At 46.6% G+C, this 121,896-nt stretch overlaps 3 protein-coding genes across 3 annotated transcripts; 2 read left to right on the top strand and 1 right to left on the bottom strand.

The window, feature by feature from the left end:
- Positions 1-4,858: 4,858 nt before the first annotated feature.
- On the top strand, positions 4,859-34,324 carry RBP5 (retinol binding protein 5). The gene is made up of 4 exons (XM_075352205.1): positions 4,859-5,088; positions 16,763-16,941; positions 30,795-30,896; positions 33,187-34,324. Exons 1-4 carry the CDS (start codon positions 5,016-5,018, stop codon positions 33,235-33,237), a joined length of 405 nt encoding a protein of 134 aa, XP_075208320.1. The 5' UTR covers positions 4,859-5,015; the 3' UTR covers positions 33,238-34,324.
- A 735-nt stretch (positions 34,325-35,059) lies between these two features.
- Positions 35,060-64,630, top strand: LOC142310692 (complement C1r subcomponent-like). The gene is made up of 11 exons (XM_075348278.1): positions 35,060-35,137; positions 35,869-36,085; positions 43,558-43,744; positions 45,531-45,674; positions 45,853-46,049; positions 47,690-47,837; positions 47,910-48,031; positions 49,272-49,353; positions 49,438-49,575; positions 54,470-54,544; positions 63,684-64,630. Coding segments are annotated over exons 1-11 (2,079 nt in total). The 5' UTR covers positions 35,060-35,135; the 3' UTR covers positions 64,451-64,630.
- Positions 64,631-98,005: 33,375 nt separating this feature from the next.
- On the bottom strand, positions 98,006-119,750 carry LOC142313222 (complement C1s subcomponent-like). Its single transcript, XM_075352204.1, has 11 exons — positions 119,367-119,750; positions 116,075-116,282; positions 112,690-112,861; positions 112,342-112,461; positions 107,732-107,931; positions 106,102-106,249; positions 105,576-105,697; positions 104,399-104,471; positions 104,167-104,286; positions 100,504-100,578; positions 98,006-98,922 (listed from the first exon to the last, which is right to left on the bottom strand). The coding sequence occupies exons 1-11, from the start codon at positions 119,396-119,398 to the stop codon at positions 98,117-98,119; spliced, it is 2,076 nt and encodes a 691-aa protein (XP_075208319.1). The 5' UTR covers positions 119,399-119,750; the 3' UTR covers positions 98,006-98,116.
- Between the last annotated feature and the right edge of the window lie 2,146 nt (positions 119,751-121,896).

Raw genomic sequence — 121,896 nt, 5'->3', positions numbered from 1 at the left:
TAGGACTTGACTGCGCTTGTTTCCTGCCTCAGGCCAGCTAACTCCTGGGTGGGCGTCTCCATCTCCTGACTCCACCCACCTGGTGTGTCAGTCTGAGCCCGAGGAAAGGAATCAAGTTTCACTGGGGATGTCTGCTGTGAAACTGCTGGGGGTGGGGGTGTGTGTGTTGTTACCTGTAGCCCCTGGCTTGTCCAGGGCGCCACATTAACGTCTCTGGTAAACCAAATGGCTGGATGGACGGGGCCCGCAGCCGGCTGCGGTGCTCTCACTCTTCCCGGACGGGTTGATGGTGGCTGTCGTTTTCCTGCACCTGTGAATGTGTATTTGACTCCTATGGCTTCCCACGGGTAGTCCGCTCCCCGGCGTGTAAATGTCGGGAGAGCCCGTTTTGCCCGCAGGCGCTGGCCCTTGGATCTCTGGCCCTTGGCGGTGGCTCTTATCCGGTCAGGTTGGGCTGTTGCCTTCTGACGGGACTTGTTTGGGAATGAACCCCTGAGGTCCAGACCGCAATCAGAGAATTTGACCTTTTCGGCGGCTCCTAGCCTAGTTGGGGTCTGAGTATCCTGCCTTGGTGCTTGGCTTCAATCTGCTGCCCGGTTCGGTACCGGCGGGCCACCGCCCGACCCCGGTCCTACGGATCCGCTGACCTCCAGCAACTCCTGCAGACAGCCACCACCGTCTGCCGACCTTGCTGATTGTGCCTGGCCTCCAACCCAGACACACAAAGTCTTTGCTCCTCTCACTTCCACCTCTCAACTTCAACTCCAACTTCAATCAACTCACTTTTCCCGCCTCCAGGCCTGTGAACTCCTCGGTGGGCGGGGTCAACCGCCTGGCTCCGCCCCACCTGGTGTGGACATCAAGCCTGGAGGGAGGCAACAAGGATTTTGTTTGACTGATGTACCTAGCCAGGGGAGGGTGTGTGTGTGTGTTGCTACTGTACTGTGACCCCTGGGGTCTAGGGCGTCACACTCACAATGACTGCTGAAACCGAGCGCAGCTCCTTGTAGGGGACATAACTGTAATAAAAAGCCGTTTTTAGGTCCTAATCCTCTGCTAATATATTATTTGGTATTTATTTATATTTAATATATATTTATATTTATTTGGTGTTTGGTATATCTTGGGCGTGGCAATGCACTTCAGTGTACCTTCCTACCGTGTTCCCCTGAAAATAAGACCTAGCATGATTTTAGAGGATTTTCGGTATACTTGAAATGCAAGCCCTACTCCAAAATAAGCCCTAGTTACAGTCAGGGCCGGCATTAGAGGGAGTCAAGCTGCACAAAATCTCAGGTCCCCCCCTCTCTTAGTGACCCCAACAGTTGTATTCCTAGGTTAAGATTGTTTAAGGACCCTTGATGACTTCACAGTCATTTGACCAAAGGTCTCTTAATTGCAGGAGTCTAAAGTTGAAGAGCAGACAGGCTGGCATTAGAGATAAGGGAGCGCAAACTGGGCAATTTCAAAGCGACCCCCCCCCCCCACTCTCCTAGGGACCCCAGTATTTATATGCTGATGACAAGACTGCTTAAGGACCTTTGTGACTTCATGTCATGTGACCAAAGGTCTCTTAATTGCATGAGTCTAAAGTTGAAGAGCAGACAGGCTGGCATTTGCGATAAGGGAGAGCAAACTGGGCAATTCCAAGCCCCCCCCCCACACTCTCCTAGGGACCCCAGTATTTATATGCTGATGACAAGACTGCTTAAGGACCTTTGTGACTTCATGTCATGTGGCCAAAGGTCTCTTAATTGCACGAGTCTAAAGTTGAAGAGCAGACAGGCTGGCATTTGCGATAAGGGAGAGCAAACTGGGCAATTTCAAAGGGACCTCCCCCCCACTCTCCTAGGGGCCCCAGTATTTATATGCTGATGACAAGACTGCTTAAGGACCTTTGTGACATCACGTCATGTGACCAAAGGTCTTTTAATTGCAAGAGTCTAAAGCTGAAGAGGAGACAATATGGTGTGTATGTGAAGTGTGTGTGTGTGTGTGAGATAGATAGAGGGATAGATGGATGGATGGATGGATAGAGGGATAGATGGATGGATGGATGGATAGAATGAGAGTATGTTTTGGGGGTTTTGCAAGGCGACTCTCCACTTTCCCCTATATCTTACACCTGTAAAGAACAGCTCACAGATGCAAATTCACTATAACCTGAGACATCAAAGCAATGGCAAATATGCCATCTCGCGTTCTCTAGGTTTCAGGCACTTCTTGTAGGAACACTGGGCTCTGACCCACTCAATTGCCCTCTGCAGCCAACCCTGAAAGCAGGAAGCCAGGGCCCTCAAATTATGTGTGTGACCCACCCAGCTTTACTTCAGTAAAGAGATATTCCCATCTTTATAGATAGATATGGTTGGATAGTACTTGTAGAAACAAGCACTTTTGCAATTTACTGCTTATTAAAACGATCAGCCGTTCTTGAGATATTAACACTTTTCTTTTGAGTACAGCTCGTCGCCTAGGAAACCGACCACCGCTGCGGTCTAGCTTATAAGCACTGTGCTGAAGCTGGCTGGGATTGGGAAGTAACAGCGCACTTCAAAGATCCCACCCAGCTTCAAAACAACACTTACAAGCTATATAGAAAAGAGCTTGTAAGCACTGCAATGAACCTGGCCGCAATTGGGAAGTAACATCGTGCTCCAAAGATCCCTCCCAGCTTCAAAACAACACTTACAAGCTATATAGAAAAGAGCTTGTAAGCACTGCAATGAACCTGGCTGCAATTGGGAAGTAACAGCGTGCTCCAAAGATCCCACCCAGCATCAAAACAACACTTACAAGCTCTATAGAAAAGAGCTTGTAAGCGCTGCGATGAACCTGCCCGCGATTGGGAAGTAATAGCATGCTCCAAAGATACCACCCAGCTTCAAAACAACACTTACAAGCTCTATAGAAAAGAGCTTGTAAGCACTGCACAGAACCTGGCCAGGATTGGGAAGTAACAGCGTCCTCCAAAGATGCCACCCAGTTTCAAAACACTCTTACAAGCTCTATAGAAAAGAGTTTGTAAGCACTGTGCATGCTCTGCAGTCTGGCAGTGATGGGGTCACGCTAGGTGTGCGGAAGTACCACACATATGGCGACAAGGAAGAAAAACCCTAAGTCTACGGAAAAGTGAGATAGTGACCCCCTGACCAAATCTTCCGCTGGTCCCTGTCTCCCCTGACCACCCTAGATAGGTTCAACACCTATGCGCCGATCAGGATACCTGGCCCTGGCTGACCTTGAACTGGGCCTTAGGTAAGGAACGGATGGGATGAGCGCTTAGTCAACCCCACTAAGCTCTAAAGAAGACACAGGGAGCCCAAACAGAGGGAAGGGGATGAACAACTTATCTCCAAGAAGACTCAGAGAGAGGAGCAGCAACAATAATGTTTCTTCAGATGGATACAAGCCGACTGCTTGCATCCAAGACCTATATAGGAATATAACTCTATCACCAGCAAATACCAAGGGGAAATGTGAGTATCTGAAGACACAAGGGGAAGTGCTGATGATTAACAGCAGAAAGGTGAGGATATCCGCAGGGTTCTAAAAGGGAAAGGATAAACCCCAAGCAGAGAAGATACATAGGATACCATATACACCACAGCAGGAAGAATACAATGTCAGGGAGCAGTTTGTGCAGCCAAATGCTGCGACCTAATACAGCCAGACACCACAGGACTGTCTATCAACCATGATACAACTGTGACAGATGGTCTTTCTCCAAAGCAATAAGCTGTCAACAAAAGAAAAGCGTTAATATCTCAAGAACGGATGAAAATTTTAACAGGCCGTAAATTGCAAAATTGCTATTATTTACAAGCACTACCCAAAAATATCTGTTTTCAAAGATGGGAATAACCCCTTTAAATACTGAACAAATAGCCTTTTTCATTGTTAGTGTTTTCCCAAGCCGTATTCTTTCTGTCAGAACCACAAAATAAACAGCTTCACACAATGCAAAGTGCAGAGGAGCAAGTTATAACACGAATACATGTAACAATCAGCCGCTCTGCCCAACAAATCAAACAGGAGCAGCGCAAGTCACATAGATGTCATGGGGATACATGGTGGCCCTTAAAGGGGCAGTCTCTATCAGTGCGGGTTTATTTCCTGACAGACCAAGGCCTTGGCAAAATTAGAAATATTGCCCATATTGCATTTTATTTGTATTCTAACCTTCATATAACCTAAAAAATTGGGATTTTACTGTAAGACGTCACTGTGGTCCCTCCTCTTAAGACGTCACTTTTCTTTTTTTGTCTTGTATTTGTTGATATTTTTTGCATCCAATTCTTCAAATTGTCATGCGCAATTCATGAATATTAATCAAATACAATTTTTTTAACACAAAAATCTGCAAAAATCGCATCTGTAGATAAAATCACTGCAGTTCAGGACCGTAGTATTTGTAGCATTTCTGTCCAAAAATTTTGTGATTTTAAAAAAAAAAAATAACAATTGATGAGTCGGTCGAAAACATCTTGAAATCCCAAAACCCACTGAACCTAGGAGCATAAAAACAGGGGAAAGTCTACAAAACAGATGTACAAAAGGGCGCAAGTTAAAAGAATGATAAGGCACAAATTAAAAATAGGCGAAAAAAAACAAATAAAAATAAGACAATAAAGGTGTAAATACAATAATGAATTGGGCCCTTTGGGTTTTATTCCGCCACATTCTACCACCCGTGTAATCCCTACATTTGATCTGGTGCGCCCCCTCCCCGAAATATACCAGCACCGAAGTGCCATCATCTTCAGTCTCCGCATTGATACGAGCGCTGCTCCTGGCAGACTGGAGGTTAATGCTGTTGCTGCTGTTGGTGTAATCTAGGATTATATTTCTGTGTGGGCCTGGCTGCGATATAATGGGGATTATCCAAAACATTAAAGGCAGACACATCGGGGAGAAGCAGCGAAGACAGAATAGACGAGGACGAGGACTGACCCGTAACATGAGTTAGAAAGTATCTCCAGGCAGGAGCAATAATCACAGCATCACACACCAGCATGGCCGCTGCGCTCAATGGGAAGTTCGAGCTCGTGTCACAGGAAAACCTGGAGAATTATCTGAAAGCTTTAAGTAAGAAATCCACACCATGTAATGGGTGATGATAATACTGAGGGTAATGTGATGGGTGATGATAATACTGAGGGTAATGTGATGGGTGATGATAATACTGGAGATAATGTGATGGGTGATGATAATACTGGGGATAATGTGATGGGTGATGATAATACTGGGGATAATGTGATGGGTGATGATAATACTGGGGATAATGTGATGGGTGATGATAATACTGAGGGTAATGTGATGGGTGATGATAATACTGACGGTAATGTGATGGGAGATGATGATACTGGAGATAATGTGATGGGTGATGATAATACTGGGGATAATGTGTTGGGTGATGATAATACTGACGGTAATGTGATGGGAGATGATGATACTGGAGATAATGTGATGGGTGATGATAATACTGGGATAATGTGATGGGTGATGATAATACTGGGGATAATGTGATGGGTGATGATAATACTGAGGGTAATGTGATGGGTGATGATAATACTGAGGGTAATGTGATGGGTGATGATAATACTGGGATAATGTGATGGGTGATGATAATACTGGGGATAATGTGTTGGGTGATGATAATACTGACGGTAATGTGATGGGAGATGATGATACTGGAGATAATGTGATGGGTGATGATAATACTGGGATAATGTGATGGGTGATGATAATACTGGGGATAATGTGATGGGTGATGATAATACTGGGATAATGTGATGGGTGATGATAATACTGGGATAATGTGATGGGTGATGATAATACTGGGGATAATGTGATGGGTGATGATAATACTGAGGGTAATGTGATGGGTGATGATAATACTGGGATAATGTGATGGGTGATGATAATACTGGGATAATGTGATGGGTGATGATAATACTGGGGATAATGTGATGGGTGATGATAATACTGGGGATAATGTGATGGGTGATGATAATACTGGGGATAATGTGATGGGTGATGATAATACTGGGGATAATGTGATGGGTGATGATAATACTGGGGATAATGTGATGGGTGATGATAATACTGGGGATAATGTGATGGGTGATGAGAATACTGAGGATAATGTGATGGGTGATGATAATACTGGGGATAATCTGATGGGTGATGATAATACTGGGGATAATGTGATGGGTGATGATAATACTGAGGGTAATGTGATGAGTGATGATAATACTGAGGATAATGTGATGGGTGATGATAATACTGGGGGTAATGTGATGAGTGATGATAATACTGAGGATAATGTGATGGGTGATGATAATACTGGGGATAATGTGTTGGGTGATGATAATACTGAGGGTAATGTGATGGGTGATGATAATACTGAGGGTAATGTGATGGGTGATGATGATACTGGGGATAATGTGATGGGTGATGATAACACTGGGGATAATGTGATGGGTGATGATAATACTGGGATAATGTGATGGGTGATGATAATACTGGGATAATGTGATGGGTGATGATAATATTGGGGATAATGTGATGGGTGATGATGATACTGGAGATAATGTGATGGGTGATGATAATACTGGGATAATGTGATGGGTGATGATAATACTGGGGATAATGTGATGGGTGATGATAATACTGAGGGTAATGTGATGGGTGATGATAATACTGGGGATAATCTGATGGGTGATGATAATACTGAGGGTAATGTGATGGGAGATGATGATACTGGGGATAATGTGATGGGTGATGATAATACTGGGATAATGTGATGGGAGATGATGATACTGGGGATAATGTGATGGGAGATGATAATACTGGAGATAATGTGATGGGTGATGATAATACTGGGGATAATGTGATGGGTGATGATAATACTGGGATAATGTGATGGGTGATGATAATACTGGGGATAATGTGATGGGTGATGATAATACTGGGATAATGTGATGGGTGATGATAATACTGGGGATAATGTGATGGGTGATGATAATACTGGGATAATGTGATGGGTGATGATAATACTGGGGATAATGTGATGGGTGATGATAATACTGGGGATAATGTGATGGGTGATGATAAAACTGAGGGTAATGTGATGGGAGATGATGATACTGGGGATAATGTGATGGGTGATGATAATACTGGGGATAATGTGATGGGAGATGATAATACTGGGGATAATGTGATGGGTGATGATAATACTGGGATAATGTGATGGGAGATGATAATACTGGAGATAATGTGATGGGTGATGATAATACTGAGGATAATGTGATGGGTGATGATAATACTGGGGATAATGTTATGGGTGATGATAATACTGAGGATAATGTGATGGGTGATGATAATACTGGGGATAATGTGATGGGTGATGATAATACTGGGGATAATGTGATGGGTGATGATAATACTGGGATAATGTGATGGGTGATGATAATACTGGGGATAATGTGATGGGTGATGATAATACTGGGGATACTGTGATGGGTGATGATAATACTGGGGATAATGTGATGGGTGATGATAATACTGGGGATAATGTGATGGGAGATGATAATACTGGGGATAATGTGATGGGTGATGATAATACTGGGATAATGTGATGGGTGATGATAATACTGGAGATAATGTGATGGGTGATGAGAATACTGGGGATAATGTGATGGGTGATGAGAATACTGGGGATAATGTGATGGGTGATGAGAATACTGGGGATAATGTGATGGGTGATGATAATACTGGGGATAATGTGATGGGTGATGATAATACTGGGGATAATGTGATGGGTGATGATAATACTGGGGATAATGTGATGGGTGATGATGATATTGGGGATAATGTGATGGGTGATGATAATACTGGGATAATGTGATGGGTGATGATAATACTGGGGATAATGTGATGGGTGATGATAATACTGGGGATAATGTGGTGGGTGATGATAATACTGGGGATAATGTGATGGGTGATGATAATACTGGGGATAATGTGATGGGTGATGATAATACTGGGGATAATGTGATGGGTGATGATAACACTGGGGATAATGTGATGGGTGATGAGAATACTGGGGATAATGGGATGGGTGATGAGAATACTGGGGATAATGTGGTGGGTGATGATAATACTGAGGATAATGTGATGGGTGATGATAATACTGGGGATAATGTGATGGGTGATGATAATACTGGGGATAATGTGATGGGTGATGATAATACTGGGGATAATGTGGTGGGTGATGATAATACTGAGGATAATGTGATGGGTGATGATAATACTGGGGATAATGTGATGGGTAATGATAATACTGGGGATAATGTGATGGGTGATGATAATACTGGGGATAATCTGATGGGTGATGATAATACTGGAGATAATGTGATGGGTGATGATGATATTGGGGATAATGTGGTGGGTGATGATAATACTGGGGATAATGTGATGGGTGATGATGATACTGGGGATAATGTGATGGGTGATGATGATACTGGGGATAATGTGATGGGTGATGATAATACTGGGGATATTGTGATGGGTGATGAGAATACTGAGGATAATGTGATGGGTGATGATATTGGGGATAATGTGATGGGTGATGATAATACTGGGGTTAATGTGATGGGTGATGATAATACTGGGGATAATGTGATGGGTAATGATAATACTGGGGTTAATGTGATGGGTGATGATGATACTGGGGATAATGTGATGGGTGATGATAATACTGGGGATAATGTGATGGGTGATGATAATACTGGGGATAATGTGATGGGTGATGATAATACTGGGGATAATGTGATGGGTGATGATAATACTGGGGATAATGTGATGGGAGATGATAATACTGGGGATAATGTGATGGGTGATGATAATACTGGGGATAATGTGATGGGTGATGATAATACTGGGGATAATGTGATGGGTGATGATAATACTGGGGATAATGTGATGGGTGATGATAATACTGGAGATAATGTGATGGGTGATGAGAATACTGGGGATAATGTGATGGGTGATGAGAATACTGGGGATAATGTGACGGGTGATGAGAATACTGGGTATAATGTGATGGGTGATGAGAATACTGGGGATAATGTGATGGGTGATGATAATACTGGGGATAATGTGATGGGTGATGATGATATTGGGGATAATGTGATGGGTGATGATAATACTGGGGATAATGTGATTGGTGATGATAATACTGGGGATAATGTGATTGGTGATGATAATACTGGGGATAATGTGATGGGTGATGAGAATACTGGGGATAATGTGATGGGTGATGATAATACTGGAGATAATGTGATGGGTGATGAGAATACTGGGGATAATGTGATGGGTGATGAGAATACTGGGGATAATGTGATGGGTGATGATAATACTGGGGATAATGTGATGGGTGATGATAATACTGGGGATAATGTGATGGGTGATGATGATATTGGGGATAATGTGATGGGTGATGATAATACTGGGATAATGTGATGGGTGATGATAATACTGGGGATAATGTGATGGGTGATGATAATACTGGGGATAATGTGGTGGGTGATGATAATACTGGGGATAATGTGATGGGTGATGATAATACTGGAGATAATGTGATGGGTGATGATAATACTGCGGATAATGTGATGGGTGATGATAACACTGGGGATAATGTGATGGGTGATGAGAATACTGGGGATAATGTGATGGGTGATGAGAATACTGGGGATAATGTGGTGGGTGATGATAATACTGAGGATAATGTGATGGGTGATGATAATACTGGGGATAATGTGATGGGTGATGATAATACTGGGGATAATGTGATGGGTGATGATAATACTGGGGATAATGTGGTGGATGATGATAATACTGAGGATAATGTGATGGGTGATGATAATACTGGGGATAATGTGATGGGTGATGATAATACTGGGGATAATGTGGTGGGTGATGATAATACTGAGGATAATGTGATGGGTGATGATAATACTGGGGATAATGTGATGGGTGATGATAATACTGGGGATAATCTGATGGGTGATGATAATACTGGAGATAATGTGATGGGTGATGATGATATTGGGGATAATGTGATGGGTGATGATAATACTGGGGATAATGTGATGGGTGATGATGATACTGGGGATAATGTGATGGGTGATGATGATACTGGGGATAATGTGATGGGTGATGATAATACTGGGGATAATGTGATGGGTGATGAGAATACTGAGGATAATGTGATGGGTGATGATGATATTGGGGATAATGTGATGGGTGATGATAATACTGGGGTTAATGTGATGGGTGATGATAATACTGGGGATAATGTGATGGGTGATGATAATACTGGGGTTAATGTGATGGGTGATGATGATACTGGGGATAATGTGATGGGTGATGATGATACTGGGGATAATGTGATGGGTGATGATAATACTGGGGATAATGTGATGGGTGATGATAATACTGGGGATAATGTGATGGGTGATGATAATACTGGGGATAATGTGATGGGTGATGATAATACTGGGGATAATGTGATGGGAGATGATAATACTGGGGATAATGTGATGGGTGATGATAATACTGGGATAATGTGATGGGTGATGATAATACTGGAGATAATGTGATGGGTGATGAGAATACTGGGGATAATGTGATGGGTGATGAGAATACTGGAGATAATGTGATGGGTGATGATAATACTGGGGATAATGTGATGGGTGATGATAATACTGGGGATAATGTGATGGGTGATGATGATATTGGGGATAATGTGATGGGTGATGATAATACTGGGGATAATGTGATTGGTGATGATAATACTGGGGATAATGTGATGGGTGATGATAATACTGGGGATAATGTGATTGGTGATGATAATACTGGGGATAATGTGATGGGTGATGAGAATACTGGGGATAATGTGATGGGTGATGATAATACTGGAGATAATGTGATGGGTGATGAGAATACTGGGGATAATGTGATGGGTGATGAGAATACTGGGGATAATGTGATGGGTGATGATAATACTGGGGATTATGTCATGGGTGATGATAGTACTGGGGATAATGTGATGGGTGATGATAATACTGGAGATAATGTGATGGGTGATGATGATATTGGGGATAATGTGATGGGTGATGAGAATACTGGGGATAATGTGATGGGTGATGATAATACTGGGGATAATGTGATGGGTGATGATAATACTGGGGATAATGTGGTGGGTGATGATAATACTGAGGATAATGTGATGGGTGATGATAATACTGGGGATAATGTGATGGGTGATGATAATACTGGGGATAATCTGATGGGTGATGATAATACTGGAGATAATGTGATGGGTGATGATGATATTGGGGATAATGTGATGGGTGATGATAATACTGGGGATAATGTGATGGGTGATGATGATACTGGGGATAATGTGATGGGTGATGATGATACTGGGGATAATGTGATGGGTGATGATAATACTGGGGATAATGTGATGGGTGATGAGAATACTGAGGATAATGTGATGGGTGATGATGATATTGGGGATAATGTGATGGGTGATGATAATACTGGGGTTAATGTGATGGGTGATGATAATACTGGGGATAATGTGATGGGTGATGATAATACTGGGGTTAATGTGATGGGTGATGATGATACTGGGGATAATGTGATGGGTGATGATGATACTGGGGATAATGTGATGGGTGATGATAATACTGGGGATAATGTGATGGGTGATGATAATACTGGGGATAATGTGATGGGTGATGATAATACTGGGGATAATGTGATGGGTGATGATAATACTGGGGATAATGTGATGGGAGATGATAATACTGGGGATAATGTGATGGGTGATGATAATACTGGGATAATGTGATGGGTGATGATAATACTGGAGATAATGTGATGGGTGATGAGAATACTGGGGATAATGTGATGGGTGATGAGAATACTGGGGATAATGTGATGGGTGATGAGAATACTGGGGATAATGTGATGGGTGATGATAATACTGGAGATAATGTGATGGGTGATGAGAATACTGGGGATAATGTGATGGGTGATGATAATACTGGAGATAATGTGATGGGTGATGAGAATACTGGGGATAATGTGATGGGTGATGATAATACTGGGGATAATGTGATGGGTGATGATAATACTGGGGATAATGTGATGGGTGATGATAATACTGGAGATAATGTGATGGGTGATGATAATACTGGGGATAATGTGATGGGTGATGATAATACTGGGGATAATGTGATGGGTGATGATGATATTGGGGATAATGTGATGGGTGATGATAATACTGGGGATAATGTGATTGGTGATGATAATACTGGGGATAATGTGATGGGTGATGAGAATACTGGGGATAATGTGATGGGTGATGATAATACTGGAGATAATGTGATGGGTGATGAGAATACTGGGGATAATGTGATGGGTGATGAGAATACTGGGGATAATGTGATGGGTGATGATAATACTGGGGATAATGTGATGGGTGATGATAATACTGGGGATAATGTGATGGATGATGATGATATTGGGGATAATGTGATGGGTGATGATAATACTGGGATAATGTGATGGGTGATGATAATACTGGGGATAATGTGATGGGTGATGATAATACTGGGGATAATGTGGTGGGTGATGATAATACTGGGGATAATGTGATGGGTGATGATAATACTGGGGATAATGTGATGGGTGATGATAACACTGGGGATAATGTGATGGGTGATGAGAATACTGGGGATAATGTGATGGGTGATGAGAATACTGGGGATAATGTGGTGGGTGATGATAATACTGAGGATAATGTGATGGGTGATGATAATACTGGGGATAATGTGATGGGTGATGATAATACTGGGGATAATGTGATGGGTGATGATAATACTGGGGATAATGTGGTGGGTGATGATAATACTGAGGATAATGTGATGGGTGATGATAATACTGGGGATAATGTGATGGGTGATGATAATACTGGGGATAATGTGATGGGTGATGATAATACTGGGGATAATGTGATGGGTGATGATAATACTGGGGATAATCTGATGGGTGATGATAATACTGAGGATAATGTGATGGGTGATGATAATACTGGGGATAATGTGATGGGTGATGATAATACTGGGGATAATCTGATGGGTGATGATAATACTGGAGATAATGTGATGGGTGATGATGATATTGGGGATAATGTGATGGGTGATGATAATACTGGGGATAATGTGATGGGTGATGATGATACTGGGGATAATGTGATGGGTGATGATGATACTGGGGATAATGTGATGGGTGATGATAATACTGGGGATAATGTGATGGGTGATGAGAATACTGAGGATAATGTGATGGGTGATGATGATATTGGGGATAATGTGATGGGTGATGATAATACTGGGATAATGTGATGAGTGATGATAATACTGGGATAATGTGATGGGTGATGATAATACTGGGGATAATGTGATGAGTGATGATAATACTGGGGATAATGTGATGGGTGATGATAATACTGGGGATAATGTGATGGGTGATGATAATACTGGGGATAATGTGATGGGTGATGATAATACTGGGGATTATTATTATTATTATTTATTATTATAGCGCCATTTATTCCATGGCGCTTTACAAGTGAAAGAGGGTATACGTACAACAATCATTAACAGTACAAGACAGACTGATATAGGAGGAGAGAGGACCCTGCCCGCGAGGACTCACAGTCTACAGGAGGAGAGAGGACCCTGCCCGCGAGGGCTCACAGTCTACAGGGAATGGGTGATGGTACAATAGGTGAGGAGAGAGCTGGTTGCACAGTTGTCTACTGGGCTGAGGGCTATTGTAGGTTGTAGGCTTGTTGGAAGAGGTGGGTCTTGAGGTTCCTCTTGAAGCTTTCCACGGTAGGGGAGAGTCTGATGTGCTGAGGTAGAGCGTTCCAGAGTATGGGGGATGCACGGGAGAAATCTTGTACACGATTGTGGGAAGAGGAGATAAGAGAGGAGCAGAGAAGGAGATCTTGTGAGGATCTAAGGTTGCGTGCAGGTAGGTACCGGGAGACTAGGTCACAGATGTAGGGAGGAGACAGGTTGTGCATGGCTTTGTATGTCATGGTTAATGTTTTGAACTGGAGTCGTTGGGCGATGGGAAGCCAGTGAAGGGATTGGCAGAGTGGCGAGGCTGGGGAGTAGCGAGGGGAGAGGTGGATTAAGCGGGCTGCAGAGTTTAGGATAGATTGGAGGGGTGCAAGAGTGTTGGAAGGGAGGCCAGAGAGCAGGAGGTTGCAGTAGTCGAGGCGGGAGATGATGAGGGCATGCACTAATGTTTTTGCAGATTCTTGGTTAAGAAAAGCACGGATCCGGGAGATATTTTTGAGTTGTAGTCTGCATGAGGTGAAGAGGGCTTGGATGTGTGGCTTGAAGGATAGAGCAGAGTCGAGGGTCACTCCAAGGCAACGAGCTTGTGAGACTGGGGTGAGTGAGCAACCATAATGTGATGGGTGATGATAATACTGGGGATAATGTGATGGGTGATGAGAATACTGGGGATAATGTGATGGGTGATGATAATACTGGGGATAATGTGGTGGGTGATGATAATACTGGGGATAATGTGGTGGGTGATGAGAATACTGGGGATAATGTGATGGGTGATGATAATACTGGGGATAATGTGGTGGATGATGAGAATACTGGGGATAATGTGATGGGTGATGATAATACTGGGGATAATGTGATGGGTGATGATAACACTGGGGATAATGTGATGGGTGATGATAATACTGGGGATTATGTGATGGGTGATGATAATACTGGGGATAATGTGATGGGTGATGATAATACTGGGGATAATGTGATGGGTGATGATAATACTGGGGATAATGTGATGGGTGATGATAATACTGGGGATAATGTGATGGGTGATGATAATACTGGGGACAATGTGATGGGTGATGATAATACTGGGATAATGTGATGGGTGATGATAATACTGGGGATAATGTGATGGGTGATGATAATACTGGGATAATGTGATGGGTGATGAGAATACTGGGGATAATGTGATGGGTGATGATAATACTGGGGACAATGTGATGGGTGATGATAACACTGGGGATAATGTGATGGGTGATGATAACACTGGGGATAATGTGATGGGTGAAGATAATACTGGGGATAATGTGATGGGTGATGATAATACTGAGGGTAATGTGATGGGTGATGATAACACTGGGGATAATGTGATGGGTGATGATAATACTGAGGGTAATGTGATGGGTGATGATAATACTGAGGGTAATGTGATGGGTGATGATAACACTGGGGATAATGTGATGGGTGAAGATAATACTGGGGATAATGTGATGGGTGATGAGAATACTGGGGATAATGTGATGGGTGATGATAATACTGGGGATAATGTGATGGGTGATGATAACACTGGGGATAATGTGATGGGTGATGATAATACTGAGGGTAATGTGATGGGTGATGATAACACTGGGGATAATGTGATGGGTGAAGATAATACTGGGATAATGTGATGGGTGATGATAATACTGGGATAATGTGATGGGTGATGATAATACTGGGGATAATGTGATGGGTGATGATAATACTGGGGATAATGTGATGGGTGATGAGAATACTGGGGATAATGTGATGGGTGATGATAATACTGGGGATAATGTGATGGGTGATGATAATACTGGGGATAATGTGATGGGTGATGATAATACTGGGGATAATGTGATGGGTGATGAGAATACTGGGGATAATGTGATGGGTGATGATAATACTGGGGATAATGTGATGGGTGATGATAATACTGGGGATAATGTGATGGGTGATGATAACACTGGGGATAATGTGATGGGTGATGATAATACTGAGGGTAATGTGATGGGTGATGATAATACTGGGGATAATGTGATGGGTGATGATAATACTGAGGGTAATGTGATGGGTGATGATAATACTGGGGATAATGTGATGGGTGATGATAATACTGGGGATAATGTGATGGGTGATGATAACACTGGGGATAATGTGATGGGTGATGATAATACTGAGGGTAATGTGATGGGTGATGATAATACTGGGGATAATGTGATGGGTGATGATAATACTGAGGGTAATGTGATGGGTGATGATAATACTGGGGATAATGTGATGGGTGATGATAATACTGGGGATAATGTGATGGGTGATGATAATACTGGGGATAATGTGATGGGTGATGATAATACTGGGGATAATGTGATGGGTGATGATAATACTGGGGATAATGTGATGGGTGATGATGATACTGGGGATAATGTGATGGGTGATGATAATACTGGGGATAATGTGATGGGTGATGAGAATACTGGGGATAATGTGATGGGTGATGATAATACTGGGGATAATGTGATGGGTGATGATGATACTGGGGATAATGTGATGGGTGATGATAATACTGGGGATAATGTGATGGGTGATGATAATACTGGGGATAATGTGATGGGTGATGATAATACTGGAGATAATGTGATGGGTGATGATAATACTGGGGATAATGTGATGGGTGATGATAATACTGGGGATAATGTGATGGGTGATGATAATACTGGGGATAATGTGATGGGTGATGATAACACTGGGGATAATGTGATGGGTGATGATAATATTTGGTGACATCGTGTCTTCAGATCTTAATGTGGCTTTGCGGAAGATCGTTCTCCTTCTTCGTCCGGAGAAGGAATTCATCGTGGACGGGAACCACATGATCATCCGGACACTCAGCACCTTCCGGAATTACATCATGGATTTCACCCTGGGGGAAGAATTTGAAGAAGACTTGGGAGTCATAGACGGGCGAATCTGCAAGGTACAAGTGTGCGGAGAATGAGTGACCCCGGGGTATAGGAGTCTGAACACTGAGTACAGTGATGGCGGAGGGGAGGTGGGGAAAACCAAGGAGGTTCCTGAGGACAAAATCTCATCAGCAAGTCCACTTCATTATCTCTGGATGTTACCACTGAAAACTTTAGCCCCCCTAGACCACCAGGGATGTTACCACTGAAAGCACTAATTACACCCTAGACTCACAGGAATATTACCACTGAAAGCCTCAACACTCTAAACCCCCAGGGATGTTACCACTAAAGGCTTCAACACTATAGACCACCAAAGATGTTACCACTGAGAGCACTCAAACCCTAGACCAATATTGAAGGCTTCAAGACTCTAGACTACCAGGGATATTACCACTTATATATTCCACACTCTAGATCATCACGGATGTTACCACTAATAGTTCCAGCATCCTGGACCAAAAGTATGTTACCACTAACCGTGTCAGTACTCTAGAGCATCATGGATGTTACCACTGACGTCATCCACACATTAAACCAGTAGATGTGTGACCACTGATAGCCCAAACATTCCAGATCTCTTAGGATATTACCACTGACAGATTAAACATTCTGGACCACTAAGGCTGTTATCACTGAAAACGGCAACACTGTAGACCACCAGGGACATTACCACTGAAAGCTTCAACACTGTAGACCACCAGAGACATTACCACTGAAAGCTTTAACACTCTAGACCACCAGAGATATTACCCCGATAGCTCCAACAACCTAGAATACCAAGGATGTTACCACTTTAAACGACCAGGTATGTTACCTCTGACATCTCTAACACCAGAGACCATCAGAGATGTTACCACTGACAGCGCCTACAACCTACACCACCAGGAAAGCTTTTACTGACATAGTCAACACCAGAGGCCACCTGGGATACTTCAAATGACAGCTCCAACAATCTGGTCTGATGGTAACCATTAACTCGCCTTCCTAACACTTCTTTGTTCGGATAACCCCTGACTTGAAGTACCGTGGGGTCTATCCAGGGAGTCGCTACTGCAATTTCTCCCCTATGTTCGGCCCGTTTGCCGGCAGCGTGGACCAGGTGAGATGGCTTCAAGCTATGTCTCCTTATGGGTCCCTGCGTTACTGCTGAGGCTAGGACCTGTGAGGTTGGTGAGGTACTTGTAGTTCCCCTCACCGGCAGGTTTAGCAGGTAGTTAAACTTGAGCCTGCTCTAGGAACCTGTATCCCGTATGTGCCTAGTCACCCGGAGTCCCCGTACTCGACTCTCTCTCTGTCTTTCTGACTGACTGGTAACCGTTCTCCCCCGCTCACGGCTACTCCACGCGCAGGTTCTGACTAGTGGCCACGCGCGTCTCCCCTAGCAACTCCTGTGCTCACCACTACCAGACTGGCTCGCTCCACTCCTTTCCTGACAGCCTCTGCCTTTAGCTCCCAGCCCCTCCGCTACACCTCTCGATGAGATTTGAAAGCTATCCCCCCTCTGGAGACTACCCATGGGTCCCCTCTAATGGTGTGGAAGACCTGGTTGCTACGTGTCTGTGCGTACACACCCCATTCCGGCCTTTAGGATTACCTGGAAGTACTGTCCCAGCATGGGTGCAGTACTCAGTGGTGCCTGACCAGGTCAGGGGCGCCACATCAACACCAGAGGCCACTAGTGAATATACCTCTGACATCCTTAACACCAGAGGCCATCAGAAATGTTACCACTGATCCTCCAATGTAACAGGATGCCACACTCCACTAGACTGTTGGGCTCCTTCCCATTAACTAAGCCGGTCACACCCACTAACCTGGAAGGAGCCCATACATTCTAGGCTCAACCCTTCTTCCTCAGGCAGCCATCTTCTTCTCCAGTTCCCTTTTCCTGTCTCAGGAACTTAACTCTCTCAGTCTTCTCCCAGGGGCTAAACCTTTCCTTAAAGGGAACCTGTCACCAGATTTTGGCAGCCTAAACTAAAGCTAGCACCAAAGGTGCACGTTACCCCCCGACAACCCCTGTGGACCCAAAAAATACCTTTAGAAAATCTCCCGCCATGTACAGTATGTAAACTGTCCAGTCAGGTCCGATGGGCGTCCTAATCTGCGCCTCCTGTCCCTCCTCTCGCCATCCTCTTGTGCTGATTGACGTGGATGACACCTCGGACGCTATCCACGTGCCTGTGCAGACATATTCCCGGCTCGCGCAGCTGCACTTTCCTCAGCCCTATTGCGAGCAGAGCCGAAAACATAGGTGTGCCTGCGCTAACTGGCTAGTTCTCTGCGCAGGCATCACCCGCTTCATCCATATCGCCGGGCAAAATCTCGCGCCTGCCAGAGAACTCGCTAGTTCGTGAAGGCCCACTTATGTTTTCGGATCTGCCTTCAACAGGGCAGATCAAATTGCTCCTTTGCGAGCCGGGAATATGGAGATTTTGCCCGTCTACGTGGATGGCATCTGAGGCCTCAGCCACGTCAATTAGCACAGGAGAAGGGCGAAAGGAGGGACAGGAGGCGCAGATTAGGATGCACATTGGACTGGACAATTTACCGTACATACAGGGCATGAGATTTTGTAAAGGTATTATGGGGGTCTATGGCGGGGTCAGGGGTAATGTGCAGTTTCATGGAAAATTTTTAATTTTAGAAAAAGTTTTAATTTAGAAGGCCAAAATCTGGTGACAGGTTCCTTTTAACCCCTGGTGTCCCTGCTGTGGGATGCGGCCGAGGTACCCAGCCCAGCCTCCTACCCAGCAGCTTGTACATTTCTATCTCTTACCCTGTCTAGCATTCTCATATCTCACTTCCTAAATAAACATGACCCATAATATCCACATGTTACTTTACACATATAATAGACTGTATATTAAGGGAGTCCTACCCGGCCTCAGCGCCACCTGGCGGTCGGTGTCTTCAGGGGTGAGTTTCCATACACCGACCACCTTCTTACACCAACAGCCTAGGCCACCAGGGAAGCTATTTGTCATGTAGAGCTGTTGAAGGGACTTCATCCCCCTCTTCTTCACCAGCCACAGGTCGTCATGGCGATTATCTGATTGGCCTGGAAGCTTAAGGTATTTATGACTTTGGGTGATGGTAGAACCAAAGCCAAAAGCTGCAGAGAAAGACAATTCTTTGTAATATTGGCGGGAAAACTCCCAAAGCAGGTTTTGAAGTGCGACTTTAATGCTAGAAAGATGAAAAACACATTGCCAGAATCCCTGCGTCGTGCGGAACCCAGCGCACCGTCTCACCTGACGAGGAGATCGACGGAATCACGACAAATTAGTATTGGCCAGTAAAATTGTGCTAGAGGCGTTGTGTTTGGTATCAATGTAACTGTAAAATCGAGATATTAAATATGACGCTAATATCTTTCACCTGTGTGACCCAGGGGCAAAGATATGAAAAACCCTAGAATTATGGAACTTTGTGACCATCTCAAGCCCAGCCCACAAGTGACTGTAAAATGATGTCACAGGCAAGGGGGGCTAGCAAGAGCATAAGAGACAGTTCCTGTCTTGGGGGCTCAGTCAGCACGAGGAGGGCATCATGAAGGGTGATGCTGGCCGATTCTAACATCTCTTGGAGTTCCCTCCTACTCCCTAAGCAGACGTCACTTCTATGGCACAAGCTTAGTAAGTTTCACGTTTATACCTTTTATTTTATGTAACTGTTATGCCGTAATGTGTATTGTTCCCTTTTGTAAATTCCTGTATATTCTTTAAACACTGCCTATTTTCGGATTAAATATATAAAAATTTAAGAGTTTCTTTCCTTATGCTTTATATACGAATCCAAAACCCCGAAGGGCCTTATGCTATCTGAAACGGGTTCCCAGCTACCTGTAGAAAGTCTGGGTGGTGGCAGCGTAATTGTTATTGCATAGAATTATTGGAGTGCTATCATTAAGGGTACCGAGGTATATAAATATTCCATTAGCAGGAATCGGGGATATATACATTTACCCTTGCTGTGAGACCTCCAATATTTGGCATTATCAGCTCAGCAGCCTCATCTTATGCATTGTCCTGCAGTACCAAAAGTGGCCTGCAGACAAGGGGGGCGCTAGAGAGTAGTCGTGTGTAACAAATCAGTGAACAGCTGCGGATTTCTGAGGGACTTCCCCGGCTGTTCGTGACAAATTGGTGGCAAGCGGTGGGATATATAAAGCATTAGTGATCTGGTTTGAGCAATCATCCCTTTCACTAAAAACTTGCAAAAGTTTTGAGGATTGAACTCAGTGTTTAAATATACCTGGAACAATACTGTACGTGTAGCAGTTACCCCCTCCCCTTCTCTCTTGTTTTCTATCCTATCTTTTATTTGGCAATTATGGATGCTGTGTCAGAAGCCTGGTACAATCAGCAGAAGAAGGAAGTTCTTGCTGCACTCTGCAGATCCAAGTTGATTGATGGCCATGGCAAAACGAGGCAAGACCTCATTAAAGAACTTTTACAATGGGACGCAGAGCACGTTCATTCCCCCAGTGCTGGAGAAGAGGAGGCAAGCCAAGCCCAGGATAGTGCTTCTGCAGAGTCCCCACCATCAACTGCAAGCCAGAGCAGTGACCGGGGCAACATGGACTCTTTCCTGAAGATGGCTCTACAACAATTCGCTGCAGATGACCGGCAGGGACGGCTAAACCTCATTCAGCAATATCGAGAGGCTGAGAGAGCCGAGCGAGAGGCTGAGAGAGCCGAGCGAGAGGCTGAGCGAGCCGAGCGAGAGCGCCAAGCCCAGAGAGACCATGAATTGAATATCCTCAAAGCCCGGCAGCAGACATCTTCCTCACTAAACGGTGAGTCCAATAATGCCAGCAGCTTTAAGCCCCGACCGGAGCACTTTCTTGTGATGGAAAAGGACGGGGATTTGGACACCTTTCTGAGGGGATTTGAAAAGACTTGCTTGCAGTACCAGTTGCCCTCAACACAATGGGCACAATACTTAACCCCAGGGCTGCGAGGCAAGGCCCTGGACGCGTTTGCCAGTCTCCCTCAAGAGCAGAGTGGAGACTATGGGGCCATAAAGCAGGCCCTAGTACGGAAGTATCAGCTGACTCCGGAGGTGTACCGAAAAAAATTCTGGACCCTCCAGCTCGGACCTCATGACAGCTACAGCGATTTGGAGGGTGGGCTCCAGCACACCTTTGACCAGTGGATCCAAGGACTGTCCGTTACAACCTTTGAGGAGTTAAAGGACCTCATGGTGAAGGACCAACTCCTACATGTCTGTCCTGTGGAGGTTCGACAGTTTGTTATGGACCGAGAGCCCAAGGAGGCCTCAAAAGCAGCCCAGATTGCCGACGCCTATGTGGCCAACCGTGCATCGGAGGTGCGGAAGCCGTCCACCACTAGCTGGAAAGGGGGTAAGATGACAACTACAACCACCCCTGCCCCTACCAGCCGACCTCCCGTAGGTCCTGTTTCATCCACCAGTGCCCGGCCCACCTCTGACACTCGCAGGTGTTTTTCCTGCAACCTGCCTGGACACCTCAGCTCTGGTTGCCCAGAGAGGCAGAAGAGGAACCCCACATCCAAGGCCCAAGGGCCCACTGGAACTGTCCTTTTGGCAAGGAAGGCGGGTGGTAGGGCCTGCGAAAACCTACACCCCGTCACCGTAGGCGGAACCCCCACTGTGGGGCTCAAGGACACTGGGGCCGACAGAACACTGGTCCGCCCTGAACTGGTACCCCCTGAAAACTTTATCCCGGGAAAACTCCTGACTGTCGCCTTGGCGGGGGGTGTCCACCACTCCTTCCCAATGGCCCTGATTCCCCTCGACTGGGGTGCTGGGAGAGGGTGGAGGGAAGTGGGGGTGGATGAACATCTACCAACCAATGTTTTATTGGGGACTGATCTGGGGCGATTAGTTGCACAATTTCTCCCTGATGATCCTCCCGAATCCAAAAAGTCATGTGATACAAATGTTGTTGATCAGTCATGTGATGCAAATGTTGTTAAATCATGTGATGCAAATGTTGTTGATAAGTCATGCGACCCGAATGCGGATATCCAGAACGTGATTACAAATGTTGTGCATGGTAATAAAGTGGAGGTTTGTACAGGGGAACTCAGCCATGCCACGCGGCAGGGTGACGTGGCTGAGGACAACCCCAAGGTAGCAAGTGTCTGTGCTGACAGAGATGGAGGCAGACATGAGAACCACGAGGACAGTGGTCGAATGCAGCTGAGCAGTGTCACAGCGGACAGTGACACAGCCAGTAGTACCTGTCAGGCTGATGGGGAAGAGTGGTTATTCCCCGGGGAGACAGCCTTCATCGGTGCTGTCACCCGCAGTCAGAGTGCCCAGAACGCAAATGAAACCTTGCCTGCTGACACCTCTTCACCCAGAGGGATAACGGAACTGGTTACGGACCCAGAGCAGGTCCCAGAGGGTCCTGGTGAGGTTGGAACCTTAACGTCACTTTTGGCTGCTTCTAGCCAAGAGTTTCAGGTGGCTCTACGAACTGATGCCAGTCTAAAGACGTTAAGGGACCTCGCAGAGAAGCCCTCTTCCGAGACCGATAAGGAGAAGGTATTCTGGGACCAGGGAAAGTTGTACCGGGAGACAATTCCCTGTAACCCCCAACAAGAGTGGCTGAAGGAAAAACAGCTGGTGGTGCCTCACCGCTTTAGGAGTGAGTTGCTGCGGATTGCCCATGAGATCCCACTCGCCGGACACTTGGGGGTTAGCAAAACCAAGGCCCGGCTGTCTCACCACTTCTATTGGCCCAAAATGGGGACAGATGTTGCCAACTACTGCCGCTCCTGCATCACATGTCAAAGAGTGGGAAAGTCAGGGCCTGCTCCCAAAGCTCCCCTGATCTCTTTGCCGGTGATAGAGGAGCCTTTCCAGAGGGTCGCTGTGGACATTGTCGGGCCTCTGGCCGTCCCCAGCAGCTCTGGAAAACGGTTCGTCCTTACTGTGGTAGACTATGCTACCCGGTATCCGGAGGCAGTGGCTCTGTCCTCAGTTAGAGCCGATAAGGTGGCAGATGCCCTCTTGACCATATTCTCCCGAGTAGGATTTCCCAGGGAGATGCTTACCGACCAGGGGACTCAGTTCATGTCTCGTCTAATGGAGGCTCTCTGTAAGAAAATGCAGGTGCGGCATCTGATATCAAGCGCTTATCACCCACAGACCAATGGTTTGTGTGAGCGATTTAATGGTACACTTAAGCAGATGCTTAAGATGCTGGTTGAGTCACATGGACGCGACTGGGAGCGGTATCTCTCACACCTGCTGTTTGCCTACAGAGAGGTACCACAGGCCTCAACGGGGTTTTCCCCCTTCGAGCTCCTGTATGGCAGACGAGTCCGGGGGCCTCTTGGTCTGGTAAGGGAATCCTGGGAAGAGGAACTGAATTCCCCAGAAGTGTCCGTTGTGGAGTATGTCATTCGGCTCCGTGACAAGATGCAGTCAATGACGCAGATGGTGCATGAGAATATGGCGCAAGCCCAGGCCAGCCAGAAGCGATGGTACGACCAACACGCTCGAGAGCGGGTGTATGAAGTGGGTCAGAAGGTGTGGGTCCTGGTCCCAATGACCCAGAACAAGCTTCAGGCGGCCTGGTTGGGTCCATACCTGGTGCATCAGCGCCTCAATGACGTAAACTATGTGGTCACCATCGACCATGCCAGGAAGAGGCAAAAGGTCTTCCATGTCAACATGATGAAAGCTCATCATGACAGGGAAGCCTTTGCTCTTCCTGTGTGTAGTCTTCCCGAGGAAGGCGAAAGTGAAGTCTTGGTGGACTTGCTCGCCTCAGCCCGGGATGGAGGGTCTATCGAGGAGGCGGCATTCAACCCACAGCTATCCTTGGACCAAAAGTCCCAGCTGCGGGAGGTATTCCGGCCCTACCTGATGACCTTCACGAATGTCCCAGGGAAGACATCCCTAGCCACCCACCAGGTGGACACAGGGAGTCATTCCCCAGTTCGTCAACCCCCATACCGTGTCTCCCTAGAGGTACAAAAGGACATAAAAAGGGAGATCGATGAAATGCTAGTCCTGGGAGTGATCCAGAGGTCCAAAAGTGCATGGGCCTCGCCTGTAGTCTTGGTTCCCAAAAAGGACCGGACAACCCGGTTTTGTGTGGACTACAGGAGGCTAAATGCAATCACAGCACCCGATGCGTACCCAATGCCACGCATCGACGAGTTACTGGATTGCTTAGCCGGGGCCCAGTACCTGACCATCATGGACCTGAGTCGAGGGTACTGGCAGATTCCTATGTCCAAGGAAGCACAGGAAAGGTCCGCCTTCATCACCCCATTCGGGCTGTATGAATCCCTTGTCATGCCCTTTGGCATGAGAAATGCTCCTGCCACTTTCCAGCGATTGGTCGACCAGCTGCTCGAGGGACTAGGAGGGTTTGCAGTAGCTTACCTGGATGACATTGCCATCTTTAGTCCCACTTGGGAGGAACACCTGGGGCACCTGGAACAGGTGCTCAGGCGGATCCAAAGCGCTGGTCTGACTATAAAGCCAGGGAAGTGTCAGATCGGCATGACTGAGGTACAGTACCTTGGACACAGAGTGGGTGGCGGGACCCTGAAACCACAGCCAGGGAAGGTTGATGCCATCACCTCCTGGCCTACCCCCAAGTCAAAGAAGCAGGTGATGTCCTTCTTGGGTACGGCAGGGTACTATAGGAAGTTCGTTCCTAACTATAGTGCTCTTGCTAAGCCGTTGACGGACCTCACCAAAAAGAAGCTACCGCAAGTAGTCACCTGGACAGATGACTGTGAACGGTCCTTCAGGGCACTAAAAGCTGCCCTCGCCAGTTCCCCAATCCTACAAGCTCCGGACTTCACCCGACGGTTCATAGTTCAGACAGATGCCAGTGCGTTTGGCCTTGGTGCAGTACTCAGCCAGGTAAATGGGAAGGGAGAAGAGCATCCGGTGATGTTTCTCAGCCGCAAGCTCTTATCCCGGGAAGTGGCCTACGCCACTGTGGAGAAGGAGTGCCTCTCTATAGTGTGGGCCCTGCGGAAACTGCAGCCCTACCTATATGGACGCAACTTCACCATAGTGACAGACCACAACCCTCTCAGCTGGCTACATCGGGTGGCCGGCGACAATGGTAAGCTACTGCGGTGGAGCTTGGCACTACAGCAGTATGACTTTACCATTCAACACAGGAAGGGTGTTGAGCATGGCAACGCTGATGGGCTGTCCCGGCAGGGGGATGCCAGCGAGGTAGGCTTAGGAGACGATTGGCAAATCAATCTCCCATGCTACCTCAAAAAGGGGGAGGTGTCATGTAGAGCTGTTGAAGGGACTTCATCCCCCTCTTCTTCACCAGCCACAGGTCGTCATGGCGATTATCTGATTGGCCTGGAAGCTTAAGGTATTTATGACTTTGGGTGATGGTAGAACCAAAGCCAAAAGCTGCAGAGAAAGACAATTCTTTGTAATATTGGCGGGAAAACTCCCAAAGCAGGTTTTGAAGTGCGACTTTAATGCTAGAAAGATGAAAAACACATTGCCAGAATCCCTGCGTCGTGCGGAACCCAGCGCACCGTCTCACCTGACGAGGAGATCGACGGAATCACGACAAATTAGTATTGGCCAGTAAAATTGTGCTAGAGGCGTTGTGTTTGGTATCAATGTAACTGTAAAATCGAGATATTAAATATGACGCTAATATCTTTCACCTGTGTGACCCAGGGGCAAAGATATGAAAAACCCTAGAATTATGGAACTTTGTGACCATCTCAAGCCCAGCCCACAAGTGACTGTAAAATGATGTCACAGGCAAGGGGGGCTAGCAAGAGCATAAGAGACAGTTCCTGTCTTGGGGGCTCAGTCAGCACGAGGAGGGCATCATGAAGGGTGATGCTGGCCGATTCTAACATCTCTTGGAGTTCCCTCCTACTCCCTAAGCAGACGTCACTTCTATGGCACAAGCTTAGTAAGTTTCACGTTTATACCTTTTATTTTATGTAACTGTTATGCCGTAATGTGTATTGTTCCCTTTTGTAAATTCCTGTATATTCTTTAAACACTGCCTATTTTCGGATTAAATATATAAAAATTTAAGAGTTTCTTTCCTTATGCTTTATATACGAATCCAAAACCCCGAAGGGCCTTATGCTATCTGAAACGGGTTCCCAGCTACCTGTAGAAAGTCTGGGTGGTGGCAGCGTAATTGTTATTGCATAGAATTATTGGAGTGCTATCATTAAGGGTACCGAGGTATATAAATATTCCATTAGCAGGAATCGGGGATATATACATTTACCCTTGCTGTGAGACCTCCAATATTTGGCATTATCAGCTCAGCAGCCTCATCTTATGCATTGTCCTGCAGTACCAAAAGTGGCCTGCAGACAAGGGGGGCGCTAGAGAGTAGTCGTGTGTAACAAATCAGTGAACAGCTGCGGATTTCTGAGGGACTTCCCCGGCTGTTCGTGACACTATTACTGACTGGTCAACACCACAGGCCACCAGGGATGTTCCCAATGACAGCTCCAACAATCTAGATCACCTTCATGACACACTAAATCATTGCTCCCCCTAGATCACCAGGAATGTGATCATTAACCTCTAAACAACTGGACATCACCATGAAAATGAAAAAGGCCCTGGAAGCATTTATTTGGCGATATTATGTGGCCGGTGTATAGCGGCACTCTCTGGAAAGTGGAGTACCGTATTATTTGTATAGAATTAATGAACAAATAGCGGACAGACTATACGGTGACGTGGATCCGGCAGTGCATCAACTGCAATGTGATGGGGCTGACAATGTTTCAGACTATTACATATGGACTGATAGTGAGAGACCAAACTTGCAGAAACCCCCAAAACGAGCACAAAATACTACAACACCCGTCACATACACTTTTTTTTTCACGAAATAAGGCTTTTGTCCTACTGCCATCAACATGTTCCCACTCCTCTATGATCAGCTGCTCTCACCTCCCACACTCTTATCTGTGTCTCCTGAAGAAACACAACCTTACTATTCATCTCAGCCTAAAAATCATAGAAAACCCCAAACAATTAATAAAATATAACCTGTAGATAACACAATAATGCGACACTGCGCGCACCGGACTGACACCTAGTGGAGCTGCGGAGTAAAACGCCTCCAAACTGCATCACATTGCCATCAGCAGGACACAAGCAGTTCTGCAGCAGCTGATATAATTTTTCAAAGGCAATGACTACACAGTAACACTATAATATGTAAAAAAAAATATCATACAAAAAATATCTGCTTATATAAAAATTGTATTTTTCAATGGTAACTTTCCATCTACAAGGAAATATTAAGCATTCATGATACTTGTGGTTATCCCAACATTTTACCTTAAAAGGAACCTGTCGTTACATTTGTTCTGCCAAAACCACCAGCTGCATGATATATAGAGGCTGTGCCCTGTGTGGTATAGTATATAGAGGCTGTCTCCTGTATAGTGCAGTATATAGAGGCTCTGTCCTGTGTGGTATAGTATATAGAGGCTGTCTCCTGTATAGTGCAGTATATAGAGGCTGTGTCCTGTGTGGTGTAGTATATAGAGGATGTGTCCTGTGTGGTGTAGTATATAGAGGATGTGTCCTGTATGGTGTAGTATATAGAGGATGTGTCCTGTGTGGTGTAGTATATAGAGTATGTGTCCTGTGTGGTGTAGTATATAGAGGATGTGTGCTGTATGGTGTAGTATATAGAGGATGTGTCCTGTATGGTGTAGTATATAGAGGATGTGTCCTGTGTGGTGTAGTATATAGAGGATGTGTCCTGTGTGGTGTAGTATATAGAGGATGTGTCCTGTGTGGTGTAGTACATAGAGGATGTGCCCTGTGTGGTGTAGTATATAGAGAATGTGTCCTGTGTGGTGTAGTATATAGAGGATGTGTCCTGTGTGGTGTAGTATATAGAGAATGTGTCCTGTGTGGTGTAGTATATAGAGAATGTGTCCTGTATGGTGTAGTATATAGAGGATGTGTCCTGTATGGTGTAGTATATAGAGTATGTGTCCTTTGTGGTGTAGTATATAGAGGATGTGCCCTGTGTGGTGCAGTATATAGAGGCTGTGTCCTGTGTGGTGTAGTATATAGAGTATGTGTCCTGTGTGGTGTAGTATATAGAGGATGTGTCCTGTATGGTGTAGTATATAGAGGATGTGTCCTGTATGGTGTAGTATATAGAGTATGTGTCCTGTGTGGTGTAGTATATAGAGCAGGTGTCCTGTGTGGTGTAGTATATAGAGGATGTGTCCTGTGTGGTGTAGTATATAGAGGATGTGTCCTGTGTGGTGTAGTATATAGAGGATGTGTACTGTGTGGTGTAGTATATAGAGGATGTGTCCTGTGTGGTGTAGTATATAGAGGATGTGTCCTGTGTGGTGTAGTATATAGAGGATGTGTCCTGTGTGGTGTAGTATATAGAGGATGTGTCCTGTATGGTGTAGTATATAGAGTATGTGTCCTGTGTGGTGTAGTATATAGAGTATGTGTCCTGTGTGGTGTAGTATATAGAGGATGTGTCCTGTGTGGTGTAGTATATAGAGAATGTGTCCTGTGTGGTGTAGTATATAGAGAATGTGTCCTGTGTGGTGTAGTATATAGAGGATGTGTCCCGTATGGTGTAGTATATAGAGGATGTGTCCTGTATGGTGTAGTATATAGAGGATGTGTCCTGTATGGTGTAGTATATAGAGGATGTGTCCTGTGTGGTGTAGTATATAGAGGATGTGTCCTGTATGGTGTAGTATATAGAGGATGTGTCCTGTATGGTGTAGTATATAGAGGATGTGTACTGTGTGGTGTAGTATATAGAGGATGTGTCCTGTGTGGTGTAGTATATAGAGGATGTGTCCTGTGTGGTGTAGTATATAGAGGATGTGCCCTGTATGGTGTAGTATATAGAGGATGTGTCCTGTATGGTGCAGTATATAGAGGATGTGTCCCGTATGGTGTAGTATATAGAGGATGTGTCCTGTGTGCGGTGTAGTATATAGAAGATGTGCCCTGTATGGTGTAGTATATAGAAGATGTGTCCTGTGTGGTGTAGTATATAGAGGATGTGTCCTGTGTGGTGTAGTATATAGAGGATGTGTCCTGTATGGTGTAGTATATAGAGGATGTCTCCTGTATGGTGTAGTATATAGAGGATGTGTCCTGTGTGGTGCAGTATATAGAGGCTGTGTCCTGTATGGTGTAGTATATAGAGGATGTGTCCTGTATGGTGTAGTATATAGAGGATGTGTCCTGTATGGTGTAGTATATAGAGGATGTGTCCTGTATGGTGTAGTATATAGAGGATGTGTCCTGTATGGTGTAGTATATAGAGGATGTGTCCTGTGTGGTGCAGTATATAGAGGATGTGTCCTGTATGGTGTAGTATATAGAGGATGTGTCCTGTATGGTGTAGTATATAGAGGATGTGTCCTGTATGGTGTAGTATATAGAGGATGTGTCCTGTATGGTGTAGTATATAGAGGATGTGTCCTGTATGGTGTAGTATATAGAGGCTGTGTCCTGTATGGTGTAGTATATAGAGGATGTGTCCTGTATGGTGTAGTATATAGAGGATGTGTCCTGTGTGGTGTAGTATATAGAGGATGTCTCCTGTATGGTGTAGTATATAGAGTATGTGTCCTGTATGGTGTAGTATATAGAGGATGTGTCCTGTGTGTGGTGTAGTATATAGAGGATGTGTCCTGTGTGGTGTAGTATATAGAGGATGTGTCCTGTGTGGTGTAGTATATAGAGGATGTCTCCTGTATGGTGTAGTATATAGAGGATGTGTCCTGTATGGTGTAGTATATAGAGGATGTGTCCTGTATGGTGTAGTATATCATGGAGATCCTCTTTAATATTTTTCTATGTCTTTATTCTGTTTTTACAGACAACCGTGTCCTGGGAGGGTAATAAGCTGGTGTGTGTGCAGAAGGGCGATGTGCCAAACCGCGGCTGGAAACAGTGGATGGAGGGAGATTTATTGTATGTGGTACGTCAGCACCAAGCACACCACCTCTTGTAACTCCATTGCCCTTTTTTTTAATTCTTAGTCTGCAATGTTTTTTTAAAATAAATACAACATACATGCACTAAGAGACGCAGCCTTGGGTAGGTTTTTAAAAAATTTCTTCCAATAATTCATCCTCTTTGTTTGCTTGTGTGCAAAAAGTGAATGTAGACAAACCCTTAAAGGGGTTGTTCAATATAGGAAAAGTATTTTTGGGTTCCCTATGCAGCCAAATTAAAGCTGCAGATCTGTGACCATCACCTAGTTTACATAGAAAAAGTTATCATGAAAAGTGGTTGGAGGAAATGGAGCAACACAAAACTGCAGGATCAGACCAGAGTATTTGTATTCTGTGATTATGGCCACACAATCGTCAGCATGGGAGATGTATACTGAAAACAGTATTTTACAGACTCTTTGCAGTGTTACCTTATTATTTTTTTTTATTTTTTTTTAATACTCAATAAAAATATAAATACAACACTTTTCTTTTTTCTCCCATTTTTCATGAGATGAATCCAGAGATCTAAGACTTTTTCTATGTCCAAAAAAGGCCTTTTTCTCCCAAATATTATTGACAAAATTGTCTAAATCTGTGTTAGTGATCACTTCTCCTTTGCGGAGATAATCCATCCACCTCACAGGTGCAGTATAGGATTAGGCAGCATGATTATTGCACAGGTGTGCCTTGGGTTGGCCAGCATGATTATTGCACAGGTGTGCCTTAGGCTGGCCAGCATGATTATTGTACAGGTATGCCTTAGGCTGGGCAGCATGATTATTGCACAGGTGTGTCTTAGGCTGGCCAGCATGATTATTGCACAGGTGTGCCTTAGGCTGGCCAGCATGATTATTGTACTGGTGTGCCTTAGGCTGGCCACACTAAAAGATCACTCTAAAATGTGCATTTTTATCACACAGCATAATGCCCAGATGTCGTAGGTTTTGAGGGAGTGTACTGACTGCAGGATTGTCCACCAGAGCTGTTGCCCGTGACTTGAATGTTCATTTCTCCAAAGGCATTTCAGAGAATTTGGCAGAACATCCAACCGGCCTCACAACCGCCAACCATGTGTAACCGCAACAGCCCAGGACCTCCACATGCAGCACCTTCACCTCCAGGAGCAACTGACACCGGCCCCCGGACAGCGGCTGCAACAATCAGTGCAAGACCAAACTATTTCTGCACAAACTGTCAGAACCCGTCTCAGGGAAGCTCATCTGCTGCTCATCATCCTCATCGGGGGTCTCCATCTGACTGCAGTTTGTCTTCGTAACCGACTTCAGTGGGCAAATGGTCACAGGTGATGGCATCAGGCACGTTGGAGAAGTGTCTCTTCACAGATGAATCCCAGTTTTGATTGTATAGCGCAGACTGGCAAATGGTGGTCACACCAGATACTGACTGGTTTTCTGATCCCCCGTGGAAATGCCCAATACTGTAAACTGCACATTTTAGAGTGGTCTTTTATTATGGCCAGCCAGCAATAATCATGCTGGCCAGCCTACAGCACACCTGTGCAATAATCATGCTAGTCTGCCTAATGCACATCTGTGCAATGATCATGCTGGCCAGCCTAAGGCACACGTGTGCAATGATCATGTTGGCCAGCCTACGACACACCTGTCCAATAATCATGCAGGCCAGCCTAAGGCACACCTGTGCAATAATCATGCTGCCCAGCCTAGGGCACATCTGTGGAATAATCATTCTTGCCAGCCTAGGGCACACCTGTGCAATAATCATTCTTGCCAGCCTAAGGCACACCTGTGCAATAATCATGCTGCCCAGCCTAGGGCACATCTGTGGAATAATCATTCTTGCCAGCCTAGGGCACACCTGTGCAATACTCATTCTTGCCAGCCTAGGGCACACCTGTGCAATAATCGTTCTTGCCAGCCTAGGGCACACCTGTGCAATACTCATTCTTGCCAGCCTAAGGCACACCTGTGCAATAATCATGCTGGCCAGCCTAAGGCACACCTGTGCAATAATCATGGTGTGTAATCAGCATCTGGATATGTCACACCTCTGAAGTGGATGGATTATCTCCGGACAGGAGAAGTGTTCTCTAATAGAGATTTAGACACATTTTTGAACAATATTATGTAAATAGAAAATGTATTAGATCCTTGAGTTCAGCTCATGAAAAACAAGAGCAAAAACAATAACATTGCATTTATATTTGTGTTCAATGTATAAATATGTTACAATAGTAGAAAGTTTGGGTGACGCCAACCTTTAATTCTTTAACCCTTTCTCTCCGGGCAGGAGCTGACTGCTGGAGATGTGGTCTGCATGCAAACCTTCCGCAGAGTATAATGAAGAACACATTGAATGTTACGTCCGTAGAATGTTTTTCTTGATTTTTACCATATCGCTTTTCTATGGTTATTAATATCTAATGTAGCCAGATGGACGCCAGTGACCAGTGATGAGGTCAGGATGACCCGGTCACTGTCTATAGAAGAGGACATGATGCCTTAATTCTCTGCAGACCTCCAACATCTTCACAGATTGTACAAATGATGTAATCAAGAAAGTATAAGGGGTTTTTACCCTTTTTCCATAAAGCCTAATGATTGCACCAAGTCCTACAAAGTCCTATAAAACTCTAGAATGCTTTGTCAATATTTTCAAGAATCAATGTCCATAACCAACGGCCGAAAACCATAACGGACCTTTTTCTGGGCGAGTTTGTTACCGTGTTTTTCCAAAAATAAGGCATTGTCTTATATTTTTTTTGGCCCCAAAAAAAGCACTAGGGCTAATTTTTGGAGGAGGTCTTATTTTTGGAAAAACACAGTACAAGATATACTATCTAGGAAATCCTCTAAGTTCCAGACATTTTAACTGCACTGATACATTGTAACAAATTTGTGCTGCTGATATAGAGGATTTTTTTTTTAGGTTGGATACATTTGTAACAAGCTCTCACCCACCAGAAGTCTCAGTGCTCATTCAGATGTTAGTGATTTTCTCATTTGCAAAAATCGGCCCACGTTTCATCACTTTTCATCAGTTTTTCTCAGATCTTTTCCTACCTAGCAGTCCGTGATGGCGTCCGAGCGCGGTCTGATTTTTTTCACGGAACCATAGACTTGCATTGCCGATTTTGATCCAACACTCAATGTCTCTGTGATTTTTTACAATAAAATTGCAGAGATGTGAATGGCCCCATACACTATTTTAGGTACTAATTCTATCCATGAAAAATACTGATAGCCATGAGCAAAAAAAAAAAAGATAGAGGTGTGAATGAGCCCTAAGGCTGTCCGGATTCTCATCTGAATGTTCCATTCACTGACAGCAATCCTAGAAATGGAAATGAAAATAAAGAGTAAATTAGAAAATTTACAAAAGTTTTTGTTTCAGTGGGAATTGTAACAAAGTTTGCATAAATCAATAAAAAAAGTGAATATAATAAATGTGTAATATATTTTATTGGCGATATCGATATCTGCTTCCTTCCCCATTTATCAGTCACCTCTTCCTCTTCCTCCTGATCTTGCCCTTCACTTGCCTATTCATTACGTGATGGGAGAGTAAGGAGAGGAGCAGCGTGTGGAAACAAGCAGAGGAAGACACAAAGAGACAGTGCTGAGCTTTCTGACAAGTCCTTTACCTCTCTCCAGTGCTGGATTCACATCTACACACTACTGATGTGTAAAAGAGGCAACATTTTTCTGAGTGTTTGGGGCTCTTAGTTGTGAAGGGTCCGATGCTTCTTGGTCCTAAAGCTGAGGAGAGAAGGAAGGAGAAGAGAGAAATGTCTGGAGACTTTACTGTATTATCTAAGTTATTTGAGCGGACTGCTCTGGAGTCAGTATATTTCATGGGGTCTGTGCAGAGTAAATTTGGGCATCAGTGGTCTTATCTGGGTCAGTTTCTTATTTAAGGGGGGGGGGGTCTGGTCTGAGGTCTCTAGTTAATTGGTCTGGGTCTCAATTAGGGGGCCTGGTATGATTTCTTTATTTTTAGAGGGTTTGGATTCTGTTTTAGTGAGTGGGACTCAAAAAAATACAGACTGAGAAGAAAGCCTGTACTTCTCCACATATACACAAGGGGGCAGCAGAGACCACACAGACTGTCCCAAAAAGTCCACAAAACTTTTCCCCTTTGCCCCTGCTATCTCCTCCTCATCTCCTCCCTCCTGCCTGATCTGCTGGGAACTGAGAAAACTTTCACTTTTGGGAAAATCTCTCTGTACAGATAAGATAATGTAAGTAGTAACCGAGAAGGAAACATAACCAGGACATGAGATGGAATAATACTAATGTAGTGATGTGATGCTCTGCCAGAATAGATGAGGTGCTCAGATGTAATGTACTGCCCTGGACGTGTACAGTGTGAATGGGGTGCAATGATCTGCATGTATACAGTGTGCATGGAGTGCAATGCTCTGCATGAGTTGCAATGCTCTGCATGTATACAGTGTGAATGGGGTGCAATGCTCTGCATGGGGTGTAATCTACTGCATGTATACTGTTTGCATGGTGTGCAATGCTCTGCATATATACAGTGCATTAGGTGCAACGCTCTGCCTGGGGTGCAATGCACTGCATGTATACAGTGTGCATGGGGTTCAATGCTTTGCATGTATATAGTATGCAATACTCTGTATGGGGTGCAATGCTCTGCATGAATAAAGTGTGCATGGGGTGCAATGCTCTGCATGGAGTGCAATGCTCTGCATGAATACAGTGTGCACGGGGTGCAATGCTCTGCATGGGATGCAATGTTCTGCATGGGGTGCAATGCTCTTCCTGTAAACCCATTACATGCATGGCTCTGCTTGTATATATATATATATATATATATATATATATATATATATATATATATATAAAATCAAATGCTCTGCTGTGTAAGAATAAGATGCAATGCTCTGCAGTGGTCTGCAGAGTCCGCGTTGCTTTCCACCCTCCCCATGTGTGAGGATTTTTTCTGCAGGCTGCTGTGGGTTTTGCTGCTTTTTGGAACTGTGACCTGTTCTACGAGCAAAATACCCCAATATGGGCTCATCTCATCCCCCAACTACCCCAAAACGTACCCCAACAACCAGCGCAACACCTGGAACATCAGCGTACACAACGGATTTCACATCTCACTAAAGTTTTTGGTATTTGACTTGGAACCGTCTGATGGATGTAACTACGATTATGTCAAGGTAAGTACCGCCATATAGTGATATATGTACACCTGCAATACCTCCGGCAACCTCTGTATATACAACAGGTGAAACCAGTATTGAACACATCACTAATTTTCTAACTAAATATATTTCTAGGTGATATTGACATAACATTTTCACCAGATGTCTGTAACAGCCCATCCAATGCACACAGGCAAAGAAATGAAGTCAAAGATGTCCATAGAGTTAGTGATGTCTAATAATGGGAAACATTTCCCTCTGTTTTTTTAAAAAAATGTTTTACTTCAAGCAAAGAATAATTTGTGATCCCATGCAGTAATCTTCATACTCTTTTGTATCTGCCCAGAAGCTGTGCTATAATCAAGACCATGTCCCTGTACGGTCAGACACGGCCATTACACAGTACACAGCAGGGACTCATATATAAGATTATCTCAGCACAAGATCTTATTTTTAAACACATCCATATGTGGAAATTTTTAATATTCCAAGATCTATTGATTAAAATTAATTTTGTTCATGTGAAAATCCCTTTAACTACTGTATGGGCCACTTAAGGGACATTATTACTGCTGTAATATATTTTACTTTTGAGGATTACCTGGACACTATACACTATATACAGAGCTCCTGCGTATAATGTCACTGGTCATCACTGTATTAGCTGTATACTATATACAGAGCTCCTGTATATATTGGCACTGATGGTAATATTAGTCTTATTAGTATTGGGGTTTTTATTAATCATCAGCATTGTAGTATTTAGTCACATTGTGGTGGTAATATGTGGTCTGGTCATGGTGTGGTATTTCTCCCATGTATATGGTACTATTCGATCACTATGTGGTCTAATTATGGTGTGCAAGTATTTCTTCCTTGTATATTATTCGGTCATTATGTGGTGGTAATATGTAGTCTGACCATGGGGTGACATTATTTCTCTCTCTCTCTAGTATGCGGTAGTCAGTCACTAGATAGTGGTAATGTCTGGTAGTGGTGTGGTTGTACCTGTCCTTTGTATATGGTATTATTCAGTCACTATGTGGTCTGGTTATAGTGTGGCAATATTTGTCCCTTGTATGTGGTATGATTCGGTCACTATGTGGTGGTAATATGTGGTCTGGTTATGTTGTGGCAAAATTAATCCCTTGTATGTGGTATAATTCCATCATTATGTGGTCTGGTCATGGTGTGACAATATTTGTCCCTTGTATATGGTATTGTTCAGTCACTATGTGGTGGTAATATGTGGTATGGTCATTGTTTAGTGTTATTTCTTCTGTATGTGGTAGTCAGACACTGCGTGGTGGTAATATGTGGTCTGGTCATGGTGTGGTGGTATTTCTCTTGTATGTGGAAGTCAGTCACTATGTGGTGGTAATATGTGGTCTGGTCATGGTGTAGTGTTATTTCTTCTGTATGTGGTAGTCAGACACTGCATGGTGGTAATATGTGGTCTGGTCATGGTGTGGTGGTATTTCTCTTGTATGTGGAAGTCAGTCACTATGTGGTGGTAATATGTGGTCTGGTCATGGTGGGGCGGTATTTCTCTCTTACATGTGGTAGTCAGTCACTATGTGATGGTCATATGTGATCTAGTGTTGGTGTGGTATTATTTCTTCTTTGTATGTGCTATTATTTTGTCACTGTGTGGTGGTAATATATGGTCTGGTCAGGGCGGCCAGTATATTGTACCTATTTGGCTCGTGTCTGCTGAGATCAGAGACTAGAGCAGCAGACAGTTTAGGTGACATGGAAAGGAGGTAGTCTTTTCCAATTTGAGCTGGGTTTCTTTGGTACTAATTTTCAACACTTGTAGAAACCCCTTTAATACCATTCACCAGACTAAGAATTGACTGAGAAAAGTGTGCGTGAAAATGAGTGTGGTTAACAAAATGGGTGTGGCTTTAACATGGACATGGCTTTTAAATTGTTGTGGTTTCATAACACAAATAGGGAACCTGTTGTTCAAAATTTGAATCCCACCCCCGGATGTGTTGTTACCGACATCTCGTGAGAAATTCATGTCAATAGCAGCTTTAGAAATATATTTACTTAGAACATTTGTGAAGTACTTATTTCACCCACTGTATGTACAGCCGGTATAACCTGGGCATCTCCTGTATATAATTATATATGTACAGCCGGTATAACCTGGGCATCTCCTGTATATAATTATATATGTACAGCCGGTATAACCTGGACATCTCCTGTATATAATTATATATGTACAGCTGGTATAACCTGGGCATCTCCTGTATATAATTATATATGTACAGCCGGTATAACCTGGGCATCACCTGTATATAATTATATATGTACAGCTGGTATAACCTGGGCATCTCCTGTATATAATTATATATGTACAGCCGGTATAACCTGGGCATCTCCTGTATATAATTATATATGTACAGCCGGTATAACCTGGGCATCTCCTGTATATAATTATATATGTACAGCCGGTATAACCTGGGCATCTCCTGTATATACTTATATATGTACAGCCGGTATAACCTGGGCATCTCCTGTATATCATTATATATGTACAGCTGGTATAACCTGGACATCTCCTGTATATAATTATATATGTACAGCCGGTATAACCTGGGCATCTCCTGTATATAATATATATGTACAGCTGCTATAACCTGGGCATCTCCTGTATATAATTATATATGTACAGCCGGTATAACCTGGGCATCTCCTGTATATAATTATATATGTACAGCCGGTATAACCTGGGCATCACCTGTATATAATTATATATGTACAGCTGGTATAACCTGGGCATCTCCTGTATATAATTATATATGTACAGCCGGTATAACCTGGGCATCTCCTGTATATAATTATATATGTACAGCCGGTATAACCTGGGCATCTCCTGTATATACTTATATATGTACAGCTGGTATAACCTGGTCATCTCCTGTATATACTTATATATGTACAGCTGGTATAACCTGGGCATCTCCTGTATATAATTATATATGTACAGCTGGTATAACCTGGACATCTCCTGTATATAATTATATATGTACAGCCGGTATAACCTGGACATCTCCTGTATATAATTATATATGTACAGCCGGTATAACCTGGGCATCTCCTGTATATAATTATATATGTACAGCCGGTATAACCTGGGCATCTCCTGTATATAATTATATATGTACAGCTGGTATAACCTGGGCATCTCCTGTATATAATTATATATGTACAGCTGGTATAACCTGGGCATCTCCTGTATATAATTATATATGTACAGCTGGTATAACCTGGGCATCTCCTGTATATAATTATATATGTACAGCTGGTATAACCTGGGCATCTCCTGTATATAATTATATATGTACAGCTGGTATAACCTGGGCATCTCCTGTATATAATTATATATGTACAGCTGGTATAACCTGGGCATCTCCTGTATATCATTATATATGTACAGCTGGTATAACCTGGGCATCTCCTGTATATAATTATATATGTACAGCCGGTATAACCTGGACATCTCCTGTATATAATTATATATGTACAGCCGGTATAACCTGGGCATCTCCTGTATATAATTATATATGTACAGCCGGTATAACCTGGGCATCACCTGTATATAATTATATATGTACAGCTGGTATAACCTGGGCATCTCCTGTATATAATTATATATGTACAGCCGGTATAACCTGGGCATCTCCTGTATATAATTATATATGTACAGCCGGTATAACCTGGGCATCTCCTGTATATACTTATATATGTACAGCTGGTATAACCTGGGCATCTCCTGTATATACTTATATATGTACAGCTGGTATAACCTGGGCATCTCCTGTTGTCACAAACCACCGGGGGGGTCACTCAGAAATCCCCCGCGCTGGCTACCAGTACGTCACAATCGGGGGGTAACAAGTGGGGGGTCACCCCTCCTTTATACCTCCCGACCGACAGACAGAGCACGTGACGCGCTCTCTAGCGCCCCTCTTATAGTCAGGCCAATTATGGAATTGCCCGACAATAAGCAAGGAGGCCGCTATACTACTTATGCCGATTATTGAAGGGTCCCCGGTGAGAGGAGGGTATATATTCCCCCGACCTCCGCGGGCGGAATATATAATATCTTCCCGGATCTCACTGGCCTCCCCACAATAATCCTTGGCACAACTCGCTGCCACCAACCGATTTACGGTAACTATTAGCCGAACACACGGACGTGGGATTCAAGATCGAGATAACAGAACAGCCCAAGATTAATTATATAATTTAATCGCCTAAAGCACACTAGAACTACAATATATACAATAGGGAATCTACAGAATATACATATGTCAGAGTACAGTTACAATCAAAGCATGGGTTACAAACAGGTATGCAATTCAATCAGTTACCTTGTGTGTCTGGCCACAGGGGGGCGCTGTAGACCAGGTTTCCAGGAACTCTCTCACAGGTCTGTCCCAACCAGGCCCCCGAGCAGAAGAACGCTGGAAAATGGCCGAAGTAGGGTTATCAACCTGGGCAGATCCAGGTCCCCTCCTACCTTAGTGACCTCACAGGGAAGCACTGCCACTCCCCCTGCATGGATCAGAATTATCCAGCAAAGGGGATTTTGGCTATAACTTGGCCTGGGAGCGTCGTAGGCGGACGCCAATGCTCTCATTGTGACAGTTATGAATTTAGCTACAGAACGAGGGGACTCATGACCTGTCTGCCAGTTCCCCATTGGCTGATATCACGCCTGGGGCATTTCCCAATGTCCTGTTCCCATAAAAAGGGGGTGCCGGCATCGTCCACATGCGGAGACACCATTTTTATGGTTGCCATATTTATCGGAAATATGGCTTGCGAGATATGAACCATTTTTTACTGGAGTCGTTCTGTCTGGCTATTTCCATAGCCTTGCTAACTAGCTAGCAGCCCCCACTACAGGGTGACGGCAGGGAGTCATCCTGTGTCCATTGTCCCTAAGCCACCTCATTTCCATATCACAGGACATGGCCATGGATTTGTTGCTAAACCAGTTGTGTGAAGGAAGGGGGGGGTGACACCAGGAGAGGGCTTCCTGACATACTTGAATATCATGATTTATCGTCATATCTCCGGATTTACCTCACACCTGTATATAATTATATATGTACAGCTGGTATAACCTGGACATCTCCTGTATATAATTATATATGTACAGCCGGTATAACCTGGGCATCTCCTGTATATAATTATATATGTACAGCTGGTATAACCTGGACATCTCCTGTATATAATTATATATGTACAGCCGGTATAACCTGGACATCTCCTGTATATAATTATACAGTTAGGTCCAGAAATCTTTGGACAGTGACACAATTTTGGCGAGTTGGGCTCCGCATGCCACCACATTGGATTTGAAATGAAACCTCTACAACAGAATTCAAGTGCAGATTGTAACGTTTAATTTGAAGGTTTGAACAAAAATATCTGATAGAAATTGTAGGAATTGTCACATTTCTTTACAAACACTCCACATTTTAGGAGGTCAAAAGTAATTGGACAAATAAACCAAACCCAAACAAAATATTTTTATTTTCAATATTTTGTTGCGAATCCTTTGGAGGCAATCACTGCCTTAAGTCTGGAACCCATGGACATCACCAAACGCTGGGTTTCCTCCTTCTTAATGCTTTGCCAGGCCTTTACAGCCGCAGCCTTCAGGTCTTGCTTGTTTGTGGGTCTTTCCGTCTTAAGTCTGGATTTGAGCAAGTGAAATGCATGCTCAATTGGGTTAAGATCTGGTGATTGACTTGGCCATTGCAGAATGTTCCACTTTTTTGCACTCATGAACTCCTGGGTAGCTTTGGCTGTATGCTTGGGGTCATTGTCCATCTGTACTATGAAGCGCCGTCCGATCAACTTTGCGGCATTTGGCTGAATCTGGGCTGAAAGTATATCCCGGTACACTTCAGAATTCATCCGGCTACTCTTGTCTGCTGTTATGTCATCAATAAACACAAGTGACCCAGTGCCATTGAAAGCCATGCATGCCCATACCATCACGTTGCCTCCACCATGTTTTACAGAGGATGTGGTGTGCCTTGGATCATGTGCCGTTCCCTTTCTTCTCCAAACTTTTTTCTTCCCATCATTCTGGTACAGGTTGATCTTTGTCTCATCTGTCCATAGAATACTTTTCCAGAACTGAGCTGGCTTCATGAGGTGTTTTTCAGCAAATGTAACTCTGGCCTGTCTATTTTTGGAATTGATGAATGGTTTGCATCTAGATGTGAACCCTTTGTATTTACTTTCATGGAGTCTTCTCTTTACTGGTGACTTAGAGACAGATACACCTACTTCACTGAGAGTGTTCTGGACTTCAGTTGATGTTGTGAACGGGTTCTTCTTTACCAAAGAAAGTATGCGGCGATCATCCACCACTGTTGTCATCCGTGGACGCCCAGGCCTTTTTGAGTTCCCAAGCTCACCAGTCAATTCCTTTTTTTCTCAGAATGTACCCGACTGTTGATTTTGCTACTTCAAGCATGTCTGCTATCTCTCTGATGGATTTTTTCTTTTTTTTCAGCCTCAGGATGTTCTGCTTCACCTCAATTGAGAGTTCCTAAGACCGCATGTTGTCTGGTCACAGCAACAGCTTCCAAATGCAAAACCACACACCTGTAATCAACCCCAGACCTTTTAACTACTTCATTGATTACAGGTTAACGAGGGAGACGCCTTCAGAGTTAATTGCAGCCCTTAGAGTCCCTTGTCCAATTACTTTTGGTCCCTTGAAAAAGAGGAGGCTATGCATTACAGAGCTATGATTCCTAAACCCTTTCTCCGATTTGGATGTGAAAACTCTCATATTGCAGCTGGGAGTGTGCACTTTCAGCCCATATTATATATAGAATTGTATTTCTGAACATGTTTTTGTAAACAGCTAAAATAACAAAACTTGTGTCACTGTCCAAATATTTCTGGACCTAACTGTATATGTACAGCCGGTATAACCTGGGCATCTCCTGTATATAATTATATATGTACAGCCGGTATAACCTGGGCATCTCCTGTATATAATTATATATGTACAGCCGGTATAACCTGGGCATCTCCTGTATATAATTATATATGTACAGCTGGTATAACCTGGGCATCTCCTGTATATAATTATATATGTACAGCTGGTATAACCTGGACATCTCCTGTATATAATTATATATGTACAGCTGGTATAACCTGGGCATCTCCTGTATATAATTATATATGTACAGCCGGTATAACCTGGGCATCTCTTGTATATAATTATATATGTACAGCCGGTATAACCTGGGCATCTCCTGTATATAATTATATATGTACAGCTGGTATAACCTGGGCATCTCCTGTATATAATTATATATGTACAGCTGGTATAACCTGGGCATCTCCTGTATATCATTATATATGTACAGCCGGTATAACCTGGGCATCTTTTGTGTCTCTTTCTTTTTTTTACCCGTTCTCTATTGTTTCCCTTTTAGGTGTTTGATGGTAACAGAGAATTGGGTCGGTTTTGTGGCCCTAAAAGGTCCCGATTCCACCCGGGTTCTCGCCTCTTAGTTTCTCACGGGAATCTAATGAAAATTGAATTTCTCTCGGATTTCTCCAATGAGGAGAATGGTTCTGCCGTCCTGTATAAAGGATTCCAGGCGTTCTACCGGGCAGTGGGCAAGTACAGACCTCCGATGTGACCACCAGGGGGCCGCACACCTTATCAGATTTCTCCCTTTTTCTTTTTCTGATGTTTTGTATATTAATGATTAAGTTAATTGTCCCAATGGATATCAAATAAGACAAAAAAGACCAAGAGCATCGAGCCCAAACCCTAAAGAGCCAGTCACCTGACCCCCCTATCAGACCCCCAAAATAATACCGACCCCAGACAACACCTCTAAACAAATGACTACCCTAAATACAGAATATAACCCACAATGGACTCCACAAAGAGATCCAAACTGAGACCGGATCCCCTAAATATACAGACCCCAGACCGGATCCCCTAAATATACAGACCCCAGACCGGATCCCTTAATATACAGACCCCAGACCGAATCCTCTAAATCTACAGACCCCAGATTGGATCCCTAAATATCAGACCCCAGACTGGATTCCCTAGACCGGATCCCCTAAATATACAGACTCCAGACCTGATCCCCTAAATATACAGACTCCAGACCGGATCCCCTAAATATGCAGACCCCAGACTGAATCCCCTAAATATAGAGACTCCAGATCGGATCCCCTAAATATACAGACCCCAGACCAAATCCCCTAAATATACAGACCCCAGACCGGATCCCCTAAGTATACAGACCCCAGACTGAATCCCCTAAATATAGAGACCCCAGACCAAATCCCCTAAATATACAAACCCCAGACCGGATGCCCTAAATATACAGACCCCAGACGAGATCCTCCTAAATAAATAAAAGACCAGACATCCTATGCCATAAAGACCCCTAGAACAGGTCCTCAATAGAAATAGAAAACCCATATCAGACTCCTAAATATAATAGATCCCCTCACATAATACAGCCCCCAGACCAGACCCACCTAAAAATACAGACATCAGACAAAACCACCTAAACCAATATATACGCCAGAGAAGATGCACTAAACAAACAAAGACCCCCAGACCACCCCCCACATAATAATACAGAGCGGCGTTGAAAAACCATAAAGGGGTATTCCCATCTCCAGGATCCGATCCCAATATGTAGTAGGTGTAATAATAGTAATATTGGCAAATAACTCCAATTAGAAATGTAGTATAGTTCTCCTAGCCACGTCTCTTACCTCATGTGCAGGCCATTGCAGGACCTTAGGTATCCATGGTTGCAAGAACAAGCAACCAACTACCTAACTAACTTTCAATACCTAAGTGGACGTAACCATGGATACCTAAGGCCTGCACATGAGGTAGAGCCATGGCTATATTAGAAGAACTATACTACATTTCTAATTGGAGGTATTTGCTTATGTTATTATTACTACACCTACTACATATTGGGATCGGATCTTGGAGATGGGAATACCCCTTTAAATATGGACCCCTAGACTGATACAGACTCAGATTAGACCCTCTATTACAGATTACCCCTTCTTCATGTATTTTGTACCTGTTTGTAAAGATTCACCCATGAACATCGTTTTCAAGTTTACACACAGACATAACCCGTGTAATTTGTCCTGGTTCTGGATTCTACCCCAGAGCTGTATTCATAATTCTGCTTAGTGATTATTCTTGTACAAATCACTAGAACAGACAATTTGATGGTAGTTTCCTTTGAAGATCAGCGACAATGGATAAACCTGACACCACTCATCCGTCTCCGTTCTCGGTGGTGTATCTCTTAGTAGTTTTGTTTCGGCCCGATGGGCACAGATGGTCCATCTGCCCCTCCCGTGATCAGCTTTTGATGTTCTTCCTGTACTCTTCATTTTTTCCCATCAGATTACGATGAATGTGCCTCCCCCAATGACAACAGCCTGGCGTGGACCCAGCCGTGCCAGCACATATGTCACAATTACATCGGAGGCTATTTCTGCTCCTGCCTCCCGGGCTACGAACTCCAGAGCGACAATCGAACATGTAAAGGTGGGTCATAAAGCAGCTCTCCAGTGGAGGTGAAACTATAAAATCCCAGTATACCCGAACAGCCGGGGGTTAGTGGAGAATGCTGGGAGTTGGAGCTTCTCCACCATGTTTGATGACCACTATTCCAGAGTCTAGACCCGTATTCTTGAAAAAGCCATTCTCCTCTCCTTCTTTTCAGCACAATGTAGTAACCAGTTGTATACGGAGGAGTCTGGATTCATTTCCAGTCCTGGGTACCCCCAGTCGTACCCCCCAGACCTCAACTGCACCTATCGGATACGACTGGAGAGCGGGATGCACATCTCACTGGAGTTCAGGGAGATCTTTGACATTGATGACCATCCTCGGGCTCCATGCCCCTACGATACCTTGAAGGTCATGTTTTTTCCTACCAGCCATAGTTCTGGGGTTGTCTCCAGCCACATTGTCTTCTTCTCTTTAATTCTAACACCTAAATTCCAGAGGAGGATGCAATAGTATTGGGCCCTTATACAAGAAAAGTATTTGACCCCTTGTTGTGTTTCCTTTAGACCAAGAACGTGGAGGTTTTGGACTGAATTCACCCACCTACTACCATGTTTACCCAAAAATAAGACCTACCCCAACAATAAGCCCTAGCATTATTTTACAGGGATTTTGGTGTATGCTTGACATATAAGCCCTACTCCAAAAATAAGCCCTAGTTAAAGAAAGAGCATGGTATGTGCCAATTATATCACCAGTAATTTATGTGGCATGGGGCCCCTATGTGACTCCTATTTCTGCACCCCTTACGGTTAGACTATGGGTTATCAGATGTGCCAATCTCTTTGGTGGGCTGTTGGCAGGAGAACCGCCAACAGTTCAAGGTTCCATCTAACTCTTTTGGATTTGTATGGGAAATCCAGGCTCAGACTCTTTTCCAACGGTTGGGCAGCATCTATCCTACTGCAACTCTGGACTTTCTTCAACACTTTAAGCTCCCAGAGAAGAGCTGGGAATGAGGACTTATTATGTAAAAAGAGGCGACTGAAATTTTGCATTTGGTCTCGGGTCTAAATTTTACAAGGTTTTAGTTCTAAGATTTGGAGTTTGACCTGGGCTGTAAATTTTGAGATCTGAAATGATTTTTGGGATCTTAATTAATTTTAAGGTTCGGATTAATGTTAGGTCTGGTCTAGAGTCTGTGTTCATTTATATTTCTGGTCCGAATTTATTTAGGGGTCTGGTCAGTGGTCTTAATTACATTTGGAGCTTGGGCTAGGTTTTGGACTCATTTTGTGCTCTGATGGGGTGAGGCCTATAATCTTGATTCACCTACGGGGTCTCCTCTGGATTTCTGGATTCATTTTGTCTTGTGGTCTGGATTAAATTGAGGGCCTGATCTGAGGTCTTGACAAATTTTCAGGTCTGGATGAATATTAGGGTCTTTTCTTGACAAATCTTGAGGTTTGGCTTGAGTTCTAGACTAATTTTGAGGTCTGGATACATTTTGGAGTCTTGGAGGCTGGTTTAAAATCACTCTGGGGCCTGGTCTGGGGCCTTAATTAATTTCAGGATCTGGTCTGAGTTCTTTATTACTTTTTTGGGATCTAGTCAAGACACATTTTGGAGTGTGGTCCAGTTAAATCAATCAATTTGTGATACTCGATTGATTTGGGGGTTTAGGGTTAGGGTCATTTTAAGTACAATTAGCGTCAATTAGCCGAGAAAACCTAGTAATTCCCTGAGGGCACCCCCAATCCACTGCCCCATCACCAATCTTGACTAACACATGACCATTCTAACCAATTACCGGCCACTGTAGTCAAGCGTTAAACTCACTGAGATCGCCATTGTGGACAATTTCCTTCCCCTCCCGGTAATATATATATATATATATATATATATATATATATATACTGAGGACTGGATACAGAAAATTTTGGGGAAAAAATTAGTATTCTATTAAATTCTGCCTTTTATTAAGCCCCAGCCAACTGACTAGTCCACATGTGAAGCTCCGCCTCCTGACCTCAATGCACTTATGTTATTAGATATTTGTAGGGGATCAGTTAGTGAGGAATTTATGTGGGAGACGCACCCCCGAAATAATCAAGACGGAGAGCAACGAGGTGGACATCGTATTCCAAACTGATGAGTCCGGAGACCACAGAGGGTGGAAGATATTCTACACATCGGAGGGTAAGAAGCGCCCACGTGCCATCGTACATCGATGTCTATCAGCCATGACCTCCATTTTTCTTTTTTTCTTAGCCATCCGGTGTCCGAAACCGGTCACCCTGGACGAGTTCTCCATTGTGTCGCCAATGCAGGATGTGTACCACATGCGAGATTACTTTGTGCTGTCCTGCCGCACCGGATACAGGCTGATGGAGGTATGGTGAGAGAAAACATGGCTGCGGGGTACCAAGGATTAGGGGGTTACATCATGTGGACATATGGCTTAATACCAAAGATCCCCGGGAAAACTAAAATAGAGAAACTAAGATCAGTAAAATTAGTTGTTGTTTTATTTTGTTCGCTTTTTTATTTTGTTTTTTTTTTTGCTTTTTTGTTTAGTTTTTTTTAATCTTGTTTTTGCTTTTATTGTTTTGCTTTATTTTTTTATTCTCGTTTTTTATTTTTATTTTTTTTTGCTTTTTTTGTTTTGTTTTAATTTTTTTATTCTTGTTTTTTGTTATTTTTTACTGCTTTTTTCGCTTTGTTTTTGATATTTTTTTTGTTCCGTTTTTTTTTTCCCTTTTGTGTATTATTTTTGTTTTGTTTTTTTTTATTATTCTTGTGTTTGCTTTTTTTAAAAAAAATTTTCTAAAAATCCTCTTCCAAAAAACCCCTGAGAAATATTTTTTTAATAATTAAAAAACCTACTTTTTATCCACTTCCACAACCAGTTTTTTATGTTTGCGCGTTTGGTTTTTTTTTCTGTTCTTCAAAAACTTATTTTCCTCTCTACATAGCTGTATGAGGACTTGTTTTGGGTTTTTTTTTTCTGAGCTATTAGTTTATCATGTACTGAGAAATGGATAAAAAAAAAATCCAAGTGCAGTGAAAAGGTAAACTTTTTTTTTATTTTTTCAATAACTTTTTTTTAATTTTTACTATATGTTTTTAGTCCCTTTTAGGGATTTTAATTTCGATCATTTAATCACTTGTACTATATACTGCAACAACAAGGGAGTACCAAGATGGCAAATGTAGAGATTCCAAGAGCCCATAATTGGAGCGATACACACACAAATGTTGGGAAGGGGTTAAAAGAAAATAATAATATATATATATACATATATATATATATATATATATATATATATATATACATATATATATATATATATATATATATATATATATATATCGTATATTGTACCTCCACAATTATAATGACCCTTGGAATGTAGTACCGTACTTATACTGCTGAAAAAGAAATCAGGGAACAATATGGTGGAAGTGCTGTTTTTTTCTGATTTCCCTCAAAATAATATATCAAAATTTGTTAAATTCTGTGACATGACTGATCTGATAAAAAACCCCCCCACAAATGTTAAAAAACCCCTATATATACGGTATATTTGGTAACACCACAATTGCTCACATGTCATATGTTGTCTCCCACAGGGGGGCAGCAGAGAGCTGAGCGTCTTCACCGCTGTCTGCCAGAGAGATGGCACGTGGCACCGACCGGTCCCCCGATGTGAAAGTAAGGCTGGACGTGGTCCCGCTGATTGTGTGTAGCCGCCTCATCCCGGTGCTCGCGGGGCTGACTTGTTGGTGCTTATTTCAGTTCTGAGCTGTGGAGAACCAAAGGATTTGCGCAATGGCGGACACATGTTCTTGGCGGAACCGAAGAGGGTGACGTATCTGTCCGAGATAGTCTACTCCTGTAATGAGCCTTACTACAAGATGGTGACCGCAGGGAGTGGTGTGTATACTGTATATAATGGACACAGCTTCTTATAGCTGGTATAACCTGAGCATCTCCTGTATATAATTGTATATGTGCAGCCGGTATAACCTGGGCATCTCCTGTATATAATTATATATGTACAGCCGGTATATCCCGGGCATCTCCTGTATATAATGATATATGTACAGCTGGTATAACCTGGGCATCTACTGTATATAATTATATATGTACAGCCGGTATAACCCGGGCATCTCCTGTATATAATGATATATGTACAGCTGGTATAACCTGGACATCTCCTGTATATAATTATATATGTACAGCCGGTATAACCTGGACATCTCCTGTATATAATTATATATGTACAGCTGGTATAACCTGGACATCTCCTGTATATAATTATATATGTATAGCTGGTATAACCTGGACATCTCCTGTATATAATTATATATGTACAGCCGGTATAACCTGGGCATCTCCTGTATATAATTGTATATGTGCAGCCGGTATAACCTGGGCATCTCCTGTATATAATTATATATGTACAGCCGGTATAACCCGGGCATCTCCTGTATATAATGATATATGTACAGCTGGTATAACCTGGACATCTCCTGTATATAATTATATATGTACAGCCGGTATAACCTGGACATCTCCTGTATATAATTATATATGTACAGCTGGTATAACCTGGGCATCTCCTGTATATAATTATATATGTACAGCTGGTATAACCCGGGCATCTCCTGTATATAATGATATATGTACAGCTGGTATAACCTGGGCATCTCCTGTATATAATTATATATGTATAGCTGGTATAACCTGGACATCTCCTGTATATAATTATATATGTACAGCCGGTATAACCTGGGCATCTCCTGTATATAATTATATATGTACAGCTGGTATAACCCGGGCATCTCCTGTATATAATTATATATGTACAGCCGGTATAACCTGGGCATCTCCTGTATATAATTATATATGTACAGCTGGTATAACCCGGGCATCTCCTGTATATAATTATATATGTACAGCTGGTATAACCTGGGCATCTCCTGTATATAATTATATATGTACAGCTGGTATAACCCGGGCATCTCCTGTATATAATTATATATGTACAGCTGGTATAACCCGGGCATCTCCTGTATATAATGATATATGTACAGCTGGTATAACCCGGGCATCTCCTGTATATAATGATATATGTACAGCTGGTATAACCTGGGCATCTCCTGTATATAATTATATATGTATAGCTGGTATAACCTGGACATCTCCTGTATATAATTATATATGTACAGCCGGTATAACCTGGCATCTCCTGTATATAATTATATATGTACAGCCGGTATAACCCGGGCATCTCCTGTATATAATTATATATGTACAGCCGGTATAACCTGGACATCTCCTGTATATAATTATATATGTACAGCCGGTATAACCTGGGCATCTCCTGTATATAATTATATATGTACAGCTGGTATAACCTGGGCATCTCCTGTATATAATTATATATGTACAGCTGGTATAACCTGGGCATCTCCTGTATATAATTATATATGTACAGCTGGTATAACCTGGACATCTCCTGTATATAATTATATATGTACAGCTGGTATAACCTGGGCATCTCCTGTGTATAATTATATATGTACAGCCGGTATAACCTGGGCATCTCCTGTATATAATTATATATGTACAGCTGGTATAACCTGGGCATCTCCTGTACATAATTATATATGTACAGCTGGTATAACCTGGGCATCTTCTGTATATAATTATATATGTACAGCTGGTATAACCTGGGCATCTCCTGTATATAATTATATATGTGCAGCCGGTATAACCTGGGCATCTCCTGTATATAATTATATATGTACAGCTGGTATAACCTGGGTATCTCCTATATATAATTATATATGTACAGCCGGTATAACCTGGGCATCTCCTGTATATAATTATATATGTACAGCCGGTATAACCTGGGCATCTCCTGTATATAATTATATATGTACAGCTGGTATAACCTGGGCATCTCCTGTATATAATTATATATGCACAGCTGATATAACCTGGGCATCTCCTGTATATAATTATATATGTACAGCTGGTATAACCTGGGCATCTCCTGTATATAATTATGTATGTACAGCTGGTATAACCTGAGCATCTCCTGTATATAATTGTATATGTGCAGCTGGTATAACCCGGGCATCTCCTGTATATAATGATATATGTACAGCTGGTATAACCTGGACATCTCCTGTATATAATTATATATGTACAGCTGGTATAACCCGGGCATCTCCTGTATATAATGATATATGTACAGCTGGTATAACCTGGGCATCTCCTGTATATAATTATATATGTATAGCTGGTATAACCTGGACATCTCCTGTATATAATTATATATGTACAGCTGGTATAACCTGGGCACCTCCTGTATATAATTATATATGTACAGCTGGTATAACCCGGGCATCTCCTGTATATAATTATATATGTACAGCTGGTATAACCCGGGCATCTCCTGTATATAATTATATATGTACAGCCGGTATAACCTGGGCATCTCCTGTATATAATTATATATGTACAGCCGGTATAACCTGGCATCTCCTGTATATAATTATATATGTACAGCCGGTATAACCTGGCATCTCCTGTATATAATTATATATGTACAGCCGGTATAACCCGGGCATCTCCTGTATATAATTATATATGTACAGCTGGTATAACCTGGACATCTCCTGTATATAATTATATATGTACAGCCGGTATAACCCGGGCATCTCCTGTGTATAATTATATATGTACAGCTGGTATAACCTGAGTATATTCTGTATATAATTATATATGTACAGCTGGTATAACCTGGACATCTCCTGTATATAATTATATATGTACAGCCGGTATAACCTGGCATCTCCTGTATATAATTATATATGTACAGCCGGTATAACCCGGGCATCTCCTGTATATAATTATATATGTACAGCCGGTATAACCTGGACATCTCCTGTATATAATTATATATGTACAGCCGGTATAACCTGGGCATCTCCTGTATATAATTATATATGTACAGCTGGTATAACCTGGGCATCTCCTGTATATAATTATATATGTACAGCTGGTATAACCCGGGCATCTCCTGTATATAATTGTATATGTACAGCTGGTATAACCTGGATATCTCCTGTATATAATTATATATGTACAGCTGGTATAACCTGGGCATCTCCTGTATATAATTATATATGTACAGCTGGTATAACCTGGGCATCTCCTGTATATAATTATATATGTACAGCTGGTATAACCTGGACATCTCCTGTATATAATTATATATGTACAGCTGGTATAACCTGGGCATCTCCTGTGTATAATTATATATGTACAGCCGGTATAACCTGGGCATCTCCTGTATATAATTATATATGTACAGCTGGTATAACCTGGGCATCTCCTGTACATAATTATATATGTACAGCTGGTATAACCTGGGCATCTTCTGTATATAATTATATATGTACAGCTGGTATAACCTGGGCATCTCCTGTATATAATTATATATGTGCAGCCGGTATAACCTGGGCATCTCCTGTATATAATTATATATGTACAGCTGGTATAACCTGGGTATCTCCTGTATATAATTATATATGTACAGCCGGTATAACCTGGGCATCTCCTGTATATAATTATATATGTACGGCCGGTATAACCTGGGCATCTCCTGTATATAATTATATATGTACAGCTGGTATAACCTGGGCATCTCCTGTATATAATTATATATGCACAGCTGATATAACCTGGGCATCTCCTGTATATAATTATATATGTACAGCTGGTATAACCTGGGCATCTCCTGTATATAATTATATATGTACAGCTGGTATAACCTGGGCATCTCCTGTATATAATTATATAAGTACAGCTGGTATAACCTGGGTATCTCCTGTGTATAATTATATATGTACAGCTGGTATAACCTGGGCATCTCCTGTATATAATTATATATGTACAGCTGGTATAACCTGGGAATCTCCTGTATATAATTATATATGTACAGCTGGTATAACCTGGGCATCTCCTGTATATAATTATATATGTACAGCTGGTATAACCTGGGCTTCTCCTGTATATAATTATATATGAATAGCTGGTATAACCTGGGCATCTCCTGTATATAATTATATATGTACAGCTGGTATAACCTGGGCATCTCCTGTATATAATTATATATGTACAGCCGGTATAACCTGGGCATCTCCTGTATATAATTATATATGTCCAGCTGGTATAACCTGGGCATCTCCTGTATATAATTATATATGTACAGCTGGTATAACCTGGGCATCTCCTGTATATAATTATATATGTACAGCTGGTATAACCTGGGCATCTCCTGTGTATAATTATATATGTACAACCGGTATAACCTGGGCATCTCCTGTATATAATTATATATGTACAGCTGGTATAACCTGGGCATCTCCTGTATATAATTATATATGTACAGCTGGTATAACCTGGGCATCTCCTGTATATAATTATATATGTACAGCTGGTATAACCTGGGCATCTCCTGTATATAATTATATATGTACAGCTGGTATAACCTGGGTATCTCCTGTGTATAATTATATATGTACAGCTGGTATAACCTGGGTATCTCCTGTGTATAATTATATATGTACAGCCGGTATAACCTGGGCATATTCTGTATATAATTATATATGTACAGCTGGTATAACCTGGGTATCTCCTGTGTATAATTATATATGTACAGCTGGTATAACCTGGGCATATTCTGTATATAATTAAAATATATCCTGATAATAGAATTAATAATCTGTTCTTATTTTGCTCTGATTTTCAGCTCATTTTACCTGTTCTGAAGACCGTGGGTGGAAGGATGAAAATGGAGGCCAACAGATCCCAATTTGTGTCCCAGGTTTGTTAGTTTGATGAATTTGAATGATTTTATGAAATATTAAAATAGCTAAATAATCAGTGACCCCTGGACCACCAGGGATGTGCACAGTCCTACTATGATATATAATCAAATCATTGCTTTATACACAGCATTAATAAGACACAAGAAACAATAACAATATTCCTGCAAACACTAGGATGGGATTCCTGTCACTATATATATATATTAAGCCTCTAGACTTCAAGGATATAACTTTTCACCCACTAGACACCAGGGACTTGATTGTTACCCACCAGGGATAGAGACTCCTCAGCACTGAAATTACAACACCAAGAAGGAAAAATGGTGGAACGATGGAAATCACAGGATGGAGCCTGAATATAACATGCAGAAACCCATTAGTGCAATCAATGCAGGAATGACAGAGGTGTATAGATGTCACCCAATTTCAGATGGAGCTATTTAAGATTCCATAGATTTCATAGGCACCAATGGAGGTAGCCATATAGTACAAGCCCTGCCATGCCCGGTACCCAAGTGTATTCCCATACTGTCATCACCCCCAAAAAAGGGTGGTAATGTCACAATGTGTCTGTAGGATATAGAGGGACAAGGGGCCCCTATATTGTCTCGCATGCTAGGGGACCCTAGGCTACCCCTAATGGTGGAGATACCTGAGTCCTGTGCCTGGCTATTCTTCTGAGTAGAACTAAATTGTTCCCCTTCCCCTGGGAACGAAGGGGCAGGATTGTGATGGCAACACAGATAAAGACAGGCAGGGAAAAAATAAAACTCAGACACACTGCAAACTCACAGGAATAGACGGTAAGAAACTAAGGAGAAAAGCAAGAGAAGTAAGGCAGCAACAAAAGAACAACAAGGGTTAACACCACAACCGCCCACAGCAATAAAGTACTACAACCACCAGTAAGCCGGGATCACAACACCTCATCAGACCAGTATAGAGAAGCTATAGCTGGCATTAAAGAAAGTGCCCAGCCAGCATATATAGGAGGGAAGTGAATGTGACTGGTTCCCCCGCAGCATGTGATCAAAGGAGACTAACAAGCAGCCCAGCAGGGATTAACTCTTGTCAGCCTGACTATGAGCTGCAAGTCTGTGGGTCGATGCCTGAGTTTGCCTGCGCTGTTCACAGATCCTGACAGTCAAAATCCTCCATTATACTCCGTGTCTCTCTCTCCCGTACTTTGCTTCTTGAAGACTGGCTTTGACATTTCTAACCTTACCGATGTTTGTTGTCTCTAATGTATCTGGGTGCAGTGTTTTACTTTTCAAACACCCGGACCACAATTGGGGGGGTACAAATATTTGATATTTATTGAGAAGAATTACCTCCCATGACATTAAATGGAGGGAGAAGGGTTAAAAGCCGAGCTGCCGCTATAAGAGACAATGGTGGTGTGACGCCTCTGGACTATCAGGTCGTCACAGGGTATTGTGCAATCTGCCCTCCCGTGCAATATCCACCTCCTTCTTGGTTAAGGGTCCCCAACTACATGGTGCTGCCTACATCAGCTAATAAAATCCTAGGTACACCCTGCACCACACCCACCAGACACACCAGTGGACGGCCTGAGTGGAATAGGGTCGCCCACCTGGGGGTTGGTTAAGGGGAGGTCAGGAGTAGAGAGAAGTGTGTTAGAAGTGGAGGAGAGAGGAGGTCAGGAGCTGGGTGGTCTGGGCCTAGAGGAGCTGGAGCCCTGGTCGCAGGGGATCTTGACAAGGGGCACGGATCTGTCGAGGAGGACAGCCGGCGGCCTTGCACCAACACCGGGCTGGGACCAGGGCACGACTGGGTACTTGGACCCTAGGTCAGGGAGTAGTTTCAGGCAAAATGACAATTTACCCGACGAGAACGGAGCCTTCAAGATCCGTTCCCACCCGCTCCAAAATCGGGGAATTAGTGCAACGAGGGAGATAGGACTTTCCACTCAAACGGTCCAGAAAATCCCAAGCGTGAACCCTGAGAGCAAGCTCCCACACAAGTTCCATACTACCAGGTCCAACAGAGAAGTAAACTTAGTGCCAGGAGGAAGGTCACAGATCACCCGCCAACACCATTGGGGATGGGACCCGAACTAGCTCCCCTCAGCGGCAGCGGTATACAGAACTTTGGTTTATCCAGTTGTCGGTGTCAGCTTAATGGACTGAGTGAGTACAACAGTGACCCCCTTCTCTCCCCACGGCATTCCCCCTCACCATCACCGAGTCCTGGGGCATCCCCCCTATCCGTGGAGGGTTCTAACACTTGGCTGCCCCATTCCATCGCCCCCGGGTACTCCCAACTGCAGCGGTGGTACTCCACATTACCACACACCACGGATGGCGTCACAAACTCGAACACAATTCCCTGCTGGCACAGGGGCGGCACAGTAGATTCCTGGGAAAGTGATTTACTCAATGCGTCCTTCTTCAGGATTGTCAGAGTGTCCACTCCGAAATGCGTCTCATAAATCATTTTCCCAGGAATCCACAATTGTCTCTTATAGCGTCAGCTCGGCTTTTAACCCTTCTTCCTCCATTCATTGCTTTCTGTGCTGTTTTCTGCCTTTTCGATACTGGCGTCCTATACAACCCATCCGGGTGAGCAGGCAATTACCTCCGATTAATCTCACAGATAAGACCCTGTTACTTTTGTCTTCCTCATTTACAATGACACAGACATTGGTATTGTGTGTTTATTGGTCTTAGGGTGGCTTTACACACTACGATTTCGCTACAGCGATCTCGTTGGGGTCACGGAATTTGTGATGCACATCCGGCCGCTGTAGCGATCTCGTTTTGTGTGAATCCTAGGAGCGATTTTAAATCGTTGTAAAAACGTCCAAAATCGCTCCTCGTTGACATGGGGGTCCCCTCCCAATTATCGATGCTATCGCTTTGCCGACGTTGTTCCTCGTTGCTACGGCAGCACACATCGCTGTGTGTGACCCCGTAGGAACGAGGAACCTCTCCTTATCTGCCGCCGGCCACAATGCGCAAGAAAGGAGATGGGCGGGATATTCATCCCGCTCATCTCCGCCCCTCCGCTTTCATTGGGCGGCCGCTTAGTGACGTCGCTGTGATGTCGAACGGACCGCCCCCTTAGAAAGGAGGCGGTACGCCGGTCACAGCGACGTCGCAGGGCAGGTAAGTACGTGTGACGGGGGTGCGCGATTTTGTGCGCGACGGGCAGCGATATGCCCGTTTTGCACAAACGATGGGGGCGGGTACGCACGCTAGCGATATCGGGACCGATATCGCAGCGTGTAAAGCCCGCTTTATTTTTAGACACTTTTCTCATTGGTGGCGCATGTTTTTAGGCGTTACATTAAAATATTAAAAGTCACATTTTAATATGACAAACCTCATCATTCTGCTGCTATTGATAAGTGAGTTTACTCTGAGGACTCGGACCCGTCTCCTGGAATCATTTGCTATTTCCTACAAGACCCCTGGGATAACATTACTGACCTCCTAGACACCAGGGATATAATTATTAACCTACTGGGTATCTGGGATATAATTTACTGACCCTCTAGGCACTGGGAATATATTCACTAGTTACCGTAGATATATATCTGACCTACTGGACACCAGGGATATCATTATTACCGTACAAGACACCAGGGATATAATTATTGACCTACTGGACATCTGGGATATAATTACTGACCCACTAGATACTGGGAATATATTCACTAGTCGCTATAGATTTATATCTGACCTACTAGACATCAGGGATATAATTATTAACCTACTATAAAACAGGGATATAGCTACGGACATACTAGACCTAAAGGATATAATTACTAACCTACTAGACACCAGGGATATAATGGTTAATCACTATATTACTGAATACAGTGAAGGAAATAAGTATTGGATCCCTTGCTGATTTTGTAGTTTGCTCACTGACAAACACATGAACAGTCTATAATATTAAGGGCAGGTTAATTTTAACAGTGAGAGATAGAATATCCAAAATAAAATCAAGAAAATCACATTGTATAAATTCTATAAATGTATTCGCATTTTGCAGAGAGAAATGTGACTCCCTGGACCCCAGGGGTCACAGAATAACACCTACACACGCACCCCCTCCCCTGGTCAGGAACACCCGTCAAACAAAAACCCTTGTTGCCTCCATCCAGGGTCTGATGTCCACACCAGGTGGGGCGGAGCCAGGCGGTTGGCCCCACCCACCGAGGAGTTCACAGGCCTGGAGGCGGGAAAAGTAGAGAGTAGAGTTCAGGGAGTTGAGCGGTGGAAGTGTAAGGAGAAACGTCTGTGTGTGTCTGGGTAGGAGCCCAGGCACAATCAGCAAGGTCGGCAGACGGTGGTGGCCGTCTGCAGGAGTTAGTGGACGTCTGCGGAACCGTAGGACCGGGGTCGGGCGGTGGCCCGCCGGTACCGAACCGGGGAGCGGAGTGAAGCTAAGCACCAAGGCAGGGTACTCAGACCCCGACTAGGCTCGGAAGCCGCCGTAACGGTCAAATTCTCTGATTGCGGTCTGGACCTCAGGGGTTCATTCCCACCCAAGTCCCGTCAGAAGGCAACAGCCCAACCTGTCCGGATAAGGGCCACTGCCAACGGCCAGAGATCCAAGGGCCAGCGCCTGCGGGCAAAATGGGTTCTCCCGACACGTACAAGCCGGGGAGCGGACCACCCGTGGGAATCCATAGGGATCAAACACTTACATACAGGTGCAGGGAAAGACAGCTGCCACCAACCCGTCCGGGGAGAGTGAAGAAACCGCAGCCGACTGCGGGCCCCGTCCATCCAGCCGTTTGGTTTACCAGAGACTGTTATTGACTACCTGAGTGAGTACACCAGTGCCATCCGGTACAGCGCTGCACCGTAACGCTGACTCCCCGCATCCGCGCTGCCTCCCCGCATCGGCACCTGCACCTATCCCCTACCCACCAACATCCAACTCTCCCAACTAGGGCCCCAGGACCAACAGCCCCTACCCACCGAGGGGCCAACACCTGAGCTGCTCCCCGCCATCGCTCCCGGGAACCCCCGCCACCAGCAGCGGTGGTGCCCACCATCACCACAACCCCTTGGGTGGCATCACAACTGACATCCCACCACCAAACCTACCCTTTTCACTCGTGGGCGAGGAGGCGCTGCTCGAGCCCCCGGGTCCGGCCCCGTGCTTGAGCCACCGAGGAGCAGAAGCACCGGACCCGAGCGCCAGCGATCCCCCCCCAGGCGAGCGGCATTCCCCAGAAACCCCTCTCCGCCCGCGACAGAAATAAGTATTTGATCCCCCTGGCAAACAAGACTTAATACATGGTGGCTGTTCCCTTGTTGGCAGCCCAGCAGTCAGACGGTTTTTGTAGTTGATCTTGAGGTTTGATGTCAGGAGGAATTTTGCTCCACTCTTCTTTTTAGATCATCTCTAAATCAATAAGATTGTGAGGCTGTCGCTTGGCAACTCGATGCTTCAGCTCCTCCATTGGTTTTCTATGGGATTAAGGTCTGGAGACTGGCTAGGTCACTCCCATGACCTTTGTGAGCCACTCCTTTGTTGCCTTGGCTGTATATTTTGGGTCATTGTTGTGCTGGGAGACCCAGGTATGACCCATTTTTAATGTCCTGGCGGAGGGAAGGAGGTTGTCACTCAAGATTTTACGGTACATGGCTCCATCCATTGTCCCAATGATGCGGGGAAGTAGTCCTGTGCCCTTAGCAGAGAAACACCCCCAAAACATAATGTTTCCACCTCCATGCTTGACAGTGGGAATGGGGTTCTTTGGGTGACAGGGAGCATTTCTCTTCCTCCAAACATGGTGAGTTCAGTTAAAGCCAAAAAGCTAAATATTTGTCTCATCTGACCACAGCACCTTCTCCCAATCACTCAGAATCATCCAGGTGTTCACTAGCAAACTTCAGTCGGGCCGGCTGCACATGGGCCTTCTTCAGACAGGCCGGCTGCACATGGGCCTTCTTCAGACGGGCCGGCTGCACGTGGGCCTTCTTCCGTTGAGCCGGCTGCAAATGGGCCTTCTTAGACAGGCCGGCTGCACATGGGCTTTCTTCAGATGGGCCGCCTGCACATGGGCCTTCTTCAGAATGGCCGGCTGCACATGAGCCTTCTTCAGATGGGCCGCCTGCACATGTGCCTTCTTCAGACGGGCCGGCTGCACTTGTGCCTTCTTCAGATGGGCCGGCTGCACTTGTGCCTTCTTCAGACGGGCCGGCTGCACATGCGCCTTCTTCAGACAGGCCGGCTACGCATGGGCCTTCTTCAGAATGGCCGGCTGCACATGAGCCTTCTTCAGATGGGCCGCCTGCACATGAGCCTTCTTCAGACGGGCCGCCTGCACATGGGCCTTCTTCAGACGGGCCGGCTGCACATGGGCCTTCTTCAGACAGGCCGGCTGCACATGGGCCTTCTTCAGAATGGCGGGCTGCACATGAGCCTTCTTCAGACAGGCCGGCTGCACATGGGCCTTCTTCAGACAGGCCGGCTGCACATGGGCCTTCTTCAGAATGGCGGGCTGCACATGAGCCTTCTTCAGATGGGCCGCCTGCACATGAGCCTTCTTCAGATGGGTCAGCTGCACATGGGCCTTCTTCAGTCGGGCCGGCTGCACATGGGCCTTCTTCAGTCGGGCCGGCTGCACATGGGACTTCTTCAGACAGGCCGGCTGCACATGGGCCTTCTTCAGAATGGCGGGCTGCACATGAGCCTTCTTCAGATGGGCCGCCTGCACATGAGCCTTCTTCAGACGGGTCAGCTGCACATGGGCCTTCTTCAGTCGGGCCGGCTGCACATGGGCCTTCTTCATACGGGCCGGCTGCACATGGGACTTCTTCATACGAGCTGGCTGCACATGGGTCTTCTTCAGACGGGCCGGCTGCACATGGGCCTTTTTTAGATGGGTTGACTGCACATGGGATTTCTTCATACGGGCCGGCTGCACATGGGCCTTCTTCAGACGGGCCGGCTGCACATGGGCCTTTTTTAGATGGGTTGACCGCACATGGGATTTCTTCATACGGGCCGGCTGCACATGGGCCTTCTTCAGACGGGGCTGGCTGCACATGGGCCTTCTTTAGACGGGCCGGCTGCACATAGGCCTTCTTCAGAATGGCCGGCTGCACATGGGCCTTCTTCAGACGGGCCGGCTGCACATGGGCCTTCTTCAGACGGGCCGGCTGCACATGTGCCTTCTTCAGACGGGCCGGCTGCACATAGGCCTTCTTCAGACGGGCCGTCTGCACATGGGCCTTCTTCAGACGGGCCGGCTGCACATAGGCCTTCTTCAGAATGGCCGGCTGCACATGGGCCTTCTTCAGACGGGCCGGCTGCACATGGGCCTTCTTCAGACGGGCCGGCTGCACATGGGCTTTCTTCAGACGGGCCGGCTGCACATAGGCCTTCTGGAGCAGTGGGACTTTGCAGGCACTGCAGGATTTTAATCCACTATGGCATAATGAGTTACCAATGGTTTTCTTGGTGACAGTGGTCCCAGCTGCCTTGAGATCATTAACAAGTTCCCTGTGTAGTTTTAGGCTGATCTCTCTCCTTCCTCATGATCCTGGAGACCCTACAAGGTGAGATTTTGCATGGAGCCCCAGATCAATGTCGACTGACACTCATTTTGTATTTCTTCCATTATCTTACTATTGCACCAGCAGTTGTCTCCTTCTCACCCAGCGTCTTACTTATGGCTTTGTAGCCCATTCCAGCCTTGTGCAGATCTATGATCTTGTCCCTGACATCCTTAGAAAGCTGTTTGGTCGCCCATGTTGTAGAAGTTAGAGTCTGACTGATTAATGGAGTCTGTGGACAGGAGTCTTTTATACAGGGGACAATGTAAGGCCCCCTTCACACGCACGTGAAAAAAACGTACCGTTTTTTCACGGACGTATTAAAGGGTGGTTTGCTCCCCATGTTCCTTGTTTGTGGCACATGCGTGTTCTCCGTGTGTTATACGTAATAACACACGGAGAACCGATAGCCCCGCTTTACCTGTTTCTTCCGGAGCTGTCTGTGGTGCTGAATGACAGTGTCCGGCACCGGCCACGCCCCGCTGACGCTGCTTCCGGCCCCCAGTGAAGAAGATGCGTTGTTCAAATTCACTGGGGGTTGGATGCAGGTGACAGCCGCGGCATAGACTGCAGGGCTGGTGGGGGTGAGTATGTGTTTTTTTTATTTTTACAATGTGTTACTCCGGCGCGTGTCACGTGGGCCCGCATCCACACTACATCCGTGTGGTACGTGTGTGGGCAGCGTGACACCCGTGCTGCTGGAGAAAAACGGACATGCCTCCGTATGGAGCACACGGGCTCACGTGTGCTCCACACGGAGGCACGGGCCAATGGCTGAACACGTGCGTGCACATAAACCCATTGATTTTAATGGGTTTACGTGTGGCCGTGTCTCCGGTACATGCGGGCACGGACCTAGCACGTACTGGAGGCACAGACGTGTGAAGGGGGGCCTAAGACAGCGTCTGTAATGCAGGTAACAAGGGGATTAGGAGCGTCTAAGTGTCTGTAGCCAGAACGCTTAATGGTTGGTAGGGGATCAAATACTTATTTCTCTCCACAAAATGCAAATAAATTTATATAATTCATACAATGTGATTATCTGGTTTTTATTTTGGATATTCTATCTCTCACTGTTTAAATCAACCGACCCTTAACATTATAGACTGTTCATGTCTTTGTCAGTGGACAAACGTACAAAATCAGTAAGGATCCAATACTTATTTCCCCCCACTGTATATTACTTGTTACCAGGTTGCCAGACACCATCGATCACTTAAACCATTAGAGACCGGGGACTTTTTTTGACAAACATGTAATTATTAACCAACTAGACCTCAGGGACATAATAATACAACTAAATACCGGGGATTCCATTAATAATCCACTCAACGACAAGATTTTTAACCCACTAGACACCAGCAACCATTATTAACTGAATAGACAACAGAGATGTTATTACTAACCCACTAGACACCAGGGAAATCATTACTAACTTCCTAGATACCAGGGAAGTCATGAGTAAAGTATTTGGCAGCAGGGACTTCATTATTCTACTAGACGTAGTAAATCTAATAATTGACCAGCGTCTTTTGAACCGTCCAGTGTAGATGGGATCGGCCCTTTTATCTGTTTGCTCTTGTTCCCGCAGTGTGTGGACAGCCCCAGAATCCTGTGACCGGCATTACCCGCGTCCTCAATGGCAAGGAGGCAGAAAACGGGAACTTTCCCTGGCAAGCCTACTTGCAAAGTCCCGGACGAGCAGGTGGGGTCCTCATCGACGAGAGCTGGGTCCTCACTGCGGCTCATGTCATAGGGTCCAGGAGCTCGGCGGCTGTTGACCTCCATAACTTGCACGTGTTTCTCGGAGATGTGGACATTGATAATATGGCATACGACGGCCTGGTGAAGGTAAAAGCTTATTACATCCACCCTGACTACTCCACCGAGAACTTTGATAATGATATCGCTCTCATCCAGCTGGAGAATCCGGTGACTATGAATAGGAACGTGTCCCCCATATGTCTCCCCGAAAACAGCGAGGCGTCCCTGTACGACACGGGCAGGGTGGGGTATGTGAGTGGGTTCGGAATAACGGAAGAAAACAAATTGACCAACCATCTTCACTATGTGTTTTTACCCGTCGTTGCAAGAACCAAATGCCAGGAGCACTTATTAAGACAGCCGGCAAGCATTGAGAAAATGAAGTTCACTGGGAACTTTTTCTGTGCCGGAGATAGACATTCGCCGATGGACTCATGTGCAGGAGACAGCGGAGGGGCGTTTGCTGTAAAAGGCAGTGAGAAATGGGTGGCCACGGGCCTTGTGTCTTGGGGTATTGACTGTGGCCGCGGTTATGGATACTACACCAAAGTGGTCAATTATATCGATTGGATTAGAAGTTACACTGGTAGATGATTGGGGTAGTGTTCTTTACATATAAATAACCACAAATAATCCCTAAAAAAGCCTAATAATTGCTTAAAGGGCCCCATATCATAAGAAAGCTCAGCAAACCTTATACCCAAGGACTGTTAGTGTCAACTTGCTACATACCATGGATGGTAATTAAAAAATATCAGCACCTACAAATCTTAATGCTGTAGTCTGAAATGGTGTGACTGCACCCACAGCCTAAATAATATCTGACGGTCTGGTTAATATGGACAGTCTGCATGACAAACACTGTTCTGTTCCTTACACTTAGGTAGTACAGCACTCTTCATGGTTACAATTCACTTAGGGCACATAAAGCTTGGTGGTTACACTTCACATAGGATGCAATAACCTTGGTGGCTTCAACTTACCATACATGGTACCATCTTCTTATTGCTCATGACACTTGTTGACACAGAATACTTGAATCATCTAGAAAGTAACTCTACCTATCATGGTACAGAACAATGTTAACTTTGGCGGATAACTGTTAGCTTCATGGGACCTCAGGTCAGGGCCAACTTCACACAAATATCCGGCATTGTGTTGACTTCACCAAGACTTCTGGGACCATATTGACTATACGTAGACCTGTCAGACAAGTTCACGTTACGTAGGCATCTGAAACCGTGTTTACTCTACCAAGACCTCTCAGGACTGTGTTGACTCTACCAAGACCTCTCAAGACTGTGTTGATTCAACCAAGATCTCTCAAGACTGTGTTGACTCTACCAAGACCTCTCAGGACTGTGTTGACTCTACCAAGACCTCTCAGGACTGTGTTGACTCTACCAAGACCTCTCAGGACTTTGATGACTCTACCAAGACCTCTCAGGACTGTGATGACTCTACCAAGACCTCTCAGGACTGTGATCACTCTACCAAGACCTCTCAGGACTGTGTTGACTTTACCAAGACCTCTCAGGACTGTGATGACTCTACCAAGACCTCTCAGGACTGTGTTGACTCTACCAAGACCTCTCAGGACTGTGATGACTCTACTAAGACCTGTCAGGACTGTGTTGACTCTACCAAGACTTCTCAGGACTGTGTTGACTCTACAAAGACCTCTCAGGACTGTGTTGACTCTACCAAGACCTCTCAGGACTTTGATGACTCTACCAAGACCTCTCAGGACTGTGATGACTCTACCAAGACCTTTCAGGACTGTGTTGACTCTAACAAGACCTCTCATGGCTGTGATGACTCTACCAAGACCTCTCAGGACTGTGTTGACTCTACCAAGACCTCTCAGGATTGTGTTCATGCTACCCATACTTTCTGGGACCGCATTGACTTTACACAAACCTTTGGGACCGTGTTAACTATACACAGACCCCTGGACCGTGTTAACTATAGACAGATCTTTGGGACCGTGTTGACTTTACACCGACCTCAAGGATCGTGTTAACTTTTCCCAGACCCCTCGACCGTGCTTACTATACTTGGACCTTTGGGTCCGTGTTGACTTCACACAGACCTCTAGGACTTTGTTAAGTCTACCAAGATCCCTGAACAGTGTTGAATATACAGGGACCTTTAGGACCATGTTGCCTTCAGACAGAACTCCAAAGCTATGTGGACTTTACAAAGATCTATGGGACTATTTTACTACATAATAACCTCTAGGATTGTATTGACTTCTTGCAAATCTGAAATTTGTCAAAGTAAAATTTTAACTCAAAGCTTAACTTTTTATCAAAGCTTTCTGTACTCAAAACCAAAGGGTCACTACTATATACAGTGTTATATCTGAAGGCTTTGTCTTTTTCAACCCTCCAACCAATTTTCACATCATAGGGAGACAGTGCACAGGGGAGAGAGCACCCAGGGGGAGGGAGAAGCGCATGGGGGGAGAAATGAGCGCATGGGGCAAGAAAGAAACGCATGGGGAGGGTTAGAGTGCACAGGGGGAGAGAGGAGTGCATGGGGAACTTATGGGGGGAGAGTGCACAGGGGGAGAGAGTGCACAGGGAGAGAGAGTGCACAGATGAGAGAGGCATGCACAGAGAGAGAGAAGCGTATTGGGGGAGTGAGTGCACAGGGGAATAGAGAAGCGCATGGGGAGAGAGCACACAGGTGGAGACAGCACACGGGGGAGAGTGCGTACTGTGGAGGGAGACAACGCACAGGGGGGAGAAGTGAGTGCATGGGATGAGCAAAGAGAGAGCACAGGGGGAGAGAGGAGTACACTGGTGAAAACAGCGCACTGTGGGGGGAAAGAACACATGGGGAAGAGAACGCACAGGAGGAGAAGAGAGTTCATGGAGGGAGAGAGCGCACGGGTGAAGAGAGCATGCAAGGTGGACAGAGTGGATGTGGGGGAGAGCATGCAGAGCGGGATTATATTTATGGAGATTGCATTTTTTTATATATTATATACATATATATATAAAATATATATAGCCCGCAACCTCTATATTATAATCATTAATTGTGGTATGAGTTAAAGTGGCCCACTGATACTCTTTCGCTTGGGACCCACGAAAACCTGGAGCCGTCACTGCAAAGGGATAGCTGGCTCCCCAGGTACTAGATGTGGCTGCAGTCACACACCGCACACACCTTCTGATTGCAGCTCTGTATATAACCTCCTGGTCTCTGCTACAACAGTGACATCAATATAACATTACAGGATTAGCACCTACACATAGCATGACATATAGGATGGGTATAACGGAGCACAGCGACCAGTCCACGCTAGTTTGCTTTTAGAGGTTCAAAGTTGTACCTTTTGGTATGCAATTCTTGTAAATTATCCATGGGGGCGGGCTCTCTGGTGTCCGTTACTGTCCCTCCTGCCGATTTACGCCGTCCCCCAATGCTCCATTTCATACATCAGGACGCCGCCCACTGCGCCCTAGGTCCTGTGCATGTGTGACGCCCTGGGCAAGCCAGGGGTCACAGGTCATAACACCACCACACCCTACACCCCAGTTAGGAACACCAAGGCTAACCTAAAATCCTTGTTGCCTTCCTCCAGGGGCTGATGTCCACACCAGGGGGTGGGCCAGGCGGTTGGCTCCGCCCACCGAGGAGTTCACAGCCCTGGAGGTGGGAAAACCAGGCAGTTGAAGTCAGACTAGGGTCTGAGAAGGAGTCAAGCTAGAGAGGAGGAAGGAGAAGGAAGTGGTAGAGGAGCTTGAGAGAAGGAGTAAAAAGTGACAGAAAAAGGAACAGTTAAGCAAGCCTGAAGTTGGTCCGGGTGTGTACCCCGGACTGAGACAGCAAGGTCAGCAGACGGCGGTGACTGTCTGCAGGGGAGATTGCTTGCAGAATGCTGGAAGGACCGCGGACGGGTGGTGGCCCGGCGGTACCAGAGCGGTATACGAAGAGCAGTCAGCACCACTGGCAGGGGCCTTTCGGATCCCGGCAAGGCTAGGAGTCGCCGTGAATTTGCCAAATCTGTTAGTGAAGGGGACCTCTGGGTCTCCCAACAACCAAGTCCCGATTGAAGGCAACAGTCCAACCGTAGCAGAGAGACACCGCCACCGCCAGGGCACCAGTTTCTCAGGGCCAGCGCCTGCGGGCAAAGTAGGGCTCCTCCGGCCCATAACCAAGCCGGGGAGCGGGTTACCGGTGGGAACCCATCGCAACCATCATCATCTTAGGTGCAGGAAAAAGGGACCGTCACCGTCAACTACTGGGGAAAAGCAAGTGCAGCCGTCCGTGGGAACCGTCTTTCCAGCCGTGTGTTTTACCGAGAACTGTGTCATCGTGTCAGGCTGAGTGAGTACCACAGTGCCGTAAGGCACAGCGCTGCCCCCGCGTCCCTGCACCCCGTCAAGCCCTGCACCGGCCCCGCCATCCCTCATCACCCACCTCATCACTGGGCCCCGGGACAACTACCCCCTACCCACGGAGGGGAGAACCAACAACTTTGCTGCTCCCTGTCATCAGTCCCCAGGATCCCCATACAGAGCAGCGGTGGTGTCAACAAATCACCACAACCGTGGGTGGCGTCACGGACAATAAACTATCCCAAAAACCAATCCCCTTTCACTCACGGGCGAGGAGCGCCGCTCGAATCCCCGGGATCCGGACCATCGCTCGAGCCACCGAGCAGCAGCAGCAGGCCGCAGCAGCCGCAGCGGCAGCCGGACCCGAGCAAGTGGGAGAGCGCGGCGTCCCCTCCTCCGCCCGCGACAACTTAGCGTCATGAACAGGATCTTACCACTCTGCCGTTGGGTAGAGGTGTGCCTTGTTACTGCCGGAGGTGTCCGGCCAGAAAATTTCAGAAGCCGCCATCTTTGGCGCGAAAAGTTCCCGCTCGAGCGTCTTCTCGAGTAGTGGAGGCGCGAAGGCCAAGACCCCGCCCCGATAGAGGAGGGGCCGGAAAGAGGCTAAGGGGGACGGAAACAAGATGTCTGCGCCCGACGGAGCCGTTGGAGGAGCGGAACCTGTGGCCGGAGAAGCTGCCTGACTTGGTCGATATGTACAACAATATCCCGTCTAGCTCAACGAAGTGCACCCCAGCGTATCTGATGAGGGCTCGGCCCGGCCGACTGCCGGTGGACCTGGAAATGGGACTGGAAGCCCCAGAGACACTCCCCTCAACGGCTGAATGGGACACCCGGCGGAGGGTGCAGTACCGACAGATTCAGGAGTATATGGAGAAGAATCTAAGTCGGAGTCGAGAGCAACAGGAGCGGCGCTTCAATCAGAAAGCGTCTGCGGGCCCTTTCCAGCCTGGAGATGTGTTAAAGCAGAAGAGGAAGACCCACAAGCTGGATGATCAATGGAAACAAACCCCATACGTCAGACAGCCCACAGGATGGGAGGATGGGAAGGCCTACCAGATCAGTCGTGACCAATGGGGCACTTTGGCCACGGTTTCTCGAGACCATCTGAAAAGATGCCGACCAGCATTGAGGGCAACGCCTGAAGTACCGGTTCCTCCACCAGCAGAGAAGGCAAAAGAGGTGATCCACACTGTGATGGGTGACTTCCCAGCAGATTGGCCTACACAGAACGGCGCGGTGATTCTTCCAGTGATACTGTTCCCACAACCTGTGGATGAAGAAATGATGGAGGTGGTCAACCGTGAGCCAGAACCAGTGCCAGTGCCCAGGGATGAACCTGTACCCAGCTCCCCTATGCCTCCACCTGCCCCACACAATAGCAGGGAGGAGGAACTGATTGTTCCCTCTGCCCCACTGCCTAGCCCCACTTACACCGGACCCCGGAGGTCCACCCGTCCCAACCTAGGTAGACCCCCACTTAGGTTCAGGGAAACCGTCCTTTAAAAGGGGGCGGAAGTCTGAGTGCGTTTGAAAGTTTTAAAAAAAAGTTTTTGCAAAAATGAGAAAATGATTACCGTGAAAGTAACCTGATTGTCTACCGTGATTGGGAACCGGCCGTTGCCGGCACTGTTGTCCCCGTGGGGACCCTTCAAAAAGTTTTGCATAGGAACTCCTATGGACAAGCCCGTGAACTTGCAGGGCAACCACAAACGTTAAGTGGGTTGTAAATAAAAATCTGTTGTTGCAGCTAACCGTAACCGCCTCCGGAGAGGCAGGTTGGAGGGAGGGCCCGCAGTGGAGCAGGCTGGGGCCCAGCCACCACAGGAACCGGTGGCTACCCTCTGGAGGGGAAGGACAGATCCCGCTTGCATAACTGGTTCAGGACTGGGGTCAAGGGGTGCTGCCTGGGTTTTAGGGGCAGCATCAGGGCCAGGTAACTTGGGTGGGAGAGAGCGGCAGCCGCAACCGTTTAAAATGTTTGCAACGTTTAAGTACCGAACCTCCCGATGTGGGATGATGTCATAAATTGTATTGTGTTAACCTTTTATATCTTTACAGAAAATAAAACTGGTGTTGGACTGGCAGCCCGCGGACGGTCTGCATTTTGCTAAGGGGGAATGTGACGCCCTGGGCAAGCCAGGGGTCACAGGTCATAACACCACCACACCCTACACCCCAGTTAGGAACACCAAGGCTAACCTAAAATCCTAGTTGCCTTCCTCCAGGGGCTGATGTCCGCACCAGGGGGTGGGCCAGGCGGTTGGCTCCGCCCACCGAGGAGTTCACAGCCCTGGAGGTGGGAAAACCAGGCAGTTGAAGTCAGACTAGGGTCTGAGAAGGAGTCAAGCTAGAGAGGAGGAAGGAGAAGGAAGTAGTAGAGGAGCTTGAGAGAAGGAGTAAAAAGTGACAGAAAAAGGAACAGTTAAGCAAGCCTGAAGTTGGTCCGGGTGTGTACCCCGGACTGAGACAGCAAGGTCAGCAGACGGCGGTGACTGTCTGCAGGGGAGATTGCTTGCAGAATGCTGGAAGGACCGCGGACGGGTGGTGGCCCGGCGGTACCGGAGCGGTATACGAAGAGCAGTCAGCACCACTGGCAGGGGCCTTTCGGATCCCGGCAAGGCTAGGAGTCGCCGTGAATTTGCCAAATCCGTTAGTGAAGGGGACCTCTGGGTCTCCCAACAACCAAGTCCCGATTGAAGGCAACAGTCCAACCGTTGGAGAGAGACACCGCCACCGCCAGGGCACCAGTTTCTCAGGGCCAGCGCCTGCGGGCAAAGTAGGGCTCCTCCGGCCCATAACCAAGCCGGGGAGCGGGTTACCGGTGGGAACCCATCGCAACCATCATCATCTTAGGTGCAGGAAAAAGGGACCGTCACCGTCAACTACTGGGGAAAAGCAAGTGCAGCCGTCCGTGGGAACCGTCTTTCCAGCCGTGTGTTTTACCGAGAACTGTGTCATCGTGTCAGGCTGAGTGAGTACCACAGTGCCGTAAGGCACAGCGCTGCCCTCACGTCCCTGCACCCCGTCAAGCCCTGCACCGGCCCCGCCATCCCTCATCACCCACCTCATCACTGGGCCCCGGGACAACTACCCCCTACCCACGGAGGGGAGAACCAACAAATTTGCTGCTCCCTGTCATCAGTCCCCGGGATCCCCATACAGAGCAGCGGTGGTGTCAACAAATCACCACAACCGTGGGTGGCGTCACGGACAATAAACTATCCCAAAAACCAATCCCCTTTCACTCACGGGCGAGGAGCGCCGCTCGAGTCCCCGGGATCCGGCCCATCGCTCGAGCCACCGAGCAGCAGCAGCAGGCCGCAGCAGCCGCAGCGGCAGCCGGACCCGAGCAAGTGGGAGAGCGCGGCGTCCCCTCCTCCGCCCGCGACACATGCGCCGTGCGACTCTGCACTGTGTGCACAGTGACCGCTGGTGATGTGTGTCGCATGCACAAGATTATGGGCGGCGCTGTGATTGCATCAGCAAGTGCCCGCCCATAATCTCGTGGCCGCGCTTTCCCCTCTGCGTCCAGCGTTCTGCGCAAGCGCTGGCCAGATGACCCGACGTCACCTCTTTCCCATCTTACCCTGCAGCAGGAAATAGATGGGAGGAGCGGAGCAGGACACCACCGGTTACGAGAGGTGACGTCGGGTCATCTGGCCAGCGCTTGAGCAGAACGCTGGAGGCAGAGGGGAAAGGGCGGGCACAAGATTATGGGCGGGCACTTGCTGATGACAATCACAGGGCCGCCCATAACCTCGTGCCTGCGCAACACATCACCAGCGGTCACTGTGCACACAGTGCACAGTCGCACGGCGCATGCGCGGGACCTACGGCGCAATGGGCGGTGTCTTGAGATATGAAATGGAGTGTTGGGGGACGGCGTAAATCGGCAGGAGGGACAGTAACGGACACCAGACAGCCCGCCCCCATGGATAATTTACAAGAATTGCATACCAAAAGGTACAACTTTATAAAGTATTTAATTTGGTCAGAAAGAGGGCACAAAAACTATAGGAACCTTCCTAGAATGCAGCCCAGGAGCTGCAGAGGGGGAAACTTTTAGGTTTAAAGCTACATTTCTGCTGACAGGTTCCCTTTAACACGTACGTCCAGCATGGAACAAGCAGTGTGGACTGAAGCAGTACATTTTTGCCGATATAATTTACATTTATTTTATCAAGAATTTGACAAAAAATGTGAACGTTTTGCAATTTTTGAACTTTGAATTTTTATGCCTTTAAACCAGAAAGTTATATCACACAAAATTGTATACAATAAATAACATTTCCCACAGTCTGCTTTACATCACCATCATTTTTAAACTCATTTTTGTTGCTAGGAAGTTATAAGGGTTAAACTTTTATCAACAATTTTTCATTTTTCAACAAAATTTACATATTCATTTTTTTGGGGGGATCACATCAGATTTGAAGTGACTGAGGGTCCCTAGGTGACAAAAAATACCCAAAGTGACACCATTCTAAAAAATGCACCCTTCAAAGTGCTCAAAACCACATCCAAGAAGTTAATTAACCCTTTAGGTGCTTCACAAGAATAAAAACAATGTGGAGGGAAAAAAAAATAACATTTTTATTTTTTTTCCAGAAAAATGTTCCTTTATCCCCACATTTTTCATTTTCACAAGGCTAACAGGAGAAATTGCAAGGTACAATTTGATGCATAGAGTCTCTCGAGAACGTCGATACCCCATATGTGGTGAAGAACTACTGTTTGGGCACATAACAGGGCTCGAAAGGGAAGGAGCGCCATTTGACCTTTGAAACGCAAAATTAGCTGGAATCGTTAGCGGACGCAATGTCGCGTTTGGAGACCCCCTGAGGTGCCTAAACAATTGAGCTCCCCACAAGTTACCCCATTTTGGAAACTAGACCCCTCAAGAAATTTATCTAGACGAGTGATAGGCACATTGAGCCTGCAGGTGCTTTACAGAATTTTATAACATTGAGCTATGAAAATACAAAGTTATATTTTTCCTACAAAAATGTTGTTGGCCCCCAAATTTTCAATTTCACAAGGATAGCAGGAGAAAATGGATGGTACAATTTCTTGTGCAGTTTTCTTGAGTACTCCGATACTTTACATGTAATTTGGAACCACTTTACAGGCACAGTTCAAAACTCAGAAGGGAAGGAACAAGATATTATAGCTCAGATTTTGCTGTTATGGTTTGCCATGTTCAATTACCAGTGCCCCTGAGGTGCCAGAGCAGCAGAAAACCCCCACAAGTGATCCCATTTTACAAAATGCACCCCTCAGGTGGGTCACAGAAATTTATACTATTGGCTAGTAAAGAAAAAATAACTACATTTTTAACATAACAATTTTGTTTATCTCCAGATTTTACATTTTCTTAAGGAGAAATGGGTAAAAAAAGCACCAAAATGTATCACACAATTTCTGATGAACATAACAATACCCCACATGTGGCTATACAGTACTGATTAGCCACATTGTAATATTCAGAAGGGAAGGAGCGTGATTTGATTCTTGGAGCACAGATTTTCTTAGAATAGTTCGTGGACTCAATATTCAGAACCCCTAAGTGGTAGAAGAGCTGAATCTCCCTCGAGTGACAATATTTTGGAAATTACACAGCTCTGGAAATTTATCTACAGGTATAGTGACGATTTTGACTCCATGGGTGTTTTCCAGAAACAAGCGACTGAGTGAAAACTGCAACTCTGTCATTGTAGTGCCCAGTACATTGTAGTGTCCAGTACATTGTAGTGCCTGTACATTGTGCCCAGCTTGTGCTTCTGGAGACATGTAAGTGGTAAAGTAATTGGGCTCTCCTCACTACAGAAATATGAAACATTTGGACGCTAAATGTGATATATGCACCCTGCAATGCTCATAAGAAGGGGGCATTTAAATTTGGGAGCACAGAATTTGCTGGATTTGTTTTGGGGGGGGGGGGGGGGTGAGTTGCCATAGCGCTTTTCCAAAGCCTTTGTGTCACAAGTAATGTGGAAAGCCCCCTCTAATTCCATTAACAGATGACGGACCTGAGTGGAGACTTCTTTTTTATTTTTTTGTGTATTGAGTTGAAACTTTTTATGAGAATATTTTACATAAAATTTTGAATCACATTTATCCTGTGTTGTACACTGAGCACTCACATCGGGGTTTCCAATGAAATCTCCGAATGACGGGATTGAAATGACACTCCTGAGGGATCTATTCACCATAATGAGGCAGCAGAATCACTCCGGACTCCGCTTCGGTCACTGTTCAGCACTGTCCTTCTTTTTAGAAGTTGAAAGAACTGTTGTTGACCGCACTTTTATGCATGCCTAAAAAGACACTATACCTTGTGATGACTTAAAAAATTTAAATAAAGAATTTATAAAAAAAAAAATAAAAAAAATAATTAAAATAAAAAAATAAGGACACCGCTGGATTATAGGCCAGGGAGAGTCCACAGTATCTCTATGTGCCTCATTATAGAGAATCTTTCATCAGTCCGTTTTGTCTGAGTAACGTATTTCAGAGATTTACATGTAAACCCCAGTGTAAGTGCTCAGAGTAGAGCGCAGGATAAATGTGAGTAGGACTGGACTGCAATCTTTGGGAGGAAAAATTAATAAATCAACAGCAGGGAAAGAATTGTTTTTATTTATTTTTTACGTTATTCACAATACGATATAAGTGATTAGGGGGCTCTATTTCTCGGGTCGGAGAGAGTACAGTGGTACCAGATTAAAACAGTTTTTATAGGTTTTGCTACTAACACATACTAAAAAAACACTTGCATCGCCATATTTTAAGAGCTATAATTTTTCTACATTGCTACTGACAGAGTCACGTGAGGGCTTGTTTTTTTTGCAGGATGAATGGAAAAATTTTGAGGGTACTATTTTTGGCCACATAACATTTTTTGATCGCTTTCTATTCTGATTTTTGGGAGGCAGAATGAACAAAAACCAGTAATTCACAAATAATTTTACGTTTTTAAGTCGTTCACCATGTAGTAAAATTGATGATATAGCTTTATTCCTCGGGTCAGTTTGGTTACATTGATACCATATTTATGTAGTTTTTCTTTATGATTTGCCGCTTTTACATTATAAAACTATATACTGTATATATAGATATATATATATACTGTACAGACCAAAAGTTTGGACACACCTTCTCATCTCTAGAACAACTGTTAAGAGGATACTTTGTGCAGCAGCCTTCATGGTAAAATAGCTGCTAGGAAACCACTGCTAAGGACAGGCAACAAGCAGAAGAGACTTGTTTTGGCTAAAGAACACAAGGAATGGACATTAGACCAGTGCAAATCTGTGCTTTCGTCTGATGAGTCCAAATTTGAGATCTTTGGTTCCAACCACCGTGTCTTTGTAGAAAAGGTGAACGGATGGACTCTACATGGCTGGTTCCCACCGTGAAGCATGGAGGAGGAGGTGTGATGGTGTGGGGGTGCTTTGCTGGTGACACTGTTTGGGATTTATTCAAAATTGAAGGCATACTGAACCAGCATGGCTACCACAGCATCTTGCAGCGGCGTGCTATTCCATCCGGTTTGCGTTTAGTTGGACCATCATTTATTTTTCAACAGGACAATGACCCCAAACACACCTCCAGGCTGTGTAAGGGCTATTTGACTAAGAAGGAGAGTGATGGGTGCTACGCCAGATGACCTGGCCTCCACAGTCACCAGACCTGAACCCAATCGAGATGGTTTGGGGTGAGCTGGACCGCAGAGTGAAGGCAAAAGGGTCAACAAGTGCTAAGCATCTCTGGGAACTCCTTCAAGACCGTTGGAAGACCATTTCCGGTGACTACCTCTTGAAGTTCATCAAGAGAATGCCAAGAGTGTGCAAAGCAGTAATCAAAGCAAAAGGTGGCTACTTTGAAGAACCTAGAATATAAGACATATTTTCAGTTGTTTCACATTTTTTTAAGTATTTCATTCCACATGTTTTAATTCATAGTTTTGATGCCTTTAATGTGAATCTACAATTTTCAGAGTCCTGAAAATAAAGAAAACTCTTTGAATGAGAAGGTGTGTCCAAACTTTTGGTCTGCACTGTATATATACATACGTATATATATATATATATATATATATAGATATATATATAGAGAGAGAGATATATACGGTATATATATTTAAATATAAACTTTATTCTGAAATTTGTAGGTTCTTTTGTTTCTCTACTGACGTTTCCCATGATACCATTTTTATTCACATTTGACTTTTTCATCGCATTTTATTCTTCTTTTTTCGGTCATATGATGAATTAGCAGTTTTTTTCCATGTCTTTTACGGTGTTCACTGTAGAGGTTAACTAGTGTAACAGTTTTATAGACCAGGTCATTCTGGACTTGGCGTTACCAAATATGAGTACTTTATTATTTTTACATAAATATATGTATTTATTAGTATTTTTTCCTATTTTTGGGTCTTTATTTTGTGATTTATTTTTTTTAATATTTTTACAATTTTCAAAAAAATGTTGTACCTAGTCCCAGGATGGGACATCATCTTTCCCTTGTCTGATTGCTGCTCCAATACCCTGCAATACTTTTACATTGTAGGGTTCCAGATGTCCGAATCAGACACAGGCAGGTGGTGTGTTTGTGGGCCTGTTGAAGGAAAGACCCTGCAGGCCACTGTACATGGGGGACCCTGTGGCCATTATTCGACTTGGGGTCATCATGGAGACCATACCTTGAAACATTATGCCACAGGCCGTGGTGGATCGCTATCAGATTCCCATACAATGGCTCCAGAATCTACTGATGGTTTCGTCTGTCGATGTAAGACCTCTAACTAAAGCCGTACTCTTCATTACCGGGCAGGTGTAACTGAGGACAGGTATGCTATTAACTGAGACACTCACCTTTTACTTGGCTCATCCCATACTACTGGGTCTTTCGTGGATATGTATCCATGAGCCCGTCTTAGACCGGACATCCGGTGAGGTGCTTCATTGGGAATAGTCCTGTCATGAAAGGTGCTTCTTCCCTGTATGTGTGGTTGGGCTGTCAGTGACAGTATCCAGCCTAACTGGTCTGCCACCTGCTTATTGGTCATACAAGGGTGTCTTTGATAAAAGGGAGACTGAGACTTTGCCCCCACATAGACGGTACGATTGTCCCATTGACCTGCTTCTGGGATCTGCTCCACCAAGAGGTCATTTTTACCCTCTGTCTCAGATGGAGATGCAGGCCATGACCGAATACATTTGGCAAGGGCCTTCATCCAGAAATCTTCATCTCCAGCTGGAGCTGGGTTCTTCTTCATTAAAAAGAAGGATGGATCTCTTCGGCCTGGTATAGATTATAGAGGTCTGAAACAGATCCCAATCAAGAACAAGTATCCCTTGCCTCTCATTCAGGAGTTGTTCGATTGCCTCAGAGGGGCCTGAATCTTCACCAAGCTTGAGCTGCGAGGAATGTACAACCTGATCCGCATACGCCCGGGAGATGAATAGAAGACCACTTTTAATACCTGAGACGGGCATTACGAGTATCCTGTCACACACTACACATGGAGGACAGGTAGTGACAGACCCCACACTACACACGGAGGACAGGTAGAGAGTGACAGACCCCACACTACACACGGAGGACAGGTAGAGAGTGACAGACCCCGCACTACACATGGAGGACAGGTAGAGAGCGACAGACCCCACACTACACATGGAGAACAGGTAGAGAGCGACAGACCCCGCACTACACATGGAGGACGGGTAGAGAGTGACAGACCCCGCACCACACAGAGGATAGGTAGAGAGCGACAGACCCCACACTACACATGGAGGACAGGTAGAGAGCGACAGACCCCGCACCACACAGAGGACAGGTAGAGAGTGACAGACACCACACTACACATGGAGGACAGGTAGAGAGTGACAGACCCCACACTACATATGGAGGATAGGTAGAGAGTGAAAGACCCTGCACTATACATGGAGAACAGGTAGAGAGTGACAGTCCCCGCACTACATATGAAGGACAGGTAGAGAGTGACAGACCCCGCACTATACATGGAGGACAGGTAGAGAGTGACAGACCCCGCACTATACATGGAGGACAGGTAGAGAGTGACAGACCCCACACTACACATGGAGGACAGGTAGAGAGTGACAGACCCCGCACTATACATGGAGGACAGGTAGAGAGCGACAGACCCCACACTACACATGGAGGACAGGTAGAGAGTGACAGACCCCGCACTACACATGGATGACAGGTAGCGAATGACAGACCCTGCACTACACATGGAGGACAGGTAGAGAGCGACAGACCCCACACTACACATGGAGGACAGGTAGCGAATGACAGACCCCGCACTATACATGGAGGACAGGTAGAGAGAGACAGACCCCGCACTATACATGGAGGACAGGTAGAGAGCGACAGACCCCGCACTACACATGGAGGACAGGGAGAGAGTGACAGACCCCACACTACACATGGAGGACAGGTAGCGAATGACAGACCCCACACTACACATGGAGGACAGGTAGAGAGTGACAGACCCTGCACTATACATGGAGGACAGGTAGAGAGTGACAGACCCCACACTACATATGGAGGACAGGTAGAGAGTGACAGACCCCGCACTACACATGGAGGACAGGTAGAGAGTGACAGACCCCACACTACATATGGAGGACAGGTAGAGAGTGACAGACCCCACACTACACATGGAGGACAGGTAGAGAGTGACAGACCCCGCACTACACATGGATGACAGGTAGCGAATGACAGACCCCGCACTATACATGGAGGACAGGTAGAGAGTGACAGACCCCGCACTATACATGGAGGACAGGTAGAGAGCGACAGACCCCGCACTACACACGGAGGACAGGTAGCGAATGACAGACCCCACACTACACATGGAGGACAGGTAGAGTGTGACAGACCCTGCACTACACATGGGAGGACAGGTAGAGAGTGACAGACCCCACACTACATATGGAGGACAGGTAGAGAGTGACAGACCCCGCACTACACATGGAGGACAGGTAGAGAGTGACAGACCCCACACTACACATGGAGGACAGGTAGAGAGCGACAGACCCCGCACCACACATGGAGGACGGGTAGAGAGTGACAGACCCCGCACCACACATAGAGGACAGGTAGAGAGCGACAGACCCCGCACTACACATGGAGGACAGGTAGAGAGTGACAGACCCTGCACTACACATGGAGGACAGGTAGAGAGCGACAGACCCCACACTACACGTGGAGGACAGGTAGAGAGCGACAGACCCCACACTACACGTGGAGGACAGGTAGAGAGCGACAGACCCCACACTACACGTGGAGGACAGGTAGAGAGCGACAGACCCCACACTACACATGGAGGACAGGTAGAAAGTGACCGACCCAACACTACACATGGAGGACAGATTGAGAGTGAAAGACCCCACACTACACATGGAGGACAGGTAGAGAGTGACAGACCCAGCACTACACATGGATGACAGGTAGCGAATGACAGACCCCGCACTACACATGAAGGACAGATTGAGAGTGAAAGACCCTGCACTATACATGGAGGACAGGTAGAGAGTGACAGACCCCACACTACACATGGAGGACAGGTAGAGAGTGACAGACCCAGCACTACACATGGATGACAGGTAGCGAATGACAGACCCCGCACTACACATGAAGGACAGATTGAGAGTGACAGACCCCGCACTACACATGGAGGACAGGTAGAGAGTGACAGACCCAGCACTACACATGGATGACAGGTAGAGAGTGACAGACCCAGCCACTACACATGGAGGACAGGTAGAGAGTGACAGACTGCACACTACACATGGAGGACAGGTAGAGAGTGACAGACCCCACACTACACATGGAGGACAGGTAGCGAATGACAGACCCTGTACTACACATGGAGGACAGGTAGAGAGCGACAGACCCCGCACTACACATGGAGGACAGGTAGAGAGCGACAGACCCCACACTACACATGGAGGACAGGTAGCGAATGACAGACCCCGCACTACACATGGAGGACAGGTAGAGAGCGACAGACCCCGCACTATACATGGAGAACAGGTAGAGAGCGACAGACCCCGCACTATACATGGAGGACAGGTAGCGAATGACAGACCCCGCACTACATATGGAGGATAGGTAGAGAGTGAAAGACCCCGCACTATACATGGAGAACAGGTAGAGAGCGACAGTCCCCGCACTACATATGAAGGACAGGTAGAGAGTGACAGACCCCACACTACACATGGAGGACAGGTAGAGAGTGAAAGACCCCGCACTATACATGGAGAACAGGTAGAGAGTGACAGTCCCCGCACTACATATGAAGGACAGGTAGAGAGTGACAGACCCCACACTACACATGGAGGACAGGTAGAGAGCGACAGACCCCGCACTACACATGGAGGACAGGTAGAGAGCGACAGACGCCACACTACACATGGAGGACAGGTAGCGAATGACAGACCCTGCACTACATATGGAGGACAGGTAGAGAGTGACAGACCACGCACTACATATGGAGGATAGGTAGAGAGTGACAGACCCCACACTACACATGGAGGACAGGTAGAGAGCGACAGACCCCACACTACACATGGAGGACAGATTGAGAGTGAAAGACCCCGAACCATACATAGAGGACAGGTAGAGAGTGACAGACCCAGCCACTACACATGGAGGACAGGTAGAGAGTGACAGACCACGCACTATACATGGAGGATAGGCAGAGAGTGACAGACCACGCACTACATATGGAGGATAGGCAGAGAGTGACAGACCCCACACTACACATGGAGGACAGGTAGAGAGCGACAGACCCCACACTACACATGGAGGACAGATTGAGAGTGAAAGACCCCGAACCATACATAGAGGACAGGTAGAGAGTGACAGACCCAGCCACTACACATGGAGGACAGGTAGAGAGTGACATACCCCACACTACACATGGATGACAGGTAGCGAATGACAGACCCCGCACTACACATGGAGGACAGGTAGAGAGCGACAGACCCCACACTACATATGGAGGACAGGTAGCGAATGACAGACCCCACACTACATATGGAGGACAGGTAGAGAGTGACAGACCCCGCACTACACATGGAGGACAGGTAGAGAGTGACAGACCCCGCACTATACATGGAGGACAGGTAGAGAGTGACAGACCCCGCACTACACATGGAGGACAGGTAGAGAGTGACAGACCCCGCACTATACATGGAGGACAGGTAGAGAGCGACAGACCCCACACTACACGTGGAGGACAGGTAGCGAATGACAGACCCTGCACTACATATGGAGGACAGGTAGAGAGTGACAGACCCCGCACTACACATGGATGACAGGTAGCGAATGACAGACCCTGCACTACACATGGAGGACAGGTAGAGAGCGACAGACCCCACACTACACATGGAGGACAGGTAGCGAATGACAGACCCCGCACTATACATGGAGGACAGGTAGAGAGAGACAGACCCCGCACTATACATGGAGGACAGGTAGAGAGCGACAGACCCCGCACTACACATGGAGGACAGGTAGAGAGTGACAGACCCCGCACTACACATGGAGGACAGGTAGAGAGTGACAGACCCCGCACTATACATGGAAAACAGGTAGAGAGCGACAGACCCCACACTACACGTGGAGGACAGGTAGCGAATGACAGACCCTGCACTACATATGGAGGACAGGTAGAGAGTGACAGACCACGCACTACATATGGAGGATAGGTAGAGAGTGACAGACCCCACACTACACATGGAGGACAGGTAGAGAGTGACAGACCCCGCACTACACATGGATGACAGGTAGCGAATGACAGACCCTGCACTACACATGGAGGACAGGTAGAGAGAGACAGACCCCGCACTATACATGGAGGACAGGTAGAGAGTGACAGACCCCACACTACACATGGAGGACAGGTAGCGAATGACAGACCCCGCACTATACATGGAGGACAGGTAGAGAGAGACAGACCCCGCACTATACATGGAGGACAGGTAGAGAGCGACAGACCCCGCACTACACATGGAGGACAGGGAGAGAGTGACAGACCCCACACTACACATGGAGGACAGGTAGAGTGTGACAGACCCTGCACTACACATGGGAGGACAGGTAGAGAGTGACAGACCCCACACTACATATGGAGGACAGGTAGAGAGTGACAGACCCCGCACTACACATGGAGGACAGGTAGAGAGTGACAGACCCCACACTACACATGGAGGACAGGTAGAGAGCGACAGACCCCGCACCACACATGGAGGACGGGTAGAGAGTGACAGACCCCGCACCACACATAGAGGACAGGTAGAGAGCGACAGACCCCGCACTACACATGGAGGACAGGTAGAGAGTGACAGACCCTGCACTACACATGGAGGACAGGTAGAGAGCGACAGACCCCACACTACACGTGGAGGACAGGTAGAGAGCGACAGACCCCACACTACACGTGGAGGACAGGTAGAGAGCGACAGACCCCACACTACACGTGGAGGACAGGTAGAGAGCGACAGACCCCACACTACACATGGAGGACAGGTAGAGAGTGACAGACCCCACACTACACATGGAGGACAGATTGAGAGTGAAAGACCCCGAACCATACATAGAGGACAGGTAGAGAGTGACAGACCCAGCCACTACACATGGAGGACAGGTAGAGAGTGACATACCCCACACTACACATGGATGACAGGTAGCGAATGACAGACCCCGCACTACACATGGAGGACAGGTAGAGAGCGACAGACCCCACACTACATATGGAGGACAGGTAGCGAATGACAGACCCCACACTACATATGGAGGACAGGTAGAGAGTGACAGACCCCGCACTACACATGGAGGACAGGTAGAGAGTGACAGACCCCGCACTATACATGGAGGACAGGTAGAGAGTGACAGACCCCGCACTACACATGGAGGACAGGTAGAGAGTGACAGACCCCGCACTATACATGGAGGACAGGTAGAGAGCGACAGACCCCACACTACACGTGGAGGACAGGTAGCGAATGACAGACCCTGCACTACATATGGAGGACAGGTAGAGAGTGACAGACCCCGCACTATACATGGAGGACAGGTAGAGAGTGACAGACCCCGCACTACACATGGATGACAGGTAGCGAATGACAGACCCTGCACTACACATGGAGGACAGGTAGAGAGCGACAGACCCCACACTACACATGGAGGACAGGTAGCGAATGACAGACCCCGCACTATACATGGAGGACAGGTAGAGAGAGACAGACCCCGCACTATACATGGAGGACAGGTAGAGAGCGACAGACCCCGCACTACACATGGAGGACAGGTAGAGAGTGACAGACCCCGCACTACACATGGAGGACAGGTAGAGAGTGACAGACCCCGCACTATACATGGAGGACAGGTAGAGAGCGACAGACCCCACACTACACGTGGAGGACAGGTAGCGAATGACAGACCCTGCACTACATATGGAGGACAGGTAGAGAGTGACAGACCACGCACTACATATGGAGGATAGGTAGAGAGTGACAGACCCCACACTACACATGGAGGACAGGTAGAGAGTGACAGACCCCGCACTACACATGGATGACAGGTAGCGAATGACAGACCCTGCACTACACATGGAGGACAGGTAGAGAGCGACAGACCCCACACTACACATGGAGGACAGGTAGCGAATGACAGACCCCGCACTATACATGGAGGACAGGTAGAGAGAGACAGACCCCGCACTATACATGGAGGACAGGTAGAGAGCGACAGACCCCGCACTACACATGGAGGACAGGGAGAGAGTGACAGACCCCACACTACACATGGAGGACAGGTAGCGAATGACAGACCCCACACTACACATGGAGGACAGGTAGAGAGTGACAGACCCCACACTACATATGGAGGACAGATAGAGAGTGACAGACCCCACACTACACACGGAGGACAGGTAGCGAATGACAGACCCCACACTACACATGGAGGACAGGTAGAGTGTGACAGACCCTGCACTACACATGGGAGGACAGGTAGAGAGTGACAGACCCCACACTACATATGGAGGACAGGTAGAGAGTGACAGACCCCGCACTACACATGGAGGACAGGTAGAGAGTGACAGACCCCACACTACACATGGAGGACAGGTAGAGAGCGACAGACCCCGCACCACACATGGAGGACGGGTAGAGAGTGACAGACCCCGCACCACACATAGAGGACAGGTAGAGAGCGACAGACCCCGCACTACACATGGAGGACAGGTAGAGAGTGACAGACCCTGCACTACACATGGAGGACAGGTAGAGAGCGACAGACCCCACACTACACGTGGAGGACAGGTAGAGAGCGACAGACCCCACACTACACGTGGAGGACAGGTAGAGAGCGACAGACCCCACACTACACGTGGAGGACAGGTAGAGAGCGACAGACCCCACACTACACGTGGAGGACAGGTAGAGAGCGACAGACCCCACACTACACGTGGAGGACAGGTAGAGAGCGACAGACCCCACACTACACATGGAGGACAGGTAGAGAGTGACCGACCCAACACTACACATGAAGGACAGATTGAGAGTGAAAGACCCTGCACTATACATGGAGGACAGGTAGAGAGTGACAGACCCCACACTACACATGGAGGACAGGTAGAGAGTGACAGACCCAGCACTACACATGGATGACAGGTAGCGAATGACAGACCCCGCACTACACATGAAGGACAGATTGAGAGTGACAGACCCCGCACTACACATGGAGGACAGGTAGAGAGTGACAGACCCAGCACTACACATGGATGACAGGTAGCGAATGACAGACCCCGCACTACACATGAAGGACAGGTAGAGAGTGACAGACTGCACACTACACATGGAGGACAGGTAGAGAGTGACAGACCCCACACTACACATGGAGGACAGGTAGCGAATGACAGACCCTGCACTACACATGGAGGACAGGTAGAGAGCGACAGACCCCGCACTACACATGGAGGACAGGTAGAGAGCGACAGACCCCACACTACACATGGAGGACAGGTAGCGAATGACAGACCCCGCACTACATATGGAGGATAGGTAGAGAGTGACAGACCCCACACTACACATGGAGGACAGGTAGAGAGTGACAGACCCCGCACTACACATGGATGACAGGTAGCGAATGACAGACCCTGCACTACACATGGAGGACAGGTAGAGAGCGACAGACCCCACACTACACATGGAGGACAGGTAGCGAATGACAGACCCCGCACTATACATGGAGGACAGGTAGAGAGAGACAGACCCCGCACTATACATGGAGGACAGGTAGAGAGCGACAGACCCCGCACTACACATGGAGGACAGGGAGAGAGTGACAGACCCCACACTACACATGGAGGACAGGTAGCGAATGACAGACCCCACACTACACATGGAGGACAGGTAGAGAGTGACAGACCCCACACTACATATGGAGGACAGATAGAGAGTGACAGACCCCACACTACACACGGAGGACAGGTAGCGAATGACAGACCCCACACTACACATGGAGGACAGGTAGAGTGTGACAGACCCTGCACTACACATGGGAGGACAGGTAGAGAGTGACAGACCCCACACTACATATGGAGGACAGGTAGAGAGTGACAGACCCCGCACTACACATGGAGGACAGGTAGAGAGTGACAGACCCCACACTACACATGGAGGACAGGTAGAGAGCGACAGACCCCGCACCACACATGGAGGACGGGTAGAGAGTGACAGACCCCGCACCACACATAGAGGACAGGTAGAGAGCGACAGACCCCGCACTACACATGGAGGACAGGTAGAGAGTGACAGACCCTGCACTACACATGGAGGACAGGTAGAGAGCGACAGACCCCACACTACACGTGGAGGACAGGTAGAGAGCGACAGACCCCACACTACACGTGGAGGACAGGTAGAGAGCGACAGACCCCACACTACACGTGGAGGACAGGTAGAGAGCGACAGACCCCACACTACACGTGGAGGACAGGTAGAGAGCGACAGACCCCACACTACACATGGAGGACAGGTAGAGAGTGACCGACCCAACACTACACATGGAGGACAGATTGAGAGTGAAAGACCCCGGACTACACATGAAGGACAGATTGAGAGTGAAAGACCCTGCACTATACATGGAGGACAGGTAGAGAGTGACAGACCCCACACTACACATGGAGGACAGGTAGAGAGTGACAGACCCAGCACTACACATGGATGACAGGTAGCGAATGACAGACCCCGCACTACACATGAAGGACAGATTGAGAGTGACAGACCCCGCACTACACATGGAGGACAGGTAGAGAGCGACAGACCCCGCACTATACATGGAGGACAGGTAGAGAGTGACAGACCCAGCACTACACATGGATGACAGGTAGCGAATGACAGACCCCGCACTACACATGAAGGACAGGTAGAGAGTGACAGACTGCACACTACACATGGAGGACAGGTAGAGAGTGACAGACCCCACACTACACATGGAGGACAGGTAGCGAATGACAGACCCTGCACTACACATGGAGGACAGGTAGAGAGCGACAGACCCCGCACTACACATGGAGGACAGGTAGAGAGCGACAGACCCCACACTACACATGGAGGACAGGTAGCGAATGACAGACCCCGCACTACACATGGAGGACAGGTAGAGAGTGACAGACCCCGCACTATACATGGAGAACAGGTAGAGAGCGACAGACCCCGCACTATACATGGAGGACAGGTAGCGAATGACAGACCCCGCACTACATATGGAGGATAGGTAGAGAGTGAAAGACCCCGCACTATACATGGAGAACAGGTAGAGAGCGACAGTCCCCGCACTACATATGAAGGACAGGTAGAGAGTGACAGACCCCACACTACACATGGAGGACAGGTAGAGAGTGAAAGACCCCGCACTATACATGGAGAACAGGTAGAGAGTGACAGTCCCCGCACTACATATGAAGGACAGGTAGAGAGTGACAGACCCCACACTACACATGGAGGACAGATAGAGAGTGACAGACCCCACACTACACATGGAGGACGGGTAGAGAGTGACAGTCCCCGCACTACATATGAAGGACAGGTAGAGAGTGACAGACCCAGCACTACACATGGAGGACAGGTAGAGAGTGACAGACCCCGCACTACACATGGAGGACAGGTAGAGAGCGACAGACCCCGCACTACACATGGAGGACAGGTAGAGAGCGACAGACCCCACACTACACATGGAGGACAGGTAGCGAATGACAGACCCTGCACTACATATGGAGGACAGGTAGAGAGTGACAGACCACGCACTACATATGGAGGATAGGTAGAGAGTGACAGACCCCACACTACACATGGAGGACAGGTAGAGAGTGACAGACCACGCACTATACATGGAGGATAGGCAGAGAGTGACAGACCACGCACTACATATGGAGGATAGGCAGAGAGTGACAGACCCCACACTACATATGGAGGATAGGCAGAGAGTGACAGACCCCACACTACATATGGAGGATAGGCAGAGAGTGACAGACCCCACACTACATATGGAGGATAGGCAGAGAGTGACAGACCCCACACTACATATGGAGGACAGGTAGAGAGTGACAGACCCCACACTACACATGGAGGACAGATTGAGAGTGAAAGACCCCGAACTATACATAGAGGACAGGTAGAGAGTGACAGACCCCACACTACACATGGATGACAGGTAGCGAATGACAGACCCCGCACTACACATGGAGGACAGGTAGAGAGCGACAGACCCCACACTACACATGGAGGACAGATTGAGAGTGAAAGACCCCGAACTATACATAGAGGACAGGTAGAGAGTGACAGACCCCACACTACACATGGATGACAGGTAGCGAATGACAGACCCCGCACTACACATGGAGGACAGGTAGAGAGTGACAGACCCCACACTACATATGGAGGACAGGTAGCGAATGACAGACCCCACACTACATATGGAGGATAGGTAGAGAGTGAAAGACCCTGCACTATACATGGAGAACAGGTAGAGAGTGACAGTCCCCGCACTACACATGGAGGACAGGTAGAGAGTGACAGTCCCCGCACTACACATGGAGGACAGGTAGAGAGTGACAGACCCCGCACTACACATGGAGGACAGGTAGAGAGTGACAGACCCCACACTACACATGGAGGACAGGTAGAGAGTGACAGACCTCGCACTACACATGGAGGACAGGTAGAGAGAGACAGACCTTGCACTACACATGGAGGAGAGGTAGAGAGTGACAGATCCCATACTACACATGGAGGACAGGTAGAGAGTGACAGACCCCGCACTATACATGGAGGACAGGTAGAGAGTGACAGACCCCACACTACACATGGAGGACAGGTAGAGAGTGACAGACCCCGCACTATACATGGAGGACAGGTAGAGAGCGACAGACCCTACACTACACATGGAGGACAGGTAGCGAATGACAGACCCTGCACTACATATGGAGGACAGGTAGAGAGTGACAGACCACGCACTACATATGGAGGATAGGTAGAGAGTGACAGACCCCACACTACACATGGAGGACAGGTAGAGAGTGACAGACCCCGCACTACACATGGAGGACAGGTAGCGAATGACAGACCCCGCACTATACATGGAGGACAGGTAGAGAGCGACAGACCCCGCACTACACATGGAGGACAGGTAGCGAATGACAGACCCCACACTACACATGGAGGACAGGTAGAGAGTGACAGACCCCGCACTATACATGGAGGACAGGTAGGCAGCGACAGACCCCGAACTACACATGGAGGACAGGTAGCGAATGACAGACCCCACACTACACATGGAGGACAGGTAGAGAGTGACAGACCCTGCACTATACATGGAGGACAGGTAGAGAGTGACAGACCCCACACTACATATGGAGGACAGGTAGAGAGTGACAGACCCCGCACTACACATGGAGGACAGGTAGAGAGTGACAGACCCCACACTACATATGGAGGACAGGTAGAGAGTGACAGACCCCACACTACATATGGAGGACAGGTAGCGAATGACAGACCCCGCACTATACATGGAGGACAGGTAGAGAGTGACAGACCCCGCACTATACATGGAGGACAGGTAGAGAGCGACAGACCCCGCACTACACATGGAGGACAGGTAGCGAATGACAGACCCCACACTACACATGGAGGACAGGTAGCGAATGACAGACCCCACACTACACATGGAGGACAGGTAGCGAATGACAGACCCCGCACTATACATGGAGGACAGGTAGCGAATGACAGACCCCGCACTATACATGGAGGACAGGTAGAGAGTGACAGACCCCGCACTATACATGGAGGACAGGTAGAGAGCGACAGACCCCGCACTACACATGGAGGACAGGTAGCGAATGACAGACCCCACACTACACATGGAGGACAGGTAGAGAGTGACAGACCCTGCACTATACATGGAGGACAGGTAGAGAGTGACAGACCCCGCACTACACATGGAGGACAGGTAGAGAGTGACAGACCCCACACTACATATGGAGGACAGGTAGAGAGTGACAGACCCCGCACTACACATGGAGGACAGGTAGAGAGTGACAGACCCCACACTACATATGGAGGACAGGTAGAGAGTGACAGACCCCACACTACATATGGAGGACAGGTAGAGAGTGACAGACCCCGCACTACATATGGAGGACAGGTAGAGAGTGACAGACCCCGCACTACACATGGAGGACAGCTGGAGAGTGACAGACCCCGCACTACACATGGAGGACAGATAGAGAGTGACAGACCCCAGACTACACATGGAGGAGAGGTAGAGAATGACAGACCCCGCACTATACATGGAGGACAGGTAGAGAGTGACAGACCCCACACTACATATGGAGGACAGGTAGAGAGTGACAGACCCCACACTACATATGGAGGACAGGTAGAGAGTGACAGACCCCGCACTACACATAGAGGACAGGTAGAGAGTGACAGACCCCGCACTACACATGGAGGACAGGTAGAGAGTGACAGACCCTGCACTATACATGGAGGACAGGTAGAGAGTGACAGACCCCACACTACATATGGAGGACAGGTAGAGAGTGACAGACCCCACACTACATATGGAGGACAGGTAGAGAGTGACAGACCCCGCACTACATATGGAGGACAGGTAGAGAGTGACAGACCCCACACTACATATGGAGGACAGGTAGAGAGTGACAGACCCCGCACTACACATGGAGGACAGGTAGAGAGTGACAGACCCTGCACTATACATGGAGGACAGGTAGAGAGTGACAGACCCCGCACTACACATGGAGGACAGGTAGAGAGTGACAGACCCAGCACTACACATGGAGGACAGATAGAGAGTGACAGACCCCAGACTACACATGGAGGACAGGTAGAGAGCGACAGACCCCGCACTACACATGGAGGACAGGTAGAGAGTGACAGACCCCGCACTATACATGGATGACAGGTAGAGAGTACCAAATCCCGCACTACACATGGAGGACAGGTAGAGAGTGACAGACCCGGCACTACACATGGAGGACAGGTAGAGAGTGACAGACCCCACACTACACATGGAGGACAGGTAGAGAGTGACAGACCCGCACTACACATGGAGGACAGGTAGCGAATGACAGACCCCGCACTATACATGGAGGACAGGTAGAGAGTGACAGACCCCGCACTATATATGGAGGACAGGTAGAGAGCGACAGACCCCGCACTATACATGGAGGACAGGTAGAGAGTGACAGACCCCACACTATACATGGAGGACAGGTAGAGAGTGACAGACCCCACACTATACATGGAGGACAGGTAGAGAGTGACAGACCCCGCACTACACATGGAGGACAGGTAGAGAGTGACAGACCCCACACTACACATGGAGGACAGGTAGAGAGTGACAGACCCCGCACTACACATGGAGGACAGGTAGAGAGTGACAGACCCCACACTATACATGGAGGACAGGTAGAGAGTGACAGACCCCACACTACACATGGAGGACAGGTAGAGAGTGACAGACCCCGCACTATACATGGAGGACAGGTAGAGAGCGACAGACCCCACACTACACATGGAGGACAGGTAGAGAGTGACAGACCCCACACTACATATGGAGGACAGGTAGAGAGCGACAGACCCCACACTACACATGGAGGACAGGTAGAGAGTGACAGACCCCACACTACACATGGAGGACAGGTAGAGAGTGACAGACCCCACATTACACATGGAGGACAGGTAGAGAGTGACAGACCCGCACTACACATGGAGGACAGGTAGCGAATGACAGACCCCGCACTATACATGGAGGACAGGTAGAGAGTGACAGACCCCACACTATACATGGAGGACAGGTAGAGAGTGACAGACCCCACACTACACATGGAGGACAGGTAGAGAGTGACAGACCCCGCACTATACATGGAGGACAGGTAGAGAGTGACAGACCCCGCACTACACATGGAGGACAGGTAGCGAATGACAGACCCCGCACTACACATGGAGGACAGGTAGAGAGTGACAGATCCCGCACTATACATGGAGGACAGGTAGAGAGTGACAGACCCCGCACTATACATGGAGGACAGGTAGAGAGTGACAGATCCCGCACTATACATGGAGGACAGGTAGAGAGTGACAGACCCCGCACTACACATGGAGGACAGGTAGAGAGTGACAGACCCCACACTATACATGGAGGACAGGTAGAGAGTGACAGACCCGGCACTACACATGGAGGACAGGTAGAGAGTAACAGATCCCGCACTATACATGGAGGACAGGTAGAGAGTGACAGACCCCGCACTATACATGGATGACAGGTAGAGAGTACCAAATCCCGCACTACACATGGAGGACAGGTAGAGAGTGACAGACCCGGCACTACACATGGAGGACAGGTAGAGAGTGACAGACCCCACACTACACATGGAGGACAGGTAGAGAGTGACAGACCCGCACTACACATGGAGGACAGGTAGCGAATGACAGACCCCGCACTATACATGGAGGACAGGTAGAGAGTGACAGACCCCGCACTATATATGGAGGACAGGTAGAGAGCGACAGACCCCGCACTATACATGGAGGACAGGTAGAGAGTGACAGACCCCACACTATACATGGAGGACAGGTAGAGAGTGACAGACCCCACACTATACATGGAGGACAGGTAGAGAGTGACAGACCCCACACTATACATGGAGGACAGGTAGAGAGTGACAGACCCCACACTATACATGGAGGACAGGTAGAGAGTGACAGACCCCACACTACACATGGAGGACAGGTAGAGAGTGACAGACCCCGCACTACACATGGAGGACAGGTAGAGAGTGACAGACCCCACACTATACATGGAGGACAGGTAGAGAGTGACAGACCCCACACTACACATGGAGGACAGGTAGAGAGTGACAGACCCCGCACTACACATGGAGGACAGGTAGAGAGTGACAGACCCCGCACTATACATGGAGGACAGGTAGAGAGCGACAGACCCCACACTACACATGGAGGACAGGTAGAGAGTGACAGACCCCACACTACATATGGAGGACAGGTAGAGAGCGACAGACCCCACACTACACATGGAGGACAGGTAGAGAGTGACAGACCCCACACTACACATGGAGGACAGGTAGAGAGTGACAGACCCCGCACTACACATGGAGGACAGGTAGAGAGTGACAGACCCCACACTACACATGGAGGACAGGTAGAGAGTGACAGACCCCGCACTATACATGGAGGACAGGTAGCGAATGACAGACCCCGCACTATACATGGAGGACAGGTAGAGAGTGACAGACCCCGCACTATACATGGAGGACAGGTAGAGAGCGACAGACCCCGCACTACACATGGAGGACAGGTAGCGAATGACAGACCCCACACTACACATGGAGGACAGGTAGAGAGTGACAGACCCTGCACTATACATGGAGGACAGGTAGAGAGTGACAGACCCCGCACTACACATGGAGGACAGGTAGAGAGTGACAGACCCCACACTACACATGGAGGACAGGTAGAGAGTGACAGACCCCACACTACACATGGAGGACAGGTAGAGAGTGACAGACCCCGCACTATACATGGAGGACAGGTAGCGAATGACAGACCCCGCACTATACATGGAGGACAGGTAGAGAGTGACAGACCCCGCACTATACATGGAGGACAGGTAGAGAGCGACAGACCCCGCACTACACATGGAGGACAGGTAGCGAATGACAGACCCCACACTACACATGGAGGACAGGTAGAGAGTGACAGACCCTGCACTATACATGGAGGACAGGTAGAGAGTGACAGACCCCGCACTACACATGGAGGACAGGTAGAGAGTGACAGACCCCACACTACATATGGAGGACAGGTAGAGAGTGACAGACCCCGCACTACACATGGAGGACAGGTAGAGAGTGACAGACCCCACACTACACATGGAGGACAGGTAGCGAATGACAGACCCCGCACTATACATGGAGGACAGGTAGAGAGTGACAGACCCCGCACTATACATGGAGGACAGGTAGAGAGCGACAGACCCCGCACTACACATGGAGGACAGGTAGCGAATGACAGACCCCGCACTACACATGGAGGACAGGTAGAGAGTGACAGACCCCACACTACACATGGAGGACAGGTAGAGAGTGACAGACCCTGCACTATACATGGAGGACAGGTAGAGAGTGACAGACCCCACACTACACATGGAGGACAGGTAGAGAGTGACAGACCCTGCACTATACATGGAGGACAGGTAGAGAGTGACAGACCCCGCACTACACATGGAGGACAGGTAGAGAGTGACAGACCCCACACTACATATGGAGGACAGGTAGAGAGTGACAGACCCCGCACTACACATGGAGGACAGGTAGAGAGTGACAGACCCCGCACTATACATGGGGGACAGGTAGAGAGCGACAGACCCCACACTACATATGGAGGACAGGTAGAGAGTGACAGACCCCGCACTACACATGGAGGACAGGTAGAGAGTGACAGGCCCCACACTACACATGGAGGACAGGTAGAGAGTGACAGACCCCACACTACATATGGAGGACAGGTAGAGAGTGACAGACCCCGCACTACATATGGAGGACAGGTAGAGAGTGACAGACCCCGCACTACACATGGAGGACAGGTAGAGAGTGACAGACCCAGCCACTACACATGGATGACAGGTAGCGAATGACAGACCCCGCACTATATATGGAGGACAGGTAGAGAGTGACAGACCCCACACTACATATGGAGGACAGGTAGAGAGTGACAGACCCCGCACTACATATGGAGGACAGGTAGAGAGTGACAGACCCCACACTACATATGGAGGACAGGTAGAGAGTGACAGACCCCGCACTACATATGGAGGACAGGTAGAGAGTGACAGACCCCGCACTACACATGGAGGACAGGTAGAGAGTGACAGACCCAGCCACTACACATGGATGACAGGTAGCGAATGACAGACCCCGCACTATATATGGAGGACAGGTAGAGAGTGACAGACCCCACACTATACATGGAGGACAGGTAGAGAGTGACAGACCCCACACTACACATGGAGGACAGGTAGAGAGTGACAGACCCCGCACTATACATGGAGGACAGGTAGAGAGTGACAGACCCCACACTACACATGGAGGACAGGTAGCGAATGACAGACCCCGCACTACACATGGAGGACAGGTAGAGAGTGACAGATCCCGCACTATACATGGAGGACAGGTAGAGAGTGACAGACCCCGCACTATACATGGAGGACAGGTAGAGAGTGACAGATCCCGCACTATACATGGAGGACAGGTAGAGAGTGACAGACCCCGCACTACACATGGAGGACAGGTAGCGAATGACAGACCCCGCACTACACATGGAGGACAGGTAGCGAATGACAGACCCCACACTACACATGGAGGACAGGTAGCGAATGACAGACCCCGCACTATACATGGAGGACAGGTAGAGAGCGACAGACCCCGCACTATACATGGAGGACAGGTAGAGAGTGACAGACCCCGCACTACACATGGAGGACAGGTAGCGAATGACAGACCCCACACTACACATGGAGGACAGGTAGCGAATGACAGACCCCACACTACACATGGAGGACAGGTAGCGAATGACAGACCCCACACTACACATGGAGGACAGGTAGCGAATGACAGACCCCACACTACACATGGAGGACAGGTAGCGAATGACAGACCCCACACTACACATGGAGGACAGGTAGCGAATGACAGACCCCGCACTACACATGGAGGACAGGTAGCGAATGACAGACCCCACACTACACATGGAGGACAGGTAGCGAATGACAGACCCCACACTACACATGGAGGACAGGTAGCGAATGACAGACCCCACACTACACATGGAGGACAGGTAGAGAGTGACAGACCCCACACTACACATGGAGGACAGGTAGAGAGTGACAGACCCTGCACTATACATGGAGGACAGGTAGAGAGTGACAGACCCCACACTACACATGGAGGACAGGTAGAGAGTGACAGACCCTGCACTATACATGGAGGACAGGTAGAGAGTGACAGACCCCGCACTACACATGGAGGACAGGTAGAGAGTGACAGACCCCACACTACATATGGAGGACAGGTAGAGAGTGACAGACCCCGCACTACACATGGAGGACAGGTAGAGAGTGACAGACCCCGCACTATACATGGAGGACAGGTAGAGAGCGACAGACCCCACACTACATATGGAGGACAGGTAGAGAGTGACAGACCCCGCACTACATATGGAGGACAGGTAGAGAGTGACAGACCCCACACTACATATGGAGGACAGGTAGAGAGTGACAGACCCCGCACTACATATGGAGGACAGGTAGAGAGTGACAGACCCCGCACTACACATGGAGGACAGGTAGAGAGTGACAGACCCAGCCACTACACATGGATGACAGGTAGCGAATGACAGACCCCGCACTATATATGGAGGACAGGTAGAGAGTGACAGACCCCACACTACATATGGAGGACAGGTAGAGAGTGACAGACCCCGCACTACATATGGAGGACAGGTAGAGAGTGACAGACCCCACACTACATATGGAGGACAGGTAGAGAGTGACAGACCCCGCACTACATATGGAGGACAGGTAGAGAGTGACAGACCCCGCACTACACATGGAGGACAGGTAGAGAGTGACAGACCCAGCCACTACACATGGATGACAGGTAGCGAATGACAGACCCCGCACTATATATGGAGGACAGGTAGAGAGTGACAGACCCCACACTATACATGGAGGACAGGTAGAGAGTGACAGACCCCACACTACACATGGAGGACAGGTAGAGAGTGACAGACCCCGCACTATACATGGAGGACAGGTAGAGAGTGACAGACCCCACACTACACATGGAGGACAGGTAGCGAATGACAGACCCCGCACTACACATGGAGGACAGGTAGAGAGTGACAGATCCCGCACTATACATGGAGGACAGGTAGAGAGTGACAGACCCCGCACTATACATGGAGGACAGGTAGAGAGTGACAGATCCCGCACTATACATGGAGGACAGGTAGAGAGTGACAGACCCCGCACTACACATGGAGGACAGGTAGCGAATGACAGACCCCGCACTACACATGGAGGACAGGTAGCGAATGACAGACCCCACACTACACATGGAGGACAGGTAGCGAATGACAGACCCCGCACTATACATGGAGGACAGGTAGAGAGCGACAGACCCCGCACTATACATGGAGGACAGGTAGAGAGTGACAGACCCCGCACTACACATGGAGGACAGGTAGCGAATGACAGACCCCACACTACACATGGAGGACAGGTAGCGAATGACAGACCCCACACTACACATGGAGGACAGGTAGCGAATGACAGACCCCACACTACACATGGAGGACAGGTAGCGAATGACAGACCCCACACTACACATGGAGGACAGGTAGCGAATGACAGACCCCGCACTACACATGGAGGACAGGTAGCGAATGACAGACCCCACACTACACATGGAGGACAGGTAGCGAATGACAGACCCCACACTACACATGGAGGACAGGTAGCGAATGACAGACCCCACACTACATATGGAGGACAGGTAGAGAGTGACAGACCCCGCACTACACATGGAGGACAGGTAGAGAGCGACAGACCCCACACTACACATGGAGGACAGGTAGAGAGCGACAGACCCCGCACTACACATGGAGGACAGGTAGAGAGCGACAGACCCCGCACTACACATGGAGGACAGGTAGAGAGCGACAGACCCCGCACTACACATGGAGGACAGGTAGAGAGCGACAGACCCCGCACTACACATGGAGGACAGGTAGCAAATGACATGCTGGCTTTGGGTATTGTGCTGTCATGGAGGAAATTGAGACTGTCATGGGCCACGTATTATGGAGGATATTGTCCCATTGTGGCTGTCAAGAATCATCGTGTTTGGCATCTGGGACAGCATGGCTGCTTTTGGGAAGAATTCGTAGCACTAATAGCGGGTTATATGAAGAAAAAGGGAAGAGCCATAGATTTCTGGGCAGCAAACACTTCAGGAGAGCCTTCAAGGAGAGGCATGTGTCTGTATAGGAGCCATATACACAATAAGATGATTTTAACCACTACGGTATTATAAAAATGTATTCAAATTTCATTACTTTAGGAAAAAAAATATAGACATATTCTTTAACTGTGTGTATATAGAGTTTATTGTGAAACACATGAATGATTTTCTCCCCTCCGCCCGACATACACTGTAATACCGATGTCTCAGAGTTGGAGGTCGGCGACTTCTCCTCCTCTTTGCTTACTTCTTACATATTTTCAGCGGTTCCGGTTGCTCTTCATCGTTCTCTTCACGCTCCTCCTTTTCTATCGTCGTTTCGATCCAGTCCAGGTAGTTCTGAACCTTGGTGTACATTCCGAATTCGCCACATTTGACGCCCCAGGAGACGATGCCAGCAATATATAGTGTTTTGTACTCTTCATTTCTAACTTTAAGATCTTCGAACATGAGGGGACCCCCGCTGTCATGAGTACAACTGTCATGTCCCGCTGCCCCGGCGCACAACATGTTGGAGTTGACAGTATGATTTTTTGGCACAATCTTCTTGCACCCCTCCAGATCACGGAGTGGAACCATTGTAAATTGTAAGTGCTTGGTTTTTTGTAGTCGCTCGGTTGTTCCCCAGCCAGCGACATATCCAGCCTCTCTAATGGCGGGGTGGTCGGACTCCCCTTTTTGCGGGAGGCATACAGGGTAAACACATTCATCCAGTTCAACTCTCCTTGCAAGCTGGATTAGGGCGATGTCGTTGTTGAAATTCAACCTACCGTCGTTTGAGCCAATTGTCCATTCGGGGTGGACGATCACTTTTTTGACCGGTATTTCTGTTGCCATGTGATGAGCCACACTGCCAACTTTTAATGTAGGACTTTCATCTTCCTGCACGACGTGGGCAGCCGTCAGCACCCAGCGATCCGATATAAGCGATGCCCCACCGAGACCATTGGGAGATGAAGCCACCCGCACTAGCCATGGAAAGTATCCTTCTTTAGCTCCTTTGCCACCCAAAATTCGGGTTTCCCAGATTACTGAACTTTTTCCACAGACTGAAAATATATATAAAAAAATAATAAAATGGAAGTAAATAATAAAAAATAGTTCTTCATTAGGTGCAAAATGCCTTTGAAATGTGCAGGCAGAGCGGCTGGCCTCCCTGTGCAGACGGAGCGACTGGCGACCGTGTGCAGGCGGAGTGGCTGGCGCCCCTGTGCAGGCAGCATAACTGGGGCCCCTGTGCAGGCAGAGCGGCTGGCGTCCCTGTGCAGGCAGAGCGGCTGGCGCCCCTGTGCAGGCAGCATAACTGGGGCCCCTGTGCAGGCAGAGCGGCTGGCGTCCCTGTGCAGGCAGAGCGGCTGGCGCTCCTGTTCAGGCAGAGCGGCTGGCGCCCCTGTGCAGGCGGAGCGACTGGTGCCCCTGTGCAGGCGGAGCGACTGGCGCCCCTGAGCAGGCATGTTGTGTCCTAAGGAAGTCGCTGCGGGAAGCCAGCCATGACAGAGCTAAATGGCCGACTATTGATGTGGATGTTAAGTCACAATGCATCACTGCAGACCTTGAACAAGCAGGGACTGAGTGTAATAACGAGTGGTCAGGGAGCAAATAAGAAATATTTCTGGAGGTGAATGGACTATAACACACTTATCTTATAATCCGTGTAATGTGTCAAGATTAGTGCTTGACGATCCTGAACTCTAAAGTTCAGGGTCCGTACCGGATACCCAGTATCTGTGCGTGGACGCGAAACATGGGATCATTGTGGGGTCTCATGTGGGTGTTTGGGTTTAATAAATATGTGAAAGAGGGTATTTTTTGTATTTATTTCAAATAAAGTTTGTGTTTATTTCTTTTCACTTACAGTATTAGTAATGGGGGAGGCTCATTGATGCCTTCCATTACTAATCTAGGGCTTAGTAGCAGCTGTGAGCTGTAATTAACCCCTTATATTACCCCGATTGCCACTGCACCAGGGCCATCAGAATGAGCTGGGTAAAGTGCCAGGATTGTGGCATCTAATGGATGTCACAATTCTAGGCAGCTGCAGACTGCTATTTTCAGGCTGAGAGGGCCCAATAACCATGGCTGTTCCCAGTCTGAGAATATCAGTCCCAAGCTGTGGGCTTTGTCATGGCTGGGTATCAAAATATGGGTGACCGCACGTTGTTTTTTTACGGCGGGGTATCACAATATTAGGGTACGCTATGCCAATTTATTTAGTTTTACCCTATAGGGACATAGACAGCGTGTGTGATTCCAATCAATCACAGACGCTGTCATACAGGGTGAGGGCACGGTATGACTGCAACTAATCACACATCTGGACTGACAGTGAGTGGGGGAAGTGAATATGTATGAGGGTAATGAGCGGACCCGGAAGTAGTGTTACCGCTGCACGGGAGCTTCGATAAGTATAACACTCCTGCTCTAATCTAGTCCTTTCTACCACCATGTTATAGCACAATTTCTGGGTCCCATAGACTTCTATGAAGTTCGGCATCCAGGCAGATGTTCAGGTTCAAGACCAATTCCGAATCGGACTTTTTAAAAATACCTGTCTGGACCCGCCGAGCCCGAAAAGCTGTGGGTTCAGCCATCTGTAGTGAGGAGTTCTGGTGGTGGCTCTTGTCATTTACCTGCCGCACATTGGGGAAGTTCAGTTTCTTTCTTGCTGTTTCTCCAAAATCCATCCAAAGAGCAGTGATAGGTATCTGGGAAAAGGTAAAGATGAGCGGAGAATAGCACATGTGCCCCGCACCCCTCCCCTCCCACCAGTCACACATGTGCCCGCACCCCTCACCTCCCACCAGTCACACATGTGCCCCGCACTCCTCCCCTCCCACCAGTCACACATGTGCCCCGCACTCCTCACCTCCCACCAGTCACACATGTGCCCGCACTCCTCCCCTCCCACCAGTCACACATGTGCCCGCACTCCTCACCTCCCACCAGTCACTCATGTGCCCCGCACTCCTCCCCTCCCACCAGTCACACATGTACCCCGCACTCCTCCCCTCCCACCAGTCACACATGTGCCCGCACTCCTCTCCTCCCACCAGTCACACATGTGCCCGCACTCCTCCCCTCCCACCAGTCACACATGTGCCCGCACTCCTCACCTCCCACCAGTCACTCATGTGCCCCGCACTCCTCCCCTCCCACCAGTCACACATGTGCCCCGCACTCCTCCCCTCCCACCAGTCACACATGTGCCCCGCACTCCTCCCCTCCCACCAGTCACACATGTGCCCCGCACTCCTCATCTCCCACCAGTCACACATGTGCCCCGCACTCCTCCCCTCCCACCAGTCACACATGTGCCCCGCACTCCTCACCTCCCACCAGTCACACATGTGCCCGCACTCCTCTCCTCCCACCAGTCACTCATGTGCCCCGCACTCCTCCCCTCCCACCAGTCACACATGTACCCCGCACTCCTCCCCTCCCACCAGTCACTCATGTACCCCGCACTCCTCTCCTCCCACCAGTCACTCATGTGCCCCGCACTCCTCCCCTCCCACCAGTCACACATGTACCCCGCACCCCTCCCCTCCCACCAGTCACACATGTGCCCGCACTCCTCTCCTCCCACCAGTCACTCATGTGCCCCGCACTCCTCCCCTCCCACCAGTCACACATGTACCCCGCACCCCTCCCCTCCCACCAGTCACACATGTGCCCGCACTCCTCTCCTCCCACCAGTCACTCATGTGCCCCGCACTCCTCCCCTCCCACCAGTCACACATGTACCCCGCACTCCTCCCCTCCCACCAGTCACACATGTCCCCGCACTCCTCTCCTCCCACCAGTCACTCATGTGCCCCGCACTCCTCCCCTCCCACCAGTCACACATGTACCCCGCACCCCTCCCCTCCCACCAGTCACACATGTGCCCGCACTCCTCTCCTCCCACCAGTCACTCATGTGCCCCGCACTCCTCCCCTCCCACCAGTCACACATGTGCCCGCACTCTTCTCCTCCCACCAGTCACTCATGTGCCCCGCACTTCTCCCCTCCCACCAGTCACACATGTGCCCCGCACTCCTCACCTCCCACCAGTCACACATGTGCCCCGCACTCCTCCCCTCCCACCAGTCACACATGTGCCCCGCACTCCTCACCTCCCACCAGTCACACATGTGCCCGCACTCCTCCCCTCCCACCAGTGACTCATGTGCCCCGCACTCCTCACCTCCCACCAGTCACACATGTGCCCGCACTCCTCCCCTCCCACCAGTCACACATGTGCCCCGCACTCCTCATCTCCCATCAGTCACACATGTGCCCGCACTCCTCACCTCCCACCAGTCACACATGTGCCCCGCACTCCTCACCTCCCACCAATCACACATGTGCCCCGCACTCCTCATCTCCCACCAGTCACACATGTGCCCCGCACTCTTCACCTCTCACCAGTCACACATGTGCCCCGCACTCCTCACCCCACCAGTCACACATGTGCCCGCACCCCTCACCTCCCACCAGTCACACATGTTCCCCGCACTCCTCACCTCCCACCAGTCACACATGTGCCCGCACCCCTCACCTCCCACCAGTCACACATGTGCCCCGCACTCCTCACCTCCCACCAGTCACACATGTGCCCCGCACTCCTCCCCTCCCACCAGTCACACATGTGCCCCGCACTCCTCACCTCCCACCAGTCACACATGTGCCCGCACTCCTCCCCTCCCACCAGTGACTCATGTGCCCCGCACTCCTCACCTCCCACCAGTCACACATGTGTCCGCACTCCTCCCCTCCCACCAGTCACACATGTGCCCCGCACTCCTCATCTCCCATCAGTCACACATGTGCCCGCACTCCTCACCTCCCACCAGTCACATATGTGCCCCGCACTCCTCACCTCCCACCAATCACACATGTGCCCCGCACTCCTCATCTCCCACCAGTCACACATGTGCCCCGCACTCTTCACCTCTCACCAGTCACACATGTGCCCCGCACTCCTCACCCCACCAGTCACACATGTGCCCGCACTCCTCACCTCCCACCAGTCACACATGTGCCCGCACTCCTCACCCCACCAGTCACACATGTGCCCGCACTCCTCACCTCCCACCAGTCACACATGTGTCCGCACTCCTCACCTCCCACCAGTCACACATGTGCCCCGCACTCTTCACCTCTCACCAGTCACACATGTGCCCCGCACTCCTCACCCCACCAGTCACACATGTGCCCGCACTCCTCACCTCCCACCAGTCACACATGTGTCCGCACTCCTCTCCTCTCACCAGTCACACATGTGCCCGCACTCCTCACCTCCCACCAGTCACACATGTGCCCCGCACTCTTCACCTCTCACCAGTCACACATGTGCCCCGCACTCCTCACCCCACCAGTCACACATGTGCCCGCACTCCTCACCTCCCACCAGTCACACATGTGCCCCGCACTCCTCACCTCCCACCAGTCACACATGTGCCCCGCACTCTTCACCTCTCACCAGTCACACATGTGCCCCGAACTCCTCACCCCACCAGTCACACATGTGCCCGCACTCCTCACCTCCCATCAGTCACACATGTGTCCGCACTCCTCTCCTCCCACCAGTCACACATGTGCCCCGCACTCCTCACCTCCCACCAGTCACACATGTGCCCGCACTCCTCACCCCACCAGTCACACATGTGCCCGCACTCCTCACCCCACCAGTCACACATGTGCCCGCACTCCTCACCTCCCACCAGTCACACATGTGTCCGCACTCCTCTCCTCCCACCAGTCACACATGTGCCCCGCACTCCTCCCCTCCCACCAGTCACACATGTGCCCCGCACTCCTCCCCTCCCACCAGTCACACATGTGCCCCGCACTCCTCCCCTCCCACCAGTCACACATGTGCCTCGCACTCCTCACCTCCCACCAGTCACACATGTTCCCCGCACTCCTCACCTCCCACCAGTCACACATGTGCCCGCACCCCTCACCTCCCACCAGTCACACATGTTCCCCGCACTCCTCACCTCCCACCAGTCACACATGTGCCCGCACCCCTCACCTCCCACCAGTCACACATGTTCCCCGCACTCCTCACCTCCCACCAGTCACACATGTGCCCCGCACTCTTCACCTCCCACCAGTCACACATGTGCCCGCACCCCTCACCTCCCACCAGTCACACATGTTCCCCGCACTCCTCACCTCCCACCAGTCACACATGTGCACACACCTTACCTTCTATCATGTTCTTCATGTCTCACCAGTCACATATGTACCTAACACTATTCATCCCACCATGTTGTCAAGCCACTGTACAGTGCACACATACTTACCTTCTCCTTTCAGGGTGTAGTACTCCGTTGTACAGTGATATACGGCCATCGCTCCATATGTGGTCAGCGTGAAGTCCACATCACCATTAGTGATTTCTTCGGGATCTCCACAATTCACAGCTGCAGAGAAGATGAAGGGGTTAGTGTACCGACGTCCCAGTACCTCCTAATGATAATGTGTATTCTACTCTGAGGAACATGGTTTCTCAAATCTTATGGCATTGCTACTTACGTTGACATCTCAAGTTGGCGTTTGACCAGGTCCCATCTGCTTGGCATTTCGCTCTGAATGACGGCAGACGCTTCTGATGATAGATAAGGAGCAGGAGACTTAATGGCTACCTACCAGGGGTATCTACATGTATAATCCATAAGTCTCACACTCCCCAAAATTACCACAAGTCTCCAGAAAAGAAGACTAGGGTCTATCTGGGCTCTACGATTATACCAGGACCTAGTTTAAGGCCTGTATCTATTTTGGCATCTGATTTGGGGTTTGTGTTTATGATGGGGTCTCATCTAGGATCATTATTTGTGGGTCTCTTTTTATTCTAGGATCTGTGGACTGTAGTTATTTGGGTGTCTAATCTGTGGTCCGTATTTATACAAGGGTCTCTGCTCTGTTTTTAGCCTGGGGTCTATATTTATTTTAAAATGTGGGGGTCTGTATTTATTTTAGGATTTGGGGGTCTGTATTTATTTTAAGATGTGGGGGTCTAAATTTATTTGTGGATTTAGGGTCAAATTTATGTTAGGATTTGGGGTCTGTATTTATTTTAGGATTGGGGATTCTGTATTTATTTTAGGATTTGGGTCTGTATTTACTTTAGGATTTAGGGTCTGTATTTATTTTTGGATTTGGGGTCTGTATTTATTTTAGGATTTGGGAATCTGTATTCATTTTAGGATTTGGGGTCTGTATTTATTTTAGAAATTTGGGGGTCAGTATTTACTTTAGAATTTGTGGGGTCTGTATTTACTTTATTATTGAGGGTTTGTATTTATTTTAGGATTTGGGGGTCTGTATTTATTTTGGACTCTCATCTGGAGCTTCAGTTTGGATTCTGTATTTACTTTGGGGTCTGTATTCTAGATTCTAATGTGGAATTTGTACAGTTCCCATCTGGGGTCTTTATTTTTGGGTCTCTATTCTTGGGTCTGTATTTATTTGGGGGTTCTTTCTTGGATCTTATCTGGGGTTTGTGTTTATTTTGCAGTCTTGTCTGGGTTGTATATTTATTTTCGGGTTTACTCTGGGGTCTTTTCTAGGTCTGACCTGGAATTTACATTTATTTGGTTGTTTTTACTTATTTTTTGGGTTGATGGTTTTTATGTATTTGGGAGACTAGGGTGGGATCTGTTTTTTGGACATCATGAAGCATCATTCCCTACACCCACCCATCACTTACCTGCCCGTAAAGTATCTCATATCCCTCCTCGCACTTCACGGTGATCATGTCTTTGAAAATATACTTGTCCTTTCTCGGATTTACGATGGCATGCTGGAACGTACCTGTCGGGCAGGGGATGGCTGGCAGGGATAAGAAAAATGCGGAAGGTGATTAAAAAAATAACAAAATCAACACGATTTCTCGGATACCCATCGACAGGACCGGGGGAAGACCTTCGTCCTTAATTGGTTAGAGTTGCCTTTTATTGAATGTTACTATGGCGGCTACAAGGAGCTGTGTGATGGGTATTTTTAGGTTAATGGTGGAAGTGTGAATGGTAGCATGATCAAGCCCTACGGTAATAACGTGCTGATATCCATCTTACACACGTTTCCATCACACATAGTGGGCCCCTGACAGAACGGCAGATCATCCGGACTACATGGGGACCCTTTACTCTCCCACCATCCCCCTAGACATCGGTCCTTGAAAGCTGGCAAGTATGCCAACATGGCTTTCAAACAGATCCCAATGACTTCCTCACCGTCCTCTGAATAATAGATTTTCCAGCCTCTGTTATCCCCCCCGCTGTCTGTGATAAAGTCGATATCCACTTCATAACTGCCCGTTTCGATGCGGGGAGGGGGCGTCCTCCCACAATAAGGTCCGAACTTACGTCCTTTTGCTTTTATCTGGAGAAAAAAAAAACACATTAGTAAAGTGTACAGTACATTGCTGCTAATTCAATAAGAATGCTCTTACTGAAAATAACCCTTCCCACAGCTTTTAAAGAAATCTATTGGTGATGACTGGATTTTGAGAATCGACTTTTATCTTAGGAGAAATACGATGGAAGCATGTTGTCACGCTTAAAACTTGCCTAGTGTCATGTCGTCATCGTATGCTGTTCACACTACAGATTCTGTCATTCCCCCTATGGTTTCTCTGGTGTTTCTGAGTTACACAGGCAGGCTCAGGCGTCAACCAGTTGTGTGCTTATTAGTGGTCAGGCTAGCAAGAGTTAATCTCTGCTAGCCTGCTGGTTACTTCTGGAATCACATGTTGTTGGAAAACTATCACATTTACTCCCCACCTTTTTAAGATGGTGGAATCTGTCATCCCATGCCGACTATAGTTTTTTGCTGTGTTGGCCTGTATGCTGTTGTGTCCCAGTCCTGGTGTTGATTATATTGCCTGGTGCTTGGCTGTTGTGGAATTCTCTCATCGTCTTGTTTCTTCCCTGCTCCTACTTTCCTCCTTACCTCTTGTTGTCTTATACCTCTGTGTGAGTGAGGTATGAGCTAGAGTTTTGGTTTCCCCTGTTTGTCCATCTCTGTTGGTTTTATCACATTCCTCCAGGCACTCTCCTGGGGTGGAGGGGGAGAGGGTATAAGATCAGGGCTGGTCAAGAGCAGGGCCAGGAAGACGGTTCAGACATCCTCACCTTCAGAGATAACTCTGAGATTAGGGACAGCTAGGGTCCCCATAGTCTTAGGGCAAGGTCTAAGAGCCCCAGTCCCCTGCTCTTCCAGATCACCGTGACAAGTGTCCTTTACAGCTCATTTATACTAAATATACTCTTACAGCAAAGAACCCTTCCCACAGTCAGTAAAGAAATGTATTGTTTTAAATGGAATGTGAGACTTTGGCTTTTTATCTAAGGAGAAATACAATAGAAAATTGTTAATTTATAAATATTATGTTCTTACTACAAATAATCCTTCCCACAGTCAGTAAATAAACCTATTGGTAGCAATGGTATTTTGTGACTTTGGGTTTCATGTGCGGATTACTCCTCATTTATTAAAATCATGCTTTTACTGCAAAGAATCCATCCAGCATTTATAAAAGAATCTATTGATCCAAATAAGAATTTGAGACTTTGAGTTTTATCTGGAAAACAATAGCTAAGCACTCATTTATTTAGTCTGATTATGCTCTTACTGCAGAGAACTCTTCCCATAGTTGGTAAATAAATTTTAAAAGCTTCCTGATGTACGTGCTACTCTGGCTGAATCCGAATAACAGAAAACAAAAATATGTATTTAAAAAGATTTATGTCGACTTTCATGTATCATTTTTGTAAAAGTTGTGGTTTTCCTTTAAGCGTCAGTCATGGGATTGTCCCTTTAAATATACATTGTGGAGGCAGAGGCTGACACTGATGTACTTACTATGAGACTGTCATAAATGCAGCTCCCATCTTCAGGGGCCTCAATGTCAAAATCTTGTGCCTTGAATGTTAAGACAACCTGGTACCCCAATTCTAGAAGGATTTTGTATTCACAGCGAGAGTTCTCGGGGTACGGAGAAGGATATCCCGGGCTGCTGATCTGCCCCCTCAGGTCTGTGTACAGACCCCCACTACAATTCCCTGTGAAAGATAAAGAAATGGTCAGATCACTCGTGGATCCCTATGTGTATAGTGTGATAGTGAGCAAAGGCACTCTCCATCCAAAACACCACCTCTGCCCTCCTCTCTATCTTGATAAGAATATAGATATGCTTTTAGAGATATGCCTTGACGTGGCTACTGGGCAGATATCAAAATGGCCATTTTTGTATGCTCAATATCTCAATTTTTTCCTAGATTCCTATGAACAGTGAAGCATATCTATATTCTTACATTCATTGTTTGCATGCTTTAGCATTTCAGCGTGCAACTGTCCATTTTTGTTATTATATGTCATGTTCAGTTTTGCACCTGTTTAGACTGCATTTTGTGAGTGCCATCAGTCTTTTTGTCTAGATTATGGAGCCCTCTGAATGTTCATCCCTCCCCCATTAACCACAAGCGATTTTATTCTTTAATAGCAGGTTCCTACATACCCATGCACATGGAGGTTTGTAACCGAGAGGCTTCAGTTTAGTGTAGGTTCTCAGTATGTGAGATTGTCTTGACGTGGCTATTGGGCAGATATCCAAATGGCCATTTTTGCATGCTAAATATCTACATTTTTCCTAGATTTCCTTAAGCAGTAATGCATATCTATATTCACACATTCATTGTTTGCATGCAACTGTCCTTTTTTGTTATTATATGTCATGTTCAGTTTTGCACCTGTTCAAACTGCATTTTGCCTAGATTATGGAGTCACGCTGTTATAGGGTGGCTCCAGACTACACATCCAGACTGCTGTTATAGGGGGGCTCCAGACTACACCTCCAGACTGCTGTTATAGGGGGCTCCAGACTACACATCCAGACTGCTGTTATAGGGGGGCTCCAGACTACACCTCCAGACTGCTGTTATAGGGGGCTCCAGACTACACCTCCAGACTGCTGTTATAGGGGGCTCCAGACTACACCTCCAGACTGCTGTTATAGGGGGCTCCAGACTACACCTCCAGACTGCTGTTATAGGGGGGCTCCAGACTACACATCCAGACTGCTGTTATAGGGGGGCTCCAGACTACACCTCCAGACTGCTGTTATAGGGGGCTCCAGACTACACATCCAGACTGCTGTTATAGGGGGGCTCCAGACTACACCTCCAGACTGCTGTTATAGGGGGGCTCCAGACTACACCTCCAGACTGCTGTTATAGGGGGCTCCAGACTACACATCCAGACTGCTGTAATAGGGGGCTCCAGATTACACATCCAGACTGCTGTTATAGGGGGGCTCCAGACTACACCTCCAGACTGCTGTTATAGGGGGCTCCAGACTACACCTCCAGACTGCTGTAATAGGGGGCTCCAGATTACACATCCAGACTGCTGTTATAGGGGGCTCCAGACTACACATCCAGACTGCTGTTATAGGGGGCTCCAGACTACACCTCCAGACTGCTGTTATAGGGGGCTCCAGACTACACCTCCAGACTGCTGTTATAGGGGCTCCAGACTACACATCCAGACTGCTGTAATAGGGGGCTCCAGACTACAAATCCAGACTGCTGTTATAGGGGGGCTCCAGACTACACCTCCAGACTGCTGTTATAGGGAGCTCCAGACTACACCTCCAGACTGCTGTTATAGGGAGCTCCAGACTACACATCCAGACTGCTGTTATAGGGGGCTTCAGACTACACATCCAGACTGCTGTTATAGGGGGGCTCCAGACTACAAATCCAGACTGCTGTTATAGGGGTCTCCAGACTACACATCCAGACTGCTGTTATAGGGAGCTCCAGACTACACATCCAGACTGCTGTTATAGGGGGCTTCAGACTACACATCCAGACTGCTGTTATAGGGGGGCTCCAGACTACACATCCAGACTGCTGTTATAGGGGGGCTCCAGACTACACATCCAGACTGCTGTTATAGGGGGGCTCCAGACTACACATCCAGACTGCTGTTATAGGGGTCTCCAGACTACACATCCAGACTGCTGTTATAGGGGTCTCCAGACTACACATCCAGACTGCTGTTATAGGGGGCTCCAGACTACACATCCAGACTGCTGTTATAGGGGGGCTCCAGACTACACATCCAGACTGCTGTTATAGGGGGGCTCCAGACTACACATCCAGACTGCTGTTATAGGGGGGCTGCAGACTACACATCCAGACTGCTGTTATAGGGGGGCTCCAGACTACACATCCAGACTGCTGTTATAGGGGGCTTCAGACTACACATCCAGACTGGTGTTATAGGGGGCTCCAGACTACACCTCCAGACTGGTGTTATAGGGGCTCCAGACTACAAATCCAGACTGCTGTTATAGGGGGGCTCCAGACTACACATCCAGACTGCTGTTATAGGGGGCTCCAGATTACACATCCAGACTACTGTTATAGGGGGCTTCATACTACACATCCAGACTGGTGTTATAGGGGGCTCCAGACTACACCTCCAGACTGGTGTTATAGGGGCTCCAGACTAGAAATCCAGACTGCTGTTATAGGGGGGCTCCAGACTACACATCCAGACTGCTGTTATAGGGGGCTCCAGATTACACATCCAGACTGCTGTTATAAGGGGCTCCAGACTACACATCCAGACTGCTGTTATAGGGGGCTCCAGACTACACATCCAGACTGGTGTTATAGGGGGCTCCAGACTAGAAATCCAGACTGCTGTTATAGGGGGGCTCCAGACTACACATCCAGACTGCTGTTATAGGGGGCTCCAGACTACACAGCCAGACTGCTGTTATAGGGGGCTCCAGACTACACATCCAGACTGCTGTTATAGGGGGGGCTCCAGATTACACATCCAGACTGCTGTTATAGGGGGGGCTCCAAATTACACATCCAGACTGCTGTTATAGGGGGCTCCAGACTACACATCCAGACTGCTGTTATAGGGGGCTCCAGACTACACATCCAGACTGCTGTTATAGGGGGCTCCAGACTACACATCCAGACTGGTGTTATAGGGGGCTCCAGACTAGATATCCAGACTGCTGTTATAGGGGGGCTCCAGACTACACATCCAGACTGCTGTTATAGGGGGCTCCAGATTACACATCCAGACTGCTGTTATAAGGGGCTCCAGACTACACATCCAGACTGCTGTTATAGGGGGCTCCAGACTACACATCCAGACTGCTGTTTTAGGGGGCTCCAGACTACACATCCAGACTGCTGTTATAGGGGGCTCCAGACTACACATCCAGACTGCTGTTATAGGGGGGGCTCCAGATTACACATCCAGACTGCTGTTATAGGGGGGGCTCCAAATTACACATCCAGACTGCTGTTATAGGGGGCTCCAGACTACACATCCAGACTGCTGTTATAGGGGGCTCCAGACTACACATCCAAACTGCTGTTATAGGGGGGCTCCAGACCACACATCCAGACTGCTGTTATAGGGGGCTCCAGACTATACATCCAGACTGCTGTTATAGGGGAGCTCCAGACTACACATCCAGACTGCTGTTATAGGGGAGCTCCAGACTACACATCCAGACTGCTGTAATAGGGGGCTCCAGACTAAACATCCAGACTGCTGTTATAGGGGGCTTCAGACTACACATCCAGACTGCTGTTATAGGGGGGCTCCAGACTACAAATCCAGACTGCTGTTATAGGGGGGCTCCAGACTACACATCCAGACTGCTGTTATAGGGAGCTCCAGACTACACATCCAGACTGCTGTTATAGGGAGCTCCAGACTACACATCCAGACTGCTGTTATAGGGGGCTTCAGACTACACATCCAGACTGCTGTTATAGGGGGGCTCCAGACTACAAATCCAGACTGCTGTTATAGGGGGCTCCAGACTACACATCCAGACTGCTGTTATAGGGGGGCTCCAGACTACACATCCAGACTGCTGTTATAGGGGGCTCCAGACTACACATCCAGACTGCTGTTATAGGGGGCTCCAGAATACACATCCAAACTGCTGTTATAGGGGGCTCCAGACTACACATCCAGACTGCTGTTATAGGGGGCTCCAGATTACACATCCAGACTGGTGTTATAGGGGCTCCAGACTACAAATCCAGACTGCTGTTATAGGGGGCTTCAGATTACACATCCAGACTGGTGTTATAGGGGGTTTCAGATTACACATCCAGACTGCTGTTATAGGGGGTCTCCAGACTACACATGCAGACTGCTGTTATAGGGGGCTCCAGATTACACATCCAGACTGCTGTTATAGGATAGGGGGCTCCAGACTACACATCCAGACTGGTGTTATAGCGGATCTCCAGACCATACATCCAGACTGCTGTTATAGGGGGCTCCAGACTACACATCCAGACTGGTGTTATAGGATAGGGGGCTCCAGACCACACGTCCAAATTGCTGGAATAGGTTTAACAATTTACTTCCCAGCCTTCTGCCCACTGACACCCACCAGACAAGCACAGATCAGTAGTTACCTCCACATGTGCTTTGGTCTTCCTGCAATTCATATTCTGGAGGACAGGAGCAGAAAAACCCTCCAATGTAGTTGTTGCAAAAATGTGAACAGGGGTTGCTCAGTTTGCACTCATCCACATCTGTGCAAGAGAGGAGAACCATGATACAATAGATCTAGAAAATCTGAAACAGCTCCAAAATGCTTCCAACATGTTGGGATCAAGAAAAATAAAAATAGGTGTGAAAATGGGGATCTGTTTCTTAATGATCCCCTCTACCCCTCGATTCCATTGCAGAAAAAAAAAAGTGGAGGAAGCTTGCTGCTGCAGCAATCCTCCTCTCAGCCCGACAGCATGAATGATACACACCTACAGCCACGTAATAAGCAGCAAATCCAGTGTACCTCTCCTGGTTGGAGAAGTCAGAATTGAAATGTAGTTTCATGCGGGTTGTAGGATAAAACGTCTCCTTCGGGAATCCAGTAGATTCTAAAGAATGGCGGCCACAGAAAACCCGCTGAACCTCGTTACCAATGATAACCTGCAGTAGAGAGACAGAGTCACACAAGAACAGATCACCAAGGAACAGCAAAAAAGAGATATCTCATAAATTAAGAAAACCGTCCTAATATATATTATCTTAAAGAGGCACAAATAATCTCTTAGAATTATTTTAAGAAAATAATGATTTATTCATAATGTGTAGATTGAGGTTCTGATCCATCACTGAATTTTCACCATTTTTTTGCTATAAATAACTCTCAATTAGTGACTTATTTATTTGCCACAAATTCATCCAAGGTTTTGCTTTTTTTTTTTAAAGTTGTCTTCTGATGTTTACTTGATTTTCAAATTTTTACTTGAATTTGACTTTCCCAGATTTAATTGATCAAATCCGACTTTTTAAAAAGTTGCTAAAGTTTTGCTCAAATGTGCTCCAATTTCTCGCTTGAATGATTTAAGCTGGAATTTTATTTTTTTGTGTACATTTTTAACATTTTCAACACCATGACATTTTTTAGTTCTAAAAAGGGATAAAAAGGCTCAATACAAAAATAAATTGGATTTTTTTCTTTGTGCAAAATTCATGAACCATGTGAGTCATTTTAAAGAATTTTGTGCCAAAAAAACGGCAATTAATACCAAAAGATAAAAAGAATAGTGACTTCAAATAAGCTACAAATAATGAATCCGGGGCTAGAATGCCTAGGACATATAGGGCGTTATAATAATACATACCTGCCAACTCTGTAGGGATGTTTGGGATGATTCTAAAAAAAAGGAGATAACTATCGGACTTCAGGAGGAGTCCAAACATCTACAAGGTGCGGCATAAGCCCCTCAAAACTTTCAGGAAAGCTACTTTCAGGAGGCTTAGGAAGTGGCCTAATGGTAATAACTAGGGAGGATCGAATCCCACAAATATCCGACTTTGCGAATATTCGCCGAATAGGTCGCCGCTATTCGACTATTCGCGAATATTCGATGCACAATGTAATGGGCCATTCACACGCTGCGACATCGCTAACGATATATCGTCAGGGTCACGGTGTTTTTGACGCACATCCGGCATCGTTAGCGACATCGCAGCGTGTGACAGGCTGGAGCGACCTTAAACGATCGCAAAAGAGGCAAAAATTGTTTGTCTGAGAGAGGTCGTTTTTTTAAGAAAAATCGTTGTCTGGTCAGTAGTGATGTTGTTCCTCGTTCCTGCGGCACCATACATCGCTATGTGTGACACCGCAGGAACGACAAACATCTCCTTACCTGCCTCCACCGGCAATGCGGAAGGAAGGAGGTGGGCGACATTTTCCAGCCGCTCATCTCCGCCCCTCCTCTGCTATTGGACGGCTGCCGTGTGACGTCGCTGTGACGCCGCACGAACCGACCCCTTAGAAAATGGTTTCACTCTAAATGGTTGAGGTCTAGGCCTCATTTTTCTGTTTAGCAGTAAGAAAGTCCTTGTTGCTCATAGCAACCAATAAGAGCTCAGCTTTCATTTCATACGCTGCTCTGAAAAAATGAAAGCTGCTCTCTGATTGGTTGCTATGGGGCAACAAGGATTTTCTTACTGACAGACAGTTTTGTATAAATGAGGCCTAAAGTAGTATTTATTATTTGTTGGTCACTACAATTTCAGCGCATTTCAGAGGGTATTTATCATTGAGGGGGATTCTTCACGTCGCTTTCGCTTGTGGCTGGGTTTTTGTTATTTGCGCCAAATTTATTAACCCCTTCACCCCCTGTTTTCGGGTTTTTTCCACCCCTTCTTCCAAGAGCCATAATTGTTTTATTATTCTATCAATATAGCCATATGAGGGCTTGTTTTTTAGATGAGTTGTACTTTTGAACACCACCATTCATTCTGTCTCATATTGTACTGAAAATTGGGAAAAACAATGCTAAGTTCAATGAAATTACAAAAAAAAATTGCAAATGCACAATGTTTATTTGCTTTTTTTATTCACAGTGTTCACTACATGGTAAAACTGACTTAGGCTGGTTTCACACATCGGCTTTTCGCCGGTTTGCCGGATCCGGCGCTCTCCCGTACAGACAATACAGTACAGTGACAGCGCTGTAACTTCCGGGTCACATGCGCCGGTCACATGACAGCACGTGACCGGCGCTTCTTGCGCTGTCACTGTACTGTAGTCACTGTATGGGAGAGCGCCGGATCCGGCAAACCGGCAAAAAGCCGGATGTGTGAAACCGGCCTTAGTGTGATGCCTCAGGTCGGTACGAGTTTGTAGACACCAAACATGTCTACTTTTACTTTATTGTAAATGGTGAAAAAAAATCAGAAATTTCTAAAAAAAAAAAAAAAAAAAGAAATTTGCTTTTGTCGTAATTTTCCGAGACCCGCAACGTTCTCATTTTTCGGGATCTGGGGCTAAGTGATGATTTATTTTTTATGTCTTGAGCTGACGTTTTTAATTACACCATTTTTGGGTAGATACGATATTTTGATCGCCTGTTATTACATTTTAATTCAATGTTGCGGTGACCAAAAAGTTAATTTTGGCGTTTGGGATTTTTTTTCTCGCTACGCCGTGTACTGATCAAATTAATTGATTTTATATTTTGATAGATCGGGCATTTCTGAACGAGGTGATACCAAATATGTGTATATTATATTGTTTTATTTTTAATGGCGCAAAAGGAGTGTTTTGAACGTTTAGGTTTTTTTATATTTTTTTTAAACTCTTTTTTTTTTTACATTTTTTATTGATTTTACCAGTTCCACTAGGAGACTTTATGCCTCCACTGTCTGATCACTTCTGCTGATCAGATCGATGCTTCAGCATCATCATCATCAGCTTCAGCATCCCTCTGATCAGCAGAAATGCTGTGTTACTGTGAGAGCCACGCTGCGCTCTGCCGCCATTCACAGGAAGTGACTCATGATAGCGTCATGGGTCATCATCTGACCTTGCGCTGTCATGGCAACCCATTGGCGCCCCATAATCAAATCATGGGACCGCCGATAGTGGCGGGAAACAGCGCAATTCCCGCCGTGGAGCGTTAGATAGCCCTGTCAGAGTTTCACAGAGCGATCTCAGGGGTTGCAGGCGCACATGTCTGCTGATCACATCAGTAATAGTGAATGCTTATCTCATGGAACTTTTGCAGTGATTTTCAACATAGCTTATTACATAGCTACAATGCATAGCATGATGGGGGTTGTAGTGTGTATTGTGTGGAGATTAATATTCTATTGGTAAACCGTACAAGCTTGCAAATCCTGCCTCACCTGTAAAGAGTCATACTCGCAGTTGTCAGAGGGCTCAATGTCCAGATGTATGAAGTACAGGCGGATCCCGTACCCATCCGGGACTTGAATATTCCAGGTTTCATTTGCATTATTGGGATAAATCTGAGGATAATTGGGGGATGTGATCTCCCCATACATAGAGGGGGACACTGCGCTGGCACAGCCCAGAAGAACGAGGAACAGCCACCTGTAGAGACGGGAAAAATATACAGTGACAATATATGCAATCTAAAAGTGTAAAAAAGTGCAATCTGACAACCAATAAATTCCAAAAATATATATATATGAAAGATGGAATCTGACAACCAATGCAATCCAAAAATATATATATGAAAGATGGAGTCTGACAACCAATGCAATCCAAAAATATATCTATGAAATATGGAATCTGACAACCAATGCAATCCAAAAATATATATATGAAAGATGGAACCTGACAACCAATGCAATCCAAAAATATACATATGAAAGATGGAATCTGACAACCAATGCAATCCAAATATATATATATGAAAGATGGAATCTGACAACCAATGCAATCCAAAAATATATCTATGAAATATGGAATCTGACAACCAATGCAATCCAAAAATATATATATGAAAGATGGAATCTGACAACCAATGCAATCCAAAAATATATATATATGAAAGATGGAGTCTGACAACCAATGCAATCCAAAAATATATATATGAAAGATGGAGTCTGACAACCAATGCAATCCAAAAATATACATATGAAAGATGGAATCTGACAACCAATGCAATCCAAAAATATATATATGAAAGATGGAATCTGACAACCAATGCAATCCAAAAATATATATATATGAAAGATGGAGTCTGACAACCAATGCAATCCAAAAATATACATATGAAAGATGGAATCTGACAACCAATGCAATCCAAAAATATATATATATGAAAGATGGAGTCTGACAACCAATGCAATCCAAAAATATATATATGAAAGATGGAGTCTGACAACCAATGCAATCCAAAAATATACATATGAAAGATGGAATCTGACAACCAATGCAATCCAAAAATATATATATGAAAGATGGAATCTGACAACCAATGCAATCCAAAAATATATATATATGAAAGATGGAGTCTGACAACCAATGCAATCCAAAAATATATATATGAAAGATGGAGTCTGACAACCAATGCAATCCAAAAATATACATATGAAAGATGGAATCTGACAACCAATGCAATCCAAAAATATACATATGAAAGATGGAATCTGACAACCAATGCAATCCAAAAATATATATATGAAAGATGGAATCTGACAACCAATGCAATCCAAAAATATATATATGAAAGATGGAATCTGACAACCAATGCAATCCAAAAATATATATATGAAAGATGGAATCTGACAACCAATGCAATCCAAAAATATACATATGAAAGATGGAATCTGACAACCAATGCAATCCAAAAATATATATATGAAAGATGGAGTCTGACAACCAATGCAATCCAAAAATATATATATGAAAGATGGAGTCTGACAACCAATGCAATCCAAAAATATATATATGAAAGATGGAGTCTGACAACCAATGCAATCCAAAAATATACATATGAAAGATGGAATCTGACAACCAATGCAATCCAAATATATATATATATGAAAGATGGAATCTGACAACCAATGCAATCCAAAAATATATCTATGAAATATGGAATCTGACAACCAATGCAATCCAAAAATATACATATGAAAGATGGAATCTGACAACCAATGCAATCCAAAAATATTTATATGAAAGATGGAGTCTGACAACCAATGCAATCCAAAAATATATATATGAAAGATGGAGTCTGACAACCAATGCAATCCAAAAATATACATATGAAAGATGGAATCTGACAACCAATGCAATCCAAATATATATATATGAAAGATGGAATCTGACAACCAATGCAATCCAAATATATATATATGAAAGATGGAATCTGACAACCAATGCAATCCAAAAATATATCTATGAAATATGGAATCTGACAACCAATGCAATCCAAAAATATACATATGAAAGATGGAATCTGACAACCAATGCAATCCAAAAATATATATATGAAAGATGGAGTCTGACAACCAATGCAAACCAAAAATATACATATATATATGAAAGATGGAATCTGACAACCAATGCAATCCAAAAATATATATATATATGAAAGATGGAGTCTGACAACCAATGCAATCCAAAAATATACATATGAAAGATGGAATCTGACAACCAATGCAATCTAAAAATATAAAGAAATGTAATCTAAGGCGGGCTTTGCACGCTGCGACATCGCAAGCCGATGCAGAGATGACGAGCGTGATAGTCCCCGCCCCTGTCGCAGCTGCGATATCCTTGTGATAGCTGCCGTAGCGAATATTATCGCTACGGCAGCTTCACATGGACTCACCCGTCATGCGACGTCGCTCTGGCTGGCGACCCGCCTCCTTATTAAGGGGGCGGGTCGTGCGGCGTCACTGCGACGTCACGCGGCAGGCGGCCAATAGGAGCGGAGGGGCGGAGATGAGCGGGATGTAAACATCCCGCCCACTTCCTTCCTTCCGCATATCCTACGGAAGCCGCGGTGACGCCGGTAGGAGATGTTCCTCGCTCCTGCGACTTCACACACAGCGATGTGTGCTGCCGCAGGAACGAGGAACAACATCGGACCGTCGCGTCAGCGTAATTATGGATTACGCCGACGCTGCACCGATGATACGATTACGACGCTTTTGCGCTCGTTAATCGTATCATCTAGGCTTTACACACTGCGATGTCGCATGCGATGCCGGAAGTGCGTCACTTTCAATTTGACCCCACCGACATCGCACCTGCGATGCCGTACTGTGCAAAACCCGCCTTAGACTACACAATGAACAAATATAAAAAATGCAATTGAAAAATATAAAAAGACTTTAATCTGACAACCAATGGAATATAAAAGCATAAAAAAATGCAATCTAAAAATATGAATATAAAAAATGCAATGCAATGCAAATACAATCTGACAACCAAAGCAAACAAAAAAATTGGAATCTGCCAACCAATGCAATCTAAAAAATATAACAAAAAATACAATCTAGAAATATAAAAAAAGTAATCTAAAAATACACAATGAAAATATATATATATATATATAAAAAAAGTGATTGAAAAGTATAAAAAAAATTAATTTGACAACCAATGCAATCTAAAAGCATAAAGGATGTAATCTAAAAATATGGGGGGAGAGGGGTGACTCACCGCAGTGTCATATCCATTACAGAAGATGACATATGACTTTTTCACTGGTCATTTCAGATCTTAATGGTTTTGCGCTGGGAAAGAGGGAGAAATTCCGGTCTTGTTTATGTTTTCGGACTTTGGAGTCCCCCCCACCATCACCAGCTCCATGGATGGATTTAACCCTCATGAGGGCCTGTGGACATGACTGGAGGGGGCTGTGGGGGATCCAGATGTGAGCTGCACCCTGCAAAAGGATCCAGAAGGGGGCAATAATAGAAAACACCAATCAGGGAAAGGCCAGGATTTCGTCATTTTTTTTTGTAGCTGAAAGCAGCTGATTTCCAATAAATGAGAGTGAGTGGAGGGGGAGTGGGTCCAATATTCCACCCAGTGACCATCACCCGGCCTGTCTGTACACAAAAAGCCATGGACCACAGCCAGGTCCTACAAATAGCTTAAAGGGACACGGTACCTAGAAGCTCCTCACAACCTGTGCTTTTAAATGCAGTCTATTGTTTTCTGTTGTCAGCCATAACATGCCAAGGAGAATCTAACATTCCTTCCATGATCATGATGTTAGGTCACATATCTCTAGGGAGTGTTTTATAATCTGCTATGTAGTTTTACTCCAGAGCAGAAGTATGATTGCTGCTCTGGAGTAAAACTACATATCAGATGAAACTGCTTGCATTGTAAACATTGACGGCATAGCAATAACTAATATAGAGTTACATAATAATAATAATAACAATAATACTTTATTAATATTCTCACATTGGATGTCTTATTGGAAATCACCTTTTCCTATTAGAAAATTGATATAATACCTTTAAAATCTGGGCAAAATTCTAACATTTGCAATATAACCTGACTTTACACCATGTAGTGTTCCTAATTATGGGGGGGGGAGGTAAATTTAAAGAAAAAGTCAAAAGAATCATCACCCAGTTCACAAGTCTTTTTTTTTTTTTTGCACGATATCTATTACTGTTCTTAGAGCGCCATCTAGTGGCGACTGTAGGAGGTTCTGCTGGAGAAATACTAAAAACAAAGATTTGCTCAGGTTCTAGTATTTTGCTACAAATGGAAGAAAAAAAATGAAACACTTCCTCAATGTGATTGTTTGTATTGTAATAGAGAGCGAATAGTTTTAAGATAATGACATAGCAAAAAAACTATATCAGGCTGACACAAGGGGGGGCAGCAGTATTTAGGGTGAGTGCAGCACAATCAGAGGAAAGGAAATGCTGCAAAAATGAGTGACAGGTATTTTATTGCGGCAGCTATGGGTCCAAAGGCATATCAAATCTATTCTATTGAATAATGCTATATAGTGCCCTTGTATTATACTCCAGAGCTTCAATCACTGTTCTGCTGGGGCAGTCACTGTGTACACACATTACATTATTTATCCTGCACTGATCCTGAGATGCATCCAGTATTATACTCCAGAGCTGCTCTTACTATTCTGCTGGTGCAGTCACTGTGTACATACAGTACATTACTGATCCTGAGTTACCCCCTGTATTATACTCCAGAGCTGCACTCACAATTCTGCTGGTGCAGTCACTGTGTACATACATTACTGATCCTGAGTTACCCCCTGTATTATACTCCAGAGCTGCGCTCACTATTCTGCTAGTGCAATCACTGTGTACATACATTACATTACTGATCCTGAGTTACCCCCTGTATTATACTCCAGAGCTGCGCTCACTATTCTGCTGGTGCAGTCACTGTGTACATACATTACATTACTTATCCTGTACTGATCCTGAGTTACCTCCTGTATTATACTCCAGAGCTGCACTCACTATTCTGCTGGTGCAGTCACTGTGTACATACATTACATTACTGATCCTGAGTTACCCCCTGTATTATACTCCAGAGCTGCGCTCACTATTCTGCTGGTGCAGTCACTGTGTACATACATTACATTACTTATCCTGTACTGATCCTGAGTTACCTCCTGTATTATACTCCAGAGCTGCACTCACTATTCTGCTGGTGCAGTCACTGTGTACATACATTACATTGCTGATCCTGTACTGATCCTGAGTTACCCCCTGTATTATACTCCAGAGCTGCGCTCACTATTCTGCTGGTGCAGTCACTGTGTACATACATTGCATTACTGATCCTGTACTAATCCTGAGCTGCATACCTGAATTATACTCCAGAGCTGCGCTTACTATTCTGCTAGTGCAATCACTGTGTACATACATTACATTACTGATCCTGAGTTACCTCCTGTATTATACTCCAGAGCTGCACTCACTATTCTGCTGGTGCAGTCACTGTGTACATACCGTACATTACATTACTGATCCTGTGTTACATCTTGTATTATACACCAGAGCTGCACTCACTATTCTGCTGGTGCAGTCACTGTGTACATACATTACTGATCCTGAGCTGCATACCTGAATTATACTCTAGAGCAGCACTCACTATTCTGCTGGTGCAGTCGCTGTGTACATACATTGCATTACTGATCCTGTACTAATCCTGAGCTGCATACCTGAATTATACTCCAGAGCTGCACTCA

Source organism: Anomaloglossus baeobatrachus, chromosome 5 (genome assembly GCF_048569485.1).
Source record: "Anomaloglossus baeobatrachus isolate aAnoBae1 chromosome 5, aAnoBae1.hap1, whole genome shotgun sequence".
In the NCBI taxonomy this organism is placed as follows: Eukaryota; Metazoa; Chordata; class Amphibia; order Anura; family Aromobatidae; genus Anomaloglossus; species Anomaloglossus baeobatrachus.
Note: the sequence above shows the minus strand (reverse complement) of the source record. Positions and strands in the feature narration are given on the sequence as shown.

Excerpts from the sequence above, each read along its gene's own strand:
- LOC142310692 (XM_075348278.1), top strand. Across the intron at positions 46,050-47,689 it reads GCCCCTACGATACCTTGAAG|ATATTTGTAGGGGATCAGTT; the intron begins GTCATGTTTTTT and ends TTATGTTATTAG. Across the intron at positions 49,354-49,437 it reads ACCGGTCCCCCGATGTGAAA|TTCTGAGCTGTGGAGAACCA; the intron begins GTAAGGCTGGAC and ends TGCTTATTTCAG.
- LOC142313222 (XM_075352204.1), bottom strand. The coding sequence starts at position 119,398 with ATGTCATCTTCTGTAATGGATATGACACTGCG. Across the intron at positions 104,287-104,398 it reads CGCCAACTTGAGATGTCAAC|CTGTGAATTGTGGAGATCCC; the intron begins GTAAGTAGCAAT and ends TCTTCTCTGCAG. Across the intron at positions 98,923-100,503 it reads ACTTCCCCAATGTGCGGCAG|TCTGTGGAAAAAGTTCAGTA; the intron begins GTAAATGACAAG and ends ATATATTTTCAG.
- RBP5 (XM_075352205.1), top strand. The coding sequence starts at position 5,016 with ATGGCCGCTGCGCTCAATGGGAAGTTCGAGCTCGTGTCACAGGAAAAC. Across the intron at positions 5,089-16,762 it reads GAATTATCTGAAAGCTTTAA|ATCTTAATGTGGCTTTGCGG; the intron begins GTAAGAAATCCA and ends TCGTGTCTTCAG. Across the intron at positions 16,942-30,794 it reads TAGACGGGCGAATCTGCAAG|ACAACCGTGTCCTGGGAGGG; the intron begins GTACAAGTGTGC and ends CTGTTTTTACAG.